The sequence below is a fragment of the Abramis brama genome (genome assembly GCF_963993115.1).
Source record: "Abramis brama genome assembly, chromosome: 14".
NCBI lineage: Eukaryota > Metazoa > Chordata > Actinopteri > Cypriniformes > Leuciscidae > Abramis > Abramis brama.
In genome coordinates this window covers 28746265-28883586 of record NC_139976.1, presented here as the reverse complement: position 1 = coordinate 28883586, position 137322 = coordinate 28746265, and the positions used below count along the sequence as shown (strand labels likewise).

General features: G+C 38.1%; 2 protein-coding genes across 3 annotated transcripts; one reads left to right on the top strand and one right to left on the bottom strand.

Moving 5' to 3' along the window:
• Nucleotides 1-21098: 21098 nt before the first annotated feature.
• btbd16 (BTB (POZ) domain containing 16) lies at nucleotides 21099-39224 on the bottom strand (the record flags this gene model as incomplete). Its single annotated transcript, XM_084135739.1, has 16 exons — nucleotides 21099-21327; nucleotides 21911-22099; nucleotides 23029-23130; nucleotides 23328-23402; nucleotides 23593-23675; nucleotides 25213-25298; nucleotides 25536-25655; nucleotides 26188-26318; nucleotides 26495-26564; nucleotides 27058-27169; nucleotides 27363-27488; nucleotides 28141-28269; nucleotides 30479-30567; nucleotides 30993-31098; nucleotides 35396-35549; nucleotides 39219-39224. The coding sequence occupies 16 exons, from the start codon at nucleotides 39222-39224 to the stop codon at nucleotides 21262-21264; spliced, it is 1644 nt and encodes a 547-aa protein (XP_083991865.1). The 3' UTR covers nucleotides 21099-21261.
• waplb (WAPL cohesin release factor b) lies at nucleotides 37631-113414 on the top strand. Of its 2 annotated transcripts, none has more exons than XM_084135168.1 (20): nucleotides 37631-37910; nucleotides 39814-40301; nucleotides 60074-60755; nucleotides 65364-65692; nucleotides 69096-69211; nucleotides 87441-87536; nucleotides 90576-90737; nucleotides 95056-95192; nucleotides 95282-95393; nucleotides 95491-95718; nucleotides 96607-96718; nucleotides 96899-96996; nucleotides 97571-97647; nucleotides 101415-101587; nucleotides 103113-103228; nucleotides 104910-105074; nucleotides 105321-105528; nucleotides 108231-108319; nucleotides 109222-109317; nucleotides 111607-113414. In XM_084135168.1, the coding sequence occupies exons 2-20, from the start codon at nucleotides 39836-39838 to the stop codon at nucleotides 111670-111672; spliced, it is 3528 nt and encodes a 1175-aa protein (XP_083991294.1). In that variant the 5' UTR covers nucleotides 37631-37910; nucleotides 39814-39835; the 3' UTR covers nucleotides 111673-113414. The 2 variants fall into 2 exon arrangements, with proteins under 2 accessions (XP_083991294.1, XP_083991295.1); XM_084135169.1 differs by having other exon boundaries at nucleotides 37806-37914.
• Nucleotides 113415-137322: the final 23908 nt, after the last annotated feature.

Below are 137322 nucleotides of genomic sequence, written 5' to 3'. Positions count from 1 at the left end.
GTCAAAACATACACACTTCAGTCAAAACATATACACATATTTGTGAAAATGCTATTAGTTTTCATTTAACCAACACAGTCCTCAATGATTAGACACTATTGCAGCCAGTTTCACACTGCTGTGATAAATAAAAAACACATTTGTAAAAAAACTAATTTTAGAAAATAGCATGTGCTAGATTTTTGGCCAGACATTGTTATGTAAGGGATAATTTAGATGAAAAAAATAAATGTATATAACCATTGATTTTAATCAATTTATATATTTATAATACAAGCACACAGCTTGTAGTATATAATATATAATAGTATAGTATACATCAAAGCCAAGCAAGTTTGTAAGAAAAAATGTTATTTTTATTTTCAAAGAACATGGACATGGATGCATCTGTCACGATCTCACACACAGGAAATAGGGCGAAGATCCAATCGCAGTAAGTTTGTTTATTATAAGGGTAATCCGTTACTCAGAAACAGTCCAGGCAAGGGTCAAAACCAAGGTAGCAATCAAACATAAACAGGAACAAGACAACGGGCAATAACAGAACTCAGAAGAGGCGTGAATATACAAGGACTCCGTGACACATACTAAAACAGACAGGGTTATATACACAGGGAAATGACAATGCTAATGGGGAATTGACTGAGTGCAATGATTAGTGATAAAGAACAGCTGAGTGCAATGATGAGACAAGGATCGTGGGGAATGTAGTTTCAAAATGTGACTGACACCGTGGGGAAGGAGGACATCTAGTGGACACCTGGAGAACACAAACCTGACACCGCGACAGCATCCTGATGCATCCACCACCCCCACCCCCTCTGTGCTCTGAAACATTTAAAAAAATGAAAGATGGATTAGTTAGAAAGAAAGAAAGATTAGTTAGAAAGATAGAAAGATGGATTAGTTAAAAAGAAAGAAAGAAAGAAAGATGGATTAGTTAGAAAGAAAGATAGATTAGTTAGAAAGAAAGAAAGAAAGAAAGAAAGATGGATTAGTTAGAAAGAAAGAAAGATGGATTAGTTAGAAAGAAAGAAAGAAAGAAAGATAGATTAGTTAGAAAGAGAAAGAAAGAAAGAAAGAAAGAAAGAAAGAAAGAAAGAAAGAAAGAAAGAAAGAAAGAAAGATGGATTAGTTAGAAATAAAGAAAAGAAAGAAAGATAGAAAGATAGATTAGTTAGAAAGAAAGAAAGATGGATTAGTTAGAAAGAAAGAAAGATGGATTAGTTAGAAAGAAAGAAAGAAAGAAAGAAAGAAAGATGGATTAGTTAGAAAGAAAGATAGATTAGTTAGAAAGAAAGAAAGAAAGAAAGAAAGAAAGAAAGAAAGAAAGAAAGATGATTAGTTAGAAAGAAATAAAAGAAATAAAGATGGATTAGTTAGAAAGAAAGATAGATTAGTTAGAAAGAAAGAAAGAAAGAAAGAAAGAAAGAAAGAAAGAAAGAAAGAAAGAAAGAAAGAAAGAAAGAAAGAAAGAAAGATGGATTAGTTAGAAAGAAAGAAAGATGGAATAGTTATTAAGGATAGATATATATAGATAGATAAAGTTTGAAGATAGATAGATAGATAAGAGTATAAGAGTAAGAGAGAAAGAAAGAACGATTGATTCGTTATAAAAAAAAGATAGAAAGATGGAAATGCCATCTTTTGCCGGCTTCAAATGTCCAGGCTAATGTCCAGCCCTTAGCTCTGTGTCCAGGCTACAGAGCTAAGAGGTGGGTTTTGATTGGTCCGTCCGTGTTCATTCAGGGTTTTGATTGGATATTGAATCTACTGGAGATAGAACCTTATAATCCCAACTCGGTTTATGTTTTGTGAGATGGAACCTTTTTATTTTATTAATAACTAGTAATTTTTACAAAAATAACACCACACAGGCATTAATAAACACCTAATGGATCAGATTATGTCAAAAACTCAATTTCGACCAAAAGTGGAGATAGAACCTTATAATTCTAAGCTCACGATTTGTAAAAAAACTAATTTTAGGAAATAGCATTTTTGGCCAGACATTGTTATGTAAGGGATGATTTAGATGAAAAAAAAAAATAGTGACAAACCCACAACATTCTTCATGATTAGTTTGAGATATAGGGAGAATGTACACAAATAGGCCTACTATAAACTTACCAAGCACTGCACAACACTGATGCTGCAGACTGAATATTTCAAGTATTTATTTCAATACTTACAGTATTTCTTACCATAATCAGTTACAGTAATCAACCAACAATGAAACAAATAAAATTTGTAGACAAATAAAAATTACTGCATGAAGTACAGTGGTGTGAAAAAGTGTTTGCCCCCTTGGTAAATATGATCAAATATGGCTGTAAAAAATAAATCTGCATTTTTAATCCTTTTGATATTTTTTTTAAAAAATGTGCAAAAATCTAACCTTTCATTGAAGTAAAATAATTGAAAGTGGGGGGAAAATCACATTATGAATTAAATGTTTCTCTCCAAAACACGTTGGGAACAATTGTTTGCCCCCTTTTATTAAATACTTTTTGCAACCTCTTTTTTCCAAGATAACAGCTCTGAGTTTTCTCCTATAATGCCTGATGAGTTTGGAGAACACCTGACAAGAGATCAGAGACCATTTCTCCATACAGAATCTCTCCATCCTGTTCTCCGTTATAAGATTTCTAGCACAGGCTGTCAGGTTTAGATTTTTTATCTGTTGGTATTTGATCGAATCCGTGATGCCATGTATCTGAACAAGATGTCCAGGACCTCTGGCAGAAAATTAGGCCCACAGCATTAAAGATACAGCAGAGTATTTCATTTTACACATAGGGTACTTTTTTATCCCTGTGTGCACCAAACTCATCTTAAGTGTTTGCTGCCAAAAAAGCTAATGTTTTTGTTTCATCTGACCATAGAACATTTGAAAAGTAACTGACACTACTGGAACTTGTCAGTCCATGGTTGATAACATGGTCAATAAGTGTTGCACGGATTTCTTGAGTCAAATTTGGTCCTCGTCTTCTTTGTTCAGGTTCTATCAACTCTTCAAGTCCTTCTCTACCTCTTCCTCTACCTAGGCCTCTTCCTCTATCTCCTCCTTCTCCTCTTCCTCTACCTGGGCCTCCTCCTCTACCTCCTTCTCCTCTTCCTCCTTCATCTCCTCTTTGAGCTCCCCCTCTCATTCTCATTCTCACTCTTCTTCTTCTTCTTCTTCTTCTTCTAGCTCCTTCCATTTTTGTTGAAGACAGGTGAACTCACCTGCTGCCTTTTATAGCACACCTGAGTGCTGTGTTTTCAAATTAGCACATATGTGCTTCCACACCTGGTGGATGTGATTATCCAATTCGTTCATTAGTGTGGTCATTGGCAATCCAGGGCTTTGTAATGACAAGGAAGTAACCTCACAATCCTTATCTGTGTCTAAGGTGTGAAAATGTGTGTAGAGCTTTACAAATCACTGTGTGTAATGTTTTGCAAAAAAGGGTGAAGCAGACATTGTGTGTAATGTTGTGCAAATCTGTGGAGGTGTTTGCTCATTGGAGTAGAATTTTGCAAATTGTGTGGAAATTTTTATTTTAGTGTGTAAACAATCGTAAAAAACTGTAAAATTCAATATTAACATCAAAACTAAAAGTGTGTTCTCTATTGATTTGATAACAAATTCAGCTGAAGATACACAAATAAATAAATGAAAATACATGTTTTTCATTAAGTTCTTTAATGAGGAGTTCAGGTGTATAACAATTTGTCACCCCACAAAAAAATTTGTATGCAAATAAGTACATGGGTAAATAAAAAAATAAAAAATTATAATAATAATAATAATAATAATAATAATAAAAATGTACTGCATTCATTGAATCAACTAGATGTACAAAATATGACCGCCGCTCAGGCCTGCACTGGCTTTCCACAAAAAGAAATGACGTGGAGCAATTTGGCTGTATTGCGTGTTTATGTATATACCTAAAAAAAGTAGTAGTATGTGCATGTCTGTCTGTGTGTGTGTGTATGTGTGTGTGTTTGTGTATGTGTGTGTCTCTGTGTGTGTGTGTCTGTGCGTGTATGTATGCGTGCGTACATGTGTGTGCGCGTGTGTGTTTGTGTGTGTGTGTCTGTGCATGTGGATTTGTATGTGTGTGTATGGGTGTGTGTCTGTGCATGTGGATGTCAGTGTGTGTGCATGCTTGCGTTTGTTTGTATTCCTGCATGTGTGTGTGTGACAGTTAGGGTTGCCAACTTCAGAAAAGGAAAATGCGGGACAATCGTGGTTATTTATAGGAAAATGAGGGACACTCAAAATATTTGTACTGTATCACACAGTGTACGTCATTTCAGTGTCTGCAGTTAAGTTTGTGTTTAAAAGGTTATCAGACATAAACACATTTGTATTGCTTAACCTATTTATGTATTTAATTCTAAAAATTATTTTAATGTCATACATGAAAAAAGTCACATTACAAACAAACCATAGTTCAAAATAACAGCATTTATCTAAAATAGAAAGCTTTTTTAACATTATACACTAGGCTTACAGTTCAAAAGTTTGGGGTTAGTAAGATTATTTTTTGGGAAAAAAAATAAAGAAAGTAATTGCCTACTTTTATTCAGCAAGGATGCATTACTGTCATGATACAAAACTGGAAGCAATTGCGGGTGAACAATATATTTATTGGAACTTCAACACAGAATAAGACAATTCAGGAAAGAAGGTTCCTCTCAAGGCGTGGTCGCGATCTCGCGAGTAAACAGCAGCTCCGGACGGTCCACACAGGGGAAGACGCTCAGACTCGGACACACAGGGACTTCGATGGTCAGTGCTCGGTGCTGAGTGCAGGTGCTCGGTGGTCTGTGCTCGGGTGCGGTGAAACAACAGGGATCCACTGTAGACACGACAACCCGGAAGACGACACGAACATACAAGCAGGAACAGGCAAACAACGGATGGACACTGGAATGGAAAGGTGAGTGAGTATAAATAGGGAACGGTAATGTGAATCAGCTGAGGTGGAGAATGAGAAGATTGCGAGCAGCTGGAGCACTGAACAAACACGTGAGCGGGACAACGCCCACTCACGCAAACTCACAGACATGTAAACAACAATGACACGAGACACAGAGGAAACAATGAATTCACAACCGTGACAGTACCCCCTCTCCTAGGAATGCCTCACGGCATTCCCAGAACTCCTTACCTGTCGATTGTAATCATCGATAAGGGAGTGATCCAGGATGTCACGAGCAGGAACCCAACTTCTCTCCTCCGGACCGTAACCTTCCCAATCCACCAAGTACTGAAATCCGCGTCCCCTCCGCCTGGAATCCAGAATACGACGAACCGAATAGGATGGTTCCCCATCTACGAGACGCGGCGGGGGGGGAACCGGGGCTGGCGGATTAATGCGTGCAAAAAAGACGGGCTTAATTTTGGACACATGGAAAACGGGATGAATCCTCCTGTACACTGGAGGAAGATTGAGGCGGACTGTCACCGGACTAACGATCTTAGTGACAGAAAACGGGCCAATGAATTTGGGTGCCAACTTATTGGAAACGGAGCGGAGCGGAATGTCCTTAGTAGAAAGCCACACTTTGGAACCGACGACGTATACGGGAGGCCTTGACCGGTGGCGATCGGCCTTGGCCTTGGTGCGTTCCCGCACTTGGAGGAGAGTCTCACGGGCCCTCGTCCAAGTACGGTGACACCTCTGGATGAAGGCGTGGGCGGAGGAGACCGCGACTTCGGACTCAGCACTAGGAAAAACAGGTGGTTGGTACCCTACACTACACTTAAACGGAGATAGGCCCGTGGATGACACTGGTAACGTATTGTGGGCGTACTCCACCATGGAAAGTTGTTGACTCCAGGAGGAGGGATTCTTGGAGACCAAACATCGTAATGATCTTTCCAAATCTTGGTTGGCTCTCTCAGTTTGGCCATTGCTCTGGGGATGAAACCCAGAGGACAGACTGACCGTCGCCCCCAGTAACTTACAAAACTCTCGCCAAAATCTGGACACAAACTGGGGTCCCCTGTCAGAAACCACGTCTGTCGGGAGGCCATGTAACCGAAAGACGTGATCAACGACTGCCACCGCTGTCTCCTTGGCTGAAGGTAATTTGGGCAAGGGAATAAAGTGGGCTGCCTTCGAGAATCGGTCCACCACGGTCAAAACTACCGTGTTACCCTGGGAGGGTGGGAGGGCGGTGATAAAATCTAGAGCGATGTGGGACCAAGGTCTCGAAGGCACCGACAGCGGTTGAAGTAACCCAGCTGGGGGTCGATTGGACGACTTACCAATGGCACAACTAGAGCAAGCCAAAACAAAATTGTGAACATCACGAGCCATCAGGGGCCACCAGAATCGCTGCTTAACTAGAAATATGGTACGACTCACCCCTGGATGACAAGCTAGACTGGAACTATGACCCCACTGGACGACTTCTGATCGTAATTCCTCCGGCACAAATAAGCGATTAGGTGGGCACCGGATCGGAGGCGTTACCCCTTCTAAGGCCCTCTTGACCTTCGATTCGACCTCCCAAGTGAGCGAAGAGATAATCAGGTTCTCAGGAAAAATGCGCTCAGGAGTAGCTTCGTGTTCGGGACGATCAAAAATACGCGACAAAGAATCGGGTTTGACGTTTTTGGAACCCGGACGATAGGAAAGTGTAAAATCGAAACGACCGAAAAAAAGTGCCCACCGAGCCTGCCTGGAGTTCAATCTTTTAGCGGTTCTAATGTACTCCAAATTCTTGTGATCAGTCCAGACTGTAAAGGGTACCCCTGAACCCTCTAACCAGTGACGCCATTCCTCCAAAGCTAACTTGACTGCCAACAACTCCCGGTTACCAATGTCATAGTTTCGTTCGGCAGGAGATAATCGATGTGACAAAAACGCGCAGGGATGCATTCTGTCGTCTGAAGGTGAACGTTGTGAAAGCACTGCACCTACCCCCACCTCCGACGCATCGACCTCTACCACGAACTGACGTGAAGCATCAGGGGCTATGAGAATGGGAGCTGAAACAAAGCGGCTCTTGAGTTTGGCAAACGCAGCCTCAGCTGCGTCTGACCACCTGAACGCAGTTCTGGGAGAGGTCAAGGCGGTCAGAGGTGCGGCTAGTTGGCTGAAATTGCGAATAAAACGCCGATAGAAGTTGGCGAATCCCAGAAACCGCTGCAGGGCCTTGCGGGAATCTGGGATTGGCCACTCTACCACAGCCTTAACCTTGTCAGGGTCCATAAGCATACCTTCAGACGACACGATGTGTCCCAGGAAAGGAACTGACTGTGCATGGAAAACGCATTTCTCCGCCTTGACAAAAAGCCCATTCTCTAGCAACCTCTGAAGTACTAGTCGTACGTGTTGCACATGTTCCTGGAGAGACGAAGAAAAAATCAATATGTCATCCAGGTAAACATATATGAACTGATCGATCATGTCTCGCAACACATCATTGACTAGTGCCTGGAAGACTGCGGGACTATTGGAAAGCCCAAAAGGCATAACCAAATATTCAAAATGCCCCCTGGGGGTGTTAAAAGCAGTCTTCCATTCGTCCCCCTCCCTGATGCGGACCAAATGATAAGCATTACGCAAGTCCAATTTAGTGAAGAGAGACGCTCCCTGCAACCTCTCGAAGGCTGAAGACATCAACGGCAAAGGATAAGTATTCTTTACCGTGATGTTATTCAGCCCTCGGTAATCAATGCAAGGTCGCAGAGAACCGTCCTTCTTCCCCACAAAAAAGAACCCCGCCCCCGCTGGAGAAGAGGAAGGGCGGATGAACCCGGTTGCTAGAGAATCAGAAATATATTTCTCCATAACCTCTCTCTCAGGCACTGAAAGTGAATAAATCTTGCCCTTAGGCGGAGACTTACCTGGCAATAAATCTATAGCACAGTCATAGGGACGATGCGGAGGGAGAGAAGCAGCTCTAGACTTACTGAACACTTCACTCAGGTCACGGTACTCCTCGGGCACGTTTGATAAATCCACCGCTTCCTCCTGTAACACAGGAACAGAAACAGCAGAACAAGCAGACACAAGACACGAACTGTGACACTCAGTGCTCCAAGCTGAGATGGTACGTCTCTTCCAATCGATGCGGGGGTTGTGTAAACTGAGCCAAGGGTGTCCTAAAACTATGGGTGTGAGTTGAGAGTCAGTGATGTAAAATGATATGGTTTCAGCATGATTTCCAGAAGTGATGAGTGTAAGTTTCTCGGTGACCAAGGAGATGGGGGGTAAAGTCTGTCCGTTCAATGCGTTGACTGTGATCTTCTGGGAAAGTGTATGAAGGGGAATCTGTAATTGAAGTGCAAACTGATGATCCAAAAAGTTACCTTCTGCCCCAGAGTCAATGAGTGCAGTGCAGTGGTGATCCAGAGTTGACCATCTCAGTCTTACCGGGAGGATGGTGGAAGTGGATGAGGTCTTACCTGCGGAGATCCCACCCGATAGTAGCCTCAAACTTACTATCGGGCTGGGCCTTTTACTGGACAGCTGTAGGCATAATGTCCGTTGCCACCACAATAGAGACAAAGGCCCTGGGATCTCCGCCTTTCTTTCTCCTCCCGGGAAAGCCGAGCTCGCCCCACCTGCATGGGCTCGGGATCGTGGGAGCCGAACGTGTCCAGGCCGCTGGACCGCTGGTTCTCACTCCTACTCGGAACTGGGTTGGTGGCTGTTCTCTGCCCTATCCTGGACAGACGGGCGTCCACTCTCAGGGCCAGGTCTATGAGTCCATTGAGCGTTGAAGGAAGGTCCAGGGCGTAGATTTCTCTCTGGACACGTTCGGCCAGCCCATGCAGGAAATGGTCCCACTGCGCCTCCTCGTTCCAGCGACACCCGGCCGCCAGGGTCTTAAACTCGATGGAATAATCTGACACCGATCGGTCTCCTTGACGTAGGTCAGTCAAGACCCTGGCAGCCTCCTTCCCCTCGACGGCTCGATCGAAGACCCGTCTCATCTCCGCCGAGAGGGCTTGGAACGAGGAGCAGCACTGGTCTCGATTCTCCCACACTGCAGTTCCCCAAAGCGCCGCTCTCCCAGTCAATAGCGTCAGCACGAAGGCTACTTTCGCCTCCTCCTTTTCGAAAGTTCTGGGCTGTAATGAGAAATGCATACTGCAACGTGTCAGAAATGGACGGCAGAAATTCGGCTCACCAGAGTATAATTCAGGCGTGGGCAGTCTGGGTTCCGACTGGGAGAGAGGCACGGGTGGTGTGGGGGGAACTGCAAGTGCTGCTGGAGGTGCTGGCGCAGTGGGGGGTTGTAGCTGATGGAATCGCTGGGTGAGCTCGGACACCTGTGTGACCAGAGTCTGGATGGCGCGTCCTGTCTCCCCCTGGCTGCGCTCCTGTGCATCCATCCTGCCGATGCACACTCGAATGAAATCCTCTAAGGAAGCCGATGAATCACCCGCTGCTCCCATCGTTTGGTCCATCCGTTCTGTCATGATACAAAACTGGAAGCAATTGCGGGTGAACAATATATTTATTGGAACTTCAACACAGAATAAGACAATTCAGGAAAGAAGGTTCCTCTCAAGGCGTGGTCGCGATCTCGCGAGTAAACAGCAGCTCCGGACGGTCCACACAGGGGAAGACGCTCAGACTCGGACACACAGGGACTTCGATGGTCAGTGCTCGGTGCTGAGTGCAGGTGCTCGGTGGTCTGTGCTCGGGTGCGGTGAAACAACAGGGATCCACTGTAGACACGACAACCCGGAAGACGACACGAACATACAAGCAGGAACAGGCAAACAACGGATGGACACTGGAATGGAAAGGTGAGTGAGTATAAATAGGGAACGGTAATGTGAATCAGCTGAGGTGGAGAATGAGAAGATTGCGAGCAGCTGGAGCACTGAACAAACACGTGAGCGGGACAACGCCCACTCACGCAAACTCACAGACATGTAAACAACAATGACACGAGACACAGAGGAAACAATGAATTCACAACCGTGACAATTACATTAATCAAAAGTGACAGTTAAGATAATGTTACAAAAGCTTTCTATGTACTTTCTAAAAGCTTTAAAACATTAATAATAATCAGAAATGTTTTTTGAGCATATTATTCCCTCAGGTAGATTACATGTTTTCTTGCGTGGCTGGATGTTAGACTCATGAACAATAATCACGTTGTTTGCATTCGCCAAAATTGATTAGCCGAAATCAAAACGTGGACAGTGAAAGGAAATTACCGTTAGCGCGAGACGAGTCCGGCTTGAAGCGGAAGCGACCAGACGGCAGAGGATGTTCGCAAATCAAACAATGATTTGTCTCAAAACAGTGATTAAAAAAAGCTGTGATTGGATGATGACAGGTGTCGGTGATCATTCTCAAGTGTCGTGGTCAGCACTGCTGCTGTTGCTGTTGTATCAGTCAGTGGTTTATCAGCTTGTCAAAAAACGGGACACGGGAGGTCACGCACGGGACAAATAAATTAGGCCCAAAATACGGGACGTCCCGCCTAATTCGGGACAGTTGGCAACCTTAGTGACAGTATCATCCTAAACCAGCAACCCTTCGCTCAACACCACCATCTACAGGCCGATGAGTGTACAGTCACTAAATGTGCACATAAATGAATTTATTTTATACCCCCCCATTGATGAAATTCTACGAAACTTAGCATACCCCCAGAGGATGTCAAGTTAATCATACACATGAAATATGGTGCAGTTCTGAACATCTCAACTGAAGATAGGGGCGATTAAAGCAGAATAATATTGCATTTTCATTTTTGATGGGAGGGGCGCAAATCACAAATGAGTGATTATGGGCTAGGTTGATGTGGGCCCTTAAGACCAACATACCATAAAAATTTCTTCATCCTCGGTGCCACGGTTCAGGTAGTTATTTAGGAAAAACTGCATTTTTTGGGTTTGGGGGGACCCAGCGCGGGGGGGGAGTGGCCCCCGGGGACCAAACAAAATTTTTCCGTAAAAGTCTAGTGGGGCTACATGGCCACCAAATTTCATGTTCCCCGGTGTTTCGGTGTCCCTGGTATCGTTGACGAAAAATTCAGTAGATGACAAAAAAAAAAAAAAAAAAAAACTTTGACAATCCCTATATGACCGCTTTCGCTAGCTATGCTAGCGGCGGTCATAATAATTTATTGATAATGCCTCTCAATTACATCTGGCCAGAGAATTTCATCAACATCACAGCAAATATTTTCACGAGTCATGCATCGTGGGAAAAAACACCTTGAATGCTGGATCCATCCTTGACATGCTTGTGCCCCAATATCTCCACAGGCCTCTTCCATCGCTTGAAGACTTACTTGGTTGTAAGGGTTGCGATCATGTACTTTCCATCTCCAAGAGAAGAAGAATTCCTTGATTGGATTCAGGAAAGGAGAATATGGTGGAAGGAACACCGTCCTGAAATGTGGGTGATTCTCAAACCACTCTTGCACTAGTGCTGAATGGTGGAATTAGACATTGTCCCAAACAACAACAAAATTCCGCACCATTTGCTCCTGATCACCCTGCGGAAAGAGGATTTCATTGAGGAGGTTTAAAAAATATGTAGGAGCCTTGCTGTGTTGTATGGTCCCAAGAAAGCATTGTGTGCCACACCAGTTGTAGAAATTGTGGCAGAGAGTGATGTTTCCTCCTCGTTGTCCAGGGACATTGACTGTAGCACGATGGCCAATCACATTTATCCCTCTTCTCCTTTTTTTTTGAAGATTGAAGCCTGCTTCATCAATATACAGGTACTCATAATGAGTTGCACTGCTATCCAACTCCAAGATTCTCTAGAGTAAAAAGAACACAAGGTACAATACAGTAAGTTAGTGTTTTACAGTAATGGCATTGATTGCAGTCAGTACTACTGTGAAACTGTTGCTGAAGTTTGAGTTCACACTTTAAAGACGCAGTATACATAGATATGCCTAAATCTTTTCACTTACAGTAGCATGGAATAGTTTATGGACACATACTTAAAATTCAGGAAAAATATATCTTTGTTTTGACAGTACAAGTGCAGTAATTGGGTTGCACATACTTGAACAAACTGGAATCGCAACTCCTTCACTCTAACGGAGTTCCTCTCAAAGGGCACTTTGTATACTTGCTTCATTCGAATTGCATTTCTCCTTAGAACACGATCAATTGTGGAGAGACTGCATTGGTGGATATTGTGGAACAGCTGATTGTCCTGTGTTATTCTTTGCTGAATTTCTTTGAGGCGGAGGGTGTTGTTCTGGACCACCATGTCAACAATGGCATGCTCTTGTTCAATTGAAAGAAGTCTTGTTCGTCCACCTGAATGTTCTCTAACTTCAATTCTGAAAAATGTTTGGACAAGCAGGAACATTTACTGTAGAAATCTAGTCAAACAAATAATCTAATGTCAAACAAGACTACATGGACTCTCATTGTAGAAGTAGAATGATATAGTTACCGGTTTTCCCTCTGAAATGTGCGGATAATTGAAGCCACTGTGGATCTGTTTATATTGGGCTGAACTTCTCTCAGTGAGAGACCATGATTTATGACATGGTCAATAAGTGTGGCTATGATTTCATTTGAAACACGTGTGTACCTTTATCCTTCTACCTCTCCTCCCTCCTCTTACACCTTGCGCTCCTCTTCCTCTCTGTCCATCTCTTCTTATATTTTCTACTCTTTCTCTTTCCACTGTACCATTGCCCTCCAATCTATCCATCTCTTCTCCCTCTACTCCTCTATCTTCTCCTCTTCCTACATCCTCAGCTCTTCTTTCTCTTTCTCCTACATCTTCAGCTCTTCTTTCTCTTTCTCCTACATCTTCAGCTCTTCTTGCTCTTTCTCTCTACATCTTCAGCTCTTCTTTCTCTCTACATCTTCAGCTCTTCTTGCTCTTTCTCTATACATCTTCAGCTCTTCTTTCTCTCTACATCTTCAGCTCTTCTTGCTCTTTCTCCTACATCTTCAGCTCTTCTTTCTCTTTCTCCTACATCTTCAGCTCTTCTTTCTCTCTACATCTTCAGCTCTTCTTGCTCTTTCTCCTACATCTTCAGCTCTTCTTGCTCTTTCTCTTTCTCCATCTCCTCTTCCTCTTCTTCTCCCTCTACCCTGTCCACCACCTCTCACTCTTACACCTCTTCCTTTTCCATTGCTCATTCTTCTTCTTTTTATTGTCTTTTCTCCTCATTCGTCTTCTTTGTCGTTTTTCTCTTCACCTTTTGTAGTTGTTGAAATTATGACAGCTGTCTGAACAATTAGGAAATTGGCTTTTTCTGAGTTGAGTGGATTACTAACTCATCAGATATCAATTTGGGGTTAATTGAGGACATAAGGTGTGCAACTGACTATTTTACAATTCACAGAGTTTTGTTTGTTGTGTTTTGAAAATGGTACAAAAATGCTTGTGATCTTTGTGAAGACCAATGAAAAAGCTGCAAATGTTTTTCCTGATATATTAAAGATTTGGTTGGCTGTATGAACTGCTGTGATAACATTAGGGAATTTTGTGCACAGTGTTTTGAGAAAATTATGCTTTTGATTTGTAATTTGTATGAAATTAAGGAGAATTTACTATCTGTTTAGGACAATTACAAAGTGTACAGATCACTGTGTTAAATGTTTTGAGAGCAGTTACCTGAGTTTGGAGAAATGTACCAAATCGATTGAGAAAAACTGTAATTGAGGGGTTAATCTTGCCTTTCTCTAGCATCAGGCCACAATCAGCAGTGTTTGAAAGGCACAAGGGTGAAATCTATTCTGTTTTGAATGTGTGGTTCACAGTTTTGACAGCAGTGTGTTAGCATTTGAACAAAGTGCTGTAAATCCACAGTGTTGTGCAGGTTGTGGTTAAAGTCATGGGATAAGTGTGTAGAGTTTTGAAAACTGTGTTCAAGCAATGAAAATCGAACTAGAGTTTGATCCACATGAACTGCTGCTGTAGTTAGAGTTTTGCACATGACTCCAGTTGTGCCCACTGTAGTTTAGCAATCGAAAAAAACTGTAATGCATTTATAGTTTAAACAATGCAAAAGCAGTGTATTGTGCAAGGTTGACAGCATGGACCAACTGATGTGTGTGAAATTGCTAATTACATTTCTAAAATAACTAAATACATACACAAACATCTCAATTCTTTTTTTTATTTTATTTTTTTTTTTTACAATCACTAAGACCCATTTCTCAATACTTAGGTCACTTTATCAAAACTCTTCACACAGTTATCTGTAGGAGTTTTGGTGGTGATGTGTCTAAGTGAGAAATGTATTCATGTAATCTGAAAGATGGTCATTTAATGCATTTTATGCCAAAGCAATGATAAACACTCCACAGTTTAGCCCACATAGACTGCTGTTGATCACTGTGTGAAGAGTTTTGAAAAAGTCACCTAAGTATTGAGAAATGTGTCTTAGTGATTGTAAAAAAAAAAAAAAAAAAACTGTAAAATTCTATTTATTTTTCTAATTTATGAACTTAAAAGCACATCATTTTTTCACATATTTTTCATTATTGCAGCACCTCTCTCCCTACTCTGTCAGTAGCGCTCTTGGGTGCGTTTACTAACCAACTAGTCACAACTTTATCCCAAAACCGTATAACATGGTCGCACCTCTGTTGTTTGAACCATTGGTTCAACAATATAGGACAGTCGTTAATGACATCATGTGCAGGTGGAAGAGTTATAACTTCTGCTAATTAATCTACAACCCCAATTCCTGAAAAGTTGAGACATGTTGTAAAATGCAATGAAATCTGTAATTTGTTAATTCTCTTTAACATTTATTTAACTGACAAAAGTACAAAGGAAAAAAAGTCCAATGTTTTCACTGGCCAAGGTAATTGTGTTTTGTAAATATAAACACATTTTGATTTTGATGGCTCCAACGCAGCCTGAAGTGTCAACTAGTCTCTCCCGTGTGAAGGCCTCCCTCCCTTCCCTTCCCTTTACCTCTGTACAGATAAAACACTGTCGTTTTATCTGTACAGAGTCACCATGTGGCTACGCGGACACGATAAATAATTCTGTATTATACATTTTTACAGCCAGAAAAGTAGTTTGTTGAGGGTTGATTTGTAAAGATTTGACTACACGCCTGCGCACATATATATTCAAACACGCATACCTATGGACTGAACATGTGATGCGCATGTGCGCGACATCAGTGTTTGCGCAGAGGTTGTGTAGGTTTGCGCAGAGATAACTGATAATCGTTTGCAGCTTGGAACCTATTTCCCGGAGTGCGTTATCGAGCCACCAGGCACTGTTTTGTGCGGATGGGCGGCCGGAACGCAATGAGGGTTTTCTGTTAGAACGGTGTCGTGTAAGCGGCCCCTAAGTTAATAACTAATGATCTTCGCAACGGAAGTGAATCAATCAAAGATAACTTTAGCTGGACAATAACTTTATCGTAGAGCTGCTGTAAAGCCAAAACAATCTCTGTTACTGTAATTTCCTATTATCACTCTAAAGCTGCTTTGAAACAATTCATATTGTTAAAAGCGCTATATGAATGAAGGTGACTTGACTTGACTTGATACCTTCACACACATGCAAGTCACCCATACTGTTTGCACTGATTCACCCTCATACCAGATGACAGATGTTTGCTTTTGAACCTGTCGCTGATGAAAGTCTGGATCGTCCATTTCATCTTTGGGACTGAGAACTCCATGTCTGTTTTTCTCAAAAAAAGCTTAAATGTGGACTCATCTGACCACAGCACACATTTCCACTGTCTTTTGGATCAAAGTACAACCGAGCCCATGTATTTAACGGCGTAGCTTGATGGTTTCTCATGCATTGCCATCTGAGGGTGTCTCGAAGGTCACACACATTCAACGGAGGTCTCCTGCCTTTCCCTACATGGCCTGAGAATTCTCTGGATTCCCTGGATCTTTTCACAATATTATGAATGGTAGATGGTGAAAGACCCAAATTCTTGCAATCTTGCATTGAGAAATTTTTGAACTGTTTGACCATTCTCTCATGAAATTTGGCACAAAGTGGTGAGCCATGACCCATCTTTGCTTGCAAAGACCGAGTCTTTGGTGGATGCTCTTTTCACCTGGATGATCAGTTCACCTGCTAATTGTGGACTGCTTCAAAACAGTTTAACTTGGATATTCTATAGTCTTTTGACTTTTATTTGGCCTCTGTCCCAACTTTTTTGAGAGTGTGTTGCAGAAATACAAATAATTTGGCAAGTGAAAACATTGGACATTTTTTTCTTTGTACTTTTCTCCGTTAAATAAAGATTAAAGAGAATTAACAAATCACAGATTCTTGATTATTTTACATTTTACAAAATGTCCTAACTGTTCTGGAATTGGGGTTGTATTGGAGATCTCTGAGATCCTGTTGTAATGAAAATGGCACCTGACTACATCACTGTTTTTATTTCATGTCATTTTGCTTTATTGTATGTTTGATTCATCAAGGATATGCACTTTACGCACATGTGATTGTTAGCTATGCTGATCGTTAACACGCTAATATATATATATATATATATATATATATATATATATATATATATATATATATATATATATATATATATATATACAGTGAGGAAAATAAGTATTTGAACACCCTGCTATTTTGCAAGTTCTCCCACTTGGAAATCATGGAGGGGTCTGAAATTGTCATCGTAGGTGCATGTCCACTGTGAGAGACATAATCTAAAAAAAAAAATCCTGAAATCACAATGTATGATTTTTTAACTATTTATTTGTATGATACAGCTGCAAATAAGTATTTGAACACCTGTCTATTAGCTAGAATTCTGACCCTCAAAGACCTGTTAGTCTGCCTTTAAAATGTCCACCTCCACTCCATTTATTATCCTAAATTAGATGCACCTGTTTGAGGTCGTTAGCTGCATAAAGACACCTGTCCACCCCATACAATCAGTAAGAATCCAACTACTAACATGGCCAAGACCAAAGAGCTGTCCAAAGACACTAGAGACAAAATTGTACACCTCCACAAGGCTGGAAAGGGCTACGGGGAAATTGCCAAGCAGCTTGGTGAAAAAAGGTCCACTGTTGGAGCAATCATTAGAAAATGGAAGAAGCTAAACATGACTGTCAATCTCCCTCGGACTGGGGCTCCATGCAAGATCTCATCTCGTGGGGTCTCAATGATCCTAAGAAAGGTGAGAAATCAGCCCAGAACTACACGGGAGGAGCTGGTCAATGACCTGAAAAGAGCTGGGACCACCGTTTCCAAGGTTACTGTTGGTAATACACTAAGACGTCATGGTTTGAAATCATGCATGGCACGGAAGGTTCCCCTGCTTAAACCAGCACATGTCAAGGCCCGTCTTAAGTTTGCCAATGACCATTTAGATGATCCAGAGGAGTCATGGGAGAAAGTCATGTGGTCAGATGAGACCAAAATAGAACTTTTTGGTCATAATTCCACTAAAGGTGTTTGGAGGAAGAAGAATGATGAGTACCATCCCAAGAACACCATCCCTACTGTGAAGCATGGGGGTGGTAGCATCATGCTTTGGGGGTGTTTTTCTGCACATGGGACAGGGCGACTGCACTGTATTAAGGAGAGGATGACCGGGGCCATGTATTGCGAGATTTTGGGGAACAACCTCCTTCCCTCAGTTAGAGCATTGAAGATGGGTCGAGGCTGGGTCTTCCAACATGACAATGACCCGAAGCACACAGCCAGGATAACCAAGGAGTGGCTCTGTAAGAAGCATATCAAGGTTCTGGCGTGGCCTAGCCAGTCTCCAGACCTAAACCCAATAGAGAATCTTTGGAGGAAGCTCAAACTCCGTGTTTCTCAGCGACAGCCCAGAAACCTGACTGATCTAGAGAAGATCTGTGTGGAGGAGTGGGCCAAAATCCCTCCTGCAGTGTGTGCAAACCTGGTGAAAAACTACAGGAAACGTTTGACCTCTGTAATTGCAAACAAAGGCTACTGTACCAAATATTAACATTGATTTTCTCAGGTGTTCAAATACTTATTTGCAGCTGTATCATACAAATAAATAGTTAAAAAATCATACATTGTGATTTCTGGATTTTTTTTTTTAGATTATGTCTCTCACAGTGGACATGCACCTACGATGACAATTTCAGACCCCTCCATGATTTCCAAGTGGGAGAACTTGCAAAATAGCAGGGTGTTCAAATACTTATTTTCCTCACTGTATATATATATATATAAAATGAAGGATAATGTACTGCATGTTTATTGTGCCCATGAGCAGAATCTATTAAGTCCACATGTCATTTAAAAAGAAATTATGCTTCTAATCACAGCTCGATAGCTGTACCAACCACGCAAGTTTGCGAATGTTTGTTTCAGGAAACGCCAAATCGTTGAACTGTTGGTAATGATGGAATTGCAACTATAGTTGGCCAATGATGCTCTCGGAAATCTCACCCTTGTTTAGTTCCCATCTCTATGAAGCCTCTCCTTCTGAAAAGCACAATGCACTCTAATTGGTTGGTTGAACCAGTGTGTTGTGGTTGGTCAACCAACCGCTTCGAGAGTATTTTGGGAATGTCACACTCCTTACCATAACCACAAGTTTCAACACACTACTATCACCACAAGAAACACTTACTGATATAAATAAAAACTGCCTTTGGAGTGAACTTTGTGCTTTGTAACTTTTCAGACCTTTTTCATTCTTAAAAAGCAACATCTAAAGAAAGTTGAACATGTAAAAAAGCATAACAGACCCTCTTTAAAATCTAGGTTTTCTGCTTTCTCAGACTCACTTTCGAATTAAAATGTGGGTCAGTGGAAGTCAGTCGCGGGTCAAAGCAGCGGAGTAGCTTTATTTAAAAGTCTGTGGACGGCTGCTCTATATCCGCACTGCTCCACTGAGCTTTTTCCAGCATGTATTGTGATTAGGATAGCTTTGCTTCCTCAGTGGCAGTTTGCCCATGTGAAAACACAGAGCACACAACGCAAAGCATGCTTCCTCTTCCCTCAATTCGCAGCTCCTGAAAACAATAGCATTGCAGCACATTTCAAATGGGGGGAAAACTATTTTGAGGTTGCATGAGCCAAATGACGACAGCCCACAGTGTTGACGTGGACAGTCAGATCGAGGCATGAGAAATGAGCTTTAAACAACAGCTAATGATGCAATAACTGCTTTCTGCAGAAGAAGAAGAATTTTTGATTGAGATTGCATGTATGCAGAACGTGATTTCACCAAGTGCAACATGTTCCTGGATCAACATCTTTGTTTTTCCTGGAAAAAAAATGTGTTGATCCAGGAACAAAATTCCAATCAACCAATCAGATTTGAGGGACAAGTTCACAGTTTATGTCAAGTTTAGGTTTACAACCAGGGTTAGGTGCAATGATCAGTGTTATTCAACTATGCCTCTGATTTTAGGGATAACTTATGGGTAGCCTACACTGTAAACCTGAATAAGGATATGCAAATTATTAAACACTGAAATAATTTGAGGTAATCAGTTAGCTCAAATTTTTTAAGTTAAGAAATTTAACGTTTTTAATTTATACTCATACATTGTAATTGCTCTTAACTTGAAATATTTGAGTAAGCTAATTCATACACAATTTAAGATTATCATGTAATCTAAACTTTAACCAGCTGATTCAGTAAATGCTAATTGGTTACACAATGCTTTGATAGCATTAGCATAGCATAGCACATGCTGAACAATATAATAGTTATATTGTTACAACAATATTAAAAAATAAAATAACATACACTGTTCTCAAACCAAGCTCACGCTCCACTCGTTACCATGATGGCAACCCCCCCCCAAAAGATCCAACATGACAGAAACTCTTCTAAACTAGTATAACAAAACATTAAATACTACTAAATCTCCCACTTAATATTAATCTGGCACAAAAAAATTAAATAAATAAATAATAATAAAAAAAAACATTATGTAACACTTAGGCCCGGTTTCACAGACAGAGTTTAGATTAAGCCAGGATTAGGCCTTACGGTAGTTCAATTAGGACATTTAAGTAGCTTTCATAAATGTGCCTTAGAAAAAAAAAACATTACTGGTGTGCATCTTGAGACAAAACAATGACACTGACATATTTTAAGATACGTCAGCGCAAGTTGTTTTCAGTTAAAACAGCTCAAACATGCATTTTAGTCTGGGACTAGGCTTAAACCTTGTCTGTGAAACCGGGGGTATATTTTGGAATTTACTCTCCCTTTTGAGTGTCATGGCAAAGCATGCTGGGAAATAGAAATCCCAGCCCAGTTTCAGTTAAATTTAAGTTTGTCTAAATTAAAAGGAACAAGTTCACGAAACTCAAAACACTGAAACTATTCAACTTACTTAAAATGTGTCAGTTTTGTGAACTCAAAAGAAAAAGAAAGTTTTAAATACTCATAAAAGTTCATTTGACTGAACTAATTAGTTTAATTTAAGTTTGTCCTACTCACACCAATTAATTATTTTGAGTGTTAGGGTTTACAGTATAGCATGAATGTGTGTGAATGTTATCTGGAAGTACTACATTCGCCATGTTGTCATTATCATGTGACCTCCTAGCGTCAGTTAAGTCGCTTTACTGCCATTCATAAATCCTCTCTCATGGCCTCATGGGATAGTAAAGTGTCCATCTTATGCACACTTCAGAATCTCGCCAGAAGAGGTTGGTCATCCGGTACTTTTTGGCATACTCTTTTATGAGTACTGTAAAACTGTTTTTCGCATACTATATAGTAGGCAAGTATGCGATTTTGGATGCAGTCATTCCTGTTGGTCATTTGATTCCTTGCCCTCATGTCATGTTCTGATTGGTTTGTGTCATGTTCTTATTGATTCATTGTTTTCAGGTGTGTCTTGTTATGTCATTAGTCCGTATATATAGCCCTCATGTTACCATTGTTTTTTGTCTATCTTTATTCTGCCTGTATTCTGCTATTGGTGAGTCTTGTTCATGTTCAAGTTTAGTTCATGGTTTTAGTCAAGTTATGGTCATGTCAAGTGGACGTATGTTACATATCCTATGATGGATTGTACATTAAAATATGCTGGGTATCTTCGCAAGAACTTTAAGTTATATAAACCTAAGCATTTCTATGCTATTTTTAGTAATGTTGTTTAAATAAAGCATCAATAATTAAGCAAGCATATCAAGCATGTGCATTACTCACATATAATCCAGTGGCTCTTAGAGCATAAGTAGTATAGCTGTTAATAGACATAGCCATTCACCATGCATGAACATGAAAAATACAAAAGCATTTTGACATTAGATATAATCCATTAATATATTTACTATGAAATGGACTGTTTGTTTTATTTAACAGCAAAAATCCCAGGCAGAGGCAGCATCAAAATGGGAATGCCAGAGCAAAGGTGACCAGGATGGGTGGAAAAAGTCCTTCAATCTGAAACGGCTGTTGAAAAAGACAAATTAGAAAATTGTAACTTTGTTATAATGAAGCATCTGTCATTAAGTTTATTGTTTTCTGTACAGAATACAGATCCGCTTTTTGAAAAGATAATAATTCAGTAATGATGATTAAATAATGTTTAGACTACAAAAATAATAATTATTATTTATATCACTATCAGGACAATTATAGTTAACTAAAACTAATACCATTTAAAACTATTTTAAAATAAAAATAACTACTTGAAATAAAATAAACATTATTCATTTTATTTAAGCTTTTTCTCATTTTCATTTAGTGTATATATATATATATATGTATATTTAAACCGTTATTTAGCAATAACTGTTAAACTGGTAGTGTTCAGAGGCCTGTTGCATAAAGCTAGTTGAACAAACTCTGAGTTTCAGAGTAGGTTTAGAGTTGACAAAAACATACAAATCCATACACATTTTTTTGAGCCCGAAAAAACAGAGTTTGCTCAAACTAACTGAAACTGGCTTCATGCAACAGGCCTCAGGTTATTCTGTCAAACCAATCATTGCAGTGTCTCTAGTTTTGTTTCAGTGTGTTTGTGTGTTGGTACCTTGCTTCTACTGCGGCGTTTACATAAGCCAAACTCTTGATTGACAGGGCCACTGCTGTGCTCTTGCCACTTGCCGTTGGCGAAGCTTTGCACTGTGATGTGATAGCACACCGATCGATCTGGCCTCATACAGTATGGACGGCTCACTATGGAAGACTGTGATACAGCAGGATCCCAGTGTCTTAACCTCTACACAGAGAGAGAGATAGTGATTTGGTATTGTAGGGGCTTCTTTTGGGCCTTTTTTTTTTTTGCTTGACAGCCCCAGACCTCATTGTTTTAGTTTTTTATCCTATAGAACAGCTAGGCCATTCTAAATTTCCTCTGTTGTGAGTAATTCAGCTTTGAAATGACATAAAGGTGCATGAATCATGGCATTATTCTGGGTAAACTGTATCTTTATATTTACAAATTAAAATGAACACCACCAATTAAATACATTGATAGCTCCATCTGAAAGTGCCATCTGGTGGATACTTAAGACATTATAAGGTATAAAGTCCCCCAATTAAAAATAATTACACTTTAGAATACTTTTAAAAAGAGTATTTATTGCTGAAATAATATACTTTAAAAATAATATACTAACTGAATATTATGGAACCTTGTTTCCACCACAGAATAAAAAAATAAAAAGGTAATTGCGACTTTTTATCTCACAATTCTGACTTTTTTTCTCACAATTGTGTTTACATTTCGCAATAGATTTTTTTTATCTCAGAATTGCTTGATATAAAGTCAGAATTGTGTGACTTTTGTGAAAAAGTCAGTCTTTTTTCCTTAGAATTGGACTTTATAACTCGCAATTGCGAGTTCATATCTCACAATTCTGAGAAAAGATGTCAGAATTGCAAGATATAAACTCGCAATTTATATGCCTCGCAATTGTGAGATAAAAAGTCAAAATTATCCTTTAAAAATGTTTATTCTGGCGGAAATAAGCTTCCATAGAAATGTGTACTGTACTTAAGTGAGCTTTTATTTATTTAATATTATATTATCTGCAAATACAGTTTTTTTATATATATACTTTTAAGACTTGAAGTACACTACAAGTGCACATTAAATACAATCACGTGCCCTTTTTCACAAGGGTATGAACCTGTGAGTGCTCTAACCTCAATGGAGAAGTTGTACGTATCTGATTCACCCAATTTAGCAGTTTGGAGAAGAAAGTAAAAACCACAGAGGCTGATGGTTTGAGTGCAGCACTCTTGTTCCTGTACGCCGACAGAACACATAACACACAAAATACAGGCTTACAAGCAAGTAAAAGAGCACAAACACATAATAGGTTAAAAATGGATTGACTTTCGTCATATTGCAACAACAGAAATAACGAGTGACTGAAGGACAGAAAAACATGGAGCTCTAGAAATAACACATCTGTGTTAAAGTATCAGAAAGTGTACCGCACCCTATCAAACATCATTCCAAACCGGATGGCTTGTTTGGAGAAGTCAGTCACGACCATGTTGCCCCCGCTGTGAAGCTATGGAAAAAAACCATACAGATTAACCATGAAGCTAATGAATTAGTTTTCACTTGCGTACTTAAGTCAAATACAACTTATATAAAGCTGCTTTGAAACAAGCAGGTCATGAATTAAGTATGGCACTACAACTGGAGTGATGGGTGGGTTGAATATGGTGTTGTGTTTTGAGGTCTCTACACATGCTCACGGTTTGATAATGGTTTGACAGGATGCTCAGCAGCCAGGATTCAGGAAGCACTCTGATGTTCTGCAGCTCCTGCAGATGCTGCCCTGAGACATCAACACACATAAACATCACAACTCAAATATAGTTTTCGGTAGTAGACTAAAAGTAGCAGCGCTACTAACTTAAGCATACTTTGCAGTTGTGTGCAAACAGCACAGCTTTTCCAGTAACAAGCTACTTTTCCTAACAAGTATTGTGTGTGATTAATTGACAAGACCTTTTTGTTTTTAATTCTACCACACAAATTACACACTTATTCCTCAAATGCGACATCTCTTCTCTTCGTGTTTACTGTGTGAGAGCGGGACAACCTGCCAATCACATGAGATCTATACTAATATCAAACAGTGTATTTCAATGATCCAATCAATTCCTGGTGGACATAATCAAGTCCCATCCAACATTTTTTTATTTATTCGAGAAGCATTTCACTCAGATATATGTAATAATAGAAAATACAATTGCAACTTCCATTTCATGCCAACTTTAAGAATTTCTTCAGATCCATAATCCGGCGTATGAGCAAACACCGCTAATAGGTATTCTGAATGTCAATTTGACATGTCTTGGCACTCAACAATGTTATGAAAGTGACACAGAGCATTTTATATTAAAGGGATAGTTCACCCCCCAAAAAGTTTATTCTGACTTTCTCTCTATGCAACACAAATAATATATTTTGAAGAAGTTTTTACAGTGTTCTTAATTTCTTTTAATTTTTTCATCCATACAATGAAAATCAATGGGGGTCCAAAACAACATTAGCTATGTTTACATTACCGTAACTAATTTTCATCAGTCGGTCGGAATGAATCCAATCCAGTTTTAAATTCTGAAAGTTTTGTTTATATGAACCCACACTTTTGGGATCCGATTGAGAAAACAGTCAAGCGTTTATGCTTAATTCTTTCTTATTGATCTGAATGATTCTTATTTCAGGTCTACCCCTTCCAATCCGAATGAAATTCCATTTAAATCGAGTTCAGATGGCTTTCAGTCTTTTCAGTCCGTATGATTGCTAACAGATTATTTGGTTGCATGTAAATGCAGCTACTGTAGAACCCATCTGATTGGAATTTATGGCCCAAAAAAATATATCTCAAAGGATCTTCTTTTGTGTTCCACTGAAGAAAGTAAGTCAAGTTTGGTAAGACGTGATGGTGAGCACATGATGTCAAAATGTTCCTTTTTGGATAAACTTATCCCTTAAGATCAACAAAATGGCACACATAACATGACTGTGTTTGTGAGGCGTTTTCTGAATAGCTGATAGTGTTGTCATGTCTGTTGGGTAGGGGTGGGTTATATCACATGCTGGGTGTGTGTTGGATGTCCAGTGGATAGTTCTGATTGTGTCCATGACGTGAGCCTGTAGCTGGGACACACTGTTTGTCAGATATACTCATTATTCTGCCAAACTGTCTGTTTTCATTTAAGCTAACGATGGGGCGCAACAGTATTAGGAGATCTGGTGAAAAATCAAAGATGTCTGCTTGGTTTTGAGGCTCATTTTAATGTTGTAGATGGTGTTAGTTTGTGAGCTTGTGAAAAATTGGTATTCATGAAGCATCCAAAACTTACATTCAGTAATGCCATGCATATGAAGAGCTTGAAAGATAGTGATGTATTTTTGACCCTGAGGCTGTTCCAAGAAAACAGCCGTTTCCCTGAAACAGACAGATACATGATGGAGGGATGTCATTAAAAACAGCATATGTGCATGAAAGTAGCTAAGCAGTATCAAGGTCATTTAAAAAAGAATGTAGTTTGCTGCACAATTGAAGTCATTGAATTATTGTAATGTCTTCTGTAAATGGGGTTTTTACCGACTGGAATTATACTAATGGACCACGTGCATTGTGTTGTTGCTGATAGCTGTAAATGGTTTGATGGAGGTTATGTACCTGGAGAAGAAGTGGATGATGATGCTATGGGCAGGTAGGGTCTCTCGGAGGGGGTTTAACTTCAGGTAGAGCCAGTACAGCACTGCTCTCAAGACCTCATATTCATTAGATGCAAACAGTCTAGACACAGAGACCTTATTAGTTTCCTGCTGATTTACTCCATCTGCTCATTTTTGATGCGTTTTAAATAGTCATTATCTATGCAGAAGGTTATTTCAAGCTCAGAAAAGTGCTTTAAAAACTTGCAAGGAATGGCCAGGATATACGTCACCCAAAAAATCAACAGAAAAAATAAATATATATATTTTACATCAAGGAAAAAAAAGTCTATTTTACGACCTTCATGTTTTGCAGAGTGACATTACAAAAATCAGGACTATTTTCACGATAAATGTATGACTTTTCATGACTGAGAATCTAATTATTCCTGAGATTAAAAAAAAGGATTATAAACAAACTAAGGCTTGGGATGAAAGTCACAATGCAAAATAGTTAACTAATGTAAACTACTGAACAATCCTAACGGTCCTATAAAAATACGCTTCATATTCTTTATGCAAAAGTAATGCAATCAAGCAAGATCATGATGCAAGTGTTTCCCGATGCGAATTGTCAGTGATACTCTTAAAAAAGTTGAGAAAAAGTATGAGACCTTGGAGAACGCAGGGTCTTCAGCATGAGGTCAAAAGGCAAATCTTTGAGTTTTATGTGGAAAGAGAGTTCGGTCACTAGGAACAGCTCCAACCAGCGCTCACATGCTCTCTGGAGAAAAGTCTCTTTAAACTGAAAAACACAAAAAGAGGTTAATAGACTTTTATACACTAAATACAGAGCTGAATACAGAGCTCCCCCTATTGGTCATTTAAAGAACAATAGAAAAGGATTGAATAGGAATAGGATCCATTTCATTATAGTTTTATAACAACAACAAAAATAATAATAATAATAATAATAGTTACCTTGCAGGACACTTGATGAAAGCTGCACACAGTCGAAGACGAGATATGTGCCAACATCTCTGTAAGACACCTGTTTATCATATGCATCAGTCTCAAAATTATATAATATTTGATATATCATACAACACTGTGTATTCATTCCAAAACTAAACATGTAAGTATTCGTGACTGTATAAAATTTGATTTGGATAATTACAAATTGACGCACACATGGGAGACACGGACTGTGATGCAATGCATGTTGAGTTAAACTAGGCTGGGTGGAACATAGCTGATCTTATATGAAAAATATCTTCAGTGACTGCCACAATTCACATCCAGTTCCACCCAACATCCTGGATATGAATTAATCTAAAACTGGACAAAACAAACTTCTCTAGAGACCAGGGTGTGGAATTATGGACTTCTGGATTAGCGTTTATTACTTAATAACACACACACACACGCACGCACGCACGCCAGTGGCAGTGACTGCAGTAGCTTGTGTATTGGACATCATGTACCAGCCCGAATGAATCTGCCAGTTCAAGAACAGATTTGAAGAGGAAGAGGTTAATACTCACTTCCGGAAGAGGTTTGACATTCCCAGTAATGCAGCAGTGGAGAGTATGGCATCTCCCCACTCATCAGGGCGTTCCTCAGGGTCATACAGTGTACGCAGGGCAAAAGACAACGCTGGAACACAAGAGAGATTCTTACATAACTGTATTACTCCATAACTGTCACTGTGTGCCCCCTCATCAGTCAACATCTCTGAGAGTACACTTAGATCAGAAACTCATGTGACAGCAAGTCAACAAGAGATGATGACACAGCTTGTCATTTACCGCTCTAATATAATAAAAAATGATGCCCTTTTAGCGCTTACCCTCTTTATTGATGGAGTCATCTTTGACAGGCAGTTGGAGAGTCAAAGGACCTCTGAGAAGCCACTTCCTGTAGACAAGTCCTCTCTCACATGCAGAACTACTAACTCTGCTGTCTTTCCCAATGACTGCAATATCACAACACAAAATGGACGGACTGAATTTCTGTTTTTCAGTATGTCTATTTCACAAGCTCTATGATAAATATGTTGAATATTTATAAGTTATATTGTGGTCTATTTATTATGATCACAAGGATAACACTGGTCACTATAACATGATCTTCTCTTTTGCATTATTTATTACACCATAATCGTTCTCAGTTATTGTCCTGCATATTTTATGACGATTTTAATGAACTATTTTGTAAATAAACAGCTCTCTCCCAAGCATGTGCTCATTATATAATGCATTTTGGGTGGTGTCAACTATTTCAAAGGAATCTTTTAAGGTAATTTTATAGGTAAAGTGTGTGATATCTGTACCCCTAACTGAGAGTGTTCAGGTTGCACACTGATGCTATTGGTTACGTCTTCAGGCAAATGTGATTTCTGAAAATGCACATTATGGGAGGCAACGAAACGAAACGAAACGAAACAAAACGAAAAACAAAACAAAACAAAACAAACAAAACAAAACAAAACAAAACAAAACAAAACAAAACAAAACAAAACAAAACAAAACAAAACAAAACAAAACCAAAACAACCCCAAAACAAACAAACCCAAAACATTTTTTTTAAATGCATTTTTAAATCCATTGATCTATACAGCACCATACCTGCTCTCTCCTGTAGCTCAACATCCTGCTGTCTCTTGCTGTTGGTATACAACTCAGATAACGTGTCTGAACTACTCAGGACGGAGCAATGCAACTTCCATTTGACTCCAAGACATTCCAGTACTGCATCTATGAACATGCACAAAAAGGACAGACATTTAGAATATCATCATTATATATCATTCATGCAGAAATATGAATAGAATAACGGCAGTGGGAATAAACAGAAGAAACTAGATTTGAACATTTTCTGAACGAAATGTGAGTGCATTTTGTCCCCTGTAACTGTGCTAGGGAATTGTAGGTGGTTGCTATGGCATTGCTATAAATCAAAACAGCCCATCCCTAAGTCTCTATGGCCCCTAGGGTTGGTCATTGCCAGGGAGTCACTATGGTTGCATCTGAAAGCTAAAAAATGTGGAGGTAGAAAGGCAATAAGGTATGTCAGAATTCGATGATCATGTCACATCCTGTCTACTGAGAATGAGATACCTTCATCTGATTGATTTTTGAAGGCAGCATAGATTGCATTTGATTCCTTGACTTTTTTCCTTGACTTTTGATGTCATTTCTAGTGAGAAATTAGTATTGTAGTAAATATTTGCATAGCAACAAAGCTCTCTCTGTTTTGTTGTAGATCATTAAACTGTTATGCTGCCTCAGAATTCAGAATTCTGTCCGAAATCATCCTGATTTTGCCAAGTTCCTGGATCAACATGTTGATGTCCAAAAATTTGATCCTAACCATAACCATATCCCTACCCCTAAACCTAAACCTAAACCTAAACCTAAACCAAAACCATATCTTATCGATAAATTATGAGGAAAATGATACTGTGACTAACGGTGAATAACTCTGATTTAGAAGCACCAAACCCTGATTGTAAGTCTAAACAGACATGAAAAAAATGTTGTGCTCCAAATAGGTAAAAAAATCCTATTGCTTCTGGTGTGTAGAACCAAAAGTGCTGAATGTGCTGAAACGTCTGCTTGTCTAGCTTTTAATTCACATGCACTTTGCACATTTTGCACCATGCATTAGTCTGGATTGAATTCAGTGTGTGGTTAGCCATTTTCTTGCTTGTTTGTAAGCCTAAACTTGACATAAACAGTAAACTTGTCCCTCAAATCTGATTGGTTGAATGTAATGTTGCTCCATGAAAGATCAACATAGATGTTGATCCAGGAACATGTTGTACTTGGCAAAATCAGATTCTGCACCTTTGTGCAGGTCGCCACGATTTTGCAGAGTAAAGCATGTTCCTGTATCAACATATTTTGTTGATCCTGGATTCTGGAACAACATTCCTGTCAGAAAACATAGTCCTAACCCTATCCCCAACCCTAACCATAACAACAACTTATCCCAAAAATCAGAGGGTATAGGTGAATAACACTGATGTAGAAGCACCTCACCCTGGTTGAAAGCATAAACTTGACATAAACTGTAAACGTGTCCCTCAAATCTGATTGGTTGATCGAATGTTGTTCCAGGATCAACTATGATGTTGATCCAGGAACATGTTGTACTTGGTGAAATCACATTCACCCCTTCTTGCACAAATGCTGCTATTGCCAGATAGGGCAGTAAGGCAACAAGCCAGCAGCCTAAGCTTTCGGACGCAGTGTACTGTATGTGGTTTACCTATGTGTTCTAGGTGGTTGCTAGGGTGTTGCTTTCTTGGTGTTCTGAGTATTGGCTTACTATCCTAAATCATAGGAGACCACCCATCCACCCTGTATGATATTCTGGTCTCTAGATATTACTCTGGTCCATTCTTCAATGTAAATCTATGGGATTTATTCAGTCATTTTAATCATCATCCAGGTGAAAATGACTTAGAAATACAACAGCTCACCTTTTATTCACAAATCACATAATTTGAGGCATCATTTTTTCTTGTATAACATGGTTGTTCAAATCCTTAAAGGTATAGTTTCAAAATTCTCTCATTTACTCACCCTCATGCCATCCCCGAAATATATGACTTTCTTTCTGCAGATAAAGTGATCACACAGTGATCGTGACAGTAATCCATTAGACTTCTGAAGCAAAATGATAGGGGTATATATATTAAAAAAAAACTAATATTTTTAACTATACATCAATGCTTTTTACCATTATAATGGCTGTGTGTGGTTTTTCAAGTGTCAAACAAGTGTCAGCCAATCAAAGGCATTATAGGGACTCATATACATTGGGGTGGCATGAGGGTGAGTAAATGATGAGAGAATTTCATTTTTGGTTAAACTGTCCCTTAAACCTTTAATTTGAGTAATAGCAATAATGATTTCTGACGTAGCAAACACCGCCAATTCGATTTCCAGTACGTCATACCTGGTTTAGCGTTATGGGCCACTCTGCGAGACAAAACATCAAATCGTTCCTCTGGAGTGTCAAGCTTTGAGGACCATGTGACATCTTTGCTGTATATAAAGGTAAAGAGAGACATTATATGTGCACACGCACACGCACGCACGCACGCACACACACACACACACACACACACACACACACACACACACACACACACACACACACACACACACACACACACACACACACACACACACACTTTGTCACTTTAATCCCCTCTCATCCCACAGTGCTTCAGTGCCAAGTGTTCTGCGGCCCCTCCTGATAGTCTTTGTGTTCAAAAGCCCACCAAATTGAAAGTTGTCATTTTCTAATGTGCTATCCAACCTGCTCCATAATGATAGCATGTGGCTTGGCAGATTTCCCACAGATCTATCCTGGAGTGAGATAAACTGTCCCCCTCTCCCCTCGCCTGCCCGTCTCTCTCTCCCGCTAAACAGTTGTCATGGAAGTCCACTTGTCCCTGGCAACATACCAGAGTCGGGCACGTCGGCTGGCCGAGAGCGGGTGAACGAGACGTGGCAAAGGGGAATGTGGGCAGCTAGTGGCAGTCTCGTGCCAGTGGAGTGCCATGGGGTCAGCTGCAACATAAACACACAGTGAGAGAAAATCTGAGTGTGTGTGCGTGTTTAAGAATAGGATGAAGTGATCCAGATATTTGAGCTTTGAGCAAACATATGTCTGTGACAGATGGCTGTGTGCATTAATGAAAATGAGAGAAAATAATGAAAAATTTATGCAAATTACGAATATAAGAATAACCCTTTTAATTATGCTTTGTTTCATAACTCCAGCAATCACTGTTTGTTTGGGCAGTTCTTATTTTTTTAAATCATAAATTTACTATATATTTTTCAATAATGTTATGCATACTTTTGCACTTCTCATTAATACTAATTAACCTCTATATATTATGATTGTTTTTTTTTATAAATAATTTTGCATGCCATCTTTGCAACCCTGTTATAATAATAGACAGTGAATAGTTAGTAATTGTTTGTTTTTCTAAACAATAGATCTTGTTAGTTTCAGTTATACAGTTTTGTATATCTGTAACTATGTGTTGGACATTTTTAAATAGAGAAAGGACAAAGTATTGGACAAAAAAAAAAGAAAAAAAAAGAAAAAAAAAGAAAAAGAAAAAATCCACTATCAACGGCCTGCTGGGATGGTGTAACAAGATAATAGCTAAAAGGAATAGTTCATCCAAAAGTTAAAATCAGCATTTAATCACCCTAATTTTGTTTCAAACCTGTATGACTTTCTTTCTTTTGTGGAATATAAAGGAAGATATTTTGAGAAGTAATTTTGTGAAGTCGATGGTCATCAAAAATGTTTGATTACCAACATTATTCCAAATATCTTCTTTTGTGTCCCACAGAAGAAAGAAAGTCATACAGGTTTGGAACAAGACAGTGTTCAAAGGTGCTCTAAGCGATGTCACGCGTTTTTTAGGCCAAAACATTTTTTGTCACATACAGCAAACATCTCCTCACTATCCGCTAGCTGCCTGTCCCTTGAACACACTGTAAAAAAACGCGGTCTCTGAAGACAGCCCAGGCTCCACAAACGGCAACAAAAACAAACTGGCCCAACCTGGCCCACGAAACATAACAAACAGTGTTCCAGCCAATAACTGACAAGAATGATTTGGGGGTGGGGGTTGGGGGGTTAGTGCTCGTGCACATGAAGGGGGGTGTGGGGAGTGGAGGAGAGAGAAGCATGAAGATGAAGTTAGCTAGAGGAGAGATGTCCTAGACAACGACAACGACTAACGTTAGAATTATATTCTCTTGAATTTTATATGGCCGACACACGACCAAAGAGACGACGTTCCGATGAACAGATAGCAAAGAAGAGGGAAAAGGAGAAGGAACGCGCAAAGTCACGAATTTGACAATACTTCGAACGTCAACAAGAAGTGAGGTCACCCAACATCGCTTAGAGCACTTTCAAATAACAAAATATAATTTTTTTAATAACATATTTAATTAACATATTTAAAAGAATAGTTCACCCAAAAATGAAAATTCTGTCATTAATTAGGCGTTTCACCCTCATGTCGTTCCAATGAATTGAGTGGTTTAGTCCAAATTTTCTGAAGAGACAAAGAAAGATCGCTTTATATAATTAACACTTGACTGAATTTAGGCTTTTATTCACATATAAACATTCATCAATTCACACATCAGTTGTGGTAAACGGAAATGTTCACTTGACGTGCGAGAACCAATGAGGTTCATTCTTGTGTTACGCAGCACGTTTGAGCTTCCGCAAGAACCAATGAGGTTTGTTCTCGCACGTCAAGCAGGTTGTTCGCTGATCAATGTTTAAATGTGAATAAAAGCCTAAATCAAATCTGTTCATAAAGCGATCGAGTCTCTTCAGAAAATGTGGACTAAACAGCTCAATTCAAATGGATTAGTTTTACGATCTCTTTATTAACTTTTTGAAATGTCAAAGTGGTAGTTGTGTAGTCAGTGGAAGGACAGAAAGCTCTAAGATTTCATCAAAAAGATCTTCATTTGTGTTCCGAAGATAAACGAAAGTCCTACGGGTTTGGAACGACATGAGGGTGAGTAAATTATGACAGGATTTTCATTTTTGGGTGCACTAAGCCTTTAATAAAAAATAACACACACACACACACACACACACACAAAAATAAAAAAAATAAAAGGGTTTTTTGCCTTCACGGCTTTAACAAATAATAGGACACCAGTTTGTTATTTGTGGAGAGTGTCTTTTAACATCTGCATATTCAGTGTCTTGGATGTGAAAACTCATTCAATTCAAGCAGACGCCTCTCAGCATGTCCACCTCTATTTCACCGCAATATTCTGATTATTTTGAATCAAACAGACTCACAGAAGCCTGGCACAGGAATCAAAAGCCATACTGTCTTTTAAATAAAAAGGGGGGTTTTGTAAAGGTCGTTCATGTGCGTAACTGCCAATTCCTCTTATACAACTCTTATGCCAAAACCCTACAGGTGCCTATCTCTAAAATGATGCCAGGTTTGTGACACCAGGTCGGCGGGTTGGCATAGAGTGGCACTCGTATCCCCCTGGTAAACCCAGGATTCTGGCAAAAGTCAGTGCTGAAGGCGCGCTGTGGCATTATGGGTAAAACCCATCGCATTAATGCGAGTGGTTACTCCTTGATATAAAAGAGCTTTTTCCAAATCCGAACACTCTTACAGAAGAATAAATGTTTCATCATGAATAATAGATACATTTGATCTATCTTACTAAGTGTTTTTATTTTATTTTTTATAAATAAAGTAGAAATACCAGACCTCTGACAGACTGACTGAAGAGATTTATTAAGATTAATATGATAAATCGGATATAGTGTTGAAATGAAGACAATACTGTGACGCATTGTGGTTGTGAAATGTTAGTGAAACATGTCTCTTCATACATTTATTAAAGGGGTGGTATAATGCCCTTTTCACAAGATGTAAAATATGTCTCTGATGTCCCCAGAGTGTGTATGTGAAGTTTTAGCTCAAAATACCCCACAGATATTTGTATATAGCATGTTAAAATTGTCACTTTTTGAGGGTGAGCAAAAACGCACTGTTTTGTGTCTGTTCCTTTAAATGCAAATGAGCTGCTGCTCCCAGCACAGAGGGCAGAGCTTCAACAGCTCTTGTCCTTTTACCTCACACAGACATGCACTGAAAATTTCAAAAACTTTTAGCCTTTTATGTTCAAACCGGATTCAGATGATGTCAATGGAGTCAATGATGGAGAGATTCAAGAAGTAGTGACGACATGTAGAAGCAACAGGACGTTTCTGAATGGTTAGTTGATGAATTTATGTAGCTGATGTGTAGTTATCTTCTAGTCATTGATTAGCATATTCTGTCTTGATAATCTATAAATCGTGTTCCAGGGGCGGGGTTTATGTAAATTTTAGGGTTAGTGATGTCACTAACCCGGGAGGAATGTCGTGTAGTCCTGTTGTTGTGACGTTTTGAGGTTTTTGAGTTCTGTTTTATGAATCTGTTTCTATGTTTTCAGTTTCTGTGATCCGTTTTCCCCTGTCTTTTGTGATTTTGGTTTAGTCCTGTTTTCCCCGGTCTGTTTTATTAGTTAATTTGTGTCAGCTGTGTCTTGTTAATCATCCTGTTTGCCTGTGTATATATACCCCAGTGTTTTACTCAGTCTTGGTCTGTCGTCGTCAGATTATGGTTGTCTTTGTATGGTTAATGTTTGATTCCTGGAGTTTTGTCTTTTGATTTTGTAATCTGAAACCATTTCAGTTCTCATAAATAAATACTTTGTTTTTGAATTACTTAAACCTCGTCTCAGCATCCTGCCTGTTACAACCCTGACAGTTGTAGTCCTTAAAAATTGAATTCTTTAAAAGCAAATGTCTCCGTTTGCTTTGAACTTTGTGCACTTTAACTTTGCAGATGTTGTTTATGCTCAAACAGCAACATTACACACTAACTAAAGTTAGAAAAGTGAAATCATAATCAACCACCCCTTTAAGAGCTGTCACATCTGGTGACTAAAAGTCATTGCAAATTGAAATGAGTGAAAGTGAAAAAAGAGCAAAAGGGCTGAATGTTTTGTATTTAGGTATTTGATGGGTCTAATAAATATTTTAGAAGATATTTTGTATTGTGTATGTTTTTTTTTATTGTTATGATGTTTTGACATGGACTGGGTTATGGTCTCTTTTTTTTTTTTTACATTATATTTATTATTTTATTGTGATAAAAGGTTTCATATGGTATTAAATGTATTTATATGGAATAATGTATTGTTCAAGACAATTTTTCCTTAATACTTATATCTGAGTTTTAATATTCCTGATCCAAAACATGTAATTCGTTTGCATTTTTAGGCTAATTGCACATCTCACCTGAATAATTTTTTCTGTCTAATGATTTATTGCCGAACTCCTCTGCCCTCTGAACCTGCGCCTGTCCCAACAGGTCACTGCCTAAAGCACCAGGCAGCTGCCAGCGGTTAGTGTGGCCAGCTTGTGTGCGCTGACCTAGTGAGCGAGCTGACACCTGTTAGAATCATAGAATAACAGTACGTGATGTGCTAAAAGTTTCAAAGACAAATAAATATATTTGGTCCAGAGCACTGATCTATATAGAATGTCATTATATAGATCAGTGGTCCAGAGTCATGAAGAAGATTCAAACTTACACTTCTTGTAGAGTTTTGTTGTGAAATGTGGGAGGTTATAAGCGCCGACCTGAAAGACAAAAGTACTGAATGGGTAGCCATTTGAAATGAACTAGCTTTATATCTGTGAAGTGCAAAAAACACAGAAACATTGATTTGAGAAATCAATTATGGACAGTATGCTGGTGTCTAATATAGCATACAGTTGAGCAGGGGTTTTCAAACTGAGGCCTGGGGGCCACAAGGGACTGCTAGGGGGTCTATGGAAAAGTTTACAGAAAAACAAATGTGAAAATTAATAAATAAATAAGATTGTGGCAAGCAGGGTGGGGCCGAGAGCCGAGTCCCACAGAGGAGCTCCGGAATGAAAAAAAGAGGAGTGACGACAGTGGAAGTCGAGACGGGACCAGGCCTGGACTTTATCTTTATCTGCGGCAGTCGTCCATGATGGGCTGCCGCTTTACTTTTGTTTTGTTGTTTATGTTTATTTTATCTTTGAACTCCTCATGAAATCAAAATGAAAGTTTTTTGGCTTTTAGTATGAATATTTTAGCCTGAATGTTATAAGCTAGTGTGCTTTAAAACAATGACACAATTCGAATTTAATTCAAGACATTCAAGACAGTCTCTCACTTCAGCTTGTCATCAGATTTTCTGTCCAATAATGCTCTCTAGAATCTGAAGCATCCCGCCCCCTACATTATAATTACACGCTGAAGCTGCAGCCAAAATCGGTCACTTGTTCACACATTTACTATTTTCTACATGGTGAATGGCACATAGTGCACTATATAGGATCATTCCCACCTATAGGGGATAGGGAACAATTCAGACAGTGTAAAAAAAATTAAAATAAATAAAACTAACAACATAGATTTATTTAATGCCATACCATAGTGAGTATAATGTAATGTAATACAAACTAAATATTTTCCAAATTACATATTATGCATATTAATAATATATTTTTTACACAGTCTTCAAATTGAGTCTTAGCTGCCTAATAGGCTATAACTATATGAAACTATAGCTGCCTTTTAAATTTTAGGATGGGGGTCCCTTGCACAGGAATTATCATATTTGGGGTTTGTAGCATCTAAAAATGTAAAACCCCTAACGTTATAGATTGAAAAAAGGTTTTAAAAAGTTAGGACCCTATATTCTAGTGATTCTAGTGATACTTCATGACACTTCTTGTGCATTAACCCACCTTGTGTGAGGTCTGGGCGGCATATTCCTGGATGATAAAGGACTCCACTGGATGTGCATTTTGTTTAAATCCTAAAAAACCCAAAATGCTTTCACTTGTCCTGACTGACTGGTGTCCACATCACGTTCCCAAACATTTAAGACTAAAGAGGTGTTTGTTTCTCACTATGGTTAAACACTAAATGCCGCTAAAAAAACCCCAGGCTCTAAGTTACTTTACAGATGGATGAAGAGTGAGGGTGATCGAGACTTAGCCGTAGTTTGTGGTCTATAATTTATACTTCTTGTTTACATGTTTTGTTGCTAGGATACATGTGGGTCACTTGACCTGTTAGTGTCAGATGACACAAATTAACATATTCCTTACCAAAACAAACAAATGAAACAAAATGCTACATAGACAAATTAAAACATGCTTGCTGCATTCACTTTTGCCTCAAAATGTTGACAATCCTAAACCGACTTATTCTTCCATTCAGTTTAATAACTGTTTTTTTGTACTAACCAAAGATTCTATAGTTGAATATAACCTACTTGGGTGTGTATATATTTTATGCGAATATTATTTTATTAAATTCCTTAACATAAACCCGACAAGTGCCTACAATCCCCATAATTCAATGAGAAGCAGTACGTGACGCCCATCGCGTTCAAGTTCAAGACTCTTTATAAAACTAGCCAATCACACGCCTCGAAAATCCTCCGCCGGATGCATAGTGCGGCCTGTGATTGGTCAAGATTGATACGCCTCTTCCGCGACGCGATTGTCGTGACGCGAAAACGTGAAGGAGGGGGAATGCGAATGGAGGCCGTTGGTGTTTCAGAGCCGAAACAATTGAGGGAGAAATACATGAGGAAAACTCAAATAGAAAGCCTGTGAATTTTTATATTTAGTTATATCGAAACTCATATCTCATATACACGTATAACTGTGTTGGTGGAGGTCGTGAGGCAGTGCGTGTCAGTATTTAGTGTTTGTTTATAGTATTAGTGGAACTCAAAGGCCCGGATTCACTCTCTTCACCAGCCTGGCGAGTAACGTTATTTAACCTCATTTGGTCCTGCTGTGGGCTCACTTCTTCTGTACATTCTAAATATGCACTGTAACCTAGTATTAAATGAGTTTTAATGCTGGAAAAGAAGTGCATTTCATAGCATTGCCTTATTAGCCTGCTAGCTTCTTCATGCTAATCCTCTTGCTAGCCAATTAGCCGTTAGCATGGATATGTTGTTTTTATCAACTGTGCTAGTTTTTAGACCCTCTTTCGTTTTAATCCGAGGGAAAACGTTGCGTTAATGTATTATTTGCTTAGCGAAAGAAAAGAAAGTTGCTAAAATGACAGATAAACAGAAGACAGCAGGTAAAATAAATAGAATTAGCGTGTGGATAACACTAGCTTTTAGCTTTCTTAGTTTATTACTGATTATTGAGGGAAATTCGCTGCGCTTGCAATAATGTGGAATGGATTTCTAGCATAAATTATGTTTAATATTTTTGTGGTTGTCCAGTTCTGGCAATAGCTAGGTTGCAAGCCAATGGCGGGCTATAAGTTATTATGATGGTAATATCATGGTACTGAATGATTGCCATATTGATATGCCATGCCATGCCATTTACTTAGTAGGCTACTTCATGGAATTGAACTTTAATATTCATGATAGTGTTTGGTTCTTTTTAGTGCTATTATAGCCACAATATTGCACTGCCTTTTATTAGTTGTTAGGACATTTTAAGATTACACTTCTCACTTTTTGAGCACATTGCACCAGATTAGTTTTTCTTATGTAGAGCACAAAGTGACTTTTTAAACCTATTTATTTAGTTATTTGTGATGCCTTTGTGTATGTAAAATCACAAACTTTGCAAAAATATCGAAAGGTATTATATAATAAATGTTGTTTAATATTGTTGGGGTTGCTTAGTTGGCACTAGCTAGATTGAAAGCCAATGGCAAATTATTAAGATCGTAATACCATGGTACTTTATGATTGCCATATTAATGTGCCCATGGCATTTAGTTCAAGGAATAGGCCTACAGTTTTACAGCCTTGGCTTGTCTAAAATCGATAGTTTTGGTTCTTTTTAGTGCTGTTAGTAACCCTGACACAATCATGAATTTTTCTGCTGATGATTAATTGTCATACAAATATTGCGATTAATAATTTAATTCTGTTTTATGTTAGTGTAATGTTATATTTTTACTTGGAGAACAGTAGTAAATAATATATTATAATAAACAATTATAATGATAGGCCCATAGTATTAACCTTAATGCTGTGAAAATTTGTATAATTAATTATAATAATATAGGCTAATGTAATTGATTAAACCCACAAACCTTCATTTCGTATAAAGACCTGACTGTTTTTGTACTTGAGAACAGTTTTTTTTTTTTTTTTTTTTGGCAAAATCTGATTTAAATCTGATACAATTATTGCGATTATCTCAAATAATTATGATTTGATCAAATATCCACGATTAGACACTAATTCAATAGTTGCGTCAGGCCTAGCTGTTATAGAAGTTAGGATCTTGGAACTTGCACTGCTTTTTATTAGCTATTGTGTTTATCAAAGCTTACACTTCTCAGTTTTTAGGCCTATTGCATCAGATGTTTTTTCTTATGTTGGACGCAGTTACTTTTTAACCCTTTTTACTTTGTTATTTGTGAGACGTGTATAGAAATCAAACGCATATTATAAAATTATTCTGATTCCTATGTTTTATCAGCACAGAAGCGAGTGCATTTACGAGTGCATCTATTTTATAATAAGTAGCCCTAATATCTTTTAGGTTCAGACATGAAAAATGCAGAATAATGTTGATTTTATTAATTATGAACAGATTAATCTTGATGCAAATTGTTAATAGTCAGCATTTGATTGCAAAACAGCCAGTGAGTTATTCTTGAAACAATTTTTTATCGTTTACAGGGAATATGAGACGGATGCCACAATGACGTCTAGATTTGGAAAAACATACAGCCGAAGAGGAGGAGATGGGACCTCCAAGTTTGACGAGGTGCTGTCCAATAAAAGGGCCACGCTCAGCACCAAATGGGGTGAGACGACTTACAAAGCCAAGGTGGGAGCAAAGAGGCCTGGTTTAAAGACTGAGTTGACGGATCAGACCAAGAGGTCCAAGGTCTCAGAAGGTGATGGCTCAGAGGATCCGTTCGGATTCGACAGTGACGACGAATCCAAGCCGGTCACGTCTCGTAGCGTAGCCCAGTCTAAACCCAAAGTGACGTCCACAGGGGGCTCCCAGGCCAGTCTGACGCTGGAGCCCAACAGTAGGGTGAACCAGCCTGCCAGCGTGGAGGCCGTGGCCCCCAGCAGGGCCCCTTTCACTCTCAGCAGTGAGAGAAGTGCTCACAAAGTGCCAGAGGACCCTGGGAAATTTTTTAACACCTCTACTACAGGTATGTTTTGGTCATGGAGAATTCCCTCCCCCCTAAAATCCCTTGGAATTGTTTTAATGTTCAAATGATATCTGATTTGTTCCAGCGTTTCTGTGTTAATCAGTTATGTGTGCTGACACTGTGGTTCAGGTGTTTGACCCATTTATCTCAACGGGAAGCACTTACTTACCACATTGTATAGAGCTGCCCTAGATTTTTTATTTTTTTTGTGGTTGTTTACTTGCCTGAAACATTTGACAAAGTACTTTAATTTACTGAACAAGATTGTATCTAAACATCTACTACGTAATGTAATACGTAGCGTAATGCACATAATTGAAATTAGGGAGCATGTATCATCACTAAAGTCCTTGACAAATCCTTGAATGTCCTATAGTTGCAGGGTTTGTCAGCAGTTTTTGCAGTTTCTTTGACTCAGTGGCTCTTTGCTCTGATTAGGAGACATGCAAGAGCATTGGTGAATTCCACTTTAGTTTTTTTCATCAGGTGTTTCTGATGGATATTCAGCATCATTTACAAGTGCACGTGAATGCTTGGAAGAAAACATCAAGATTACTTGTGGTTACTAAGATAGTTTATGCTTTGTCTTGCAAATCTTTACTTCGGCTTGTGTGTGCAGTTTCTGGTTATTAGATGTCTTTTGAATAGTGACCTTCATGGGGTTTTGAAAAGATGATGTTATTAGTATACGATGTTGACAATTTTTTAAAAATAAAATCATACTCCAATATTTTCTGGGATTTTGTCAGTAACGACAGTTTAAATAATATTTTGCTGTGTGTGATTTACTTGGGACCATTAGCTTGTCATGGTCCGCTTTTCATATTCTTCATATTCAATGCCTTGGTTAGTTCACAGCAGTGGCAGAAATGAAGTTTTCCACAGCCTTGTAGTGGAAAACTTCATTTCTGCCACTGCTGTGAATCCCCCCCCCCCCCTTAAACTGATTTAAAGGGAATTTTGAAATGTATAAGGGCATTTTTTCCTTATTTTATCGGATGTAACAATTTGACTAAATAAAATGCATACATTTAATCAATACATTCAATTAGAATAAGACACTGTTACCAATCAAATGAAAATACTAGTTCAGTCTTTTAATTCAATGTGTTGCTTGCAGTTTCTTTCTTTGTAATTAATTGTTACATTTATTAGCAATTTGAGTAATGTTTTTTTTTTTCTTTTTTTTTTCTGTGTGCATATGAAGTGCCATGCAGCTCAGAATTGGCTTGAATGCATTTACAATTGCATAAATAATGCTGTGAGGAAAAAAAAAATGTATGAAACTTGAACCGGTTAAACGGTGGTTTAGGTACAACACTTGCACAAATGGCTTTTTAAGAAGACGCATTCAGATGAGATGTAATTTGAAGGCCAGATTTTTTTTTTTTATCAAAATGCGGACAATGAAATGTGAGAACTAGGGCTGCACCGAAATGAAAATTCTGGGCCAAAACCAAAAATTCTGCATGCACTTGGCTGAAAACCAAAAATGACTTTTTAAGAAATAATCAATTTCTTTTTAAATTAGTTTTTTTTTGTATAATTGTATTATTATTAGACTTTTTAATTAAATTCAATAATTTTACTGAATCAGAATTTTTAAAATTCAAGCCAATAACCACACTCTTATTTAAAGTATCACACTAAAATTGGACATAATATATTAGGGATGCACTGATACCATTTTTCCAGAACCAATCTGATACCAAAAATTCTGAGTATTGTCCGATACTGATCCGATATCAGCCCAGTGATTTAATTTTTTTTAATTTTTAATTTCTATATCTCTGTGTTGAACTGATAAGTTGTTTTGTGTGTGTGTTAAACATCATTATAAAGAAAAACAAAATTATATGATCATAATCTGACAAAATACTAATAACTAGGTCAGTGGAAAATTCAGCAGTAAAAGTTACTCTAGAAAAATCATGAGTGCGCCATAATTGTATTAGCCTAAATCTAAACATTTAGTGAAACACTTTATAAATATATTTATATATAATATATAGCCTACTATACAATTAAAAGATTTATTTTAATTGTATAGCACAGCTGTTTAATGAGGCAGATAGGACTGAAGAAGAATGGCTATTTATCTTTCATTACACAAAACTATTATTATATGAAATGCTCCAATACAGAGCGGCCCAAAACGCTTAAGCGCATCCCGTGCACAGAATGATGCACTTGAAGCAACATGGAGTCGCAGCGCTTCGCATTGATAAGTTCAAAGCAAAAATGAAGAGATATTGATGCGTAGTATATTATATCAATGCAAAAATAACAGTTTTAAATTTCAGTTACTGTGCGTGTGAAGAACAATTCAAAGTGCTCTCTACTCTAGTGTTGTGATCTAAAAGACACCCGGGAGAAAGTTACATGAACAGCAATAAACTCCAGCAAGATAGTAATTTTATGCAAAGCCATAGACAGGGTGGGAATTATGTAATTTTAAGGGCAAGGCCATTTGGCCTCCACCTTTTCTTTTTTTTTAGGGGCACCAAGGCCATATGACAGGGCACAAAGGCAATTGAGTACAATTCGATGGTTTTCCCATTCAGATTGATACCATAACATCCTAATTTGGAATAAGAAATGGATTATGACTTTTTTAATAAAAAAAACATTTTTTAATGAGAGAGAGAGAGAGAGCGCCATTACATCCAGAAGGTATACACCCTCACACAACAATAGAAACAACATAAATGCCAATAAAAGCATTCAGAAACACCACAAATGCCAATAAAAGCATTCAGAAACAACACAAATATCAATAAAAGCATTCAGAAACAACACAAATGCCAATAAAAGCATTCAAAATATTCATTCAGTCCTCTATATCATGCGAGTGTGAGAGAGAGAACCATTTCATCCAGAAGGTATACACCCTCACAATCATTATCGCTCAGCGCTCAATGCAGTTTGCTTCGCGCTCCACTCAAATCGCCCCCCCGCTCGCTCCAAAAATGGAAAAAAATCTACATGTATATCACTTGTAGCGGTCCCCAAGCTTTTTTGTGCCACAGATCGGTTTAATATCAGACAATATTTTCACGGACCGGCCTTTTTTTTAGCCTATATAATAAACGTGAATCCAATGTGTAGGCCTACTAGCAACTTTATTAGCAGCGTCCTCTAACATCGCGGCTAAAAACAACTGAGAAAGTCTGAACGACGAAACGGCAAAATCAATGATTATGAATATGTAAAATATAGCAGGAGACATTTTAATTGTTTACTAATAAACCAGTTTTTTTTTGTATGTCTGTGTTGGCTGGAAAGATGCTGACTCGCGATCTTCGCAGTAGTGAACGCGCCAGAGAGAAATGCACATTTCATACGGATTACATAAGAGAGAAGTCTGTTTTCTTTCGTTTTGAATTGTTCTGTTTAAAAGTAGACATTTCAAGCTTTATATATATGTCTCAGGTCTGTGAGGCAAGTAGGCTATACGCTGAGTCTGGCTCCAGTTTCGCCGGCGCCTTCGTGTTGTGATTATCTATTTTCTAAATATATTCACTTCTAATTTATTAAATCCAGACAATTGGTTGATGAAACATTGATTAAAATTAAGATACAATTAATACAAAACGAAATTAAATTTAAAGACAGGCTTTGTGCTTTCTGCTTGAGGTCTCTGTGAAAGTTTTATAAAGCAGTCTTTTAGTGCCGCTTTCAGAGCGCTCACGTCCGTAACGGAGAACTGTCCAGTCTGTAACATTGTTTTTTTTTTTTTTGTGAAATAAATTTCTAAATAAATGCGACTTATAGTCCAGTGCGACTTAGGCTAGGCATATGTGTTTTTTCTTCTTCATGGCGCATTTTTTGACTGTTGCGATTTATACTCCGGAGCGACTTATTAATAGTAGGCTACACCTGTATGACTTCTCATTTTCCTTTTTGAAGTACTTTTTGAACTCCATTATTGAGCTGAGTTTTGACTGAAAATAGTCTACTGTTGATGACTGTGCAAGACAGATGGATTCAGGGTCAAGCTTGACCGAGCATGCTTCAGACTCGTGGTGTGAGCGGAGCGAAACTGGAGCGGGAAATAGGGCGACGCTCCGTCCTTTTGAAATTGCCGCTCTACGCTCTGTCCAAGATCCGCCCGCTCGCGCTCCCGCTCCACTCCGCTCACATGCTTTGCTTTATACATGGAACTTGGACAGGGCCAGGGCACACAAGCCACTGTGGCCATACGATGATTTTTTTTTCACGGGGCATGAAGGCCAAAGTGTAGGGCAACGGCGGCCATGGCCGCGTGGCCGCGGTATAATTCCCACCCTGGCCATAGACATTTATCTACATATCAAGTATAATAATATGAACATTGAATCATCTTGGACAGAGTTTCATCATGTCGTAACCGAACACGACGCACTGTTTGAATGCTGAATGGAGAATGACTGACAGCTGCAGCGGAGGATTTACGTGAACTTGAATTTAATGACTTCAATATTTATCTCTGTCACATTAAACTATGGAGTGGCTTTAAAACACTTATAGTATATTGCACGAAAAGTTGATGGTGCTTTATAATGTTTTTGTGCCTTTTGTGAGGCTTAACAATAACACAGAATAGTATACGTACAATATCGGATTTGGATTGGTCCCGTTTGACCGATACCCGATCCGACAAAGAATTGCAGTATCGGAGCCCAAACCGATCAGCACCGATCAGTATCGGATCAGCACATCCCTTGAAAATATATTAAAATAATAATAATAAATATCTATTAAAATAAATGTATTATTCTCCATTCAATTATATTCAACGGAATCAGATTTAACATTTATTTTTGAACAATTATCAAAATAAAGCATAGTCCTATTCTTTGACTGACTCAAAGCTATTATTATCAGAGCATGTAAGCAGTGCGTAGCGGGAGTCTAGCGTCATTTTCTCAGCGTTTCCCAGCATGGCTATACCGCTCAGTATAGGGCTATTGCAAACAGAAACAAGTCTACTACAGAGAAATTTCATTTCTGCATGTTATTTGAACAGATTTTGCTTTTCCGGTGAGCGTGAGCGATTCATGAGTGGAGCTTTCACTTGGCCCATGAGGGACTGAGCAGAGAGCTCACACACGAAGCGGAACATTGAGCAGTGCAAACTGGGTGACGGACAGATTTACCTGCTCAGCAACCTATGGCATGTTGAGGGATAATCACAGAAACCTCTGGTTGCGTAAATGGTTTGTCGGATCTGCACACTAGCGCAGGTTATAATCTCACAGTTTAATAGTATTTGTAGTTCCTAATATGATAAAACAGGCTGTGATACTGAGGATTAATTACCTCAAAATGTATGTTTGTAATGTATGCAAGTTTAAGGGACTTTACATTTATTTAAATACACCTCTTTAGCTATTGTCACGTGCCAGTTATTATCCCTCCGCATGCCAATGTTGGCATGTGTGCCATAGGTTGCAGACTCCTGCCTTAGACTACTTCTACTGTTCATACTCAGTAAAATGCCAAAAAACAAACCGTCACAGTTTCATTTCTTAATTGTGTTGTTAGGAGAGAAAAGAAATGTGGAAGTGAATGTGGGTGGAATTTCACATGCATGTAATTGTGATGTTGGTTGTAGCAGTACAGACCTGAAATAAACTGACCCATCACTCACTGATTTAAAAAATATATATAATTATATAATATTATAATTATAAATAATAAAACTTCTTTGAGGGGATCTGCACCATAAGTGCTGTAAATGCTCAGGACACCAGTGTTACGGGCTGTAGACTTGTGTAAAACCCTGCTTAATATCACACAGTAATGGATACGGCAGTCTGACTCTTAAAACAGCAGCCTGGAGCTCCCAGCAGACCAAGAAATGAAAATCTTTAATTGGCCCAAACTCTATTTTACATTTCCTCTGCATAATTGCTTTTTCAGGTCGGAACTCCTCCAGGGTCTTGCAAATCATTTGGTTGACTAAGTAATCAATGAGGTGAAGTTAGAGGAAACTTTCAGAACACTGACACCATCAGCGGCGATGTTGAAACTAGGAGAACACTTAGACGCTGATGAAGCGTAGCATCTGGACAGGCCCCTGTGAGCTGCTTATCTCATTTTGAAGCTCAGCACACTGAACTCATCACCTTGTCTGTAACTGCTAAGGGTCTCTTATGATAATGTATGCTGATGAGAGGCTCTCTCGATGATACTTCAGTTTTGTTGCTCCTGTGAATATTGCTTGGATCAATCTATTATCTGCAAAAAGTAGACATTTATGTTCCTATTGTTCTCTAGACAGCAGAACAAAGCCAACTGGATTAAAGGGGAAGTAGTTTATGGATGAATACTAAAACTATATTGTTTTAATAATTGTTTAAATTCTATGAGAATAGGGAAGTCACCCCTCCCACCACCACTGCTATAATTATAAAGACAAAGAGGAACAATATTGTTGCAATCTTTATCAGTTGTTTTTCCAGCTGACGTGAAAGCCGATGTGTTTTCCAGCTGATTTTCCCAAATCCAGCTGATTTGGGATTTTTTTTTTTAAATCTTTCTAATAAACATTTAATTTCACAAACTTTGGTGAAGCCAGCTGAGAGATTTTCTGAAGTGTGCATTTGTAGATAGCATAAAAATGTAACGGTCAGTCTGTACATTTTGGAGCAACTTTAAATCCTCTATCAAACTATGCTGCGCACTATATTAAACACTTTATATATAGAATATTACTATAAACGGGAGAAAGTGCATCGTGCAATATGGCTGAATAAGCCCTGCCTTCTAATTTAAAGAGCCAATCGGCAATTGGTAAAGTCATTGCATCTACAGCTCCGGTTGCTATAGAAACAGTCAGTGTTCTGGGATGGAATGTGCACAAGTTTTTTTTGTCATGATTTGAGTGTTTAGAATTAAAGTTTATGAGACAGTTTTTGTCATTGGTTTTAGAGAATTTGATGTTTCCCCATTCAAAGAGAGCTGCAGGAGCTGCACTTGCAAGACTGAAATGGCTGCCCGAGTGGAGTTTCAAAGATGGCCGCAGAATGAAATGACTTGCCCGAAAGGGACTTTATCCAGTTGTTATGTTGTATTCATGTGCTACCTGGTCTTTATTTGGATAACGTGATTCCGTGTAACCTATACAGACTTGCCAGATTATTAAGTCCACTGTTGATTACAGTTTACTTCATATTTTCAACTATTTCTTTTTCTCTGAAAAAATACTATAATAGGTACTATATAATCAATATCAGTCGACCACTAACCTTAAAGGGTTCATCGGATGCAAAATTCACTTTTATATGGTGTTTGCCATGTGTCTTTGCAGTGTGTGGACACAACCACCATACAATGAAAAAAATCCATTCACTCTTTTTTTTTTTTTTCTTTTTTTTTTTTTTAATTATCCTCAAAAAGCCTAAACACACTCTATAATCAAGCCGTTTGGATTTTCGGAGCAATAGGCTATGTGCACAAGCGTCGCGACGAACTTCCGCTATTGTCAGTTGTCGGCATATCAGTTTCCGGTTTACGGCCGCTTCATTGGCATCCGCTGTAAACAAACAAGATGAGTGCTGCTGTTGTACGAAATAAAGAGATACTACTATGTGCGTGACACATCTAAGTTTCTAAGAACTGTAGGTGGATCTTACGGCCGTTTCCCACATACTCCGTGTGCAGTGTGTGTGTGTGTGTGTGTGTGTGTGTGCGGTGCAGGAGCAGCACGCGCTATAGTGCTTCATATATGATGTGTTTGCAGTGAATAACTGATTCACGGCTGTACCACAAACACTTACTATTTTTATTTAAAATCCAGAAGTTACGCTGCAACTTTTATTTAATAAAATGTTTTTTCAGCATTGCGATTCTCTTTGTACACATATAACCTACACTCTTTAATGGACGCATGCACGTTTAAACACAATTTAAACAACGTAGGGCTATTATTCCATGCATTACTTAAGTTGCTCAAGCAAGTGGTCAAATATTTAACTGTAAATTGACAAAAACAGCCGACTCTCATGCCTTTTCTTTTCTTTTCCATTTAAATTTTAATAAAATAAATCTTGCATGTCACAAAGAACTTGTTTTTCCACCTCCACGAATGAGACTACAATTTATTTAATTAAATGCATTTATGGTGAAATTACTACATTTTCATGTCAATCTTTGTTAATTTTGACCACGAAACATGCGCTGTCAATTTAATTCAGCGTTTGCAGCACAGCAGAAATAGACTCGGTGCTTATAAATTGTACAATAAATTGTAGTAATCTCACCATAAATGCATTTAATTCTATAGGCCTACTACTATTTTTCACAGTCATCTTTTTACTTTTAGAAGACCGGGGTAAAGCAAGGTAAACTACAATTTACTTCAACAAGGCGACATAATGATCAACACTCTCATTCGTGGAGGTGGAAAAACAAGTTCTTTGTGACATGCAAGATTTATTTTATTAAAATTTAAATGGAAAAGAAAAGGCATGAGAGTCGGCTGTTTTTGTCAATTTACAGTTAAATATTTGACCACTTGCTTGAGCAACTTAAGTAATGCATGGAATAATAGCCCTACGTTGTTTAAATTGTGTTTAAACGTGCATGCGTTAAAGAGTGTAGGTTATATGTGTACAAAGAGAATCGCAATGCTGAAAAAACATTTTATTAAATAAAAGTTGCAGCGTAACTTCTGGATTTTAAATAAAAATAGTAAGTGTTTGTGGTACAGCCGTGAATCAGTTATTCATTGCAAACGCATCATATATGAAGCACTATAGCTCCTGCACCGCACACACACACTGCACACGGAGTATGTGGGAAACGGCCGTAAGATCCACCTACAGTTCTTAGAAACTTAGATGTGTCACGCACATAGTAGTATCTCTTTATTTCGTACAACAGCAGCACTCATCTTGTTTGTTTACAGCGGATGCCGATGAAGCGGCCGTAAACCGGAAACTGATATGCCGACAACTGACAATAGCGGAAGTTCGTCGCGACGCTTGTGCACATAGCCTATATGATGTTATGTTGCTCATGCTCCGCCCATGACCGCTGACGGACTGTCCCGTATTAGCATATTTCCGCCCTCAGCCATTTGTATACTGTCTGCCATGGCAGCACTTTGTGTGTCTTGTGTCCACACGCCCCACGGAAGAGAGGGGTGGGGTGAGCAGTTGCTCATTGTCATTTAAAGAGACATGCACCGAAACGGGTCGCTGTGAACAGAGCTGTTTTTGAGGAGGCAAAAAGGGTGTTTTACACAACCATTGAGGAATTTTAACCAAAGTATGTTACAAACTTTACATGAAAACCCTAAAGAATCATACCAACTTGTGGAAAATGGGCATCCGATGACCCCTTTAAGGTTCGTTCACACGGAGAACTAGAGCTGCGTGATATAGATGGGAAATTATAGATGCAATAAACTCATTGGAAAATTTAATTACATTTTTTATAAGGAGATTTAAAACCAGATAATGATGAGATTTAAAAATAATTACACATCCAATATGCAAAAAAAAATAAAAAAATCCAACCTTTCAAAGTGAACGTCTCATTTTTTAAAAAAATTTTTTTTACTGACGTGTAAAGTATTATCCAGCATTAATGGCAAATTAATTAAATTCAAATGGAATTCTGCACAACAGGTATGCTTAATGCAAATTGACACCTGGAACATTAAAATATGGGGTGAATAGAGCTTTAACTCTAGTTTAAATTTTCTGCATGACTCACTCATATCTAAAGTTGAGCTTAGCTATAGGTAAAAAATTTAACCAGTGAATTGCTGCTTCTCTGGTCTGGGAAAATGATATAAGCAGCATGGTAAGCTATAACCATGCTCCGCTGTATTTAACGCCTAAATACTTCCAACACAGTCAAGAGGCTTCCTCCTTTGGCACAAGTTCTTCTGCAGTGACAACTTTGTTTTTGTCATCAGGCCAACTTTATTTTAACAAGCTAGCACAAGCTACTCTGTCTTTCAAAACGTCAAAATACTTCCTCCATCCAGCGGTTTTTGCCTCCCCAGTGGCTGGTTCTCCGCTTCACCGTCTGCAGTGTGCAAACATACCAGAAGACAGCAGTGTACCTAGTCTTTCTACATCACATCTACATGAACTTTATGAATTAATGCATTAGTCATATCATAACCTTGACGGTTAAGTCTATTCTAATAACAGAGAAGGAGCTGGAAGAAATGTCAATCCACAATCTGACTTGTGAATGCAGCCTGGAATCATAATCACTCCAAGTTCAATCGTTTGGCCTGAGGAGAACACCTCTACACTCTGTCACCTGATGGAGTTTGAGTTTTTCCCTCTGTTCTCTAACTGAACTAAATGATTTCTATTACTATAAAAAAAAAAAAAATCAAAATGACATTGGAGGTGGAGGTGGTGCCGCGATGGGCAAGTGATGTAACCGGTGTTGTGGCTGAACACAGCTTAACACCGGTAACATGACTATCGCAGCATGCCTAATCAAGAATCATTTTTGAAATGATTTACAAAATAAGGTTGTGAAGTGCCTAAAGATTCTCCTACGCAATTCATGTTTCATGCTTACTTCAAGATTAATGGCCGGAGATTGCGGTTTTGTATATTTGGTTGATGGTAGATGTTCCAACTTCATGGAACCCAAGTACTGCCTTTCCATTTGTGATTGGTGGTTGCTGTATCATGTTAATGGTAATTTACATAGTACGCTACTGCTTAACTTTGTTGCATCGTGGATGGTTGCTGTCAGTCACATCGCCTCAACGCACTAACTCTGCTGCCCTATCCAAAACAGTGTCAGTATAATTGCCCCATTGCTGACAATTTCACACATTACACATTCTTCAAATTAGATGTTAAAGCCATTTATAAGTCTGTTACATAAATCCTTTTCAACTAAGATTTGATCAGAATTTGGGTTTTGTAGAGTTATATAGTTTGATTACAATGACTGATTTAAATTGTCATAATTTGAAAACAGCCTAATTTGTCATTTTCGGCTCTTAATAATCTAATGAAAAGAATGTTCATGTGGTGATATAACTGAAATTTTGTAACTCCTGTTGTGTAATAGATGCTTTACAGTCTCTCTGCTTCTTTTGTCATGAGGCGCAATGAGGGTTTTTTATGTTGGCGACCTTTTTTCAAAGCTGCCCATTAGCGTTTTGTCCTGTCTCCTAACTCATAGTACATAGACATAATTGTAGGTATAGGTATAATGATGAATACAGTAATGTAAGAATGGTAAACTGTGAGTGTTGTCTGGCAGACCATTGCACAGATGTTATGACTGCAAAGGTGTGATTATTGCTTTAAAGATGTCTAGCTGTGTGTCTCCTGGCCTGTGTTTGACTAGTCATGGGATCAGAGAAAATTGATGGACTCAGATGGTCTTCAGAGCTAAAAGGTGCACTAGTTTTTAAGCACAAAGAAAACTACTTTTGACATCTGTTTAAAAAGTCATACACTTGCATAAGATCCAGTCACTTTAATGTTCTAGAAAGAGTAGTTTTATTCTACATAACGAAAATGGTCATCTGTGATATTTGCCCACTGGTATCCTGAAAAGTTTTTTTTCTTCATTCGATATTTTTGTTATCTTGCTTTGGCAACAAGCCTCCACAAAGTGTTTGGGGTTGGCAGATGTAAAGGGGTTTTCTCTTAAAGGGTTAGTTCACCCAAAAATGAAAATTCTGTCAGTAATTACTCACCCCCATGTTGTTCCAACCCCGTAAGACTTTCGTTCATCTTCGTAAAAGATGCTCGTGTTTGTAGTTTTGTTATTGACAGTTATTGTGACAACAACGGTATAGTTAAGCCCTGGTAAGTAAACAAATGTTTTCTGTAAACTGTAGACTGGTTTAATAGTTAGGTGAAGTTCGATATCTGGCATTAATTGTGACCTGTGTCATGCTACTTAGCAGATAGCAGTATCTATCTGAACCATAGACTGTAAAAAAAAAATAGATCTGAACAGATGTCGTCTATTTTTTTTTTTTAACGGATGAGATCCTGCAGGAATCCTGAAAAACTTGACTCCACAACTGGTGTGATTTTCACAGTCCACGACGCAACAAGTAGGCATTTTTTCTTGACGAGAAATTCTCTGGTTAACACACAATTCAATGGGATGGAATGAACTTTCTGACCCCGACATGCGCACTGCGAACTTAGAATTTTCCTGTGACGTCGACCGTGAAGGGGTCTATAGTAAATTACAAGTTATTTTGTGTATCTGTTCAGAATGCTGGGAGAATCGTGATCTCAACAATTTTTTGGTTCTCAACTTATCCAGAATCATGCAGCTCTACTTCAGACTAACATTTGATATCAGTTGTTTTGGTTTCACTAAGTTCTATAGGGGCCGTTTACACCTGGCCACTTCATGCGTTTTCTCAGATCGGATAGCTTTCCGATCGTGAAAAAAACAGGTGTAAATGCCCTCCGAAACGCATTCGAGACGGATTTAAATCCGATCGCTCAAACCACTTCAGGAGGTGGTCTGGGCCACATTCCAGATGAAACTGGACAAGTGTAAATGCATCTGGTTGTTGAAACCACATATGTAAATTGTACTCCTCCCAAAAATGCTAAAAAAATAAGTGTGAGAGCGTGTTATAGGCTAATATGTAATGTTATAGCCAGATATGACGACGCTACTGGAACACGCACCACCGCAGATGAGAAGCTGAGCATATATTCATTAAGCCAACGAGCAAACTATCGCAAATCAATGTGAAAGTAAGTCGCAGATGCTTAACACACAATCATCATCATTAAAAGTAGAGAAACGAAATTATCTTACCAGGGCTGTTGCCGCTCTCTCTTATTGCGGTCTTTGATTTTGAAATTTTAGCTGATGATCAATAAAATGCAGCTCATATCTGTTGCTTTCGGTGACGTGCACTCCGTTAAATCTGCATATAGCTCGGGAATTGAAGATCGGATTTAAATCCGTTTCGCAAAAACACATTTATGTGACCAGGTGTAAATGGAACCGTTTTGATAAATCAGATAGCTATCCGATCTGAGAAAACGTATGAAGTGGCCAGGTGTAAACAGCCCCATAGATGATGATATATTAGGGAGTGGGAAAGTCAATTAGTGCTCCTCTGCCACCACTACTTATAGTGGTAATTTCACGTCTTTTTTTAAAATAAGTTTTTGTTTGCTACAAAGTGTTAGTTTTACAAATCACATTAAAAATAACAGTAAAATTGGATATTTAGAGCTTTGAAGTGCTGGGAAAAGTGTGAAGCTCTTAAAAGCCCTTAAAAAGTACTTGAATTTTACTCTCAAAAGGTTGTACGAATCCTGAGCTCAAACGAATAGCGTGGCTTTGTTCCACTTTCATTTCATTCATGTTTCTCATATGCAACAGGAATGGCAACTCTTTAATCATTTTGCCAAAGTGGTGGTGGCACCAGTGTGACCTTTAACAAAATTGAGTCGCAGGAAAAACCCTGTAAATGGATACATTTTCCACTCAGTGTAATCTTTCCAACCTGGCAACCATGTGCACATGCTTTCTCTGCACTTCAAAAAAAACAAAAAAAAAACATGATCTGAGAACTGAAAACATGTATGCTGAAGTTTAGCGATCTCCATTGCAATTTTACACTCAAATAAAAAGTGTAATACAGCCAGTCTATGTTCCTTCTAGGGATGCACCGATCCGATAGGCCTACTCAGTATCGGTATCGGCTCCAATACTGCCATTCTTTGTCGGATCGGGTATCGGTTAGACGAGGCCAGACAGTAAATGAAATTTAAAACTGTTAAAAGAAAAGGCTGAATAAACTATTGCATAGATGCTGTATACTCTACGCATCAATATGTCTTTCCTTTGTACTTTGAACATTTCAATGCGGACTCGACGCGCTGCGACTCCATGTTGCTTCAAGCGCATCATTCTGCACTTGGGATGTGCATAAGTGCTTTGTGCTGCACTATATTGGAGCATTTCATAATACTTTTGCGCAATGAAACATTATTTATAGCCTTTCTTGTTCTGTCCTATCTATCATATGTTGCTGCCTCATTAAACAGTTGTGCTATACATTTAAAAAATGTCTTAATTTTATAGTATATATAGCCTAAAATTATTTTTATCTTGTTTTTCATGAATGTATTTTACAACAATACAAAGAGCAATGTGTAATGTTTTACCAGATTTAGTACTACACTTATTGTCTCTTATTTGTTCCCCACTAAATTTTTTTTTTTCACTTAATGTTCAGATTTTATAAAATTATTGTGCACTCGTGAGTTTTCTAGAGTAAATTTTACTGCTGAATTATCCACTAATCTAGTTTATAATTGCAGTTTTGTCATAGATTGATTATATATATATTTTTTTTTTATTTGTTGTTTTTCTTTATAATGAAGTTGTCTGTATTAAGTAGATTGTGTTCATCACGCAGAGTTATAGAAATTCTACTTGATTTAAAGCAACACTAAGTAACTTTTGCTCTCGGGCTCCCCCTACAGTTGGGAAACAGTATTGTCTTCTACTACTGTCGTAAAATCTGTCATGGTTACATGGTTAACACGTGCATTTGTTGACAAGCCGTTACCCAAACTCTGCAGAAGGAGTTCTCACGTCTTGGGCAGACAGCCTGCGTTGCATGTGAAATGTCTTCAACCCAGATACAGTGGCATATATTTCAGCATGTCATATGAATATAATTTCATGGGTTTTATTTTTTTCAAGCGCCAAAAGATCGCGTAACTCACGTTTACAAGCCAGCGTCATTATAGTAGCCTATTGGCTACTGTTTTACAGAATTCTAATTCAATTCAATGTTTGTGTGGTAGGTAATAGCCATATATCGTCAACATTATAATATCAAGCTACCATAGATGAATCTGCAAAGTTGAAAAATCAATTTGCATTATAGCCTGAGGCAAGACACTTTCACCAGAAAAATAAATAAACAAACATGACTATCAGCCTGCAGTCATTAGGCTAGTTAGCCTACTTCTGACTTTTTTTTTTGTCCGTTGATGCTTTGGCCATGGGGCTGTTTACACCTGGCCACTTCATGCGTTTTCTCAGATCGGATAGCTATCTGATATATCAAAACGATTCCATTTACACCTGGTCACATAAATGTGTTTTTGCGAAACGGATTTAAATCCGATCTTCAATTCCCGTGATATATATGCATGTTTATTGGAGTGCACGTCACTGAAAGCAACAGATACGAGCGGCATTTTATTGATCATCAGCTAAATTTTCAAAATCAGAGACCGCAATAAGAGAGAGCAGCAACAGCCCTGGTAAGATCATTTCATTTATTTACTTTTAATGATGATGATTGTGTGTTAAGCGTCTGCGACTTACTTTCACTTTGATTTGCGATAGTTTGCACGTTGGCTTGATGAATACATAACTTACTCAGCTGCTCATCTGCGGTGATTCCAGTAGCGTCGTCATATCTGGCTATCACATTACATATAGCCTATAACGCGTGTATTTATTTATTTTTTTAGCATTTTTGGGAGGAGTACAATTTACATATGTGGTTTCAACAACCAGATGCATTTTTACACTTGTCCAGTTTCATCTGGAATGCGTCTCAGACCTCCTCCTGAAGTGGTTTTGAGCGATCGGTTTCAAATCCGTCTTGAATGCGTTTCGGAGGACATTTACACCTGGTCTTTTCACGATCGGATAGCTATCCGAATTGAGAAAACGCATGAAGTGGCCAGGTGTAAACACCCCCAAAAACATACGCATGAAAGCCGGAAAAACAAACGCTGGTTGGCCTCTCGCGTCCAAATTTGACGAAGTGGTGGGGGAAGTGACATATGCCGTAAAGCAGTCGAATTTTGTAGTTCTTTTTGTGCTCGGGTAACTACCCGAACCCCGAAGTTACATAGTGCCAGTAAAAGCGATACAGACCCCGTCAGGCTATGGCAGACGTGTCATTCAACCTATTGTAAGTCCATGTACCATCACAAGGGTTTTGGAAATATATTATGAAGGTCGAAAAGTTACATAGTGTTGCTTTAAATAAAAAAAACTGCGCTGGTATCGGTTGTTACTCAGAATTTTTGGGATCGGATCGGTTCTGAAAAATGGTATCGGTGCATCCCTAGTTCCTTCATGAGGCCGCTTGTGCTGTTTGCTGTTTTAGTTGCAATTCTAATTGTCAGCATTTGTGGTAACTGAATTAATGCTCTTATGCCAAAATATGGGTGAAATGTAAAGAAATTTCTCAAATGAGAACAATCACGATTAATTGCGATTTATAATTTGAGCAAAATAGTCATTAGGCCTAAAAAAAAAATTGTTTGGTTCCGGTTTCCGACCGACCCTGTCAATTTATGTGCGACCCAAATTTATTTTATGAGCTTGGGGAAGAAATAATACAAATTAAATACACAAATAAAAAACTTTGAGGCGAACTATAATTTAAGTTTTTGTACAGCACCGTTTTTGTATAGCACTCTTGCGATGCAAGACAGAGTCCTGCACGGGTCCGATTTTGTAAATCCGCACCCGCCCGTACCCGCAGTGCTTAAAACCGCATCCGACCCGTTATCCCGACAGTAGCACTAATTGAAATCCGCACCCGACCCGACCCGCCTCAAATAGAACCGACACCTGACCCGCACCCGAAATAAAATCAGTTTAGCCAATCACATTATAGACACACTTACAAAAATGTTTATTGCCAGGTCATACAGAAGTTATTAGGCTACACGACAATTAAAGGGGCATTCCACCCATAGGAACATTGTTTTTTATTGAAAGTGGGTCATATATGTAGTCAATGTAAAATAAATTTTGAATTTGGTGCCTTTGTGACCGAGGAAAGACAAAAAATAACTTCAGGACGCATTTGTATAAAAGACAACAACTCCCACAATGCACCACATTGCACAGCTCCGCAAGCCACTCCCACTAATCCAGAACAGCGCATATCTGTCTATAAGAGAAATCACTCTTCCGTCTACAAGGCTAGCTACCACCAGAGCTTGAAATTCATTTCACACAAAATGTCTAGTTAGTTGGCAAACTCATTAGTGCATTACTCCTCGTTTGTATTTCTTTCGAAAAGGTGAATTATTGCATGGTACCGGGATGTTCAGTCAGAACATATGCGGCGCCAAACTAGGATAGTTCACAACACAAACGTCCGTGTCCTCGTCTGATTCAGAGATTTCGTCCAGGAGAAATTGTCATTGTTGGAATTCTTTGCCGCAGACGGACTCTATCTCTGTGTTCGTAATTGCATAGTGAGATCACCGGCGCCACCAGTCCGCCCTAACTCGAGCCAGTCCGGGCTCCTCGTCCGCGACAGGCAGATCTTCTGCCTCGGCTGCTCTTCTCTATAATGCGGCTTGTAAAGGTAGCCACAAACACCTGATTCAAGCATCAGACTTCCGAAATCCTCTTCTTCTATATCATATTGAGTACTCTCTTCCGCTATTGTCATAACTTTACATCTGTCTCCACAGCGCCTGTTAGCTTAGCTTCAAACAAGATGCAGGATATTGCTTTCAGTTTCAGAGAGTAAAGTCCCACCCACTGATCTGTAATAGGTCTGTAGCGTGAGTGGGTCCCGCCCCCTGGGAAAGATGAGGAACGAGTGTCTGTAGTCTCAACAGAAATCCCCCCCTCTTACACTTCCTCCGACAATGACGCAAAATGACGATTTTTGCGTCATTGTGGGAGGAAGTGTAAGAGGTAAATAACGGATTTCTCCCGTCTCAGGGGAAAATGAGAGAGTGTTGCACGACCATTCAATAGTATGACTGGGTTTCTAACAATGCAAAGCTTAGTGCAAATGGGTGGAGTGTCCCTTTAACACAAGGACAACTTCAGCCGAAGCTGTCAAAAGGACTGAAGAACATGGCAAACGTTACCACAAAACTGAGTAACCTTAACATTTTACCAATCGAACAGACGCGGCTACAACACTGTATCTGCCACGCAATTTCGTCTAGCCTACATAAATTTTTGGTTCAAACACGCCCTGCACACCACACATACTTAACAGTGTTAAATGTGAAAATACTGTTCGATAGAACTGCTTTGTTACCACAGTAATCTGCGTGCTTCCTCAGCGATGAAGTTCCACATTTGCGGCTATCCAACACGAAAACAACATGTGCCTTTCACAATATTTTCTTCAGATAACTCCAAATTTCTCCCACACACTGGACTTGATTTTTGATGACGTATTGTCGACAACTTTACAATCTCCACTAGCTATTCTTTTCTTCAACTCCTCAGCATCCATCTCGACGACTGCAAGCAGATCGCGCGCGCGGTTATGATGAATTTTTAAAAATGTAAGTAGCCTAGGTAACGTGGGCGTGGCGCGTGGGCACAAATAAACTGATGTGGATTTTAAAGGGTTAGTTCACCCAAAAATGAAAATTCTGTCAGTAATTACTCACCCTCATGATGTTCCAACCGCGTAAGACCTTCGTTCATCTTCGGAACACAAATTAAGATATTTTTGATTAAATCTGAGAGTTGTCTCACTCCTCCATAGGCTGCTATGTGACCGAAACTTGCTGGCCCAGAAAAGTTATTAAAGAGATCGTTAATATAGTCCAAGTGACTCCAGTGGCTCAATCTTAAGTATATCAAGCGACGAGAATACTTTTTGTGCGCAAAAACAAACAAAAATAACGACTTTATTCCACTTTTCATTTCCTTCTCTCTGGGCCTCGTAGTGTTTTTGCGCTGCGCGTCTGTGTTGCACGTCATCACGCATCACACACATGACCGGCGTCGGCCAATAGTGAGCCTACGTGGTGACGTGTAACACAGACGCGCTGCGCAAAAACACTACGCGAACCAACTAGAGGTCCAGAGAGAAGGAAATGAATAGTGGAATAAAGTTGTTATTTTTGTTTGTTTTTGCGCACAAAAAGTATTCTCGTCGCTTGATATACTTAAGATTGAGCCACTGGAGTCACTTGGACTATATTAACGATCTCTTTAATAACTTTTCTGGGCCAGCAAGTTTCGGTCACATAGCAGCCTACGGAGGAGTGAGACAGGGCTCAGTTTTCATCAAAAATATCTTAATTTGTGTTCCGAAGATGAACGAAGGTCTTACGCGGTTGGAACAACATGAGGGTGAGTAATTACTGACAGAATTTTCATTTTTGGGTGAACTAACCCTTTAAATTATTTTATCAACTTGAAATACAGGCATATTTTTTTGGATGTGTTCCTAAAAATATGCATATATTTTTACGTTTGCATGTGATTGTTTTAAACCCGTGTTTCCCCCGTTTGTATTGAGGTTACAATTAAAGGTATAGATGAAACATTGCTTGATGTCTGGTTTTTTGGAGTAGAAAAAAGTACACACATTTAAAATCAGCGTGTGTGTGTGTAACATGCTGGGACACACAAGGTGGTATAGGTACATGTACATGTAAAATAGGTAGGCTATGTTATGAAAAAATAGAGTATCCATCGCTACTGTAAAGTAAAATTAAAAATATTATAATAATTTCCTACCTCTCTCTTGCTGCCACTGAAAAAAAAAAAAAAAAAAAAAAACCCTACCGACCCATGACCTCAACTGACAACCAACAGGAACCAAACTTTTTTTTTTTTAGGCCCTATTAACCATTATCGTGCATCTTTAATATAGTCATTTTTGTGAGAGAAACAAACAACTAATGTAGCACAGCTTTAGAAGTTAGGCTTATATCTAACAGTTGCAACAGTATATTCCTTAAGTTAATGGTCTGATCAAGTACTTAGTTGAAGTCAGAGTTCTGTTACGTCTGACTGATGTTTTTACTGCTGATTTTGTTTTTCTGTAGGGAAGACCCCGAGTTGGTCCACTGAGAGCATTGACAGCCACAGCTATTCATGGTACAAAAACCCTTCTGAAAGCGATACGAGACCTTATGCTCAGTCCACCACGTTAAAGTCTGAAAAAACAGAGGACAAGGATTCTTATGATGCCTGGAGTGCTGTGGTCGGACTGGGGGCACGCTCCACATCCCTCTTTACCGGACATAAAAACCCTCCATCTACCTTGTGGGCATCCAGTAGTTACAGTCGCAGCAACATTCAGGGCACATCCTCCACTGAGACTCGGTTAGAAGAGTTTGCCCAAGGGGAGTTTAATGTTCCTGTTGAGCCATCTGAAAGCGAGGACCACTCTCAGTCTGTTCTCAGGGCGTCCAACTGCAGAACGTATTGCAGACCCAGTAAAGGCAAACAGCCTGGTGGAGCTGATGGGAGTGGAAGTGCTTCCAGTCATAGCTCCACGGAAACGTTGCAGAACAGCGGGGCCGAAAATGCTGGGAAAACGACGAGTAGAGGTCGGACGAGAGACTACACAGTGCTGCACCCGTCTTGTGTTTCCATGTTTAACGTCACCTTCCAGGACTCCATGGACCGAAGTATGGAGGAGTACATGGCCAGCGCCCCAGCGGCTGGTCCAGGAGATGCAGGAAGACTGAAGAAGAAAACCGAGATAGAAATCAAACCTCTCAGGTAATAGTTTAATGTAAGAACATTACTGTAATTACGTGAAATTCTTAGTATTTGTTTTGAGCTGTACTTCATACTATTTTTGGACAATGTTCTTAATTTGTAGTGTCTGTCTTTTTATTTTTTTTATTTGAGCCTCTTTTTGAAGTGATACAAGCTGAACTCACACTTGTCACCCATTTACTATTAATCCACAGCTCCAACCTAAACCACTTACACTTAATGTCCCACTGTAGTCAATAATTGTATCCCTTAAAACTCATCTTTGATAATCAAAATGAAATTCCTGTGAAAATAATTTCTTCATGCTTTAAAATAGCTTGAATGAAACTCTACACCCTTGCTTCATTTAGTATATGCCGAGTCATGCATATGCAAATTAGTCCCCGCCTCTGTGGGAGTTTCATATCAACAGAAGAATATAGCAGTATAACCTGGCTTCTCTTGAGACCCCCCTGCTTTGCCGCATATAGTTAATGATATGCTAAAGCCAGACCAGCCCAGAATTAATCATACCCCTGGTAAATATGATCAAAAATGGCTGTAAAAAATAAATCTGCATCGTTTATCCTTTTGATCTTCCATTCAAAAAATTGCCAAAATCCTAACCTTTCATTTAAGTAAAAGAATTGAAAGTGGGGGGGAAATCACATTATAAAATAAATGTTTTTCTCCAAAACACGTTGGCCACAATTATTCATACCCTTTTATTAAATACCTTTTTGCAATCTCCTTTTGCCAAGATAACTGCTCTGAGTCTTCTTCTATAATGCCTGATGAGTTTGGAGAACACCTGACAAGAGATCAGAGACCATTCCTCCATACAGAATCTATCCATATCCTTCAGATTCCCAGATCCATGTTGGCTCACTCATTTTCTATATGGTTCAGGTCAGGGAACTGGGACGGTTATGGCAGAAGCTTCATTTTGTGCTCCCTAAAGGCCCTTTCACACCGGATGCGTAACGAAAAAGCGAATAGTTCGTGTGCGAATAGTTCGCGTCAAAACCCATCACATGAGCCGCGTAACCACGGTCTCTGTCTCTATCTTTGACGATTAGCTTTCTATCCCAAATGTAGTTTAGCCTGCTAGCCTACACAGCACAGGACTATACAACGACTAAAACTATCACACAACATACTCACAGTCATAACCAAGTTGATCATTGTCCTTGTAGTATGCGATTGGCTGAAGCCTTTTCTGTCGCCGCAAAAGTAAAAAAAAAATCGACATCGAAACGGAAAAAATAAGTCGTTTTTTCGCCGCAGCACATTCGCGTTCGATGTGGAAGCACTCATTACACAAACAGCTGATCAAAAAATAAAACCAGCGCGCGAATTATTCGTGCGTCAAAATCGCGTCCAGTGTGAAAGGGCCAACACATTTTTGTGTTGATTTTGATGTTTGTTTTGGATCGTTGCCCTAAGTCAAACCCATCTAGTGTGTTTGCTGCCAAAAAGCTCTTTTTTTTAGTTTCATCTGACAACTGAAGCCTGTGCCGTTTGAAGTTCCAGTCATGTCTGACAACTGAATATGCTGGAGTTTGTTCTTGGATGAGCGAGGAGCATTTTTCTTGAAACCCTCCCAAACAACATGTGGGGATGTAGGGGTTGTTTGATTTTTTTTTTTTTTTTTTTTAATAGGCTTTCTGACCCCAAGATTTAACTAATCTCTGCAATTCTCCATCTTTGATCCTTGAAGAGTCTTTGGCCACTCAAACCATCCTCCTCACCGTGCATTAAGACAATATAGACACACGTCCTCTTCCTGGCAGAATCGTAACATCTTTAGTTGATTGGAACTTCTTAATTATTGCCCTGAAGGTCAAAATGGGGATTTTCAATTCTTTAGCTATTTTCTTACATCCACTCTATTTTGTGATGCTCAACAATCTTTTGATGCACATCAGAACTATTTTCTTTGGTTTTACACATTGTTATGGATGATTAAGGGAATTTGGCCTTTGTGTTTCCTCATATTTAAACTCCTGTGAAACAAGAAGTCATGGCTGGACAATTTCATGTTCCTAGTCACCCTGGTGTGCTAAAAAAGGTAAATATTAATGGGAATTAGGGTTGTGCCGATAGACGATAGTATCGTGTATCGACGATAGTCAGAGAAATCGCCGATGGCAGATGCCTTTGATGATATCAATACGATAATTTGCTTGTTTTCCCATTAATGTATTAAATCATTATTATTATTATGAAGCTAGTATTATTAAATTAATTAGGAACTACATTTAATATGCCTAAATTCATAACGACATCACCGACACGCACGTATGAGGACTCCTCAAAGAAAATTGTTTTAAAACAGACTAAAAAACTACATCCCACAACAAAATTTAATTGCAAGGTGATCCATTCACAAATTGTCAAGAGTGCTTGTTTTAACAGACACATATACAGAGCCAAGATGAAGACGGCATCGTTGTTCGTCAGTATTTTGTTTCCAGCACATTAACAATACATTTAATGACACTAATAACACTAAAAACAATACAATTACAAAATATTAATGATAATAATATCAATAAAATTATATTATGCCTAGGCCTAATAAAAGTCTTAAGTTCACGAACGTAGCACAACATCTGTGAAAATCAAAAGCAACTTCAAACACTTGTTTAACAAAGAAATATTCTTAAATTTTTTTCACTGTCATTAATGTAAGTCCACAAGAGAGATATTAAGCCAGTAAATTAAGATAGTCGCTATACCGTTATATCCACCGTCGTCTCTGAGAGAACGCGCCGTTAATGCAGCGAAAGCTCAGTCCGTTTCTGCTTTCACTTTCAGGGAATGAGCGCGTTTACATGCACATTATTAACTCGATTATGCTGAATAAACTGACAATGCATGTGGTCATGTAAACGCATTAACCCGTTTTCCTTTATCAGAGTCAAGTCACAAGTTTAAGTCTAACCGATTGACTTTTAGATTTTTGCCTCTGATTTCTCCCGGCATTTAAAACACATTAACCCGCGTTATTTGGGCTTATTGAAGTGCGGTGCGCATATGTGAAGTGCATCCAGACAGAGAGAGCACTGGTAGGAGGACATATATCGCAGACTCCGACTCTTTCTTGACCCAAGAAATTATTAAAACGTGTTATCTCGTGCAGAAGTAGGCTACAGTCAAAATGCTGCATCTGTAACGGCATGAGAGGATAATGTGTCCGTAAATTTCCCGCTGACATGTTGAAATACTCCGAGTCAGATACAAGAATGATTAAGATCTTTTTTTACCTCACTATACCGGGAAATAACCTGATTTAGCCTATTAATAAACACTAAAATATTCTCATATATTAAACGAAGTTATAAAACAAGCAAATTGATGAGTAAATAAGCAAGTTAATAATCAAATAAGTAAGCCCCGCCCCCTCACGATAATATCGTGTATCGCCGATCTCACAGGCTGATGATAGGACGATATGAAAATGGAGCATATCGCCCAACACTAATGGAAATATACTTCAGAGATATTTTATTCATAAAAAATTCTAGGGGTATGAATAATTGTGGCCAACGTGTTTTGGAGAAAAACATTTATTTTATAATGTGATTTCCCCCCCATTTCAATTCTTTTACTTCAATGAAAGGTTAGATTTTTGCCAATTTTTTGAGTGAAAGATCAAAAGGATAAACGATGCAGATTTATTTTTTACAGCCATTTTTGATCATATTTACCAGGGGTATGATTAATTCTGGGCACGACTGTATCTGTGACGTAGGTAACGAGGGCGATTTCAAGTCTTTGTTAAACTGCAGTTTCAAGGAGAAAATATCAGCAATGGTGTTAACTGATGAATTTGCACATGGTTTGTCTTAAAGTATATTAAAAATACCACATAGACCTATATTCCGCACCAAACTCAAACGCTTCTAACTGGATCTTACAGCGCTGTTTACCCATCAGCGAGTGAATGCATTTGCTCTAAGCTCACGCTGTGCTCTCTTTTGGGCTGAGCTGATAAATGGTTTCTTTGGAGTGGTTCAAACAAGTAGCAGGGATTCATTCTGCTTTTGGCTGAATACCATTCTGCTGTTTGCCATTTAATGTTTCTCATACGCAACAGAAAGGCAGCGCTTAGTTGGTCAAAATGGTAGTGGCAACAAAAGGGGTTGCAAAATGCAACCATTTAGTCACAGTCTAGAACCCTGCCCTAAGCAAATAAGAAAGAAAAAATAACTTTGCCGTGTGAATGTTGGTGCCTTAAAATAAAATAGAAATGACTATTAACTCCATCCAATTCCAGACATTAAAAAATATTTATGTGATGTCATCTAGTTTTGGTGGCTCTGATCACTTTTTTGAAAGATAAAAAAAAAAAAAAAAATCAGGTACTTTAATTGTGACAGCCCTATGTAACAAATAAAATCAAATAATTTGAGAATACTAGCATGAGGATTGCAAAGCTTTGGATTCACCAGACCTAATTTGGAGATATCAACTTCAAGTATGTACATAGAAAAAACCCTGAAAGATTCCATATAATTCTGTTAAATTCATAATTCATTTGGTTGCTCTCACTTGGCCTCATTCTTTCATGATTGATTTGAAGTCTACATGTTTGAGATTCTGACTGTTTGTCTGGGTTTTTAGTCGTTCCAAACCCACACAGAGCAAGATGAAGAGCAGTAAGCTGGAGCTCTTTGGGTTTGATGATGCTGATGCTGTTGTTGAGGATGACGACTCTGCTTCAGGAAGCTCTAACTACAGGATCAAATACTTTGGCTTTGATGAACTCAGTGAGAGTGACAGCGAGGAAGACGAGGGATCCTCTGAAAGAAGGAGAGCCAAGAGGAAGGCTGCGGCAGCTGTAGCAGTGCCACTGATGTCTATAGAGACAGATGTTGACAGTCCTCAGCCCATGGAGATGCAGGACTCTCAGAGCAGTCACACTGCAGATGACAGTCACTGCCTTAAAGACGGTCAGTATTTACACGCAACACTCTTTCTGGGGATCTAACTTTGGGCTCTGTTTACATCGCAGTACCTGCATGAGTGCATAGCAAATCTGCAGACACTCCCCAATCTCACAATGTCATCAAGAACAGATCTAGATTCTATTTCATTGCAAAATTAAGTACTTTTGCATACAGAAAATGAAGCCTGTTTTTTTTAGGGCTATTGTTTTTTTTTTTTCTTGCATTGTGACATTATTTACTGACAGTTAAGCGCATACAAAAATGCATACATTTTAACTAATTTATACATCAACATATGATAATAAATCGTTGTAAAACATCAAAATCAATATAAAAATCATAATGGTCCAAAATTAGGCGTTATTTTATGAGATGTATATGTATACATCATATATTTATATCATATATCATATCTATGATTCAGACATCGACATTTACACAGGTTTGTGTTGCTTTTTGTTTTTTCATTGTTATTTTGCTCTTTTATTGTGCCTTTGTTTACAGTATCTCACAAAAGTGAGTACACCCCACACATTTCAGCAAACATTTTAGTATATCTTCTCAAGGGACAATACTATAGAAATTAAACTTAGATATATTTTAGAGTAGTCATTGTGCTGCTTGTATAGCAGTATTTACTGTCCTCTGAAAATAACTCAACGTACAGCCATTATTGTCAAAATAGCTGGCAACAAAAGTGAGTACACCCTAAGTGAACATGTCAGAACTGTGGCCAAAGTGTCTATTTTGTGTGAGCACCATTGTTATCTAGCATTGCCTTAACCCTTAAAGACCTAGAACATTTTTGGGGCGCCTGACTCACCTGTACTTTTTCTTTGTTTTTCTAACCCATTCTAGCAGCAAGCATCAAGTGCCATATATAATTTTAAACAGGAGAGCCTAAAGTTTCCATCTAGCTCATTTAAAGTCACAGTTTTACATTTCTTTTGTCAGAGAATTTATGAAATTAACAGAATTTTAAGAAAAACAGCAGCAAAAAATGTGGTGTTTTCAGTGTGAACTCAAACAGTTTTGTTTTTTTCCTTTAGAAAGTTAGACTTGGTTGTTTTAGACTTCCAGATGAAATTGTCTACATGTAACAATCCCTCAGCAAGTTATAGCCATTTATTATAATATTATTCTAGGTGTTTTTGAGTAAAAACAGGTGTATTACATTTACTGACAATGTAGATGTGTCCAAATAAGTTCAGGAAGTAAAGTAAATAGAAAAGTTCTTATATTACAACAGAACACTGAAGCAAACATTTTTCTTCAGAAAATTATATTATAATTTGAACATGAACAACAAATGCAAACAATATAACAAGGCAAGGCAAGGCAAATTTATTTGTATAGCGCATTTCATACATAGCAGCAATGCAATGCGCTTCAAGTAGTGAACAAGTAGTGACAACTGTGCAATATAAATACTAACAATACAATATAGCCTACAGAGTGTAAATGAACAAATGGTTCACAAATAATCTTCACAAACTAAATACAAAAAGAAATAAACAGTGCAAATGAAGAAATTGTTCATTGAGGGTAATATACTGAGTGCTAATGAACAAATAGTGCAAATAATCTTCACAAACTAAATACAAATAAATAAATAAACAGTGCAAATGATTCAAACAATTTTCTGAATCGGAAGGTGCTCGTCTAACGACTCGTTTAAAAAAATCAATTCTAACACATCCTCCGATTTGTACTGCTGTTTTTTTGACATACTCATGCTCTTTCGTGTTTTGCACTCTTTCGTGTTTTGCGCTCTTTCGTGTTTTGCGCTCTTTCGTGTTTTGCGCTATGGTCAAAAACTCTGTATCCGTTAGTTTTCATGCGTAGTTTACAATGCATTGCGTTTGTTAAAATGCATAAAGAAACGAGATTGGTTGTTAAAAACACCAATCACTGTGTTTATTGGTTGAGTTGATGACCGTTTGGACGAATCTGGGCATGGGGGTGGGACTAAGCAGCAACAATCGTTCCTGTTTGGCTCAGAGAAAGAAACCACATGTGTTTCCTTGACGAATCACTGCTGCAGATTTTGATGACGCAATCACCAGCACTACGGAGCCACTGAATGACCAATAGTGATAAAGCATACAGATTGGATTAGCGACTCAAAAGTTATTAAACATTTTAGAATGATAGTTATTTTATGCCGCGGGCGGCTGTATCGGTCTTTAAGGGTTAAACCACCTGGCCATGGAATTCACCAGAGCTGCACAGGTTGTTGCTGGGATCGTCTTCCACTCCTCCATAATGACATCATGGAGCTGCTGGATGTTAGACACATGGCGCCTCCCCACCTTCCGCTTGAGGATCACCACAGGTGCTCAATAGGGTTCAGGTCTGGAGACATACTTGGCCACTCCATCACCTTCAGCTTCCTCAGCAAGGCAGTTGTCATCTTGGCAGTGTGTTTGGAGTCATTATCATGCAGTTCACCACAGTTTCTGAAGGCAGGGCATCATGCTCTGCTTCAGAATGTCACAGTACATGTTGGAATCCATGTTTTCCTCAATGAAGCACAGCTCCCCAGTACCAGCAGCACTCATGCAGCCCCAGACCATGATGCTACCACCACCACTACTTGACTGTAGGCAAGACACAATTTTCTTGGTACTCCTCACCAGGGCGTCGCCACACATTCTGGACACCATCTGAGCCAAAAAAGTTTATCTTAGTTTCATCAGACCACAGGACATGGTTCCAGTAATTCATGCTCTTGGACAGGTTGCTTTTAGCAAACTGTTTGCGGGCTTTCTTGTGAACCAGCTTCAGAAGAGGCTTCCTTCTGGGACGACGGCCATGCAAACCGACTTGTTGCAGTGTGCGGTGTATGGTCTGAGCACCAACAAGCTGACCTTCCACTTCTGCAACCTCTAAAGCAATGCTGGCAGCACTCATGCATCTGTTTTTTGAAGCCAGGTCTGCACCTGATGCACAGCACGAGGATCAACGAGGATCAAAGAAGCATCAATTTCTTTGATTGACCCTTACGAGGCATGTTCCAAGTGGAACCCGTCTTGGAAAACCTCTGTATGACCCTGGCCTGCACTGTAACTCAGTTTCAGGGTGTTACCAATCTTCTTATAGCCTAGGCCATCTTTGTGGAGAGATGTTCTCCTCAACCACCACCACTTAGGGTGTACTCACTTTTGTTGCCAGCTATTTTGACAATAATGGCTGTATGTTGAGTTATTTTCAGAGGACAGTAAATATTTACACATTGACACATTTACACATTGACTACTCTAAAATATATCTAAGTTTCATTTCTTTAGTATTGTCCCTTGATAAGATATACTAAAATGTTCGGTAAAATGTGAGGGGTGTACTCACTTTTGTGAGATACTGTATTTAGCAAGTACATGGCTGATGTTTGCTTGTGGTTTTACAGATCCTCTGGAGTTCCCAGAGGTCCCCTTCCCATCTGAAACAGTGAGGAAACCTCAGGTCAAAGCTCAGGAGAAGGCCAAGGAGGGCAGCAGGAAGATTTTCAGTGGACCCAAGAAGGTGAGTTTCATAGCATAATCTTTTCCATCATTCAGCTGATGGTTTGTTGATGCCAGTATGTGTTTTGGAGCGTGGTGTACTCTGTAATTTCATTTCGAATCAGAAGGATGTTTTGCCCATTTCACCAAAGTAAAGGCCATCTATGTAAAGAAATGAAGGCGTTTGATTTGTTGTTTTCTGGTTTGTGTACATTAACGGAAGTGTAGGGAATGCAGAGGGTGGAACGGTCATGGATTTTGAATTTTATCTGTAATGACACTGACAGTAATGTAGTTATGTTGCTCACCCACCGCTGACTGCTCAGCCATTATTATGACTGCTCCTGCAGTCTTCTCTGGGGTTATGATTAATTAAGTCGTGATTGATCTTTAAACAGAAAAATGCTTAGAGCAATGTTTTGATAGCGTCTCAGTGTTTACACTTTCTGGGGGTATTAGCCAAATGACTTGCTTAAAGATAAATTTACATACTAATGGCATTTCCATCATCTATATCTGTAAACATTTTGATGCGCTAAACCTTTTTTTGCAAAAAATCCTTGGATGGAAACCTGGCTAGTGTCTTTTTAATGAACTGTATGGACCAATCTCCTTCAGGTTTTCTGTCCTTCTCAGAAGTCATCAATAGCCCAACTGCTACAATGACTGGTACTTTGTTTTTATTAGGGCTGGACATTGTCACAAGTTTCAAAATTAACAACAGATTTGTATATAATGCAGTTTTTATAATTAGTGGTTGACCGATATATCGCCAAGGCCGATATATATCGGCCGATATTTGGCATTTTTAAAATATCGGCCGATAAGTTTTTCTGATTGGTCGATGTGTTGGAAGCGGGACTTTTATTTTGACTGTGCTCTGGACTTTTATTTCGATGGGCGGTGCTGAGAACACCAGCGCCTGAGAAGAGAATGGCAGTGCTTGATCACATATCGTTTTCACTGTGTGCTGTATGTAAAATTAGCATTACCTTGTCTTTATTTGAAAAAATATGATTACCAGTGCGCACGAAATTATCAGATTACGGAGTGCCCTGTTACAGTACTTACTTCCTTTTTATTCACATTCATATATTTTTAAACAAATACTTTATTTGTGCAAAATACTGTAATAGGATTGCAGATTCAAGAAGTTGCCATCTAAAGTAAAAGCATGTTTATTTTAAAGATTTGTTTTCTAATGTATTTATAATTTATTAAATATTGATTAAAATAAATAAAGTATAATATAAAGATATCGGCTTTATATCGGCCACCCTGCTCTCTAAGATATTGGCATATTCCCATATTCTCTCTTCCCATGGGCCTCGCCCACTTGCCCCAGGTGTTTAAACCTCCCCATAATATTATAATATGAAAGGCTCCAATTTAGAGTGATTCCCGTGCGCAGAATGATGCACTTGAAGCAATGCAAAGTCACAGCGTGCAGCGCTTCGCAATGAAAACTTCAAAGCACAAATCGAAGAGATATTTGATGCTTAGTGTATTATATCTATGCAACAGTTTATTTAAATTTCAGTTACAGTGCACATGAAGAACAATTCATAGTGCTCTCTACTCCAGTGCTGTAATCTAACAGACACCCGGGAGAAAGGAATATGATTTAGAAAGCTCAAACTCCAGCAAGAGAAAGTCATTTTATGCAAACCATAGACCTTTATCTACAAATAAAGTATACTAATGGGAACATTGATCTTGGATAGAGTGTCATCGTGTTACTGTCGTAACCGAACGCGACGCGCTGTTTGAACGCTAAATGGAGAATGACTGAAGAAAGATGAGTTTCCATTAACTTTAACTTAACGTCTGAAATATTCACTTTTACTTCACATTATGCTATCGAATGACTTTAGAAGTCTTGGAATATAGTGTACAAAAACTTTATGGTGCTTTACAATGTTTTGTATGCCTTTAGTGGGGCTTAACAATAACACAATAGTATGCACAATATCAGACCTCACTGAGAAGCTGCAGCTATGGCGGACCACCACGGCAGAATGAATGTAGCAGAAACAGTGTAATATAGTGCATTTTTGAGAAAAATATTTTACATGTATTTTTTGAAAAATGCTCCTCTAGAGTTAATTTTTCTTGCTAACTATCGTGTTTATGGTCATTGAATGGCTTTCTGGTGGGTTTCTGGCATTAAATGTAACGTCACTTGACTTTTTTTTTTTTTACAATAATTTTATTGATGTCTTTCTGCTGTTTAAACACTGATTGAGTGATTACATGAGATATGATGCCATTTCACGAAGTTGTACTGTTTTTTTTTTTTTTTTTCTTTCAACATACCTTCTGATATTCATTCATGTTTATTTCATGCTATAATATAACTAGTAAAGAGGAATAGATGAACGGAGGCACTACAGCGATCTGTCACGACACATTAAAGAGCATCAAATCCACATTTATTTGAATTTCATAGTAAAATTGACAATTTAAAAGCTGAGACTTTGTTTCCTATCAAAAGAAGCTTGCTCTGTCTTGTCTGTCGGCACGTTGTCTGTGTCCTCTTTGCTCTGCGATTGTATTTTTCACTGCGTGAGAAAATGGGAGTGTTGCATATGAACGGTGTCAATTGCGTATGCAAATGACTGCATTTTTTTTTCTTGTAGTTTTCCCACACTCTATTGGTTCGGTGTTTTTTTGCACTCCGAAGCGCTGTGTTGCCCCCTCTGGTGAAAATCAAGCTTTTAATGTTGTTTATGTCTATGTGGTGTTTTTAATATGCTTTAAGACAAACCATGTACAAATGCATAAGTCAACACCATTGCTGAGTATTTTCTCCTTAAAACTCCAATGAACCAAAGAACAGGTTTGAAATCACTGGCTTTTCTGACATCACAAACTACCTTGTAACCAATCACGTCAACGTGTGGTTGTCAACAAATAGATCTCTGAGCTGGTGCGAGTGAGTGGAGGTGGGGATAATTTTCATATTCATAGAACCGCATATAGTAAATGAGGCAAGGGTGTAGTCACATTCAAGCTATTTTAAGGCTGTTTTAATTTTTTTAAATATGTAATTTTGATGATCAAAGATGAGTTTTAAGCCGGGATACAATGATTGACTGCAGGGGGACTTTAACAAAGTTTTAAGGGCTTACTGTGATTTTCATCAAAATAAAAGTTAGATGGTTCAACGTTTGAACTTCCATGAATATTAGTATTTTTATTTTACAGTTGCAATATAAATTATGAAATACTTGATTTTTTTTATTTTACAGTTAAAATTACAATAGTATTATTATAGTAATATTTCTTATTGATTTATTTAGTCATTTTTATATTTAATAATGATAATAATATATTATTTTAATATTATTTTATAGGCATGTTGAGATAGTCGCCAAAATTTTGGCCAGATTGTACAAACAAGCAAATTCACATTTTAATCACAATCATAATTTTTATCAGAAAATTGCAGGCTCTAGCATCCCTGCGCTCCTTCATAGTTCAGTAATGACCCTTTAAAATGATTCCAGGTTGAGTGCAAGTTGAGCTTTATTGACAGCATTTGTCTCTTATATCTAACCACAAAAAGACTTTTAAACATGGTCAAGCAAGGAACAATAAAATACTTACAAAAGTACAGCCATAGCAACAAATGTGAAATGTTTTGACTGTGTCAGAAATGTTTCACAAACTTGTAACATTGCCATGTGAACCCAGTAACTTTTGCAAAAAAGTTAAGTCTACATGGAGAAACCTCTAATCACATGATTTGGGTTGATAGGAGAATAACCAGAATAACTTCTGGTTATATGCTAAGTAAGACTTGCAAGACTTGCTGCTCTTGCTTTAATTATCCACTGCTCTGATTGGGTAATGTTTTTGCATATAAAATAAGCATTTCATGTGGAACACTTTTACAAAACTTTTACCATATCTTTACTATTACAGCTTTTGAGATTAAATTAGGGGTGGTCGGTATGACCAAAATTCGGTTTCACGGTATGACTAATTTTATTTCACGGTAACGATATATTTCACGATATAGTTATTTATAGTTGTAGTTGTTCTCAAAAAATCGACAAAAAGGGCTTTATAATAAATAATAAACCCAAATACTTTAGAAATGAAAAGTACTTCACTTTGTTTGAATTTTCTTTTTCTTTTATTTGGTAAATTATTTCTTTGGTAAACTATTTTTAATAGCTAAATATAGTAAACAAAACACTCATCAACTTTTAGATGAACTGCCCCCAACTTATTGATATTAAATACAACTCATAGGTGCAATTCAACTTTAAATAAAGTGTTGCAGAATAATTTTTCAATCTCATGTTATTGCTTTACTTCATCAATCAGTTTATAATATCTGAATATTTTATATTGAACTATTCTATTCATAATAAATGAGTTACTTCCTTTTATCACGGAATTAGGGATGCAACGATACCGTTTTTTCAGAATCGATCCGATACCAAAAATTCTGAGTATCGGCCGATACCGATCCGTACCGATACCAGCGCAGTTTTTTTTTATCAAGTAGAATTTCTATAACTCTGTGTTGAACTGATAATAAGAACTGAAAAAAAGAAAAACAACAACAACAAAAAATATATTATCATAATCTGACATAAATGCTTTTATAAACTAGGTTAGTGGATAATTCCGCAGTAAAATTTAGTCTAGAAAAATCACGAGTGCACAATAATTGTATAAAATCTGAACATTTTGTGAAAAAAAAAAAAAAAAATGTTTAGTGGGGAACAAATTAGAGACAATAAGTGTAACACTAAATCTGGTAAAACACATTGCTCTTTGTGTTGTTGTAAAATACATTCATGAAAAACAAGATAAAAATAGCAAAAATAGCAATTATTTTATATATAGCCTAGCCTACTATAAAATTGAGACATTTTTTAAATGTATAGCACAGCTGTTTAATGAGGTAGCAACATATGATAGATAGGACAGAACAAGAACGGCTATTAATAATCTTTCATTTCGTCACTGTATTATGATATGAAAGGCTCCAATACAATGCGGCACAAGGCGCTTATGCGCATCCCGAGCGCAGAATGATGCGCTTGAAGCAACATGACGGTACTGATCCACTTGTCCGACACGACTGTCGCGTGGTGTCGCGACGCCTCCCCACATTGGTACGTTGATGGGCGTTAACCGCTATGGGCGTGATTTTGACCGAGCGGGAAATGTAGCGTATTAGAACAGAGGACCTGCGAGAGACTTCCCTCCGTCTCCATATGCTCTACTTCTATTGGATAGACGCGTCGCGTTTAACGGACTTCATTTGCATAAAGATGGGCATCGGCCAGCTTTTTGACGCGCAGCATTTTTTCAAATGAAGCGCTGCCTTCCCGGAATGCTTTGCGGGTGCGACAAGGTCGCTTGACGTCACCCATAGGAATATAGTGGAGCGCGGCGCGACAGAAGTGTCGCACGGACAAGTGGATCAGCGACGTGAGTCACAGCGCGCAGCGCGTCGAGTCCGCATTGAAAAGTTTAAAGCACAAAGAAAATACATATTGATGCGTAGTGTATTATACAGTATCTATCTATGCAATAGTCTATTCAGCATTTTCTTTTAACAGTTTTAAATTTCAGTTACTGTGCGCGTGAAGAACAAATAGTGCTCTGACTTTACTCCAGTGTTGTGATCTAACAGACACCCGGTAGAAAGTAACATGATTAAGGTAGCTACAGCAATAAAGTCCAGCAAGATAAAGTTGTTTTATGCGAAACCATAGACCTTTATCTACAGATCAAATAATAATAGTAACATTGAATCATCTTGGAGAGAGTTTCATCGTGTTAACTGTCGTAACCGAACGTGACGCGCTGTTTGACTGCTGAATGGAGAATGACTGACAGCGCAGCTGAGGGAAACGTTTACGTGATCTTGAATTTAACGACTTAAATATTAATTTATATCTCACATTTTACTATATAATGGCTTCAGAACACTTATAATATTGTGCACGAAAACTTATGGTGCTTTATAATGTTTGTGTGCCTTTTGTGGGGCTTAACAATAACACAGAATAGTATACGCACAATATCGGATTTGGATCGGCCTCGTCTGACCGATACCCGATCTGGCAAAAATGGCAGTATCAGAGCCGATACCGATACTGAGTATCGGATCGGTGCATCCCTACACGGAATGAAAAAATCTGTTATGGTTGATATTTTCTACCGCGGTAGCGATATATACCGTCATACTGCCCAGCCCTAGATTAAATAATCTTAAAGTTTTGATTTGCATCATTATATTTAGATCTACACCCACTGCATAAAAGGTTGCATCGTAGCCGATCACAGTCGTGTCTGTTGAGCACACTAGTGCAGTGATGCAACTCAGTTTCTGCACTCTCACGAATGCTTGCATCATAACTAAAACATTGCCAAAACCTATTTAAATAGGACATTCCTTGTGAAGTGTTGACAGGTTCATTGATTATAACAGACTGACAGCTCCAGTGATCATAAAAAAGGGAGCGTTCTTTGATCGTTTCAGTATAATTTGAGCTGTTTTTGGATCAAGTAGTAAGTTTTGAATTCTGAAACTTACTGCATGTTTTATAGTACAATGACCCCTTTCATGTCAAAAGATGAGGGAAATTTGATTTCTCAATTCATCATGACCCCAATTACTTGGTGACATTTAAATCAGCAAAATTCCCCAAGCACCTTTTAATATATTATAGCAAGCAAATGTTTAAGTTTGCAAGGCATAAAGCATTGAATGCAGCTTCTTTTGAAGGAAGAGAGTTGAAAGGGATGTTCTTATTCATGATAGTTGTGAAATATGAGAGGTGTTTGAAACTGGTCAAAGCTCAGCATTGCAGTGACTCCTTCCACCGCTGAACATGCCAAGGACCGAACCTGTTCACCTCTCACTCGATACACAAACTCAGACTGATTCTCCTGCATTAATCATTTATGTGGAGTCATTGCACTTTAGCGCTCTCTCCACCCCCCCCCCCCCTTCTTTTGGCTTCTTCACTGTAAAAAATTTCAGACCTCTACAACTCAAAAATTTCTAGTGATTTGGTCACATCTAAATTTTTCCAATTGGCCTAATTTCATTTCTGTGAATTTAATTTTATCAATTGTGACAACAGTCTGTTAACATGGGCTCAATCAGAAATCTATTGAGCCAATGGAAACATTTTGTTTACCAAACAGTGTTGTAGGTCCAATTAAATATTTTAAATTGTAGTAGCAATTTTATTTCTCAGTGTCCCAAAAGCATAAATACATTAAGCATTAACACAGACAACAGGGTTGACATTTTATCATAACTTTCTTAAATTAATTCCAACAAAGGATATGTGGTAAAAAAATACCTTATTTTACATAAGGAAAAACACTGAATACATTTAAGAAGTCTTCTGCAAAACAGGATGTCTTGATATGAGGATGAAAACTTTAAAAAGTGGCACTATATAGGTTAAAAACCTGCAAACAAAAAGAAAAACTTACATTAATGACAAAGTTCTCCTGCATCACATCTGGCAAGAGACTGAACAGAAGTTACTTAATTATGTAATGAGGATGAGAGACGTGTCAGTCGATGTAGATTTTGCTTTATCATTTACTTTTCTGGTCATTATATCCAGCTTTTCAGAACTGCTTAAAGTTACTGACACAAGCAATAAAAAAAATTAATGGATGAATAAGAAAATCACGAGCGTGATGTGTTTTAAATTAAAAGGAAATAAGCCCTGCAGGAGGCCGACGTTTAATTTAGAGACCACTTCTCTGAGAGGGTTTTAGTGTGTTGTGCTTTGGGTGTACTAACAAGATCACTAAGACTGTTAGTATTAGTGATAAGGTAGTTTTATTTATTTATTTTTCATTTATTTTTATTTTAAAGCTGGTACTTGTATCTGGAAACCAGGGTGGCCAATGGGCAGTATTGTGCTATTGCATGTAACACAATTATTATATAGGTTATAAATATATCAATCAACAAAACAAGGAATGACTACATCTGTTTATCAGGCGCAGACTTTATAGGCACATTTTTTTTGTACTAATCAGCATGGTAAAACTTCTCTAAATTCATCCTCTTTAAAGTGCAGCTGTTAAAAATATAAAATCTTAAAATTATATAAAAGAGAATACAGTTCATCACACTAATCAACTAGTCAAGTTTGGGCAATTTGTTGGAAATGTTCAATTTTTTGGATGATAAAAAAAAAAAAAGCTTTTTAAAAACATTTATAATTTTAAAGAATAGGTTATCATTGATTTAAATAATCTATTAAAAACTAACTTTTTAAGAAATTAATCTGTTGAAAGGTTAAATTTACCAGAATTGTACAATTTTGGGCTTGTCCTCTATTCAGACATTTTAAAGCTGAACTGTTACTTTGTGTATACTTTCTCCTATTACAGCATAATATACAGAGACCACTATAAGTAAGCCATTAATATGTTAAGTTTCTTTAGAACTATCAACACTTTGTCTGTGAAAACACTCTGGCACTTTGAAAATGACTTGACCAATGTTGTGATTTGGAGGCGGTATTAACTGTTTGATTAATGGCTGGTGAAAACCATTTGGAAAACATTGTTTATTTTTGTCAATCTGTTCAGTGGTGCTAGTGGCACAGAAATTAGCTCAAACTTTGTTTTAATAAAATTTTTTTTTAAATGTTATATTAATAAAGTGTCAAAATATTGGAAAGTATGCTTTAAACCTTTCCTAAAGTAACTTTTTTTTTATTTTTTTATAATAAATAATGGGAGCATAGGCTATATTCCAAAGCAACCTAGTGACTGTTTGAAGATCATCAATATTAATATTTATTACATCATGATCTGAGAGAAGCTTTCTTAGGCACATCAAACTGATTAGGCTATTGCTAGGGAAACCAAAAAGAAATAATAAATAAGCAATTAAATCTAACTTAACTAACTTATCTAACCCAAAAATGGCTGTTTCGGACACAATTTTTCAGGAGCCGAAATTCCGTTGCATCCCTAATTATTACTTGAATAATAGATAAATTGTTTATTTGTATGTGTTTGTAGGAGAAGTGCCTGACTGTAGTGAAATAATTACTCTGTAGCTACGGGTTGTGTCGCTTATTTTCTTTTCATAAGCTTTTAAAAGAATAGTTCACTTAAACATAAAAATTGGCATCATTTACTCACCCTCAAGTTGTTTTAAACCTGTATGAATTTCTTCTGCTGAACACTAAAGAAGATATTTTGAAGAATGTCGGTAACCAAACAGTCGATGTACCCCATTGTCTTCCATAGTATTTTTTTTCCTACTATGGAAGTCAGTGGGGTACATCAACTGTCTGGCAGCCTTATCAGTGGCGAATGAGATGCGATGATGATGTAAGAGTTGTTGCAATTTAATGTTTTTCTTAGCCTACCCAGTTGAACCCACTTGTTGTGGCACTGCTGCGTTGTACATTTAAAACATTGCAGAAATAGAGAAGCTCAATTTGGAGAAGATCTTAAGGCTCATTTCCAGCGAGCGGCACAGTACTGTACGCAATTATTTCCGTTTCGATTGTCAGTACCAAAATATCGAATGGTACCAAAATACCGAACTGTTCCGTACCACTTTTTTTAGGACCCTTCTGTTGGGGTACCTAGCACAGTAGTCCGGTACCTAAAAGGTGGAGCTAGACTCACTGCAGCACGTTGATTGGTTGACAGAGAATCGTCACTTGTGCATGCTACAAGGGGAATGAGATGCACAACACATTTTACGCACTGCTTTTCCATTGTTTTCTATCTAAACGTGGTAGACAAAGTACTCTGTGTGATCGGCTTTTTGGCTCTTTGTAATAAACTATGCATAACTATGCTGTTTTATTCATAATTTTTTATGCAATCAACAAAATTGTATTTGATTTATAAATGTTAGTAAATGTTATGCACTTCTCTTTTTTTTTTTTTTTAACAGGCAGTTAAAATTCAGTTTAATTCAGTGGATTAATGTTTTACTCATGGCACCCTCTTTTGGCCTCAGGAGATGAGCCAAAAGCTTCCCTTTTAAATTCAAATCTAATTTGATTATTAGTAATATTTAAGTATACAATTTGAATTTAGATTTTTAGCCATTTTGATAGCCCTAATCAGTTCTTCTTAAGCTGTAAGGACTAATGTACAGTACAGCGAGAAGTTCTTTCCTGCGAATTCATTTATTGCTGTTTATGCTTCAGTAAATCAATCCAGTGACTAAAAGATCAGCTTTACATTGTTCCTTTTAGTTGCATTAAAAATCATGTTATTTAAATGATGAATAAATTTCAGAAATCGAGCAAAGAACTCTCCCTTTTTAATCTCTTGAGCTGTCAATCACTCCAGTTCAGTGTTTATCAGTGACATTTATCAGTTCTGATCTCGCCAAAACTCCCATTATAATCAATGACAAGGTCTACTGCACAATGAATCTGTTACATTTACATCGTGTCTGCACTTTTTTTCATTGCATTGTGGTGTTTCAGGCATAACATGAGCTTGCAAAGCTAGAAGCATTTTTATTTGTGTGTTTGTGTAGATTGTTTCAGCAGTTTGCTTGTCAGAGCTGCTCACTGGTTGAGAGACCTGCCTGGTCCTGTTGGAGGTCTTACTTGGCAGCGTCTTTCCCAGTCTTTAGATGGGGATTCCAACTCGTAGAAAAAACACTTCAGGGGGCAGTTTTGATTTCTCTCTGCAAGACCTTCTGGAAGCTTCTAGCCCAGCATGTGGAGCTCTGTATGGGGTGGAGATAGACTTTCACTCCCTGCTAGCATGAAGAACACTTCTTAATTACAGAAGATTAAAACCAGTCTCTCCTGCAGAGTTATGTTGAGGGCCAGACTCTTTCTCTTCATTATTAATAAAAACCAAGCCTCTGTGTTGCCCAGTGGACTGCGCCTACTCCTCCTCCTGTAGCCAAGTGCACTTTTATCACCCCCTTCCCCTTTGGCTGTTTGTGGGCTGTCAGTTCCTGCAGTTTGACTCGATCTGGCATCCTCTGTGAGTTGTTCACATACAGAGTGTTCCTGCAGTCTGCTTTGAATGTGCTCCCACTGAGACAAATGACCTGCGCTTCAATTCACACTCCGCCAAAACAAACAAGCTGAGAAATGTAGCACTTCTTAATGAGTTTTAATTACAAACATGATTACGGTTGAAGAAGGAATATAGCCATCTTTGTGCAAAGTGGAGCAGAGGCTTATGCATTGAAAAATGTTTACAGACAATTATCTTCATGACTAGAGTGGATTTGGATGTTGGATGTATTCTCGGGATTCACAGTTGGTTTGGTTGCTTTGTTTGAACCCATGTGCGATTCCAGTCCCAACTCTCACAGGTCTCTTTTCACAATGTGTTTTTTGGCTCTGAACCCTCATGTATTTGCCTCATTAACATGAGTATTAATGTGTTTTTTTTTGTGTGTGTTTTTACCACTGTGGCTAGGTAATTGCCAAAAATGAATGTTTTGTTCGCTTTGCATTATAGTTGTTTGCGAAGGTAAACTTCACTCTTATTTTTGCTCATCCTTTAGTGTGATTTTGGACCGACAAGCACAAATTGCATTATCTTTAGAAAATGAAAAAAATTTCATAGCTAATGCCTTTCAGTGCTATTGCGCTTTGGCGACCCGTGTTTGAATCCCAGCTTGTGGGACAATCCTGTCCCACTCTCTCTTCTATTTTGCTTCCTAACCAGACATGATGTGATAAGATTCATAGCCAATCATAAGTGTGTGGGGGCGGATTTTCTCTGGAAGCGCACTATCTAGAACTTGCAACTAAATTATAATTTTTTTAATCCGTACATGAAATTAGTATTATTGATAAGTCCTAGGGTTGGGTATCGTTTGGGATTTTTTACAAAACCGGTGCCAAATCGATACATTTAAAACCGTACAGGTGCCTGAACCGATACTTTAAAAAAAAAAAAGAGCCACAAAATGACGATGGATGACCTTTAAAGAACGGCTTTTAAAAAAAATCTTTCAATTGAACAATATATTGAGATATACACATGTATATTGAATGTTAAATAAGTTAATAACAAGACTCTGTTTATCATGGTAATTTATACAGAGACTGTGGATTTGCACGTAACGAGCCTAAACAGTCAATGAACGAGAGAGAGATCGACTTCAAGTCATATACTCATTAAAAAAAATAAGTTTGCCACATCTAAGGAAAGCGAAATCTTTGTCGTATCATCCTTTTAACTAGTGGTGCACGATATATCGGCCGCCGATATAATATCGGCCGATATGTTCATTTTTTTACACCTCGGTATCTAGGGATGGGAATTGATAAGAATTTAACAATTCCGATTCCATTATCGATATTGCTTATCGATCCGATTCCTTATCGATTCTCTTATCGATTCTTATTGGGTGAGGGAATAAGTACAAATTTGTTTGTATTAACTCGCTTTAATATCTGATCAGAAGACAGCACAGAGTATACACAAATTATGTGTAGCAACCTCAGAACAAACCTAAAAGTAGGTGAGCTACTTCTCAAAGTAAAGTCCAGGGACCTATAGCCTAGGGCAGTGTTTCTCAACCAGTATGCCATGGCACGCTAGTGTGTGCCTTGAAAGATTATCAAGAAGAGTGCCTTACGATTAGGAAATTGATAATTTTCACATTCATTGGTCAAAAATAAATAAAACTGCCATTTATGCGCCATAAAAACTAAAAACACAGACTGAAAACAGTTAAGGAAGAGCTTGTGCCTTTTGAAATATTAACAGTGCTCATTTGGATTAGGCTATTGAGTTACTAAAACAATCTTTGTCAAATAATACACGGGTTTTCTTCACATTTTGAACGTTTTTGTTTCCATTTGTTTAATTTCAAGATCTGATGACTTATTATTCAGACTGAATGATATTCAGTCACATTATACACGCTTTTAACATTAAATAAAGCACAAAAATAGTACCTGATATTATCATTGCCACACTTTGAGATTGTTGTTCCAGCGCGACGTCGCAGTAAAATAGGATCCGTTTCAAATAGAATCGTCGCGTGTCGCGGCTGGTTAAACTTTGATTAACATGGAAAATGATACTTTTTATCGCGTGTCGCGCCGTCGCATCGCATGTAGTTAGGACGCGCTTCTGCCTTTATGCCATGCTCTCTCATAGTGTTTGCTACGTTCTGAACCAAAACAGCGCAGCACGTGTGTGACGTCGTGTCACATTTGAACGAGCGGAACCGATAAACGGAATCGTTAAGCAGGCATGCTAACGGTTCCAAGGAATCGATTCACTGGGCACCGGTTCTGAAGAAGAACCGGTTCTCGGTTCCCATCCCTATCGGTATCGTTCCGATTTCAAAATAGGGCCGATGTGAACAGGCCAATAATCATTCCTGTGTATTTGACGCGTGAAGTTGAAGATGAAGTTGACGATGCTGACTCGCGATCTTCGCATTAGTGAACGCGCCAGAGAGAAATGCACATTTCATACGGATGACATAAGCAGAGAATTTGTTTTCTTTCGTTTTGAATTGTTCTGTTTAAAAGTAGACATTTCAAGCTTTCTATGTGTCTCAGGTCTGTGAGGCAGGTAGGCTACCTTATACGCTGAGTTTCGGTTCATTTATGAGACAAGCAGGTTCACGCGCCGGCGCCTCCGTGTCGTGATTAAATATTTTTTACTGTATTTACTACTTATATATTAAATCCAGGCAATTGGTTGATGAAACAGACTAAAATTAAGATACAATTAATACAAAACGAAATTAAATTTAAAGACAGGCTTTGTGCTTTCTGTTTGAGGTCTATGTGACAGCCCTAGTATCAGGCAGAATGTAGTTATATGGTCGTAACAGGAATAGCAAGGAATAGCAAAGAACAGCAGTCATCTTGCCAAACAGCCCAGTTTGGCTCAATCCATATATTTGGCGACATAGTAGAAATTAAGCTAACGTCCTTCGGGCTATGCACTAGGCTTGGCGCGATAGTCGGTGTTACCGGTGTTACACGGTGTTCAGTCGCAACACCGGTTTCATCACTTGCCCACCGCAGCACCGCAAAAAATTTTTTTTAAAGCAATTACGCAGTATCCATATTTTCTGTCACCAGTTGACTAGCGTTGTATGATCATGCTCAACCATTCAAGCGTGACAAAACAAGAGACCGCGCTGTAAGTCCTGCACACGCACACATACATACACGCACACGAAAAAGACGCGCGTCAGTATCGAGTTCTCTTTTCGCCCTTGAACAAGGATTGGTATACCGGTAGCCTAATAATCATGAATGCACTCTCTTGTGTGCATGAATTAATCTTTTAACACATCTCCGGCGAACTTTTCACGCAAAAGAAAAACTCATAAATCGCAGTGAAATTCATGTGGCGTTTCCTGTTGGAACGAGGTTGTTCGTTAAATTCACACGAGCTCTAAACGAATGCGAGACTGCTGCGATTAGTCAATTTATTAATGAAACAAAATCAGAGGGAATAGTTTCTTTAATGTATTTTTTCACCGGTTGGCCGGTCACACGGCTTTCATAGTTTTCAGTTAGGCTAGTGCGGAGATTCCGGGTTTCCCGATAACGATGTATCTAAGCTCTTAAGAGCGTTCTCTATGTGCAAAGTTACGCTCGTCACACGCCGCAATTCCACGCGCGTTTCCCAAAAATGCACTTAACATGAATGCGCGAGAACGCGTTCCTGCTACTTAAGAGTCGCTGTCCATTCGTGAAGTGATGAAATGTAACCTTACATGGTGTATTCTTATTCTTTTTAATAAACGTTTTATGTTTAATATAAGCGTTTGCGTTTTTCAAGAATAATAACGAACCCACCATTCAAACACTGTGGTTGAATCCGAAATCGCGCCCTATACCCTCAAATAGGGCGTTATTGTTCTCAACATGATCTCAAGCAGTGAAAAATAGAGGACACTGACAACGCGCGGAAAAGACAGGACCAAGCAGGTAATATTTAATATGAAACAAAGTCTCAACTTTCAAATTTGATCAGTCAAATATAAAATAGGCCTACCGTTTTTTGGCTCTTTAATGTGTTGTGACAGATTGCCTCAATTAAAGCCAAGTTCAAATCCACCAAAGTTAATCAATAACTCTTTTGACTGCTTTGTCGCACAAAAATGGTGGAATTTGATTGGTCAGATTGCATGTCAATCAAACTCAATACGAATGATGAATTGACGCCATGTAAAAAAATAATAATAATTACATCACTCTAACACCCCCCACCCCCACGATGAAACCGGTAATACCGGTGTTGTCACAAGTCGATTAACCGGTGGGAGAATATTATCACCGTCACATCTCTACTATGCACGTACACTTCCAGGCCGGGTCAGTAGCCTATACAGTATCGATCGGCTGCAGCTTGCTTTTACCCTAAAGTCTTGATGTATTGTCACCCTAGTAAAAAAAGCCTATGTGGAGGTGGAAAAATATCTTCCTTGAGTAGGGTTGGGAATCGTAAGAAATTTTCCGGTTCCGATTCCGGTTCCACCAAACGATTCCGGTTCCAGTTCCCATTCATTAAAAAATATTAAAACAACTAATAAAAAAAAGTAGTAAGGGAAAAATCCCAAATGAGTTTAATAGACTGGTAATGTCAACAAATTCATATTATTAAGCAATTTTTGCAAAAAATATAATTTTTTCTGAAGGAAAATAAAAAAATTCTGCATTCTCTAGAATAATTTGGGACCTCTCCTATAGCTTATTGTATCTCCAGCAGTGGAGAATACCCTCTCAGAAGGGCTTGAACACCCATGTAAGATGTGTGTAGAACAGATTCTTTTTAAAATCGTTTTGAATGATTGATTCATAAAGACTTTACTTGTTTCATTACCGGATAAATCAGCGCTCTAGCAGTTAATAAACAGAACTACATGCGTCTTGTGGAAGAACATTGTTGCCGGAGCTACTTCTCTCTATTTATGTCTATGACGAGTCACGCAGGCACTGGGCTACTGGGCTACTCCGCAGCGGCTGCGATCCGCCAGTCCGAGTATAAACGCTTATTGCAGGCTTAACATAGTAATTCAGGATAAGACAAAAACACGGTTTGAAAAAAAGTCATTCATGATGCGCTCATTGTATAGCTACATTTTGTAAATTCTGAACACAAAATTCTGAACACAAAAAAATCATTCATGCGTCTTTATGAATGTTTTGAATGTACAGGTAAAGGTGCCCAATATCAGTAATTTCTGAAAATAAATTACAAAAGTAATTTCTTTTGGAAAATAGCTCTTTATTTGATTATCATAAAAATGTGTTTTCTATACAGAGATATCGACATCGGTAAATATCGGTATCGGCCATAACAGCAATATTAATATCGGTTATCGTATCGGCCACAATTTTCACATCAGTGCGTCACTACTTTTAATGTTTAAGGTTATTCCCCATGAATGCTGTCAGCGCTGGTCAATACATTAAATCATCGATCTCTATGAAGTGAATTATCAGTTTCAGCGTTGCCCATGCGGCGCATTGCTGCTCAGCCGAGCTTTGTAAAATGCTGCTCAAAGTTAACATTATTCAAAATACATACTAAGTGACTGATAAAGTCTTTGGCATGGAATACACTTCGATATTACCGTTCTTTTAAAGGTGCTCCAAGCGATGTCACGTGTTTTTTTTAGGCCGAAACATTTTTTTTTGTCACATACAGCAAACATCTCCTCACTATCCGCTAGCTGTCTGTCCCCTGAACACACTGTAAAAAAAACGTGGTCTCTGACTGTAGATGGCCCAGGCTCCATAAACGGCAACAAAAACAAACTGGCCCAGCCTGCACCAAGAACATAACAAACAGTGTTCCAGCCAATAACCAACAAGAATGATTTGGGGTGGGGGTTGGGGGGTTAGTGCATATGAAGGGGGGTGTGGGGAGTGGAGGAGAGAGAAGCATGAAGATGAAGTTAGCTAGAGGAGAGATGTCCTAGACATTGACTAACGTTAGAATTATATTCTCTTGAATTTTATGGCCGATACACGACCAAAGAGACTATGTTCCGATGAACAAATAGCAAAGAAGAGGGGAAAAGGAGAAGGAACATGCAAAGTCCCGAATTTACATCGGAAAAGCACAGAAGGGAGGGGGAGGGGACGGGATGAGGAGGAGGGAGGGTCGAGCTAACCTCCGTTTTGTTTGACAATACTTCGAACGTCAACAAGAAGTGACGTCACCCAACATCGCTTAGAGCACCTTTAATTTATTTTCAACATCTGAGGATTTGTCGCTTTCATTATGGCTGTTCAAAACAAACCATTTTAAGATTATACAAAACAATTCAGTATAGCTGCACAATTAATCGTTAACGGATCGCGATTTCAATTCAAGCACCCACAGTCTTAAATGACAACGATTCACCTGTCTGTTCAACCTTGTAGATATGAAACAGATTCACAAACAGTCTTTTCAACCAAAGTTTTATTTCTGTGTTACAAATATTAATATTATCACAGAAGTACTTGGGACAAAATAGAGCAAATCACCTTTTGAAAGTAACGTGGTGCTTCAAATAACGATTGTATCAATTACATACATTGTTACACCACCAAAAATGTATGTCATTGAATCATTATTTTAAGAGATTCATTCAAAAACGCTGATTCATTCAGTAATAAAAAACAAGTAAAGTATTTATGAGTGTCATTGAAATCATTCATTCAAAATGTTTATTAAATTAATTAATTCAGATTAAATAGACTGGCAGCATTTAACATTTTGTCAGAACCTCTAGTGAAAACTTGTTTTGTTTAGTGTTCTGTTCAGAATCGTGGGAGTATCGTGATCTCTGTTGCTCATCGCCTATCACTGTTGTGGCTGGTCAGGACAAAAACTTTAATATAAAAAAGAAAAATACCCTTTATTGTGTGTCATGATATGTCTGGTTTATGTCAGGTTTATAACATGTCAGGAAAAAAAGGCCAAAAACATATTTAAAACAATGTTGTTTCACAATATTATTTGAATTAGGATTGTGGTAAAATTAAAAGTAGAATTACTTTGTCATTTTGAGGCCCACTGGTAAATTTATGTGCAAATTTTTTTTTTTTTTTTTTTTTTTTTTTTTTTTTTGTGAAACTGACATAAGGGAAAACTAGTACTTTAGTTCAATGTCAAAATGTGGTTGTTGTCCTTGATACAAGCCACCCAAACCTAATGACCCCAAAGAGCAAAGACAATGAAGACATTAAATGATTGGAATAATTTCTCTTGTATAAAAATGCCCTCAGTGAAAGAGTGTTTGTCTGTTTTTTCCGCAGTCGCCTACTAAAGCTGTGTATAATGCAAGACACTGGAACCATCCAGAGCCAGAAGAACTGCTACCCACGCCTTCATCACGATCTCAAGCTCCTCCAGTGAGTATAACACCAAGCACGGGACACTCCACTGAACACCTCAACTACCTCAACTACATACACAGGCGTAGTCCACTTTAGAAAGCACTTCAGGCACTTCTCATACTATCACCACAATGTTTATTGTCACCTTTGTTCGAAATCTCCTACCTCTATGGTAACACTCCACACATTTCTGTTTTGGGGTTCTCTCAGTGTTGAACAGTAATAGCTTAGCACCAGAACCCAGCTGTTAAAGTCAATATGAAATGACATTCACCTTCCACTTTAATTTAGTTTTGTGATGTTTTTATGGAGAGACTTGATTTTATTCATCAGGAATTGATTGGATGGAATTTGAAGTAGATTGTGGAGGATAAAGAATTATTTAATTTATTTGAGCCTCATCTGACTGTCACACCAGGTCAAAATTGCATTGTCAAATCGCATTGGAGTGAAAAGTATGAAATGAAATATAAATTATAGTGGCATTCATTATAAACAATTATTGTAAACACCAAGCCTAAACAAATTTAATTAAATTGAAACTGAAACTACTGGCATATGAAAAATGCAAACAAACTAAAACCAAATAAATGACTAATATTCAGAAAAATTATATAATTATGTGACCCGTGCTGGCAAAATGAGTGGGAATGCGCACAGGCTACTTACGAGCTACAAGTGAAAATGTCAATTTTGGTTGAATTTTAGGTTTTCACAAAAATTTGTTCATTAAGCTCTCGTCTAGTGATCCCAATGCTCCAAATAGTAATTAAACAGCTAAAAGGATTTGTATGTTTTCTGAAAGGTGTACCTTCCTAAATCTTTCCTTTGTTTTAATAAATATGAATAATGGGTGTTATTCTCTGCTCGCTTCTAAACGACTGGTGCTTCCCCTCAGTACAAGTTTGGTAGGGTTGTAAAGCGCAGCATTCCAACTTTATGAATTTTCATAGTGAAATCTCAATGGCATGACTCTGAACCAATAACGTGATTTTCAAACTCATGCTGATGTAAACAAAACGATCTTACTCGCACTGACTGACACATCAAAAGCGTGCGCACAAAGACGCCTCTCAGACAGTGCTTGATTCCGATATACACATACACAGAATCTTGGCGAGTATTCACGCTAACATTATCTATGTCTTAAAATGAACATTTGGTTAACTGCTGGGGAAAAATTAAAGAGAGAAAAAATATATATTAGATCCGTGCATTACAGTAGGTCTTAATTTATAGGCTCTCTGTCTCAATGTTAATAAAACATTTGTGGTATCATGGAGAAAAAAAGTTGAATAAACATTTTTCCTATAGATATGGGTTTTGACTTGGTGTGTGCCAAATTTGATGTTATTACCAGGGATTATATTTTGGAACCTTCAGAAAACTTTAAACTTTAACAAATTATACATCATTTTATAGAAAATGTAATAACAAAAACTCATTGCGACTCATTTTGGTCACATCTAATTTTAATGATTTGTATATTATATTTAATGCATTACACTTTCATAAAAAAATTTGGTCTTTATTAAGGTTGTAACGTTTCCTTGATTAGATTTGAATGCTAAATTTAAAAAAAAAAAATCTTTGATTGCAATTTACCCATGTTGATTAACGGGCAAAATGCCAGCAGTGGTGCATTCCATGGATGAAAATCCGTGATCCGCAGGCTGCACAATATATTAAAAATGTTAAAATCATAATGCATAGTGCTATCATTTTTAAACCTACTCTAAAACGGGTAAATACATCAATGTTTCTAAATATGCAAATTGTTGTTTATCACGATTGCAAAATAAAAGTTAAAACCCACGCTCTGAGTTTGCATGTTCTGATGTTCACATATTCTTTTTCAAGAAATGACAATGGCTGTGGCATTTCAATCGCAAAGAAGTGGCCAAATATTAAAGATTAAGTGGACGTTTGAATTAAGTGATGTTTGGCAATAATTAAACAACAATCACCAAGCCATTGGCACACACTTCAGTCATTTGTTATAATACGTAATGTACATTCATAGATTTTTTGATATTATGTATATTACATTATGTATTTTAAGTGTTGTTCAATAAAACCATATAATTACTTGCTTTTGATACTTCTTTGAACCAGTTATTGTTGCCTCATCATCATCATTATTATTATTATTATTATAAACTGTATGTATTAAGTTATTTTAAAGCCTATTGTTCACTTAGGTCTATTTTTGTTACCACAAAAATGATCATCGATTAATATAATAATCGAACGATTAGTCTATTACCAAAATAATTGTTAGTGATAGTCCTAGTCTTTAGGCATGTTTGGGCTGTGTTCACATTGCAATTACAGTTGTCAGCGTTTTTCTATATTTCAGCTTTTTTTAACATTAAATAGTAGACTGGTGAAGTATTTTCCGAGGTGAAGCAAGTTATTCAATTTTAATGAATGATTCCGAAACAAGCATTTTTTTTCTATGGAATAACTGAGCCTGTTGAATCATTCACATTAAAACCAGAAATGTGTATTAAAGCAAATGGGGTGAATTTTTATTTGGTGCTTTGTGCAAACACTCCCCCATTATGCACTTCTCACTCTACTAACAACCTCTTCCTCGCTCTCTACATTTGCCATCTAAACACAATCAATCCCACACAATTTAGGCAGCCTGCATCTGCTGCCACTAGTGAAGCCCACTGTAATATTAAGCACACTGACAGATATGCTTAGGCTTCAATTGAACTGTTTGTAAGCATTCTCATTAGCTCAGCACCTCCGTTTGTACTGTTCCTATAAACACATTTTTCAAAACTTTGCATTATTCATTAAAGGATGTGGCGTTGAGCCATCTAAGAAGTGTTTTATTTAGCAGCGTTGCTGTTGGTTGTGGATTTGGCCTTTTAGCCATTGCTGCATGAGGAATTTATAATGTTCTGTAGCCCATCTTTAGTCATCATGTTACATAACCAGCAGTGGGTTGGTTGTTGGCAGCTCATGGTGTATGTGAATCAACTCTGCCAGTGCTTCCAAACATGTTATGTTATGCTTTAATTCTGAGTCGTTCTTGCACAGGCTGTTTCATCAGGAGGCAGTAAAGAGTCGAACTCAAACAAGGACGACGGTGTGTTCAAAGCTCCAGCCCCTCCTCCCAAAGTCACCAAGTCCACCACCATCCCCACAGAACCTTACCAGGACATGGTCACTGCACTCAAATGTAGGAAAGAACACAAGGAGGTGAGTGCAAACATTTGACGTCCCCTTCTGATTTTATACAATATAGAAACTTGCTGCATAGCTTCAAATCATGTACATATTTCCTACTACTTTTTCAAAATAGCATGCAGCACTATGCAGTAATAAACATTTTAGATGTATGTAGTATGTTTGTTGTCTCGTCCACATCATTTTGCATGTTTAATTCAACAAGTGACATCCAGTTTTCGTCTTGAAAAAAACAGTTTGGTTTGCATGTTTAATTCAGTTAATTATTATTTTTATGTTTTTACAAAATATTTTAACTTTTAGCATGAGTCTTGAAAGATGTTAAAATCATGGCTAATACAATTTGTTTAATTTTTCTGACTGGAAATGGATTTTCAAATCCATTGCATTATGGGAAAATCCCACAGGCTTTTGTAAGACTATGGGGGTGGGGTGTTGACCTCGGTCCCTCTATAGGGGACTATAGATCCTCCATAACAAAATATAATACATTTTAAATTTACACGCATCAATCTGGTGCACTCTGAAAGAAAGAAGTCTTATATATACACACATACATACACATACTTAATAAATTACATTACTTTTCTTCACAAATTTTTTTTTGTGGAAATTGTGCGAATGTGAAAATGCATAACTGGTGCCTGTTGCGTTCCCAAATGCATGGTAAACTCATATCACATGCAGAAATTAGGTTAACTGCATTCATTCACTGCTTACATGATCGGCCCGTGGGCAGTTCACAAAGTGCACACGTCACTTTGGTACTTGATACCATTTTTGATACCTCAAGGACAAATTGCCCCAACATTAAGGGCGTTAACTCCACAGTAAAATAAATTGAATCAATTCAGAAGAATTAATTATTTAAAATGGTAATTTACTATTAAAATAATAGTAAAATTAATTAATTTACTTCCAAGAGTTTACCCTCAAGAAACGGGGTTATAAATGTTTCTCATCAAAAAGCTATGATATGTGTGAAAAGCATGAAATGCTGTAACCTGTCATCAAAATTGTCAACCGAGCTTATCTGAGATGCTGAAAATGAGTACTGGAACTGTCTGAAATATTCAAAATCAGTATGTATATCAAAATCTATATTTTGACAACATCAATCCAGATAGTTCATGCTCCATGCCGCCAATAAGATGGTACAACTGGACCTCTTGTCCCGGGCCTGGGCTTGAGTTAGACTGGAAATCTTTGAAACACTCACTTGTGTGTTATACTGAAAAAATAAAAAGCTGATTCTGTATTAGGTATGGTTTAAAGGGATGCTTCACCGATTAGCATTAAGCTTTGTATCAGTAGAAACCCGGTAGTATTTTCGAATGACCGCGCTTTCCTCCCTCATGTCCCCCGGAGACAAGAGATTTCTGTATTGTGTGTCTGGAAAAAAACCTCAGATGATGCAAAAATCTTCATTTTGCATCATCTGAGGCTTTTTTGGCCTGAGGCGAGAGAATACAGCCAGTAGTGGGAGCTAGTTCCGCAAGTTTTCAGCCTGCCCATAGGGGGTGGGATCTCACAATAAAATTGTGTCTTTTCAGTTTCGAGTCAACTAGTAGCCTAGTTGTATAATTTCTTCCAATACTGCCCTCTGTAACCGGTTGGCGTGGCTTGAGAGTGGCCTCGTAGGGCAGCGAAGCAAGTGCATTCTGGGAGTTGTTGTCTTTCATCCACATGAGCCAAAAAAAAAATTTCTGGCTTTTCTCAGTCTAGAAGGCACCAGCTTCGAAAATAATTTCACATTTCTACTACATAAATGACCCAATTTAAATACACATTCAGCTTTCCAGCGGTGAAATATCCCTTCAACTACTGCGTTAAGACATTTATAATTCTCTAGATTTTTGGCAGCGTAATACTGAAGGCCCAAGCAGGAGCCAATTAAATTTGAAATTCATTGGCCTGGAACCAATGATGAATGCATAAAGCTTTATCTTAAATATGCATACAAAATAGTGCAGCTGTTTTTCTATAAATTTTGGATTTGATTGTCTCAGTGGCAGCATATTGAAAACTCTGGCCTGATCATTAGGACTGTTATAATAAAACATAAATGCCTATTGATGGGGTCCAGAAAGCACTGATGTTCTGTAGAGTAATTCTTATTTTGGGTGTTAAACAGTTAGAAAGGTGTGCAAGACCATCTACTTTACAACCCTCACCCCTTACTCTGCCCACACACTGAATAAATGGTTTGGTTTTCATTTAAGCTAAAAGTTGTAAGCTGTTTGGATTGTTCTACATTTAGGCAGTTTTCAGGCCCCAACAAGTTATCTCTTGTTAGCTCTTGTTTGTTATAACTCTGATTTGGGGTCTTTCTATTAGCTTGTAGGTCTACATTATCAACGAATAATGAAGCGTAACATGCAGTACTTTGCTGGCAGGAAATTACGTTCCTTTGCATGCGCCATGTGGAACAAATCTTCATCTGCTCCAGGGAACTGCCTTTTAAATCATTTATTATTTTTAATATGACAGTAATTGGAGTAGCTAGTGTTGTTATGATACCAAAATGTCTGTAGTCTGTACCAATTCCATTAAAATTGGTTCTCAAATATTGAAAACATTGTTTGAATAAAGTAAAAAGCAATAAAATGAAGAACGAAAACACATTACATGTAATAGAATAAACGGTTTGTCTATTAGTTTGTATTTACACTCCAAGACCTAATGCACTGATTTATTTTCACATAGTGTCAATGTTTTGTTCCATTCATTGCTATGGTTATCACTGTCAATCATCTCAGTTTTGAATTCAATCCTGCATTTAAATACAGTTGTCAGTTCAGAAATTTTGCTTTGCACTTAGCAACATACAAAATAAAACTGATCAAAATTGTGAATGGGTTATATACAGAAAGCAGGCAAAAAGATCTCCTTTTATAATCATTGCAGCTGTCAATCATGTTTAGCACAAGCTCCCTGACTGAGCTCTGCACTCCTTCGAAAGCTCACATTTTAATCAAAGCGGTCTACACTGCACAATGAATCTCGTTTACATTGTGTCTACACTTTTTTACAATGGAAAGATTTGCAAGTGTGCAGAACCGAGCTTGCATTAAACAAACTCCAACGTTTTGTATTGTGCATTCTGATAACTTAAACTGCTCTGATTGGCCATTGCATTGGCCATTGCATTCATGCGCTCCACACACATCTGTGATTAGTTACAGTGCTCAACACTTCTGAAGTTCATAAAATCATCCCAAATCGATCCAGTAGTAGTAGTAATTTATTTTTATTTATTTTATTTTATTTTAGTATCAACTTGATACTGAAGTACCTATACTTTTGACAAAACTATACAAATATAATGCAGAATATAAATGTGTAAATAGTGTAAATGAACTGATGACATTAAACAAATTGTTACAGTTGGATACTTTTTGTAGTATGAATGTTGGGATGATATAAATTGTGTATCATTATTGACACCTTAGAGTGATAAAGAAACATGCATGAATAAAAAAATGGGATGCTAAAAAGAGTTATACAGAAATAGAAAGCCCCCTCTCTGACAGCACACAATTCCGAATTCAGTGTTCTTTTGCGGCTTATTGCCCTTACACACACAAAGTCATGTCAAAAAGCAGTGTAGAGCATTCACATAAACACAGTTGGCTATGTCTTAACTGAATGTAAACAGCTGGGCGAAGACTGGATGTGTATCAGTATATTAGATCCAAGCATTAAGTCTTAAAGAGATGCCAGCCTAATAAACCTGCTGTCATCTGTATCATTAATTTTAATCAAACAACAAAAGGCAAAGACAATCACTCACTGCTCTTTGAGTGAATAACTTTTATATATTTAATAAGAATCAATTTATATGCAATTCATACAGTGAAGACAATGCAATGTTGTTTTTTTTCATTTTCATTTCATTATTCAGTTTCTGTTAAATGTTAAATAAATCTACTGTACCCTGAAAAACTTGTATCGTTGTTCTATTGCATTTGTCCTATTATTTGTCATTTGCTTCCTTGTTGTTATTTTTAGTAACTAAAAATAAAATAATGGTTATATATCGTTATCATTAAAATAAAATTAAAAATCATATTGTGAAATAAGATTCTGGTCATATCATCCACCCCTAGTTTATGTGAATGAAGTGTTTGAGTCAGCGAGAGGCTTTATATATTTATATACCCATATACCTCAGAAAAGTAAAACTCATCATCAGAGAATATTTCTGTCAGTAATTTTGTTGATGAGATTAACACTGCATGTAGCTTTGACACCACTGTGCTCTGTTGCAGTGGTAGATGGTAACTGAGCTCACAAAATAACCAGCAACATGCTTTCTTTTTCTCTACAGTTGTACACTGTTGTCCAGCATGTGAAGCACTTCAATGATGTGGTAGAGTTTGGTGAGAATCAGGAGTTCACCGATGACTTTGAGTATCTTGCCACTGGTCTGAAGACTGGTCAACCCCTTAACACACGCTGCCTTAGGTGCAGAAATCATTCCTTACTGTATATTCTGACCATTATCCAGTATTTAAGCTATGACCTAATGTTTGTTCATTATAATCCTTGTGCAGTGTTATTAGTTTGGCCACAAGGTGCGCCATGCCCAGTTTCAGGATGCACCTGAGGGCTCGTGGGAAAGTGGCTCAGGTTTTTAAAACTCTCAGTGATGCACCTCAACATTCAGTAAGTCCAAAGACTTTTGACTCCCCTAAAATCGTTACTGGCTGATGTCTTACATAAATTAATCTGTTCTACTTTGCTGTCCTTGTCCCTTCCTCAGAATCTAGCTTTGTGTACGGCCTCTCTTATGTACATTCTCAGCCGAGACCGCTTGAATATGGACCTGGATCGGGCCAGTTTGGATCTAATGATTCGTTTACTGGAATTAGAACTGGACAAATCCATTGCTGATCAGTTGACGACAAAAGAGATGAACAAAGTGAAAGAAAAGATTCGCAAACTCTGCGAAACCGTCCACAATAAGCATCTCGACTTGGAGAATATCACGGTGAGCTTGAGATCAGCTTGTGCTTGTTTATTGGGCAATGTTTCTTTCAGCAGTGCTGTAGTTCTGTTTGTTTCCATCGGCAAACTTTCCTGTCCAGGATTTGTGCAGAACAATAACGTTTTATTATTCTGCATTTGTGATAGACCATGCGGATGAGAGATTGTTCATTGGGGTTTTCAGAAAGGTTCAGTTTCTTCTGCTCCTAGTGGATGCACTTCAGAGCTTGGATTGTGCATTCTAGGGATGTTTTCAAAATCTATTATTTGGTGGATTGTCTCTGTCTTAACTCTAGTCTCTGTGTTAAAGGAATAGTTCTCTCCAAATGTATTAATATTATATATATAAAAAAAGATCGGACTCTTTATTGACTTTTCTTGGAGAAGGTTTAACATGCTGTTGACAGTGTAGTTTTTGTAAGCTGTCAGAAAAGAAATAAGAAAGAAATGGAAGGATTTTAAAAGTTGAGTTGTACTTACTTGACATGTTGTTTTTGAAAATGCTGACGTTGAAAAAAAGAGAGACATGACTCACTTGTCAAAGACATCCGCCTGGAGCGTGTGCACATAGGCCAGCAATTAAAAATACACAAACTGAACACAACAGATCATGTGTGAACGCCTACTTAGAATGTTAGCACACTAAAGCACCATGATTAAACCCTCTACAAGATGTTGTCTCTCTAAATTCATTAATGTTTTTGCTTGAGCCATAAGACTGACTAATATTATCAAGTCGTGTTTCTTTGCATTTCACGCCCTCCATTTACATTTGTTTTAATGTTCTGTTCAGCAAATAGAACTTTTACATTTGCATAATGGAGTCATTATAGCTGAATGTATTTTTTATAATATCTCTCAGACTGATTGTGCATTGTCTTTTTCTCGGCAGACGGGACATTTAGCCATGGAGACGTTGTTGTCGTTGACGTCAAAGAGAGCGGGGGATTGGTTTAAAGAAGAACTCCGGCTTCTGGGAGGCCTGGACCACATTGTAGATAAAGGTCTTCTGCTTTTACAGTGTATTAATGACCTGTTTATTATTCATTATTTAAAATCGAAGAGCAGAGAGATGTTAATTTTGTATTAAGTGATGGCCATCCTTTTTGCCTGAGTTTAAGATGCATTCATTTTCGAATAAGAGGCTTTTAACAGTGAGTTTGTGTGTGTGTGTGTTTCTTTAGTTAAAGAGTGTGTGGAGAACCTGAGCCGAGAGGATGATAAGGAGAACCTTGTGGCGTCATTGTGGGGGGCTGAGAGATGTCTTCGTGTTCTAGAAAGTGTAAGTCTGATACTCATCCACATTTTTGAGATGTGATTCTTTGACATTCATTTTTATTGTTATGTGCAACCAGGTGCAGTATCCACCTTATTTTGCAATGTGGAAGTAAGCTATTTTTTGTGAATGTGTGAGACATTCCATAAGAAATTCCAGTTTTCAATGTCAAGCAGCATAACGTATAGTTTTGTACAGCTAAAAATAACTGGAAGCGAATGACACCAGAAGCCTCACACATTCAAGTTACAAATGGCCATGCCCACTATCATAGTTAAAAAATAAGGTGAATAAAGTGCCCTGAATGAGTTTGATTAAGTAGATCCAGGCTGTTTCTCCTTGAACTACAAACCCCATTAACATAGATTTCAATTAAAAGTCACGTACATTACAGCATTAACAGAATAAAATTATATATGCTGTCACATGGTTTTTACAATAAGACATTTTCAGTGACTTTCCAGAGGTGTGGTCTTGTTGTGATATACACTACAGTTCAAAAGTTTGGGGTCAGTTTTTTGTTGTTTTTGTAGATTTTTTAAAATATATACATATTTTTTTATGTATTCATTTGATACAGGTAACTGTTCACAATCCAGAAAACCAGGCCTACCTGATCGCGTACAAGGACTCTCAGCTCATAGTGTCTTCAGCAAAGTAAGTGTCTCCAAAATAAATGCAGTTGTTCAGCAGTCTAGCTGTGGTTTTACAGTAATGTAGCAGTACTCTTGTCATGTTTTCTGTTTTTGGCAGTAAGACCCTGGTACTGTTCAGTCAGGTAGGATGCAGGTTAACCGTGAACTTTGTGCTAGCTTTGCTCATTACAGCAGACAGCCTCCAGACTCATTAACAACCCCAATAGCTACAGGAACACTTTATCAACAGCACCAGCTGCCAAGACCATAAGCGCAGAGCTGCTGTGCCAGAGAACACCCTCTGATACAGCTCAAGCCATGCTGACATTTCTTAAAGAGACCAATCATTTCAAACATTACCAAGAGTTGCATACTGTCTCAAGTGTCCAACTTAAGAGCACTTAAAAGGATAGTTAGTCCATAAATGAGTTGTCATTTACTCCCTCTAGTCATCCCAAACACTGCATATACACGCTGCATACAGTGAAAGTTTACAAATATCAGGAGAGGTCAAGCACTGTAAAGCTAGTCCATCTGTATCTGACATCACACAACTTCATGCTCCATATTAGAATATGAACTGAAAGTAGTCAGATTATGATTTAAAAAACTTGTGTTCGGTCTATTCCTCATACAAAGCTATAGCTTCAGAAGACTTCGGATCTACTTTCACATTTTCTTTACAGTGTAAACCTCTATGGAGTTACATGGCAGCAAATTTGCTTAAACCGTAAAAGAAAAGAAAAATCCATTATTTCTTTCCAAAAGTATTGTATTAGAAACCCAATTGCAGCAGTTAATGGCCAGGGTAATATAATACAAAGTATATTGTACATATTTACGTATAGTGTATGTAAAGTAGTATGTTACATTTTATGAAGATATATATTAAAACAAATATTTGCTAAATGCGGAATGCTTTATTACATTCTATGAAAAGGGTCCTCCTAGCGCATGAGTCACATTAACTACTTTTATGATACCTTATACCTTTCTCCATGTGTTATGAAATATAGTTTTTCTGGCCTTGGGTTCAGAAATCCCTATTTCGAATTTATATTTTTAACTCCATTATCCCCAGCATGTAATTCTCACAACACTTTTTGTGCTGCAGACATGAATGATACCTCATAGTGCTCATACTTTCTAAGCAATCAGAATTCTTGCCTGGAAATGGAAGATGATAAAACGGGTAACAATTTATATAGACTTACATTGATAGAGGGAAGCAAAACCATATCTAGAGACCATAATGTCACAGAGATGTGAAGGCTCTTTTGATTTGGGCCAGTAAGAATTCACACTATGGCAAACACCCCAGCAACCAGATTGCAACACACTAAAAACAACTCAAAAAACAGCCATGAAGCAACGCCCTGGCATGCGAATTTTACATGGGCAAGTACCACTCATATTTTCAGATTTCAGTTTGCATATTGAGAGTAAAGCATATTTCAGCATCTCTTATGGTAAATCTAGCTCATACTTGTCTGCTTGAGGCAGTCTGGCCTCTCTTCCACTGCTAATGTAATTATGAGCTGATGGCCCAGCTCTCTAGATGAGGTCAGACCCTTCAAAGAGTGCAAAGCGAACTAAACACGGGTGCTCAGGACTATGAAGAGGATCTAGATGAGTCAACAAAGTCTGCTCACACACACACACTTTTGGAAAAGCTTGTTCAGCCGGCTCTAATTCAATTAAGAGAGTACGGCAGGCCTGCATTAATAATGACCTCACTAATATATGAGTACATGAACCTCTACCTCCATTTCCCATCTCGCTCGCTAATGACCTCACATTATGCTAAGCGCATTAGTGGGATTTTGCATGAAGCTGGTCATACTGTAACACTTGTGCTTTGGTTGCTGACTGCCTCTCTGTTGCTATCTCACTCACACACACATCTTGGGGGCTAATAGAGGAAGAGCTAAGTTTCCCCCCTCTAGAGAAAGCTAGTGCAGCTTGTGTAAGTGTCTGCTGACCTTGGCTGGGGTTTAAATGTGATCCATTAGGATGCTGCGGGCTGTTTTTCCATCTCGAGCGTTACTCTGAATGGCCATTATTTAAATGCTGATGGAGCACTTGTAGGACCAGATTTAGAGTTGGAGTTAAAATGTTCTAATGTGATGTCACTTTGTACATTACGAGGCTTTTGATGCCCTGTGAAAGACTGTAAATTATGATTTCATTTATCAAGAGCAGTTTTTTTGTGTGCTTAAAGTAAAATATGAAGTTTGCTAGGGTCCTTGAAGTAGTGTTTCTTAGCTGTTTTTTTTGCTGCAGGACACAGATTCTGTCCTTCACAGTGCCAAGTTTTAAAGGGCCATGAAACTCCATGTCAGCTCTAGTTAGTTCTCACCACAGGTTTGAAAAATGCTACAAAAGTGGCTGTGGAAAGCTGCGGAGTGGTGCGGGAAGAGGGAGACCGACAACACAACAACATTTTCTGATTCAGGCGGTTTTATTTCGCTCTCATTGAGTTAAAAGCTTCAAAAGCTCCGACAAATGCATGTGGCAATTAACAATTATATGCAACAAAATCAACACATATATTATACATGGTACATATCCTTTGACTGCTTTAATTGAAATCAAAAGTAGACATATGAACGTGCTATTGCAGTTTTAATAACTTTTGAGACTGTTATTTTTCAATTTTAATTTATTTTATTCAAGCCGTCATGTTAAGGAGCTCTAAAGTACGTTTACACTCGAGGTGCAGATGAATCCAATTTTGGAGACTCTTGGTTAAATGGAAGAGAATTTGTGCCTCGCAGAAACTCTCAAAGCAAAAACACTCACTTGTGATCCATGAATGCATCTCTCGCTACGTGAGCATCTACGTCTCACAGCATCTGTCATAGGAAAGCATCACGTGCTGTTGTGAATAATTAAGTGAACCGTCATCAGACACACAGTCTTATGAATAATTATGAGACACAGAAGTCATCAATGTACTATAGGTGTTACAAAACATATGTGACATTCACACGATGAAGATTTTAGACCCTGAAGACCAATAAATAGTGCAAAAATTAACCAGTTTTCTCCTACAATTAAAATCAACAAATGCTAACGTTGTCTTTTATTATGTGCAACACTTACCTCTGTTAAAATGCATCTTAGTATTTCATGACCCTGTAAACGAATTGAATGTAGGCATGTTCATGGTTTTTGAGAATGAGGGCATGTCAAGCAACCAATCCATGTTGGCATGTCTAATTTAACTAACTTCAACCAAATGACAAATTAATTTGTGCAAAAATACAGCAGAGTTTTATTGGATGCACAATTTTTTAGTTTTATCCTCCATTTTACAGGATAAGGCTCTTTATTTTACTATCCTAACTATGCACAATTATATGGTTAGCTGCATTTTATTATTTGCATTTATCATTGTTTATCCCTGCTCTCTGCCAAGTTATCAGAACAGGTCTGTGACCCACTCGTTGAAGAACCAATACCTTTAATTTACTTAATGTGTAATTTTTGGTTCTCTTGTTGTTCTGAACCACATATGACTGACTTTCTTTTGTGAGAAACAAAAATATATATTTTGAAGAATGTTCATGCTGTGCTTCTTCATACAATGAAATTAAAAAAACAAACAAAAAAAACCACCATAAAAACTATTTTACGTGCACTACATATACCAAGACTTCTGAAGTTATTTAACTTTTGTGTGTGAAAATGAGTGAATTGTCCTTTTTAAGATATTTTTGAATATTAAAACAATAATATGTAATAATTATTTTGAGGGACATGTCATCTTTGACTTTGTGTTTTTAGGGCCTTATGGCACTGTGAGGAGATGATCCAGAGGTACAGTCGAGAGGTGAACAGAGGCCTGTGCTCGTCGGGCACACCGCTACCCTACTGCAGCAACAGCAATGTGGGGAAAGCCGTAGAAGACTGTATGCGAGCCATCATTGGAGTCCTGTTAAATCTCACACATGATAACGGTAAGTACAAAGACCAGAATGTTTAACAAAACAAATTTTCCAGTTTGACAGTGAAGGAATATATTGTAAATGTAAGTGTTGAAAAAGCTACTTTGCAATTGTAGTTTACCAAGTTACAAGGTATTCTTTAAGGGTTAGTTCACTGAAAATTTAAGTCAATTTTTCTCCCTCATTCCAAACCTCATAAGACTTTTGTTCATTTTGTTCATTGTTCAACACATAAAGGTAATTTAATGAAACCAGAGAGATTTCTGCTCCCCACCCCCAACCATTAAAAAATCCATTCCAAGAACACTTTGACATTTTAAAGTTCAAAAAGGCATTGTAAACTTAATCTGTATGAATCGAGCAAGATGGAAATGGTTTTCTTCAGGACTGGTTTGGTGTTCATTAAACCGCACACACACCTGACATTGAAATTATTTACTCATGTAAATTTTGGGACCTTTTCTGCTTGCTTTGACTACCATATTTCAAATGCATTTTTTCCCCATAGAAAATAATTTTTCTCTGCTTTAAAGTGATATCACTGACATGGGTTTTCCATTCACAGCACTCAGACCTAATAACATTGGTGCTTTAAGTTAGTTACTCCCCAACACCCCCAAACTGTAAATGGCAAAGTATATGTAAGGGTATGCGTACATATGTAATGCCAATTTCGTCCTTATAACAGTATGTGCATACTGAACGCATGCAGCTTGATTTTTCTAACCGCGTCAATGTTGCATGCTCAGGGGGTTGAGATGGCTGGAACTCCAGTTAAAAGAAAACTTCAGGAGAGAAATGGTGCAGACTCTGGACAAGGATGAAACTTTATCGTGCATGTTCACGCAGGTCATCAAATGGAGTATACTTTGAAAGGCTATGAGTTTGACTACGCATATGCTAGCGTTCAGTTCACGTCAAAGCATAAGGAATACTTTTTGGCTTTAGTCAATAATTTGGAACCTTTCTCACAGCAGCTCGATAGCATTGTGAGCGCCATTTTGCAAATGCCTTTTTGACCGGTGAAATTATTTTTTTACTGCTGTAATGTGCTGTCACTGACAGAGGTTCTCCAGCACACAGATCCAACTAAATCAGTAATGAAATGCATTATTGGTTATCAATTAGTCATTACATACTTATGTTGCTGCTTTTAGTTAGTTACTCCCTAACACTGAACTGTAATATGTGCTGGAAGCTGAACAATCAGGCAACTGGGCCATAGTAACTGTCTCATTACATTATGCCTAATAGAACGTTTGTTATTCTGCTTTTGAAAGGCTTAAAGTCAATAAGAGTCTTTTGGCTTCCTTGCATGGGTTTTGTTCGATGTGCCAAATGGATTTCTGTTAGCAGTGCTGCTTTGGCTAGCTGCTCTCTAGTATTGCTGCCAAACCCTTTAGCATAATGCAGGAGTACTCGGTCATAAGCCAAATGTGAGCAGCTTGGAGAACAACAGTCAGAGAAAATCCCTGATTAACTAACTTTGAACTCGTATATGCAGCAGCCATTGAGTGTGTTTTGTATCTGTCTGTAGAATGGGGCAGCACAAAGACAGGGGAGCAGGAGGAGTTAATCATCACAGCGCTGAACTGTGTGCTCAGGGTCCCACAGTACCTACCGCAGGAGCAGAGGTTCGATATCAGAGTCCTGGTGAGTACACAGCTCTACTAATATCAGTCAGTGTTAGTATACATTCAGTGAGGATCAGCAGTGGCCACTAGGAGTTCCAGAGTGCTTTCAAACGTTACAAATGAAAAAGCCATACTGTGGTCAGATTGGTAAAAAAAAGACTACGTGCTGGTTCAGATATATACAATGCTTATTTGTGAGGATTATGCTGGTAATTATAAAACTGTTGGCTCAACCAAAAAAAAATAGATCCCCCAAAAAATAACAACCCTATGCATCATTTTCTTTTTGTCATGGCAACTTCAAATGAGATTGTTCAAGCAACAAACTATATTGAGTTAGAGGAACTTCATAATTTGTAACAAACAAATTTAAGTTGATTACTCAAAAAAAAAAAAAGTTGCTTGTAGAGTTGTAGCCCTGGAACCAGTTAATCTTATCAATTTCTGTTACAATCCACAGCTATCATAGCACATGCTTAGTGTAATTATTTAGCATACTGTAGATTTAATGAACTAGTAAGATAATACTTGTCACTGGCATTAACACATTTATTGCTTATAGAGCCAATGTAGTGTTTACCTTCATTTAGTCTACTCAATTGTAACCACAACTTCAACTTAACAGAAACTTTATTGAAAAGAGTTTGACAAAAAAAAAAGGTCAAACATAACCGCATTAAACACTAACAGGTATTTCCCTTCTATAAAAAAACAGTACAGTAAGTTCAACATTTAATGCTTCTTATCCAGTCCCATGCAAAGCATCCTGGGAACTAGAAATCCACTATGTCCAGTTTCCAAAATTATCAAGACAATCTCTTTTTTTTTTTTTTTTTTATTATAGCAGAAATCTGAGTTTATATTAGACACTATATTTGGTTAATTTAATGATCAACATTGTCAACAGAACTCAACAAAATCTTGTTTGCAACTTCAAAGGTTTAATTAAATCAATAAATTAGAATTTTTAATTTGCAGTCATGCATTTTTTTAAGTTGTGGTATCGGGTCCCCTGTATTAATTCTTAGTGTGGTTAATATTGTTCGTTGATTGTAATGCGTTAATACACTCCTTCCATTAGTAACAAATTAATTTGTTACTTAAACTGCTAGGCAGATACCTTTTTTGTGAACATTAAGTTATAATGCAAACAAATCACTGATTTGATCACTGACAAGTTTTGTTAAATTAGTTGTTACTAAAAATAGCAACAAACTTAGGAAACCAATTAATTGGCAAAGATTGAGCATTTTAGTGCAACATACATGTTCATAATCTTTGCTGTTTATTACTACTGTATGCATTGCTCTATTTATTGTAGGTCTGGATCGATTACAATTTTTAAATAAGCACATTTCTGTGGTTAATTACGGTTTATTGCATCTAACATTTAAAGTTTGTAATCATAAATATATTTACACATTGAATCCCCATATTAACTTTGATTCAACATAAAGTACATTTAAAATAATATTTGTAAAATGGATTTTTTTTAACCAAGTACTACCCATACTATTTTGCCAATGCGAATACAACAAATGTTGTTTTTTTGTATAATTTAAACATGTAAAAATATATATTTTAAATAAAATATTAAATTAAATATTTTTATATTTTTCCAACCCTATTTTGTAAGCATTTGTGCAAACCAGTTGTGTGTGACATTACTGTTAAAGTTTTGTGTGTGTGTGTGTGTGTAGGGTCTGGGCTTGCTCATTAATCTAGTGGAGTACAGTGCAAGGAACAGACACTGTCTAGTGGAGCTGCAGATGGAGGGAAGTGACGTCTGGGACTCCATGTGTGTGTCTGACAAAGAGGAGTTGCAGACTGAGAGATCTCTTGGTGCCATTGCTGCTTTGGTGAAGGTATAAACACACAGACATACAGAAAAAACGAATGATTTATGCTGGAATTTTCATTAATGCATGTGTACATTAATAGAAATGTAAAGATGTAATAGAATAGCATTACTATTAGTGGTGGGTAATTTCAGTTATTTTAAATCTTTTGAAACTGTTTACCATTTTTTTTTTTTTTTTTTGTGGACCGTCACTAATTGGTTCACAAACGAAACATCAGTGATTAGTTTTCCTCTGTTTCTGCATGAATAGCTTTTCCTTCAGAGAGAGCATGCGGCCATTTTGGCAGAGGCGGAGACGGATGACTTCATCAACGATGCACCAAAGCCCCAATTGGATCAGAGCGGAGAATGGAAAGAAACCAATGAAGAGATTCAGTGGGTGGCTTCAGAGAACAACAACCAAGGACAACAGGACAAGAAGAAAGAAGAGGAGGATGAAGAACTTGACCTCAACAAAGGTAGACACTCACTATAACTTGAGACTAGCCAAATGCAGTTTTTCTTTTTGCCATGGCAGGTAATTTTGCTTCATCTATGAGCCACTTTGATGGGCAAACAATCTCAGATTGGACCAATGAATGAATGCTGTTGTTGAAGTAGCATATTTGATTAGATTCGGAGGAACAGATTAAAGAGAAGCTGATGAGATGCTTGCCTTCAGTTTTGACTTTGACATCTTCAGGGCCGCTCATGCCCCAAGTGTAAACACACTTTAATGTGCATGCACACGCATGTCATTGATTTCTAAGAGAGGAATTTTATATTACATTTGAGAGTACCAACTGAACTCAGACCTTCTCAGGTCCATTTAGCTTCTGAGTCAAGAAACCAAAATCGCCTTTAGTTAATTTTTCTGATGTTAATGCAATTCCGATTTTAGGTTTCTGTATGTTACAATACAAAGCTAGTCTAATGCAGAGATAACATTATGTAATTATCATCTGTAGTTATCGAGTGCAGCCTCAGAGATAAAGCTGCTTGTGCAAGACCTTTCTGTGTATAGTCAGCCTTAAGGCCTTGATATACTCACAACAAAGTTCTTTTTTGTTCTTCACTTTGGGGTAAAAAGAAGTTCAACATACGTGACCAGCGATATACTGTTAGCGAACATCCTGACGCTGAGAGCGCTGTTTTGATGAATATGTAAAAATGTCCTACACGCTTTCCTTTCAACGACAAAATAAACGCAACATAAATGACAGCAGTGAGAAAACATCAGTTAAGTAAGCATCTGATCATATCGATGTGGATATGATTGCACCAGCTCTGCAATTCAGCACTCCAGTAAAGTTGTCACGTTTATTTATATAGCACGTTATACAATGGATTGCTTTAAATCAAGCTGTTTAGTTTACAGTATTAAACATGAATAAACAGTATCAGTGTCTCTTTCAATTAGAATTACAACTTCAGTTTACTATAAAGCGACTCTCCAGTGTATTCATGTTTTTACTTGCGGACTTCTGACCTCGATGGACTGAACAGAAGAAACGAACCTGGAGAAGATTTCCATGTCAAAGGAGGTTGAGTCTCAGAGCCACATTTACCTATTACATCATTGCCATGGATCAATGGTAGTTTGATGATATTTACCAGCCAGAGCGATCTTTTCCAGAAAGTTCGCTTTGGCAAGTTGTTTCAAACTCTCAAAACGAACACAAAACAAACTTCGTTTTGGCCTGATTTTGTTCGAAATGACGCAAGGCATGTTCGTTCTTCGATTTCGCTTGAAGTATATCAGGGCAGTATATTGGGGCCTTTAGTAAGCGTGTGTCGTGACTCATGTTAGTTTTCTTTTGGTGTTCTACAAACTTCGCTTAGCAAAACACTATCTGTGTGTCCCTGCAACGTTTGTGCCAGCGGAGCATGTTTCTTCTGCAGTCATTCTTATTGTTAAGAGGAGTCAACTTTCACCCAAGCATGTGGACATGCTTGTTTTGTTTTATTCTCAAAACGAACACGTTAAACAATATAAACCAGGGTTATTATAGTTTTGCATTTTTCATTAGTTTTTATTTTTATTTCGTTTTGACTTTTTGTTTTCAAATTCGGTTTAGTTTTAATTAGTTTTTAAAGTGGGTTTGCTAGTTTAGTTTAGTTTTTATTTTTTGAAAATGCTTAGTTTTAGTTAGTTTTTATTAGTTTTAGTGTTAGTTTTAGTCTTTTTTTTTGTAATTTGGGTTATTTGTCAGGGGAAAGATTCAAAAAGGTCAGAAAAAGTATTGTGTAACTAAACAATAACATAATAACTCAACAAAAACATCATACAATTTTAGAAAATATTGCTTCTCGGGTCGACATTAACACACTGACAAAATTATATTCAGAATTGAAAATATTTTTATACCACTTTTTAATGTGTGCTAGTGTAAAGGTGTTCACGAGATGCCAACCTTTCGCGAACTTGCTTTCAACGTCGAACGAACACTCGTTCTCATGGAGACGCGGTGTGCATGGAGGGGAGGGGCTGTGTGTGTGTGTGCGCGTGGGCATGTGAGAGACGCATGAGTGACAGAGACAGAGGGAGAGCAGGGAAAGGAAATGCAGCTGAATGAATATGCTGCGTGTTTTAAATAGCGTTAAAAAATGAAAGACCTTGACAGACGAAAACTAAGGACATTTACTCTATTATTTTATTTTAGTTAGTTTTGCCAAACGCACATTACAGTTTTAGTTAGTTATCGTTTTTTTGTAATGCCTCGTTTTTATTTTTATTTCAGTTAACGACAATGTTTTTTCCCACCTAGTTTTCGTTTTTTCGTTCGTTTTCGTTAACGATTATAACCTTGATATAAACGCAACCATTATATGCAGATATGTTATATGTACATTCTCTACTGTTTTTATTAGCCTTTTTCATTTGCTCTTCCTGAGCTTAAATGCTTTGGTTCTATTCTTATTGTTTATGTGCATTGCTTCTAAATGTTTTCAAGAACAAAAACAAAAAAGGTATATTGTATGCTGCTTGTGCATATAATTATAATCTTGTTCTGAAATGAAACAAATCTAAGTGAATAAAAAACTTAATTTAAATAAATAGAATATTCCTTTATTATGAGCTCAAATATTATTGAAATGTCTTAACCCTTAGTAAATATGCAAAATTTGTATATGTTTTTAAGTTATTTTGAGGAATATGTCATGTGATTTTTGTTTCCAGCTCTTCAGCATGCTGGCAAGCACATGGAGGACAGTATTGTGGCGTCATACACTGCACTGCTTTTGGGCTGTCTGTGCCAGGGGAGCCCTGTAAGTAACACACTCACGTACCTCAATGTTTTCCATTTTGGATCTCTGATCATGATTTGTATCTGTGTCTTCTCAGAATCTACATTTTCCTCAAAGTATAAAGAATATAATTTATTATTAATGTCAGGTATGCATTTAGCTATGCAAGACTACAACCTTTCGTCTAGATACCCTTTCTGTCCTCTACAAGTGCTCTAAAGTCAAAACAAACCAATAGCATTTATTGGTGCAGAGCTTTTGCTGTTCAAATTCCTTTGTAAGGTTTGAGGGTTGTTTGTCTAAATTGCAGTTTTCAAGCTCGAAGACAGGTATCAGAAGAAAGCCCCTGAGTTGTGTTTGCCAGTATTAATGGCTTTATTTTCAGGACGTTAATAGGTGGGCTGTTGAATTGTCTGTAATGGACTCCTCTGTTTCTCTTTCACAACACACTGTTGCTTTCTGACTGACGTACACGGCCATTATCTGTCTCGCCAATAAACGCTGCCCAGATGCAGACACAAAACGAGATGGCATTTATACTCGTATTTTACCCACTTTTCCTTTTGGATGCATGTTTGCACACTTTGAAGGTCAAGTTTGATTCTGTTTTTGAAAAACAAAGCAAATTGACTCAAAGTAGGATTTTTTTTTAAAGGTACATAGTCCTGTTTGCACTTTAGATTCATGTTAGGAGGCATCCAAGCTTTTGGAAGGAGGGAAAAATTTGAGTTTGATGTTTTTGAAGAACGAGTACTATGGAGACTTTTGGAGCGTACTGAAAAAATGATGGCCGGAGATGCAGTGCTGCTGCTTTGATCAACAGAGACTTGCTTTAAAAATCTCCAGACTCTCTTTCAACACTGGCCTGCAGTGTTCTGTAACCTCGCAGGAGGAACAGGCTGCTAATTCTGTTTCTCTTTCAGATGAATGTGACTACTGTGAGGGAGAACCTGCCAAAAGGGGATTTTTCAGTCATGACAGAGATGCTGAAGAAGTTCTTGAATTTCATGAACCTTACAGTAAGTGATTGACCAGGATAATATTCTCAATGAGCGATGCAGGGTTGCTGAAATTTTCATGATAATTTTAGTAGTCGATACCATACCAGCGAAATGACTTGATTCACAAAAACTATTTCAATATCACTGCTATTATGTTAAAAGAGTGCTGAAGGGATGACACAATTTTGTAGGCCAACCCGGAAGTCACCATCACCCTGGTACCCTGGTTTGGATTTTTGCTGTGATGACATTTAGTTTCCATGACAAACTCTTTAGTGGTACCATTTTCAGGCATTTAACCAAAGACCCATTGACTTTGGGACAGTGGGACCGGAAGGTCAAAAATGCCAACTCATTCCTGCAGTGCTCTATTGTATGATTTTGAAATGATAATCAGCATATCTAAAATATAAGTATGGTAACACTTTACAATATGATTCCATTTGTTAACATTAGTAAATGTATTAAAGGATTAGTTCACCCCAAAATGAAAATTTCCTAATAATTTACTCACACCAATGCCATCCAAGATATCCATGTCTTTCTTTCCTCAGTGGGAGAGAAATTATTTTTCTTCTAACAATGGACTTCATTGGTTACCATCGTTCTTAAGTCCAAATCAATGCAGTTTCATTTGAAAATGCATTTTCCCCAAAAAATTATAATTTATAGACTTTTTACCTTCAATAGTTCAGATTGAGCTGATCAACAAACGGACAGGGAACTACGTTATCACGTTGAAAGGTCACGCCGGCAATACTATTTGAACTACTATTCATATTCATCAGAATGTTATTCATATACTATTCATATTCACTGAATACTATTATTATATATATATAATAGCAAACAATACTATTTGAACTATCCTCCTACGTACGGTCGCATTGTAAACAGTGGGGTGGTACTTCTGCCGGCGCCGGCGTGACCTTTCAACGTGATGACGTAGTTCCCTGTCCGTTTGTTGATCAGCTCAATCCGAACTATTGAAGGTAAATGATAATTTTTTTTGGAAAATGACCTATCGTTTCGCTAGATAACAACCTCTTCTTCAGCTGTGATCGCGTACAGCCCATTTAAACACTTCAAAGACTTTTGAAACTGCATTGATTTGGACTTAAAAACGATGGTAACCAATGAAGTCCATTGTTAGAAGAAAAATCCAGAAATGTTTTCCTCAAAAAACATAATTTCTCTCCCACTGAGGAAAGAAAGACATGGATATCTTGGATGGCATTGGGGTGAGTAAATTATTAGGAAATTTTCATTTTGGGGTGAACTAATCCTTTAACTAACATGAACTAACAATGAGCAATACTTTTGCTGCAGTATTTCTTAATCTTTGTTAATGTTAGTTAATAAAAATACTGTTTATTGTTTGCTCATGTTAGTTCACAGTGCTTTTACTAATGTTAACAAATACAACTTTTGATTTTAATAATGTATTAGTAAATGTTGAAATAAAAATGAACTTAGATTAATAAATGCTGTAGAAGTATTGTTCATTCTTAGTTCATATTAACTAGTCAACTAATGTTAACCAATGAACCCTTATTGTAAAGTGTTACTTAAAGTGCAAATAATGACTTTATTATAAAAGAGCAATGAAGAATTTGTTGCTTAGACACAATGTCAATAAACAACATGTACTTAAATATTTTCTTGGTTTTGAACTTTTACATGTGACCATTACACTTTATACACTTTATTGCCCTTGTTATGTTTGCTACATTTACTTTAGTAATAACAGTAAAAAATGTATAATTGTACGCAACCAACACCATGTCTACACCAGACGCGAGTGATGCTGTCTACACTGGATGCGGAGCCGTGTGGCAATACATAACACAACAAATTCCAGACAGTAAACTGATGTCCCATTCTATTTCTAACGTACTCCAAGCGCTTACCGTACTTTGGAGTTTCTTTGTCACGTATACTGTAGACGACACGACAACTGTCACTTTTGGTGAAGAGACGAAGTACATGTTGTTAATATTACTCGGTGCTTATTTGTGCAAGTACACTTGAACAAGGCCACATTAAAATAGTGTGATCCATGAGAGAAATTCCTCTTCTGTTAACTGGCTGAGTGGGTAAATTGAACCGCTATAATCTCAGAATGGCCAAATATCGACGGATTAATCGGTGTGTCATTAAAAAGTATGCAACATGAATATACATAGGCAGGTACATGTGTGAGCATGCTGTGATATTAATACTAATGTTCTGCCTCATTCGGTAAAGAAAACTAATAAGAAAGTTATACTTGTTGACTGACCAATTGTGTTTTTTTGTCCTTTACAGTGTGATGTGGGCACCACGGGGCAGAAGTCTATCTCCAGGGTCATTGATTATCTGGAACACTGCTAGTGTTTTTATGGAGCTCCACGCACAGACCTCAGCACACCCCGGCCCAACCCGACACACCTGGAAAACAACCCACGATCATCATCCACCAGTACCTTCCTCATTCAGACTGGAAAGAATGAAGTTTAAAGCACATTACACACGGAACTCTATTAAAAGGAGCTGTTTTCATTGGGTTTGTCACAAGTTGTCCATCCGTTTCGTCTTCAAATGTTTTCGTCACGGCATAATTGTGTTTCTCTCATCACAAACCCCCCTTAATCTGCCATCTACTGATCAGTCGCCTTGGAAGTTCGTTTTCATTGTCAGAAATAGAGTAGCTTTGATAAAACTTGTTAAAGGATGTTTGTTGTCCCCTCTGTTTGTTTAATTCCACTTTGAAGTCTGTAAATTCAAGAGCGCTCAACACTGACCTGACCAATTGGAGAGTGAATCCAAAACAGCATTCGTAATTCTGGTCCTCTTTGAAATGCCGTGAAGACATGCCCTCCTGGTTCAAATCCATTCTCTTCACTTCAGGATGTGCTCCCTTTGTGTTGCACAAATTCGTTTTTAATCGATAGCGCTGTGTCAAAGGTCTGCGAATGAATACATTACATCGCTTTCCATTTCGCGAGGGCAGGAAAGGGACAAGCGTTTTTGGAATGTTTTAGTAGTCGTGACTCATAACCATATAGTCCAAATGCCATAACGTTAACTGTGAACTTAACCCTGATTTCCAAACATTATAAGGCTCAAAATCAACAGTAAAACTCATTAATATCATACAACAGCTTGGCTGCATAATCGTATTGTGCATGAGAGAGATGTTTTGGGTTTGGGTCATGGCTACATGGTAACCCAGGTTTTGTGAAAATTCTTGTGCATGCGCTGCTACTGTGGTTTGGTTCGAGCCAAAGTTGCTGTGAGAATAAACGTTAAACGCAGTTTTACAGAACACTGGTTACCATCTAGCAATGGCCTTGATGCTCAACAACTAAACTGAGCCACGCAACAAACTTTCATCCCACATTTCACTAGTTTGTGTCATACAACCTGAATTTGTCCATCATTGTTTATGAAGGATTGATTGATTGTTTATTATTTTTTAGTAGATTGAATTTAGCACTTGACGTCTCTTTGATAAAGCCAGTACAATTTTGACCCAAACCGTTCTCGTCTTCTCAAGTTTGTGTTGTCAGAAGCTCTCCATTGTTTGTTCGCCTCTCAAGTGATCGCCCTCAACAGTAAGCTTTACGGAGGCTCATTTTAATGTCAGATGCTCAAGACGTTTTGCTACCATTGTCAGCCCTTTCATGGGCGTAGACTGAATGCACACAGCTTGGCAAAAGCAAATCTAGGGTCATTTGTTCCCCTCTCTCACTGCTTAACTGTTTTAATTTGACATAGTGTACACAAAACACTATGAGTTGTGAGTGTTTTGTTGGTAGTCAGTGTCGAATTCTGGGTCAGTGAGCTCCAAACATCACCACGGGATGAATTCACACAGCGGGGGGGAGGGGGGACTGAATGAAGCAACCTGAACTGTAAATACTCGTGTAAATATTGGCTGTTGGAGAACTAGATAGACTACTTTTCTGAATTCAATTGTTTTATTTTATACTGCATTTTCTCAGTTGTGTTCTTTGAGGTAAGCGTTATCGAAAAGCCAACTGCAGGAACATGAAATTTGTACCAATTTCAAAATAATGTCTTTGGTTACTTGTACATAATTTTAACGCAAATAAAAATTGCTACTTTCAGTACTTTTTACGTGTCGTTTTTGGTGTCTGGTTGGCATATTACGATTAGGCAAAATATCATTATTGCTATTGGTACTAAATCCACTATTTAACAAATGTATTGTGAACTCAAGAGCAAAAGACAAACTTTTTCCTCTGAAAATATTTATTTGTATAGCATAAAAGGAGAAATATATCATTAATTACAGAAAATTTATATTTTACTACAAAATGTCCAACAAGCAAACTGATGTTTAATGCAAATAAAAAAAACACTGAGATTGTTATTTTGCTCCATTGCTCCTCTCCAGATAGTGAGAGTCCACTATGAGTTCTGGTGTTTTGGGGTCACAGCAAGTGGGCCGCCTGAGATTCCCAGCGTATGATCTTATCCTACAGGCAGGAACAGTTTTCTGCTCAGCTTTGGTCTCTTCAGTGTCCGTTGAACCCTTCACAATGACCTGATCCTGCACGGCCATGGTTAACGCTGGGTAGCTGAATTCCGGGTCGCAGTCTCTTTCCTCCAGCAGCTCGCTCAGAGTACTGATGTAGATCTGCGCCATCTGAAGCGTCTCAGACTTGGAAAGCTTCCTGTCGCTCTCCACGTTAGGAATGACGCTCCTCAGGCGGTCGAAGGCCACGTTCAAGCCCAGCATCCTCCTCCTCTCACGGGCGTTAGCAGCCAGACGGCGACGTCTCCGGGCTCGGGCGATCGCGCTCTGGTCTTCGTCGGGATATGCGAGTCCGGACAGCCGGAGTTGGACGAGAGCGCACGGGTCACAGCTCGCCCTGCCCTGATCCCTCTCCTCCCTCCAGCCGACTGTTTCGGGATGCGGGTCAGAACGGGCTTTCTCTGCCTCTTTCCAAATGAGCTGCGCGTAAGAGCCGTCTGGACGGGGCATGCTGAACACTTGAGGATGAACTGTGTCTCCAGAGCACAGAAGAGCTGTATTTATTGAGGAGAGGCCCCACGTAATGAGAGGCGGGTGTGTGAGGGTCGTGTGTGCTGAGAAATGAATAGAAATGAGTCTCTTTGATAATGACCACAGGGAGTCTATTAACCCAGTTCATCAAAAGTGGATTAGATGCGTGTGAGTGATCTCTGACGGGCCTCCTGACACTGAGGTAAGCAGATAACTGCTGCTTAACAGCTACACAAATATCAATAAACAAATGCACTTGTTATACACCACACACCTCATTTGATTTAAATTTCCACATTTTAGAGTGTTAGTACAGCCTTCAAAACTAAAAAACACACAAATGAAACTTGCTGGCTGGTTTTTTTTTTTTTTTTTTTTTTTTACAGTTCAGTCCAACTCATATATTTAAATAATAATAATAATAATAATAATTTTAAAGTAAAACTCAATCTTTTACCTTAAGAGGTTTTTAAGATCATTAGAAACCCAAACTGGTAATATTAGAATGTCTTCTATGGGTGTTTCTGAAACTAAGGGCACTTGACTCCCAAATTTAAAAAAAATAAATAAAAATCAACAATTTCAATGAATTCCTATTTTAACCATCACAGTCCATAATACATATAAAACTGAGATTATAACAGATTAAGATTTTAAAACTAACATGTTTATTTTTGTTTTTATTATCTCTTCTTACAAAATGTCATTACCGCAACATTACAATTTTATATTTTATTTTATATTTTCTATTAAAAAAAAAAAAGTACATTTACATGGTTACTTTCAAGATTTGTCCATTTTGTAAAAACTGATATTAAAGAGTAATTTAAAATTACGGGATTTTATGATTTTCTTTATGCCATGGAACATTTTGACACTTGTTTTCATACACGCCAAAGATTAAATATTTAGCTTTTTATGAAAAATATTGTCATTTTAATGTGTAAATCATCTCTACTGAAGTGTTAAAATAATTTTTGCAAATAAAAATTGATCAATAATTAAAATAAATCATTGCTGCGGTAATGACAGTTTGTGTCGTAAGGTCACAATGTAATGTCACGTGTTAATAATGGAACCTTAACAATAGGGAAAACGGTAGAGAAAAACAGAAGGTATTTTGTCAAAGATAGTAGAGGTATTGCAGAAAAGACTGGGTCAAACTGATTTTTCTTGTTTCAAAAACTAATACATTTATGAAAACTTTTGTAACAACAAACTATTTTAAGGCCTTCAGTATTTAGTTTTGTCCTCTTTTTTCTTTTGTTTATCCTCCACTGTCTTTTCTGATTTTAAGCCGTTAAACTATGGGAAAGTTTTCAGTGATACAGTATTTATTCACAATTTATTCAAACAAACCAATTCATTTAAACATCAGTCCAAAAACAGCGCTAATGTAAAGAAGGCCAGAGAATCTCGAGATATCCGAGAGAATGGAGCCTCACATTGCGGTTTTCATTTCAGTGTGTGCTTTGCTTTAAAACACGAGCTCTGTCATATTCTGTGATTGTTTCTGAAGAGCGCAATTTTGGTGACGTACATTGTTCGTACAGTAAGCTCGTGAGTCTGATTGATACACAAACAACAAACTGTGTATTATGCTCTGGCTCACTGATCGCACGCTGCATTATGTACAGGGAATTTCAGCAGATTTGCGTTGTTTCCACACACACTTGGGATAATGTTTGATTTGGCATGTGTACGTTGCTGTGTTTAGTAATCGTAGGTTTACGCAGTCAGGTCAAGGCGGTTGATTTAGGAGTTTTTTGGCGCTTCCATGTGGTCCTGTTCGATATCGCAGCTTGACTCGTCTAAAATGAAAACAAGCTATTTGCACACATACTATACTGTGAATTCTGTACATTAAGTTTTTAATGTAATGTTTTTTTTTTTTTTTCATGGGTGCTATGGTGTGCATACATTTATTATATAATAGAATGATATGGACTAATTATATTTGGTGTCCTTTTGGAGTCTCCAAGGGTCCTTGAAGCTTGCAGAAAATAGTTTTGTGAGAATCGCACTTCAATCTTATTGTTTACTTTGCAATACGTTTACTATAGCAAATGATGACAAAATGAATGTTAAACGAGATAAATGGCGTTTGCTTACTTTCACGACAAGTGTGCGACTAATCGCACAACAAAAGTGTGATTAATCCGATTAAAAATTAATCAATTGACAGCACTAAATATACGTATAGCCTACGTGTATACACACACACACCACTATCACTATAGGCTGTATTATCACTTTTATGTTCTTTATTTCATATGTATATAAAATCAATGGTTTTATCTCTATATTTTTTATTAATATTTTGCATGTTACTCAACATTCATACGTTTTACAATCACAACTGGAATTACAAGAACAATGATGCTAACAACACACATTTACAATCAGCTCCGAACAAATAAAACAAATTGTTTAATTATATTACTCCTTACTTTAGCTAGTTCACAATAAATAAACTTGGTTATTGTTTATAATGACTTTTGCAATAATGCATGCGTGATAGTGGTTTAATTTAAAGCCTTTGTCTGTTCATACTGTATAATCTGCTCATTGTACATGAAATATTCTCAGGCAATAAAGTGCAGTTCATAAAGGTTTAATTGACAGGCGACATCTACAGCAATAACTCTAATCCAATTACGCAGAGAACACACACCGCCAGCGCAGAAACCCCCCACACACACTCCACGTACTGCAATATTCAAGAGCAACAAAAGAAGATTCAGTTTGCTCAAGGAGGGGGCTTATTCATGCCCTGGCCGTGTTTTGGCTGGGTAGGTCTTGGCACACTTCACATATTAAAGCTAATGAAGCGCCTCATTGAGGCGAGGACGCGGGCTGAGATCAAACCAGCGTGGGGTGGGTGCATTCAGGGAAACCCCACGTAGAGGGTAAATTGGGGTGGATTCACGCCTGTCAGAGCGAAACCAGCCCGAATGAAACAGAATTTTCATTGAGGGGATTAGTGACACAGGATGAATCGATGGTTGCGGCTTCTTTTCACATGGTGCCAATGAAGCCACATTTTGCAGGGCGCACGAGCCAAAACCCTGAGCTGCCCATATTGCTGCAAAGTGACACTTGTCACAATTCATTAAATCTTAGCATACACCCTGACATGCACTGGATATTTATGCCAAAAAATATCCTGTCATACAGGTTTTTTTTAAAATTTTTTATCAGTGCAATCAAAAGTATAAAGTCATCCTGCACAGTTTTGGATTTGCAAGATTTTGCAAAGCATATAAGGTAAGATCATTTTCACAAAACGTCTGAAGGAGGACTTTGACTGAAAACGCGTATTATTTAATGAAGGGTTGCAAGTTACGACTGCGCTTTTTCTGTTTATTCAACGCCAAACATTCCATTTTTCTTTTCTGACAGAAGCGCAAGTTTTATTGTGTTAGCATGCAAAAGCCTCCATTGCAGAAAGACAGAAAAATATGACAAAAATTATGCCGTTCTCTCTTTCTAGGTGCTAAACATTCATTTTCCAGCAATAAGTCTTTCTTCAGCCCTGAAAATGAAAAAAATAAATAAATTAAGATGTCTACTGTAACTGTGCAGTTATGCATTTCTTTTATGTAAATCTGCTGGTAAATACAAAATATTTCTCTTTTAGGTAACATATATATATGTATATATATAAATATATGTATATGTATATGTATATATATAAATATATGTATGTATATATATATATACATGTATATTACTGGTTTTTAGAGGTCTCTGAAAAAGCATGTGATTTTCCCTGAAAGGAGCTCCAATTTACAGTGACCAGTCATTGTGTTTAGTTATAAATATTTATACCATGTGGCTCTTTGATGGATTTTGATTAGTTGACAGATGTTCTAAGGTGTGCAATTGTTTTTCGGCAAATGCACAGCTAAAATTATTCTAGACAGGGCTTGAATGAATTACAGTTACATATTACTTCACACAAATTATTTCAGTTATTTCAAAGCCCCTTGCATCATATCACAGCAAAGAACCAAAGACCGCAGATGCATTCAAGTAAATATAACAAGCAAAAAAATAAAATGAAAATAAATACAGAGCTGCTATTTGACATTTCTCAGGAGCAAGGTGATAAAAAAAATATTTGAACAACAGACAAAAAGAGGTACAAGACTATGCACTTGACTTTAATAATGGATAGAACTACAGAATTTAAAAACAGCTTTAACTTGTCCATGCTGGCAAACAGGATAATCAACAGTTATTTTCCTCCACGTCATGCATTAAAGTTGTTAATGCACACCTAGCCGTGGATTATTATACCATATCATTCCGTGTCCTGTTGTCAGTTATTCCTATTTATAACTATAGTCCAAAAGCAATAGGACTTTTCTGTTCCAGATCGTCATTCTGTGAATTAGTGATAGGAATTTGTTGTGTTGGCTTAAAATGTTATGCTGGGTTAATATGCTCTGCCACTAGGGGTCGCTATTAACTTGGAGTGTTGGGGTAAGAATAAATAAAAGCAGAATAAAAGAATGGAGTGTTGAGCTTCTGCACGCTTGTTCAGCTGCGTTTTCCTTTTATTAGTACTAGTATAAAGTACAACAGAATTGTATCATTTGTCTTTTGTGCAGGTTACATTGTTTTGCCAGTAGGGGGGAGCAAGTGACTGTTAATGAGTGAGTCACTGAATTATTCACTCAGCAGATTCATTCAGAAACATTGATTCATTTAAAAACTAAACATCTTCACTCTTTGTTGCTCTTGTATTTGCGTGATATCGCTTAAATATAGAGATATGAAACTAACACAGCTATGTAGAAAATCAGAAGCTAAGAAACAAAAAAGTTTTAACATCAAACAAAAAGTTTAGCATCAAAGTTTAACATCACTATTATATGTATGCATGTAACACTATCGGTTAGGTTTAGTGTAGGGTTTAGGTGGTACGATATATTCTCAAATGTGATAAAACATTAACCTTTTACTTACCTGATATACAACCAATGTAAAAACATTTTTCCAGATTTAAGTCAATCTGTTTAGGAGAAACCAAACATGCTTTTAGCGCCACATTTACAGGACATTTCACTTTGAAATTGTTGCTAAACGCTCAAGAAACGACATCATTTTGCAGAAATGTCGCCACATGCACGTTTTCCCACTGAGCCTGGGTTGCTATTCTTACAAAGAGTTACAAAGTTACAAAGCACAAAGTCCACTCCAAAGGCAGTTATGATGCGTTCACGCCATGTCGTAATTACCATAAATAAAGCTCTGTATGCTTTCGAATCACTCTCGCTGTACTTTGATGTCATACACAGATCGGTCTTCACAGTGCCGCTTCAAGTCGAACACACTTTAAATCTGCAGTGGTCAGGTGATACAAGTCATACCTCTCAGAAAATTGAGTTTACAAATTGTAATTACATGTTCTACAACATGCATGTGAAGGCTTTTTACAGTTCCGAATCGTTAAGTAATTACAACATGGCGTAAATTCACTTTTATTCTCTATAACAGTAAGTGCTTCTAAACTCTCTGAAATGGCTAGATTGTATAGTCTTGAGTTTTCTTCTGGGAACGTACATGTTACAACATTACTCATTTAAATAATTCCGACCTAAGGCATATGCAAAATAAAGGGTCAAGACCTGGTCGAGTTGCTTCGGTAGTGCGTTGAAATGGTTTGGTAAGGAGTGCGACATTTCCGAAACACACTCAAAGCGGTTGACCAATCAAAACACACAGGTCCAACCAACCAATTAGAGCACATTGCGCTTTTCGGAAAAGGGGCTTCATAGAGACCAGACCTAAACAGAGCATTACTAACAGACTGGGAAGTGAGGTGATGCAGCAATGTAAAACTTGAAAAATAATGTGTTTTTTTGTGAAAAATCAAGCTTGAAAAGCTATTCTAGTAAAGCCCCAAAACAAAATCAAGACCTTGTAAAGGGGTATAATAGGTCCCCTTTAATATCCCACTTGTCTTCCCACAATTCATCACGCTTGTCTCTTTCCTTCCTGAATTGTTAAGGGGCCACCTCTCTCTCCCTCCGTCTTTGATGATTTTGTGCATCCCTCATTTGTTCCTGCACTAAACATCTGGACATCTTGGGAATTGTACCAACAGCAAAATTCGGAGTGTTTCTAAAAAGTGGGCGGATGAGAGAGAGTGCTGGGACATGCCAGAAGCACTGACCCCTGACCTATGCACTCTTTGGGTCATCTGCTTCTCCACTGACCCCTCATTTGTTTCATTTCACACTGCTGGGCACTGCAAGCGTGTGTGTGTCCAGAGCTCCATGCGGCCTAATTACCAGGCATCGATTAGCCTGATCGCTGGTGTGTGTGTGTGTGTCTGTGCTCAGCATGAGAGTTCAGTGAAGCCTGTGGAAGCCAGATCCTCTGCATGTTAGGACAGAGAGAGTGAAAATCAGTGTTTTCATGTGAATAGTTGAGTGGATGCGTGTATGGATGGAAACGCACACTCCACTGACATGCCAAATATCATCTCAACAACTCTTCAACTGAAGTGGCAAAGGTCAGTGGTGTTTTTTCCCCACTGGGGCAGATTCACACATGACCTTTACTCGTGTCTGGCTGATTGTTAGGAGTTGTGTTTTTCTTCATCCTTTTCTCTTGCATTTATCAAAGTCACCCCAGTACTGTCACCCTCCTCTTCTGTTAAAGATAGTTACGTTTCATGCATTAAGTCTTCTCTTAGTGTTGATGTACATTGATACCACTCACGGCTCGCTCTTTTACTCCCCAAACAGATCATCATGCTGTCAGCACCACCTTAAAAGTGCTTTTCTCTGGGACTAGTCTTGCGTTAATTGACAGTTTGTGTGTGCTCTTAAAACTAGATGTTTTTCAATTGTTCCCTGGAAGTTTAGGTTCAGCAAAGAACTCAAAAAAGCAACATTAATTATTTGGAGAAAAGAAAAATTGGTCCCACTTTATATTGTCACATAGCTCATGTACCAACATTTAAATTAATCATGTAATACAATGCTTAACACTGAACACTGAAGTTTGTGTACATACAACCACATACATTTTAACATTGTCTTTCTATTAAAAAAATTATATATATATATATACATTGTCTTTCTATTTAAAAAAATACATGCATATACACACACACACACACACACACACACACACACACACACACACACACACATATATATATATATATATATATATATATATATATATATATATATATATATATATATTATTTTGCATGTATTGGATTACCTGATCTGTTATGTGTACTTCATCATTACAACTGCGTAGTTATAGAATCATGAAACATGGGATGTGATGGTAAGCTGTCCATTGTGACACCCTCATCAAAGGTGGCCAGCTACAGGGTGATCAAACCTGAGCTTGTGTCCCATGCCCAATCATGAGAATTGCCTGTTTGTTTAAATGGCGCAGCCCACGGGACTATGCAAGGCAGGGGGCGTCCTCTTCCCTGAGTCAAGCCTAGAGCTGACCGCATACCTTTTTCACCCTCCTCCTGGAGGGTTGTGACCTGGGTTCTCAAGTGGGGTATGTGGTGGATTAGTGAGCGGGTCATGTTGATGCTCTTGGAGCCTAGCAAGGGTCCTTCCGCTTAATCCATATCCACTGGCTGCTTCTTTCGACCGCTTCAGAGATTGATCTAATTGTATGTCGCAGAGCCTGTCCATGGATGCCAAGGTCTTTCAGCAGTCTGATGGTGGAAGCCACAAAACCTCTGCATCCCACTTCAACCAGATAGACCTTAGCTTTCCATCCTCGTTGTTGAGCGTCTGCTGCCAGTTCTATGTAGCGCAGTTTCTTGCGCTCATAGGCCTCTTCTGTTGAATTCTCCCATGGGACAATGAGCTCTATGATGTAAACAGACTTCAATGAAAGGGGACCAGAGTACCAAGTCTGGCCTAAGGGTGGTGGCTGCAATCTCAGGTGGAAAGATTAGTTGCTGGCCAATATCAACTAGCATCTTCCAGTCCCAAGCATGGCTAGTTGTCCAGCTTCTGGTTTGGCAGGGGGATGGTTGGGCTTTTTCTGTCCCTCTCGGATGAAAGTTGGGGCCGTGATGGAATTGGTTGCTCTCAGGGGCAAGAAGTTGGTGGTATTCTCTTGCTCTCAAGTGCTGCTGCCAGACTCTTGAGGACCTGGTTGTGCTTCCAGGCGTAGCGGCCTTGTGTGAGGCTGGTCTTGCAACCGGTCAAGATGTGTTTGAGAGTCGTTGGAGTTGGGCAGAGGGCACAGGTTGGGTCCTCGCCATACCACTGGTGGAGGTTTTTTGGAGATGGGAGCACATCATAGGTGGCTCTGATGATGAAGCCGATGTTGCTTGCCTCCATTTCCCAGAGCTCCCTCCAGCTGAGCTTTCTCCTCTCCAGACCTTCCCACCTCATCCATTGTCCCTGCTTGACAAGAGAGACAGCCTTTGCGCTTCTTATCGCCTCCTCCTTACTCCTCGACCACCATTTTCCTCCTTTCTGATGTTGAGGCCTTATGCCAAGTTGGCTTACTTGCTGTAAGGCCAAAGCCTCCTCTTTCCAACTGGACATGCCCTACAATGTCGCTGTGCCTCAGGGCTGACGTAGCTTTCTGCACCGCATCAGATGGTGTCCATTTCCATCCAGTTAACAAGGGTGGAACAGCATTGCTGATGGTCTGGTCTCTGGAGTCTTTCAAAGTCATCTGGAGTCTTACTTTAGAGCACTTGTACTCTTCGGTGAGGCTTGTGATAGGCAGTTCAGGGACCCCTTTGCCGTAGAGGCTGATGTTAGTCAGACAGCGTGGGACACCGAGCCATTTCTTCACGTATGAAGTCATGGTTCGCTCCGTCTTCTCCACAGTTGTTATTGGGAGCTTGTAGATAGTGAGTGGCCACATTACCCGAGGGAGAAGTCCAAATTGCAGGCACCAGAGCTTGAGTTTCCCTGGCAGTAGGGTCCTGTTGATGTTTTCCAGACTGTTGGTGATGTCCAGCCTTACTTGCTGCACTTGGTCTTTGTACCTGAGGCTTGCGTTGTACCATCTGCCCAGGCTTTTGACAGGTTGCTCAGACACTGCTGGTATTAGGTCGTCACCAATGCAGAACTTCACGTTTTGTTAGCTGTCCCTTGACTATTGAGATGCTTTGTGACTTGTTCGGTTTGATTTTCATCCAGGCCCACTTGATGTTCTCCTGTAGTTTTCTAAGTAGCCGTCTGGTGCATGCTGCAGTAGTGGTTAGAGTGATCATGTCATCCATACAGTATATGCTCGGATAGGTGGAAGGCGGATCCCGTTCTTAAGGGGGTCGCACACCGGACGAGAAGCGCAGCTCCGCGTCGCGCAGCACCACGTCTTTAAAATTCGAACACATTATTCTTTATGAGTGTCCACACACCGGCGGCGCCATTCGGTGTCTGTCCGCGGCGCCCAGCTACGGCTCAGGACCTTGTTCAAAATCCTGCCGCGCCACAGAGCGCCATTTACAAAGTTTTATATTAAATGTACATTTATTTGTCTCAAATCGTCGTTAATGTATATACTGACTTCACCCTGTGTTGCAATATGCATTTAGTTTTACATTAATTTACAGAAATCAGCTGCGTGGATGAAAAATGTTATCGGATTTTCAGGTGATATTCTCAATTCATTCAGTTAACGTATGCTCTGAGGTAAAGTGTTCAGACTGCAGACTTAGCAATGATTGTATTTAATTGTACAGTGCAATCATAACATAGTACAGACATTATCTTAATTCCATAATGTCCTTAAAAATAACAATATTGTTGGCCATAAATTGAGAAAGTGCGCGTCCGGTGTGCGATACCTCGAGTTGTCCTAGACGCGACGCAGCGCTGCGCTTCTCGTCCAGTGTGCGACCCCCTTCAGTTTGCTCACCCCCCACCACCCATCTTGAGGCCCTGATGATGACCTCCATGGCCATTGTGAAGGCCAGGGGTGAGATTGTACAGCCTGCCATGATGCCTACTTCTACGCACTGCCATGATGTTGTAAAGTCGGCTGTTGTGAAACACAGCTGCAGATCTTCGAAGTAGGCTTTTACTAGACTAGTGACGGTTGATGGAACATGGAAGAAGTTGAAGGATTCCCAGAGGAGGTTATAGGGAACTGATCCAAAGGCATTGGCCAGGTCAAGGAAGATGACATGGATGTCTCTTTTGTCTTTCTTCACCGCTTGGATCTGGTGCCAGATCATACTGGTATGCTCCAAGCAACCAGAGAACCCAGGAATGGCAGCCTTCTGTACTGATGTATCAATGTACTTGTTCTTCTCCAGATAGGTGGACAACCTCTGTGCTATCACGCTGAAAAAGATTTTTCCCTCAACGTTTAGAAGGCAGATTGGCCGGAATTGACTTATGTCTGTTGTATCCTTCTCCTTGGGAATTAGCACCTCTCCCAATCACCCACCCACCCACCCAGCCCTTCGCCACGCCTTAGGTATTATTCCCTTCTGCCACACTATCCTCATGAGCCTCCAAAAATAGCATAGAACATCTGGTGCGTTCTTGTAGAGCTTAAACGGTACTCCATTCGGCCCAGGTGCTGATGCTAATCTTGCGCGCCATACTGTAGGCCTACTCTCTACTTCCTTCCATTTTGGAGGGCCAGCCTCCAGGTTAAATTCACTTGTAGTTTATATTTAAATGCATGACATACAAGTTTCAATAGAATTGACATGATTAAAGTATATTCTAGTTTACCATAAATGATTGTCAGTACATTCAACAGTGCACTTTAATCATAAGACAATAGACATAATTATGAAATTACATATAAAGATGTACTTTAGTCCTACTAGAAGAGTAAAAAAAAGTTCAATTAATTGCTTTTAATAAGCATATAAACCATAATACATCTAAATAAATAACATGCAAATAAGTGTCCAAAAACATTACATAGGTCACATTTGAGTAATAAGAGTAATTTTTTTAAAAGAAAGCTAAAGTGTGTGTGTGTGTGTGTGTGTGTGTGTGTGTATGTGTGTGTGTGTATATATACACTCACCTAAAGGATTATTAGGAATACCTGTTCAATTTCTCATTAATGCAATTATCTAATCAACCAATCACATGGCAGTTGCTTCAATGCATTTAGGGGTGTGGTCCTGGTCAAGACAATCTCCTGAACTCCAAACTGAATGTCAGAATGGGAAAGAAAGGTGATTTAAGCAATTTTGAGCGTGGCATGGTTGTTGGTGCCAGACGGGCCGGTCTGAGTATTTCACAATCTGCTCAGTTACTGGGATTTTCACGCACAACCATTTCTAGGGTTTACAAAGAATGGTGTGAAAAGGGAAAAACATCCAGTATGCGGCAGTCCTGTGGGCGAAAATGCCTTGTTGATGCTAGAGGTCAGAGGAGAATGGGCCGACTGATTCAAGCTGATAGAAGAGCAACTTTGACTGAAATAACCACTCGTTACAACCGAGGTATGCAACAAAGCATTTGTGAAGCCACAACACGCACAACCTTGAGGCGGATGGGCTACCACAGCAGAAGACCCCACCGTGTACCACTCATCTCCACTACAAATAGGAAAAAGAGGCTACAATTTGCACGAGCTCACCAAAATTGGACAGTTGAAGACTGGAAAAATGTTGCCTGGTCTGATGAGTCTCGATTTCTGTTGAGACATTCAGATGGTAGAGTCAGAATTTGGCATAAACAGAATGAGAACATGGATCCATCATGCCTTGTTACCACTGTGCAGGCTGGTGGTGGTGGTGTAATGGTGTGGGGGATGTTTTCTTGGCACACTTTAGGCCCCTTAGTGCCAATTGGGCATCGTTTAAATGCCACGGCCTACCTGAGCATTGTTTCTGACCATGTCCATCCCTTTATGACCACCATGTACCCATCCTCTGATGGCTACTTCCAGCAGGATAATGCACCATGTCACAAAGCTCGAATCATTTCAAATTGGTTTCTTGAACATGACAATGAGTTCACTGTACTAAAATGGCCCCCACAGTCACCAGATCTCAACCCAATAGAGCATCTTTGGGATGTGGTGGAACGGGAGCTTCGTGCCCTGGATGTGCATCCCACAAATCTCCATCAACTGCAAGATGCTATCCTATCAATATGGGCCAACATTTCTAAAGAATGCTTTCAGCACCTTGTTGAATCAATGCCACGTAGAATTAAGGCAGTTCTGAAGGCGAAAGGGGGTCAAACACAGTATTAGTATGGTGTTCCTAATAATCCTTTAGGTGAGTGTGTGTATATATATATATATATATATATATATATATATATATATATATATATATATATATAATATATACTCTCTCTCTCTCTTTCTTTCTCTCTATACTCTCTCTCTTAGCCCTCTCTATACTCTTAGCACTCTCTCTCCCTGATTTGATTTTGTGTTGAGATGTGACATTGGCATGTTCTTGACTGGTTTTTTGACACTGTGGTCCCTGTGAGTCTCTTGAAAACAATTTACAGATTTGAAAAACAGTTTAAAAAGGTACTAAAAAAGACCATTTGAAATGGCACTTTACTTTATTTGAGCATTTGAGCTTCTGAAAAGTCAGTAAAAATTTCAACGTCATGATATTTCATTCTTTTTAAGGGCACTTCAAACAAAGCACCTGCAGCCAGCACTATAAAATTCACAAACACACACAACTATCACTGAAGCGGCTGCATAGGGCTGTGCCTATGAAAGAAATTGCTTTTAAAGATCGTCTTTACTGTTTTTCATCACCCTGACTGTCTATTTCAGTCTATTTTATTTGTCTTCTCCTCTAGCAATCTGCACCATCTTGAGACACCAGTTGAAAATAATTGTGTGTTTATATCAGGTCACATCAAACCTGATGTTATATTATATATAAATAAAATAAAAATAAAATAGCTTTTTTTCCAAGTAAAACATTTTTAAGTATCCGCAATAACTGTTTGTAAAGTATCATACGTATCTGATTGACACAGATTCACTGATGATATCCAGAAATAGCATGATACATGTTTTAAAGAGACTTTGAAAGAATCTGTCTGGAGTGTCAAAATATGATGTTTGATTGTCACTGAGGCGGATATTTGCTCTGATATGACTGTGATTATGTCTTCTGTATAATTAGATACCTTTCAATGTCGTACAAAATAGCCAGTAATTACAATGCGAGACTTTGATATGTTAGGCATTGAGAAGCATAAAGAGATGTGTCTGGCTTTAAGCTTCCTTTGATTCTCAAGTTCACAAAGAAAAATCAAGGCCAGTTTAGAAAGGAAAATCTGCTACTGAATATTATATATGTATGCGAGCTAGACAAAGACAGCCAGCATGATAATTATAAAGGTTTCATAACAATATTAATTTGAAGGAATAGTTCACACATGGCTATTTCCATGCAATAAACACTAGTAATGACCAAGGACTGTCCAGTAAAAAAAACAAAAAACAAAGAAGCCGTTATTAGAGTATTGAATCCAGTCAAGGGGTATTTTTGGCTAGTTATTTTCAGAAAATTCATATGTGTGGGCAGAGATTCGTAACTTAGCAAACAAATCAAAACTTGAAGATTGACTGGAATGTATAAAAGTGTACAGAGGTCAGTTTGATTACTCTGAGGGAACATGGTTCAAACTGTTTATATTACATTGTTTTGATAAATGAACAGTATTTTCTTGAAAAATTGATTTGTTTTCTCCTGTTGATGTATGATTCATGGAATATAAAAAGTGCTGAGGCTATAAAAATATATTTTGCACCCAAATCACAATTGTGTTATGTCTTAAGCAAGCCTTTAGCTAAACTTAACTAACCACACTTTACTCAAACGTTGTCACAGTGGCTAAAAGTCCAGTACGCATAATGGTAATAAATAATTAATAGTAAACATTTATAAACATTTACGGTAACACTTTACAATAAGGTTTCCTTAGTTAACTACATTAGTTAACGTGAACTAATAATGAACTGCATTTCTACAGCATTGATTAATCTTTGTTAATGTTAATTTCAACATTTACTAATACATTATTAAAATCAAAAGTTTTATTTGTTAGCATTAGTTTATGCACTGTGAAGTAACGAACAAACAATGAACGGCTGTATTTTTATTAACTAACATTAACAAAGATTAACAAATACAGTTACAAATGTATTGTTCATGGTTAGTTCATGTTAGTTAATACATAAACTAGTGTTGACAAATGAAACCTTATTGTAAAGTGTTACCACATTTACAAATGCTGAATTGTTTCAACTTTAGATGCAAAAACATGAACAAATAATTAATAAGTGATTTGTAAAAATTGAAATTTTTTATTTATTATTTTTCTCTTGAAAGCACTAATGAAGCAGCTAGTCTAGTCAGTCAAGATTATGTTGAGAACAGAGATATTGATGTTTGCTATATTTGGATGAAATGCATGAGGATTTTTTTTAATTATTATTATTTGCCATAATTTCATGCAGATGTAAGTTCTGAAAATGACACTCCCCTGTCTGGATTTGTTTTATTAACTCTATTTAATGAGTGTCGGTATCCGACTACAGGGTTTGAGCGCTATATTATGCAAAGTAGCTAGTCCATAAAAAAATTATATATATATATATATATATATAATAATTCCAGTAAAGTTGTGGTCATGTTTACTGTTGCTCTGAACATTTTTACAGGCATTTTCATGGGAATCGGTTTAATGAAGAAACTCTGGTGGCAAATAAATTTGGGGAACTTAAACTAGCAAAGTTTACAGCAGCATCCAATGTGTGGGCAGAGATTTGTAACTTAGCAAACAATGCAAAACTTGAAGATTGCCTGGAAGAGGCGCTCATTTCTGTGTGTGTACACTGTACAGTATAAACTGAAATTCAAATTTATTTTTGTATATAAATTTAAATATGAAATATGGACTAACATGATAGACTAACATTAATTGCCTTTAAGGGAGAAAGATGCTTTTTGCTGCCAGATGGTAATGTTTTGACTAAAATATAACCATCTGAAGTTTTTGTCTGGAATAGAACACAAGTTGTATTGGCTACTTAGGGTTATTATTGTTATGTAACGGCTAGACCAATCAAACATAAATTAATCTTTACATTGAAAGAACAATCTGGCAAACTCACACTCCCAACAAACTATAGCCACGTTTCCACCCAAATTACCCGGAACAATTTGCCCTAGGAACTTTTTTCCCCCAGACCACAGTCTAAAGTACCATGAAGACTAGGCAAATTAATCCGGTGGCGTAGGACTGCGCGCTACTTTCCAGTTCCTGCTGGATTTAGTCTGAGGATTTAGTAATGAGGGTTAAATTAGTACAATTTCAGCCCTTCCAGTGCCCCGCGTAAGCCACCTAATCCCCCCGTACTGGGGTGAAGAAAGGACAGGGCTTACGCAGAGAGAGCAGAGATGTTCACTAGTCTTTCAGCTAAAGTCGGAGTCAAGTCTAAAGTCTTTATCACTAGAGTCGGAGTCAAGTCTGGAGTCTTTTTTCACGAGTCCGAGTCGACTCTCAAGTCATTTAATGCCTTATTGAAAAAAGTATTTACAAAGTATTTACTATTTACAAAGTTGTTTTATATAGACAAAACATATGATCTTTAAAAAAACAGGGATACAACTAAGATTCTAGCTGAATTTGTACAAAAATACATGTAAAAGCATATATTTATATTCAAAGTTCAAACTTTATATGAAGATTAAAACTATTCACTAAACATAACCAAAATGTAAACTTTTTAACAAGCTTTATGCAAACAAAAGCTTAGAGATATTCTCATATGGGTTTAAAAAATGAGTAAATAGGTGCTTAGGCTTGTGGTTGGCCTCCATGGCTGAAAACCCTCTCAACTGGTGCCCTGGTTGCAGGTACTGCCAAGACTCTCATGCCCAAATAGTACAGCTTTGGGAAGTCCTTCATACAGTATGCCTATTCCAGAATTTCAAGCGGTCAGTCTCATCCCCCTCAATAGACATGCTTCATGACATGCTTATAGACATGCTTCAATAGACATGCTTCTTTTGTTTTTTCTTGTGGTAGGATGCCCATGAAAAGTTGTGAAGTATTTGCTGGAGGTTCCTCGTGATCATCACCTCCACTACCCTCAGGGATGGAGACCTTTTCCATCTCAGATATCGCCAAGTCTGAAAAAACAAACAAACACGTTTTGTGCAAATTGCTCCAAGAATGATTATGCATTGCAGGATAGTTATTAAAATAAACTGTATATACAGTGTACTGACAGATAATTAACAGGCTTTTTTTAAATGGTAATCTGCTTATCCAGTAGTTTTTCTTTCACTTTCTTTTACATCTTCAGCTGCTAGCACATCATGGTCAAGCCAGAAGAGACAGAAGTTAGGGTACAGTAGTGCAGAAACCATGTAGATAGTTTTTGCGAAAGGAAATCCTCCTGAGTGTTCAGCTGACTCCATTCCAACATTCACAAACATCCCCTTGAAAGATACTTAAGTGACCTCTGTAGCACTTTCACTAAGCTAGTGAGGTGTCTGACTGTAGTTAACATCCTGGTGAGATGACTATTCAAGCAGAGGACACACGGAAGAGCTGCACTTATTGCTACCAACTTTTCCCCTTGGTTAGGTCAGTGGCTTGAAGAAATGGTCCCGATACTTCAACAAGTTCTTTCAACTGACTAATTTCTCTGGGTGTCAGCACAGTTCTTTATGTCTTTGGTTTTCCAGGAGATTGCAGAGCTTTTGGCCATCCAGTTGAGTGACTGCCTCCACAAGACGTAATGTGGAATTCCATCTTACTGATGTGGCGGACGGGATACTGTGATTTCATCCATATTCTGCCTCAAATGCTTCCTTCAGGAGGAGTGAAGAAGGCTGCAGAATTTAGTCAACTTTCTCAGTGAATGGTTCAATACATTTGTCTCTTTTAATCCATCTCGAACAACCAACTGCAGCGTATGTGCAAAATGCGGTGTTGTTTCCGGCAGTTGTTCTGATTGGATTCCACATCACTTTGGTCATCCTCTCTTACCTCTTCCCATAGGCTTGGGTTATCTAGCTCGTCTTCTAGACTCTCAGTTAAGTATACCACAAGGAAACACACTGTATTATATAATCAATATTGTGTTTCAATTAAAATTTTTCGCAAATCTGTTAAAACTTATCACTGATTCTTTCTCCAGTGTGAGACTCAGTGAACGTGTCACAGCTTAGGAGAACAGACTGTAGTCTTTGACTGAGCTCTGACTCCAGTTGCATGAAATGGGCTGTCACCCCCACAAATCCACGCATGGTCTTGTAAGTCCAGATGTCAACTGTCACTGAAACAAAGTCAGCTTTCTGCAGTCTGAACTTTATATTGGCTTCATTCTCTGCTGCTAGTTCACTTAACCTGTCTAGTCACTGTGCTACAGCTTATTGGGCAGTATTTATCATCCACAACTGACAAAAATCTCCTTAAGTGTGGATTCTCCACCAAAGTTAATATTGCATGAAATTATGAGGTCCTTGATGATCGACTCGGTGGATTTTTGCCTTGGATGTGTATGGCTGTACAACTGCACTCCTCTTGTCTGTCTTAAGCCGGGTGCACTGCACAATGTGCGATTTTGGCCACGATTTGGCCATCTGAGACCAATTTTGCAAATCCTAAAAGATTCCTCTAATCCTATGCTGAACTCTGAAGTCTTTGATCGTTAGTTTGACATGTTCTTGTCATAGATTTTTCCCTAAACCTAAGTAAGTCCTATCTCATCTGACCTAAGTCTACCTGGGCCCATAATATTTATACTCTAGCGCGTCTACACATCGATGTCGGCTGAGTCTAATCCTATACTCTAGCGCGTCTACACATCGACGTCGGCTGAGTCTATTCCTATACCCTAGCCGACGGCGACTGAGTCTATTCCTATACCCTAGCGCGTCTACACATCGACGGCGGCTGAGTCTAATCCTATACTCTAGCGCGTCTACACATCGACGGCAGCTGAGTCTATTCCTATACCCTAGCGCGTCTACACATCAACGGCAGCTGAGTCCAATTCTATACCCTAGCGCGTCTACATATCGACGTCGGCTGAGTCTAATCCTATACCCTAGCCCGTCTACACATCGACGTCGACTGGGTGCTAATCCTATACTCTAGCACATCTACACATCAACGGCGGCTGAGTCTATTCCTATATACCCTAGCGCGTCTACACATCGACGTCGACTGGGTGCTAATACCTGTTCCCCTAACTAGCTTACTTCCTGCGCAAGGAATAATCGACAAACAGACCTCAGCAAATGTCCTTTAAATGCTTTAATCACGGCCGGGGGATCTCTTGAGCAGTTCTCAGAGAATCTCCCCCAAGAAGAAGCAAGGCCGGAGGATCTCAGACAAATTCCATTGAGAATCCCACCAACTAACACAAATACAACAGTTTTTATAGAATAGGAAGGTATGGCAACATGATATGAATTTGATTGGTTCTTCATATGCAAACCCTTCTGTTACTAGGTAAAGCAAACTTTGTTTTAATGATTACTTCATTGTTAATCACAAGGTTCAAATTTAGTCATCTGTCTAGTTTCAATTCCCATATTTGTTATTTTTACACTCACACAACCAAAGTACAAGGGGTATGGCAACACAACATACAACATTCAAAAACAGGACAGAATGTTTTAGGACACTGTGTTTCAAAGTGTTATCATGTTAGGCCTAAAAAGAGAAATAAGGTTAGATGTTAGAAACATGGTTAGTTTAATATAGTTTACTATTTTATCTATTAAAAATCCACCACATTCTCCGTCAGCCGATCAATGACGTTGCAATCAAATTTGACCTCCGTCCAAGATTTGACTCACAGTCCCGCAGTGTGACTTTTCCTATGATGACCATCAAATTTGTCTTTGTTTTTTAAAATGTTTTAGTTAACAATAATAACCCTAAGTATCCAATATAACTTATTCTATTTTTCCATATAGGTATATAGTATATACTAAATGTATAAGTATATATCAATAGCACTAAAACACCTCTTGTTTCACAAAATAATGAAGGTGATACGGATTTGGAATAACATCAGCACGAGAACTACATGCATGACAGTGTTCAGTTACACACACACACACACACATTCCTGTAACCATGCAGGATGTTCAGCCATTCAGAGTTAAGATACATTTTTCAAAATGAATTAAGTAATCTTGTTTTTCGCTCCTTTGATATGTTTATATTCAAATGAGAAAAGTTAGAGTTGCATTGAGTCGGTTGTTAGTTACAGTGCTATTCACTCTCATGATTTGTTTTCAGCATGCTTCACCAACCTGATGGATATGATGATAAATTATTCACAGATTTAATCAATGTTTCTGAAGCATATCCACCTGAGGGCAATTAGGAGCAGCTCAGGGTGTGTTTCCAAATGAAAAGTTGAAAGAGTGCATGTTCTTACATGTGTGAGTATAATTAAAACAAAGGAGGGTTTAACCATCATGGTATGAATGTCAATGTGTGATTGATAGATACATGGTGATACACACACAAACACGTACCCACACATACAGTCAACATATACTTCTTCAGAACAGCAATTATATAATTACAGTCAGTCTTTTGAATATTAAACAAAGTAATTATCAATGTTGTCAAATGTTTCTTTTGCCGTAAACTTACATAACATAAACTGGTTAAGCAAGCCCAAATACATATTACAATGGCATTTTAACATTTTCTGAAGAACATGTGAGCAGTGTTTGCCATGCAAAATGTGACTTTATTGGTGTCACAGAACAGAAGAATGCAGACACAGGTAAAATCCAAACAGAGTTTATTGAGGGGCACAAGATGTAAACAGGTGAGTAACTGGAATGCAGATCAATGTGGCGATACTGGCAGGGAAGTGAGTGTTCTTATCTGTTGTAGACAGAGAGGAGTGGTGACTGGAAGACCGGATGACTGGAAGACGAGATGACCACAGAAGACTGAAGAGGACAGCAGACTGGACAGTTTGAGACAGGATCACACAGGTAAGTATCCACAGGTTGGTAGTCGGGTAAGTATTCAGGGAAGAACGACGAGACCAGACGAAGGTGAACTGAGGAGTGCTGGCTTATATAGTGACTGTGATGAGGTGCTAAGGATGTGGATGATGGTGTGGCTGACTGTGACAATAGGATTGTACTTTATGTAATGCATCGTGTATTTTAAAAATATATTTAATTTTTCAGTATGAATTACCATAAATTAATTGTCATACACAATATGTGGGATATTTTCATGAACATTATAATTATTAGTTTCAATGGCAACTATATAAATGTGTAATTATTTTATTTCATTACATTTATTGAATTAACTTCAATTTATTTTATCGGACCGTGTTATGGACCATAAATTCTTTGAAATTTTCAAAACAAACCCACAAAACCATTTTTCATGAAAACAAGTTTCCATTCTATTGGAGTAACTGTCACGGATTCACTCAACGACACACCCTAGCCAGCGTCAACTCAGCACACCTGGTCCCGATCACAATCACCAGAATTCTGATTCACAGCACCTGCACCTCATCACTTCACTTACCAAGCCGGCTTTGTATTTAAACCCCAGTCATTCCACAGCTCACTGTCCGGTCTCGTCTTTCGACGCCTGTGACTCCCCGGTTCCTAACGTCTCTGTCTGGTTCCAGGATATTCCCTTGATTCGCCGCAAGTATCTCCAAGTTTTACACTAACGTCTCTGTGTGTTCATTCAAAGCAGCATTGGTGTGCGGTGGTTCCCCAAGACTCTACAGTCCGTCAACCTGAGTTCTCCAGTGAATTCCCGGATCACTATTCTGATTCCCTGTGATTATCTATTCCAAGTATCTCCGTGGCTGCACAAGTTTCCAGTATTCTCTCTGTGCTTCCCTGGGAGGACCTCGAAGCTGTTTCCCGTATTCAGGAGTTGCATACGTGTCTAAATAAAATCTGTTAACGTCATTCTCTGAGTCTTCATCCTTGTATTAGTGTGACAGTAACGACATTCCTCTGTTGTGCTGAATTTCTTTGATTTTGTAACGATCACCAGTGAGAGTGTCCGGGATTACCATCAGAGGGCACTCCACCACGGACAATACCACACATCCACAGACTCCATTCCCCATAATCCTTTGCTCAGACTAATCATCCACTATCACATTCACCTGTGTCTCATCATCTTATTTACTCGCCTTATATAAGCCTGGTTCTTTCTGTCATTCCCTGCGAAGTCTTGTTTAGTGTTTTTACTGCAATTCCGAGCATTCTCTCTGTTGTTCCTGTGGTCTTGGTTTTTGATCTTTGCATTCCCCTTTTTGCCTGTGTCCCCCTGCCTTTTTGTTTGTTTGTTTGGACGGACTGCTTACTTTGTGTTTATGACCTTTTGTCTGTTATCTGGATTACGTCTTTGGATTACCCTTTCAAAATAAAATGCATTTGGATCCTCAAACCTTCGTGTCTCAGAGCAGTATGTGACAGATTTAGTAAATTCAGTAAATCCCTCGTCATTCAAACATTAAACTCTAAATTCAACATTGTGTGGAGTGTGGCCAATTTTTTTTTTTTTTTTTTTTTTTTTTTACAAAAAACATTATATTCATATAAACATACAATGTGCTTATGTTGTTAGTTTTAACAAATAAAATTAATAGCAGTCATTTCACACATATAATATTTTTAAATACTGCCATTAAAGTTTTTATAATCGTTCTATGAGAATAGGGAATAGTTGGTGTTGACGCTAACATAGTTATCGTTACGGTTATTGTTCTTCTATAGTGTGCGTGGTATGAGATGTCCATCAACTGAACATGCATCACTTATCCATATTGGGCATCCAAAAAGCAAATACATTGGTCCCACTTTTTTATATTAGCCGTCTTTAACTAGTATGTACTTGCATAAAAAATGATGCTAGGTAAAATGTACTTATTGTGTAATTACATGCATTTTTTATACTAGTACAATGTAAATACATGTATGTACACAATAAGTACACTGTATCAAATGATTCATTTAAATGTTAGTACATATTAAAGATACTTCATATAAAGTGGGACCAATTGATTTGTCGATTATTTTGGGAGTGATCTTCATGTGTGCATTCTATTTTATCTAGTTTTCACTAACCCTAATAAAGAGCAGTAGTAATTGTGATGCCCACTGGATTAAAGATTATATGAACCTTCTTCATTTCATTTCATAAATATTTTGCTTTTGTTTGACCAGTCAGTCAGTTGCACAAATCAACAACAGCTCTGTGCTATCCATAAGTCTGATTCTGCTCAGATTTGTATTTATATTTAATAACCCAACTATATCTAGAGCTCTTGCACAGGATAACATGATGGTGTGTTGCGGGACGCGAGCCGGCTGGCCGTCGAGTCAACATTATTCCTGTAAATGCTCAGATGATGTTAGGGAGTAGGGTACTCGGCATTTATCTTCAGTAATAAATGAAAGTGACTCAGTATCGCTCTCTGGAGACGACTGTAAAGTAAATCAAGAGCCATTTCATATACAAGGTCACATCATCTCGCTCCACTGCAGATTAGCATTTTTATTCTCAGTGTCACGTCTATGCACCCAGTATATGTTAACTTATTTCTTGTCTCCTCTTTACACTTATAACATAAAAACTAAAAACTTTCTGCCAACTACACTCTTATTTTTTATTTATTTTTTGTGGTTCCCTTAAGAAACTTTCAGTAAACATTTTTAAATTTTCCCTTGACAAAAAAACAAAAATAACATCAACAACAATAGGATTTTTCCATTGGCTTTTGGATTGTTGCAGAAAATAAGCTCTGTGACCAACAAAGTTTTATGAATCTAACACATTTTGTTCTTCATGATAATCTTCACAAATTAATTTTTTTTTGAAGGTAATCAGTTATATCAATTTTTAAAGTTAAGAAATTCATAGTTTAAGTAAGGAGAACTAACAGATTTGTATTTTGTACTATGCAATATGCATGTTAATTGCTCTTAACTTGAAGTATTTGAGTAGGCTAATTCATACATTTAACTTAAAATTATTATGTAATTTCAG

Coding starts and splice junctions, on each gene's coding strand:
- waplb (XM_084135168.1), top strand. CDS start 39,836: ATGACGTCTAGATTTGGAAAAACATACAGCCGAAGAGGAGGAGATGGG. Junction 95,193..95,281: donor CTTAACACACGCTGCCTTAG/GTGCAGAAATCA, acceptor ATCCTTGTGCAG/TGTTATTAGTTTGGCCACAA. Junction 105,529..108,230: donor AGAACTTGACCTCAACAAAG/GTAGACACTCAC, acceptor TTTTGTTTCCAG/CTCTTCAGCATGCTGGCAAG.